The following is a 144,179-nucleotide window of genomic DNA, read 5'->3' as shown; positions in this document are numbered from 1 at the left end:
GTTTCTTGTCTCCACACCTATGCAATTCATCCAGTCTTAGACGGCTGCATTCAGCCAATTTCTCCCCCCATTGAGCACTTCATCAATATTCTCGACTCTATGAATAAATGCAAGGTGAGGCATGAGAGTTCAGGCCGCACAGAATCGCACTGAGAGGAAAATGGAGTTTTATGTGTATGTGAAGTGGATTCAGCTCCATTTGTACAGTAGGCAGCTCAGGAACAGGCCACAAAAGGCCACATGAGGATTTTTATTGTTTTATCTATGAGGACTTGCCATCATTTTCTGAAATATAATGGCCCTGGCATTTGCCTTTGGGAAGATGAGAGAGCTATTATGCACAGAGGGTGATGGGTATAAAAAGGGAAATGTGCAGCTGCTAATGTGCAGTTACCTTTAGAAGTTTTTTCTACTTGAGCTAAGCCTAAAATCACTGTCATCGGTGTGCATTAATGCAGTCAGGTGAAGTAAGGGGCCATTCACAGAGAACATGATTCTGCGTTTAAAAACATGAGATGCGGAGCAAAGGAATGGTCTACATATTTTTCTAAAGTAGGATTTTCTTTAAGTTGAGCTGCAGGTTTTTAGCGCAAAAGGTCAAACGCGTCCGTCTAGCGCATGTTTACATGGAAAAACAATGGAAAAGCTTCAAAGTGTAATGCAAAAACATGTTCTGTGTGAACGGCCACTTAAGTCATTTTAAATAATATATCGAACAAAAACATTTTATTAATTTAGATGTTATAATATGAAACACACTTTTTAGGTTACCTGACAGTAATGGACAGTTTTGGCATTAGATTTATGAGAATTATTTTTGAGAATAATTGGATTTGTCTGAGCTGCCTAATGTATTTGATATAATATAAAAAGATTGTTAATGGGAAGTGAATAGAGGAACAAATGTATCTGCTTTTGTTTATAAGTTTATAATGAATATAACAGATTAAAAATGATCATATCATTTTGAATTATATTTTTGAAAATCGAAGTTTAGAATTAGAAAATTCAAGCATTGGGCACATTTCATTGAAGAAATTTTAAAAGTGGCATGAATTGAAAATTCAAAATAAATCTATTTTTAAAATGCATGTTATTGATCTTACTCTGAATGAATCATGCATGGATATTTTTTTTTTTACTCCATTTTTTTGACAAGCAATGGACAGAATTACGAAGCCCCTAAAGAGACATTAAAATTGTTTCAATTATTTTGTGAAAGAACGCAAAAGCATTCTCAAATCTCATATGAGAAGTCTCATGTCCCTTTAGGAGCTCCATGATTATTATTATAATAATTTGTTTAAATCTGTTTCACAACACAGAATAAATGATCTGGCACAACATCTGTTGCATTAAAGGTTTGCGAAGAAAATGTGCTAAATAGTTATGAAAAAATGGAAAAGTCTGAAACATGATGTAGTTTTATTTTTATTGCAAACCTTTTTTTCTTGAGATTTAAAAAAAAAATCGAATTACTTGCCAGAAAACATGTTTATTATGATAATTTTTTAGTTTTTTTTGTCATTTTACCATGGTTAAGGGGAATTTCTTAGTGTTGTGCTTAAAAAAACTATTTGGTCTTGTTAAAATCAACTGTATCACACTGCCTATTGTGTAATATTTCTTTGGTATGTTAACACACCAAAAATACAGCTGGAAAACCTGCACAAAGTAAAAAAAAAAAAAAAGGTTTAACAGCTTTAAAAGACAAACTGCCCATTAGATCTGGCATGGCATGGTTGTGATATAACTTAAATGCAAATAAATACACACTGACACATACATGCTTCTGCTGCGTCAGTGATTTACCGGCAAATGTTGTGTGGGCCGTGTGGACGGGAAGGTCTCTCCCTTTCTTAGATGGTGAAAGTTGGCTACGTGACAGTGGTCTTCGCCTGGCTGTCTGCTCCGCCATTCCCCCCTGGACATTCTCACAGTAAATGTGTGTGCGGCCGTCCCACCATTCCACCTCCTGCCGCCCCACCACCTTCAGAAACAGGAAGTCAGGGATGTTCCTGCGGGCCGTCGTGACGGGACCTGATAAGATCGAGAGATACCGCGGGAGAGAAAGAGAGGGAATGCTGGGGAAAAGAAAGGACAGCTGACCTTTGACTCGCCCGACCCCTGGGGTCCTCTTCTGGAGGTGCCCGGTTTGGCGTGGCAGAACGCTGGACTCCTGCCCGCCGAGAGCGACAGCACTCCCACATCAACGCTGTCTGCCGCTGTCTCTGTGTCTATGTGAAAGAACGAGAGAGACGGGCACCACACCTACACCACAGCGGAAATTTGGCCAAGACTCCAGACTGAGCGGCTAGAGGAGGAGAACTTCACAACACTCTCTCATCTTTTATTTCTCTATTTACTGTACAGGGGGAGGACAAACACAGACACAATACCACACACACACACACACACACACACAACATTACACAAATACAGGCATTTTGATGAACAAAGACTCTGTTAATGAGTGTGTGCTTTGATTAATGATGAATACCTTGAAGTAGGTCCAAATGAGTGTATTTATGAGGGTTTGTGTGTGTGTGTGTGTGTGTGTGGTGGCAAAGGTTTTATGAAATATTCATGCACTATTTTCAACCGCTTGATGAAGGGAAGTTAGTGCTGCTGGATGGAAGCAGCTCTGTTTGGGAATCCCCATGTGAACAATATTCTCACACTGAAACAATTGATATCCATACAATAACACATCCACACACATGCAGATTTTCATTAACGTATGCTCCAGCCACTTACATTTATTAATTTAGCTGACATTTAGCACTATAATATTGATGCAAACTGGTTTATAGTTTGTAATATTTACATCTTGCAAATCTAGACTGTTTACTATAAAAAAATAAATAAAAAGGCTTCTTTTTAATACGCTTTTTTTCTTGAGCATCAAATTTCTGAAGGATCATGTGACACTGAAGACTGGAGTAATGATGCTGAACATTCAGATGTGCCCCCACAGGAATAAATTACATTTTAACATATATTGAAATACAGAATATATATATATATATATATATATATATTATCATAACATTTCACAATATTACTGTATTTTTGATCAAATAAAATGCAGCCTTGGTGAGTATAAGAGACTTCAAAATCTTTACAAAAAATCTTTATCTGGCTTTAGGGGCGGGGCATTCTTATTCTTTAGAGCATCTGATTGGTCAAAAATCTGTGTTGTGCAGTATGAGTCATCAATATTTTTGCACTGTTTTTGTGGAAGAATCCATCTGAAATTTTCTTCTTGAATGATCATTTTTATCAAGCTCGTATATTTAAGTTCAGTAACTTCACTTAAACGGCAATGAAAATGACCTATTAATTGTCATTTAAGTGAAATTACTGAACTTAATTATACGAGCTTGATAAAAATGATCATTCAAGAAGAAAATTTCAGATGGCACTTAGAGGCTTTTGCATCTGAACTCTTCACTTCTAAATGTGTATACCCACAAAAGTGACTTTTTTCAGCTTTTGGGAATATTCAAGTGCAGATGGCCTCAAGAAACACTAATTAAAAAGCCACAACATTTTGATTTAATGGGGTCTTTAAGAATGTCAATTTTATTTCCAAAGTTGAACTATTTTTGATGTTGCTACACACAGACATCACATCACATTTTTCTCTCTCTCTCAGTCTGTCTTCCACATTCCTGTCTGATGATCCCATCTGAATAATCTGAGGACAAAACTGCTGGAGCCCTCGGTTAGGAAGTGACTAAATTAAGCCTTGTCAGTCTCTCTCTCTCTTTCCCTTATGTTTAATAATCATATATGAGTGTCATACAGAGTTTTGAGGTGTGGCGGAGCGTAGGTCACTTTCCCAGGGTACACCTCTTCTATCTGCAGCCTGCAGCCGCGCTCCATCTCCCCGTTACCTTCCTCTGGCCCTCTGACCGGTCATGTTATGATAGTGACTTGGCTTGAGACAAAGGAAGTCAGAGCTATTTATTTAAATAAATCTTTTTTTTCTAAAGGAACAGAATGAGGAATCAAAGTCATCTCACACAGATAAACAATGCTAGGCTAGCGAGGCTGATTAGCGCCCGGGTTTGTGTCTAAGAATATCCACTCGCTGACAGTGCAGTTGCGGTGCGGGAACAGGCAGACGGAAGTGCAGTGTATTCAGCGCTGTGGCTGTGTCACAGAGACAGAGAGGATGAAAACGGCTTTGGGAGGCAAAACCATATATCATGTGTGAGTGTGATTAGAAACCCTGAACTGTGGGTTCAAACCGGGCTAAATGACAAGCTATAAGAGCCGTTATAAGGGTGAGGAATTTAGTCTACAGCTACTATCAGGTCGAAAGAACGCCAAAGGGAAACACAATAGGAAAACTAAAACCTGTGTTGTGCTAAATGAGTCTCAGGCTGTGTTCACACTTGTAGTTTGGTTCGCTTGGTTTGTTTGGTCTGGACCAAAAAAAAAAAAAAAAAAAAAAAAGAGTGATGGTCCACGTAGCGTTCACATTGGCACTTTTAACACTGAACCTAAATCATGTTCACAACCTGATTGGTGGGCATTTATGACACATATTTAGAAACGGAACTAACAATGTTGTGTACTGGTCTAAATGTTTGTGCGTAGCCTACACATATGATGATATTTTGACCAGCTGGGAACTCTGAAGAGCTTTTAAGATGTGTAAAGGAGTCAAAACAGCAGCAGAAATCCCTCCGTCACACACACAAACAAAGATCTGCAGCGAGGAGACGCGGTTCTGATGCCTGTACCGAACTATGATGGGACACATCGCACCCATGACAGGAAAAAACAGCTATGCTTGAGCAGTCTGTCATTTTTAGGGTCCCATCTTGTGACAACATGTCTGTTGTCCGTGTTGCATTCATATTTCATTCGAACCGCACCAGAGTTCGTTTAATTCATCTAACAGGAATTACAATTTGATGAAATCACTTGATTGATAAGGCCCATGTGACTGTTATCTTAATAAACTGTGATCCTACCAGTTTTTGTGAATTTGTATTTATACTATATTTTGTGAACATTCTACAAATATCACAATGATATTTAAAAAAAATACTTTTGTAGGTGTAACATAATGCTATTCCGTTATGTCAAATAATATTTCTCACTGGAGTTTGTTGAGGTTTCCTGTCAAAACATTTTTTTACAGAGATTTTTTGGCTATTTAAATTGACTCTATGTATAAGTCGTTGCGATATGCCGCTATTTCACACATTCCGCCTTGTCTTGAAATCAGAGGTTTGAGGGTTTTTATGTTAACCACATCTTGTTAACCACAAACTCGCAATTAGTATCATAGTACTGTTATATATACACTAAGAATGTGAACCACACCTTTAAACACTTGACAGCTGTTCGCCTCACATGACACTTCAACATTAAACCTATCAATCATTATTTCAAAGCAATTATTACTATTACTATTAAAACAAGTCTGGCAACTATAGGCCACAGCAAAACTGAGTTCAGGCGTTTAATGAACTGGCGCTCAACCCTGGAAGGTTAATTCTCTTGATATTTTTTTGTGTTTTATCTCAGTCTGCTAGTTAAGTAATGGCTGAAATACGAACAATACATCGATTTTTGGATATAAGCAAAGGGTGGCACGATTTATGATGCAGCCTCACGATAAGACACGGCTTTGGGAGGAATCTTGCAAAGTTTCACGTATTCCTGCGCTACACAACAAATAGATCTTGGACTGTTTTGTCTGCTGTGTTTTTCTGTCTTTCATGTCTCATTTCATTCTGTAAACTCTTAAACTCAGACTCTTGTATATTTCCGGAACCAATCTCTCTTTTCCATCTATATGCTCGGGAGGGCAAAAAAACGAGGGAGGCTTGTTTAATTCAATAAGACGAGCTTGGTGTGCAGATAACCAGCCTGCTTTTGTAATTCCACTGTGGGAGCGTAAATCAGATGTGGTGATTTCTTAGGTCAATGCTATCAGCGCTGGACACACAGGGACTTGGCCCAAACTCCTGAGCGCAGCGATCACAGATTGCAACAAAAACGGAGCACGACAGGACGTCAGCTGACCTTCTATCAGCAAAAGAGTTTGCGTGGTCAGGCATGACCTGCAGGTCAAAGGAGGGCTCACCCAAATACATAGGAGAGAAGGGAACGGAGATTTGTTGCACTTTGCCACTGTTCTTGACTTCTGTTATGAGTCCAGCTTTTTGGTAACACACAGTGAGCATGTTACATTTTAAATCGGGGTTACACTTTATTTGGTAATACTTTATTTGACAGTGTCCTTGTTACATGTACTTACCATAGTAATAACAGTAAGTTATGTTGTTAATTAACATTACTCAGGACTGTATAATTACACATTAAAAAAGTGTAATCCTTTCTTTTAAAGTGTCAGTATTACAGTGTAATTATACATTTAAGTACTGAGTAACAATTAACTACACAATGGGGTAAGGGTTAGGATAAGGGTTTGGTTTAGGGTTAATTGCATGTTAAAATGCATACTTTTTAGTTATTGCTACAGTAACTACGTGTAAAACATGTAACAATGACACTGTAAAATAAAGTGTTACCTAAATTGCTAAATCCAGCACTAAAACGAGAAAAGAGTGTTACAGGTAATGTGTTACACATCGTTTTTAACATCTAGATACATTTTATTATGGTAACACTTTATATTACAGTGTTCTTGTTACACATGCTGCATGCAGTTACTGTAGTAATAACTATAAATTATGCATAATTACATTCAACTAACCATAAACCATCCCTATAACCCTATGTAAGTACTGTAGTTCAAGTACTGTAATATAGTTCATTGTTTTTACTCAATACTTAAATATATAATTACACTGTAACACAGACACCTTCAGATAAAATGTAACCACACTTTATTTTACGGTGGCATATGTTACACATGTACACTTTATTACACAGTGTCCTTGTTATTACATGTAGTTACGGTAGTAATAACTATAAATTATGCATAATTACATGTAACTAACCCAACCATATAGTAACTACATGTATTTAATTATTACTCAGTACTTCAATGTATAATTACTGTAACACAGACACCTTAAAATACAGTGTAACCCACTTTTACTGTATATGCATTACACAAATTATGTCTAATCAATAACAACAGTAATAATACAAAAAAGTGTTACAAGTGAACAGATGTTATAAAAAAAGTTGTATAATGTAAAATACTAAATCAGATTAAGAGTATGTGTTACTTTATTTGCACTGTTACCTTTCTTTTTTTTTTTTTTAAAGGGATACTCCACTTTTTTTGGAAATAGGCTCATTTTACAACTCCCCCAGAGTTAAACAGTTGAGTTTTACCGTTTTCGAATCCATTCAGCCGATCTCCGGGTCTGGCGGTACCACTTTTAGCATAGCTTAGCATAATGAATTGAACCGGACAAGACCATTAGCATCTCTCTCAAAAAAATGAACAAAGAGTTTCAATATTTTTCCTATTTAAAACTTGACTCTTCTGTAGTTACATCGTGTACTAAGACCGACGGAAAATGTAAAGTTGCGATTTTCTAGGCTGATATTGCTAGGAACTATACTCTCATTCCAGCAAAGTTTCTTGATTATTACGCAGGAATGAGAGTATAGTTCCTAGCCATATCAGCCTAGAAAATCGCAACTTTACATTTTCCGTCGGTCTTAGTACACGATGTAACTACAGAAGAGTCAAGTTTTAAATAGGAAAAATATTGAAACTCTTTGTTCATTTTTTTGAGAGAGATGCTAATGGTCTTGTCCGGTTCAATTCATTATGCTAAGCTATGCTAAAAGTGGGACCCCCAGACCCGGAGATCGGCTGAATTGATTCGAAAACGGTAAAACTCAACTGTTTAACTCTGGGGGAGTTGTAAAATGAGCCTATTTCCAAAAAAAGTGGAGTATCCCTTTAACTTAATTTACTGACAAACACTAACTACTTAAAACAATCTAAATACATTCTTTCCTTGTAATGGAATGAAACAAACAAACAAACAAATCATTTAGACGAAAAAGCACTTGTTAGTTACTTATCCCAAATGCAAAAACAACAAAAGTATCAACTCAAACGCAATAAGCTACTTTTGGTCAGAGTGACACAATACTTTAACGTGTGATTATTGAAAGTAAAATTCCCCAATACTGCAAAATGTACAAGCAGTACTAGTTTCACAAAACAGTTATTTATTTGGTACATTGTCACACAGTATGTGTGAAACATAACATTTTACTTCCTTTGTTTTTTGAGACGCGATAGTCAGAGCTGCCTTGCAGACAGAGATATAGGATTTTGCATCGTGGGTCAGTTTTCACTCAGACGACTGTGGGTTTTTCTGTTTGTGTTATTTTGAGTGCTGTTTATCTTTGGGAAGGGTGAGCTTTGATTTAAGTTTCTAGACTTAATGATATTACATACTGAAGTGAGACATACTAGACTCTGAGACTTCTAGATAATACTTTGTTAGACGATGTGGTGTCCATGATATATAATTGTCAGTCCCCCAAAATGAGAAAGTAGAGTTGCAGTTAGCCGCTGGAAACTGTTCGTGTGATGGGGCGGCCATCTTCGAGGGGAGAGAGTCTCCAATGTTTATGTTTGCCACAAAACGAGGGGAACTATTCTGTGGTTTGCACAGCTATTTGGAAAATGTTAAATACGTGAGGGAGGGGATTTCTCAGCTTGACTCGGGAGTGTGTGGATATGAGTGATGAATGTTGCAGAGGATTGGTTCCCTGCAAACTCCTTCGTCTTATGAGATAATGTTTGTTGTCTGTGCATTAAAGGAATAACTCACACAGCACTGAATATTTAGTCATCATTTACTCACCCTTGTGTTGTTTCAAACCTTCACAAAAGTGAATTTTGGAAGAATTTTCTGGCCCTTCATTTTAATATAATGAAAGAGAATGAGGCCTGAGGCTGTTAAGCTCCTAAATGATGAAATAATCAACATAAAATCATCATAATAGTTGCCCATACAATTCATGCACTATATTTAAAGTCTGCTGAAGATAAATAGACCACAATTAACAGAAAATATGATTCAAAAGTTAAACTGACAACTGATGATCCAGACCAGTACAGTACAGAACTGATTCAAAAGAGTCATTCAAAATCGGACATCAGTTCATTTCTTTGTGTGACTGAAAGACTAAAATTGAGTTATTAAAAAAAAAATGTTTGATTCAGAACTCAAACTACAACTTTGATGATCAGCTGATTCTTTGAACAAAACTTATTCACAGAGTCATTCATTCCAAATCGTAGATCACTCGATTGCTTGTGTGTGAAAACCAATAAAACATTATTAAAAACTAAAACTGGCACATTTGATGATTCAGAACAGTTCAGATTCTTTGAACAGTGTTTATACTTGGTGCAAATACATTTGGTTTGGTAACGGACAAGCCACATGGCTCCAGAGGGGGTAAACAAAGCGTCTCCCCAACAATTAGTTTTAAATATAGACTTTAACTGCACAAATAACACTCATGCTGTCATGGAGCAGTGTTAACACACTGACACACGCTCATGAAATTAGGCTTTAAATATAGATAGGGTACCATCACACACATAAAACTACCGGTCACGCACTGTTTAAGGACTTTGCTGTGCCGGGCAATGGGTGGTTTGTTTGAACACGAGACCTCAGGGCAAATAAAGTGCAAAGAGGCCACACACACATACACACACAGGCCTTGTGCGTCCATGAAAGCACAGAGACACCACACGCTGCTGAGTCAGCAGTCCAGCGCAGTAGGGGAAAACACACTCGCGTAGTAGAACTACTGTTACACTCACAAACAAAACGCACATGGTCACCACAGACAAGAGAAGAGACAGAGGCTGTACATGAGCATGTGGCATGTTCAGAGAGGCCATTTGACCATGGGCATGGCCTCTGTGCGTGTGTGTGTGTGTGTGTGTGTGTGTGTGTGCGGACCTGGCGCCTGGCATGCTTGTTCTCTGGAGAGCGAGGCGCTCTAGGGCCTGACAGGGTGGTGGAGGAATGGGGGTGTTTCTGGGAATTGTGCTGACACTGGTATGGCTGTGAATGTGTGTGAGAGAGAAAGAGGGATGGAAAGAGAAAGGGTGGAAGGGGATAACATTTGTTTTCCTGGACAATAAGTGCAGATTTTTACTTTACGATTTAACAGCAACTGCTATGCAGAAGTGTCATGTCTAATCAAACTACATATTTTTTATTTATTATTGTTTATTTTAAACCACAAAGTGATAAGAGAGATGTAAAAGAGCACCAATATAATGGCATAGACAAACTATCCAGTTTGTATGGAAGCTTGTTTCCTCCACGGAATAGAAAAAAAAAAAAGTAAGATAATTTCGACTTTTTATCTCACAATTCTGACTTTTTATCTCACAAAGTCAGAATTGTGATATAAACTCGCGATAAAAGATAAAAAGTCGCAATTCTGATTTTATAACTCGCAATTACGACTTATATCACTCAATTCTAATAAAAAAAGTAAGAATTGCGAGATGTTAACTTTTTTTACTTTTTTGGCGGAAAAAAGCTTCCATAAGTTTATCATCACTAAATAGTAATGTATAAAACATTATAAAAAGAAAATCTTTAGAGAAAATGTTTTACTGCTCAGTGCCACAACTGACCAATCAAAATCAAGCAGTATATACAAAACAAACTTGTGAGAACACACACACACACACACACACACTATATTATTGTATTACCATTCAAAATGTTGGGGTTGGTAAAGTTGTTTTAATTATTTGATTAAAAAAAATTTAAGTAAAAACAAACATTTTCTATTTATAGCACTTAACTGTAATTTATTTCTGTGATTCAAAATTGAATGTTCAGCATTATTACTCCAGTCTTCAGTGTTATTATTATATATTATTATGTTATTATTATATCATATATTATTATTTATTATATTTTTTTTATGTTGAAAACAGTTGTGCTGCTTAATGTTTTTGTGGAAACCATAATATTTTTTTTCAATATTCTACTGAATAGAAAGAAAATTTGAGAAATATAATTTTCTGTAACAATTTAAAAGTCTTTACTGTCACTTTTAATCATTTTAATGCATACTTGCTGAATACAAGTCTTTAAAAAACAACTGTACCAACCACAATCTTTTGAATAAATGTTTGAACCAGAGTCCTCTTGCATATTAAATAATTAGAGACAAACACATTTTCTTAAAAGAACCTTTAAGTTGTTAAAAATTGTCATGTCAGTGTAAAAAATTAAAATTAAATTAAAAATTAAAAAGTCCAAACTAATTATTTCTTTATACCCCAGTGTGCAAGTTAGAACGCAACTGCTATGTTTGTTGAAATACAAATTGCCTTTTTAGCGTCACCCTGCCTGCATGCACCATAAGAATTCATATAAACACATGTACATACACAGAACCTGGTACGTGTGACCTTGACACAACAAAACATAAACACACAAATATGCACTTAAGCATATACTCAGAACCAATTACGAGCATGGCTGCCATCCAGCCGTGCACACACGTGCACACACACTACACACACACACACACACATATGCGCACACTCCCAGGAGGCCATTTAAAAAACAATACCATAGTGACATGCCACAAGACCTGAAACAATGTGTGCAGGCATGCTGAAAAATATAACGGCCACACGTCCCCCGCTCACTGACGCATCTGTCCGTTACACACACAACTCTCCCAGAGTCTGACTGAATCAAAGTGCAGTGAGCTCACGAGATATATCATCCGGAATATTTCACACAGTGCTGAGAGTTCCCATAGGCCGAGATTCCTGCGAGCAGATCTGTTCACTGGTGGATCCAGAAAGGCTGATGGATGAATCTCTATGGTGATGATCAGCAGTGGGTGGAGATGAACGCAAAGAATTAGTGCCTTCAGTTAAGTAAAAATAAAACAGCATGGGGCTGGAAGTGGATCATAAGCAATATGAAAACAATTTATAAAGAGATGGATTACGGGTTTATCTTCCCTGTGACCTTTTAAAGAGCTGAACGTGCCATGGCACCAAATACACAATTGATACAGAATATGAACTGGGCTTTTAGAAGAACATTAGTGGATTTGGTAACACTTTTTTATATGAAGCCATGTGTGAATAATGGATTATGCAGCTTACAGTCAGAAGTACTGTATGTTGTTCTTGTAAACAATCACAACAACAGTTATAATACTTCTAATTATAGAAAACAAGATCAAATCCTTACAAGAGTGTTAATACTAGTTAATTATGTTAATGAATGCTACTAATGTTAATAATGTTACTAATATTATTAATACTAATAATAAACTGAATGCACTACACATTAAAAGCAAATATATTTTATTTATATTTAGAAATATGTTTTATAAAATATATTATTATTATTAAGAAGAATTAGACATTTTGAAATGTTGCACTACATTTTGAATAAGATTTATATGTATAAATATTTTGTTATATTTATACATTTGTTTTTATAAACATAATGACTTTTCAGCCATTTCTAAATTTCAAACTACGTTACATTTTTTAAAATAAAATATGATAATAATAATATAACAATTTCTGCAATTTTAACATGTAAGATTAATCACGTTAACTACAAAGATAAAAAATTAAAAAAGATGTTTATCTGAAGTCATTTTTGCTTATTAGTATGATTGAATTTGATCATAGAAGGTCAGCAGCAAAGACAGTGGTTAATAAAGTGAGATTAAATACATAAAGTACAGTATTTGCGTTATTTAACATATTTAACTATTGCAGGTTTGCATTTCACTTTTTAATAATTTTTTGAAAATACTGAATCTGTTTTCATCTGAATCTGAATCAGCGCACACGACATCTCTGCATCTCACTCCCGATTTCTCTCAACATGACAGGAGAGCTGTCAGTCAGTAAACGGGAAAACAAAGTAACTTCCGGTACTTATTTGAAAAAGTAACTCAGATATTTTGTCGTAAATGTAAAAGTAGTGAGTTACTTTACTAGTTACTTGAAAAAAGTAATCTGATTACATATATAACTCACATTACTTGTAATGCGTTACCCCCAAGACTGGTTGCAAACAAGAATCAACAAATAATAAAGTATGCAAATATGATTGATATAATTACTGTCAATTAGATTTTAAACATTCAATGCAAGTCCTCTTTGAAGCTTGAAACCTTGAGTTCACAATTATTATAATTGCATGTAAAAAATGTATTCTTTTTTGTTCCACAGAAGCAAGAAAGTTCTATGAGTTCGGAAAGACATATTAATGCACTTTTGAGTGAACTATCCCTTTAAAGGAGGAAGATGATGAAGGAAGGGCAACAGCAAGAGTGACAGGCAGCAGGCAGGGATGCTGACACAACTGGAGTCCTAATTTCACCAGCGCCTCGGCAGAGGAAATGCGCACACCTCAGGTTTACTGTCCCCCTATTCTTCTGCCGATCCCAGAGGAGAGAGAAGGAGAGAGGGAGAGATGAAAAAAGAAAACAGAACAAAACAAAAACACACAAAAAAGCCATGTGTGAGCGCGATGGCAGGCCGGCAGCAGGAGGAAGTGTTGAATAGGAAGAGCCGTGAGGTGCGTGTGAGAGTGAGAGGGCTGAGGGCTTCCCACACAGCGCCCTGCAGCACAGCAGCACAGAAACCCTGCTGAGACAGGCCAAGGGGAAGCTGATGTTCCCCTGACGCAGAGGGTCAAGGCTGGGCGGAGAGGAGGGGGGGGGGGATCAGATGAGGCTGGGTGGTGGGACGTCTTCATTTTGCTTCTGGAATGGGTGGGTGAGCTGAGGATGGCGTCTTGAGACAGACACGAGAAGTTGCTGTCAAGGCAAGCGTTTCTGCTTGAGAGAGAAAGTGCTTTAACGGGTCTCAGGGCAAATAAAGAAGGCTGGAAGGGGAATGGGGGCCGTAGAAAGGAGGGGAAAGATTAAACTGAGAGGATGAGGGTGGTTTTGTCACTGGATTGCTAAAATAATTGGTACAATGTACTTATTGTGTTACTTTTACTGCATGCGATTGAGGTTTGATGCTTTGGGAGAGTGTTTATGAAAAGTCAAGAATGACGAAAAATGGAGATTCTTTATATATACATATCAGGTTGGATGGCGGCAGGAAAACAGAAGGTTAGTGTGCCGGGGCAATTGTGATTGCTGATGTGTGTGTGAGTGGGTGATGTGTTTAATGGCTTATTGTGCGGCTGCATTATTGTACTTCCTGTTGAAGGCGAAATGACTGTCGTGAGTCCAAAAGGAAAACAGTGATGTCATTAGGCATCCCAATCGGTGCTTACTAAGGGAAGCTTCACGATTACTATTGCTCACACTTAGGGTTAGTGATCTGAACAAACCCCTTTAACAAACTCTTCGTATTAAACTTCACTCGGGATGGGTACTTTTTACTTGGGCTAATAAGAATGGCCCACTCGCAACACAATATGGACATTAACAAACAACAGTCTGGTTAAAATCTGGTTCAGTTTGATTTTTGCTTAAGCAGCACAAGTTATGTCCTTTTCACAATTTTATGATAAATGATAGCCTGGTAATACCAAACTCTGCTACTTCGCTTTGCTTCGTAGACAGAGTCTGGAAGGGCATAATTGAAAAGCGTTTTCTTTCTCGCGGGGGGGGGGGGGGCGCTTGTCTAAAATCATTGGTTATGACGTGTGTTATGCGCAGGCTCAGCCGCATCGAACTTCCACTGTAAACACATGTATGATGCGTAAACAAAACCATCGAGCAAAATACCGGAGTGAACATGGCTCTGAAAGACTTTTTGCAGATTATGTGAAGTAAATCTACGCATCCACGGTACAATCAGCATCTACGTCACGGCTCTCAGCCCGCCCTCTGTTCGTTGATTGGCCGGAGGAAAACGGGGAGATAGGTCGCTATCTCAGACTGAGTACAGAAGCGAACTGAAATTGAGCGGAAGTACGAAGTCTGACGTAGTCAGGCTAGATAAATGCAGCTCCAACCGTTTAAATGTTTAGTTCACCCAAAATGTAAATTCTGTCATCATATCTCCCTTGTGTTCCAAAGCTATACAACTTTCCTTCTTCTTCGAAAGACAAAAGATATTTTTAATAATGTTTCAGTGGTTTTTGTCCTTGTCCATATTATGGAAGTCAATTGGACCCAAAAACTGTCAAGCTCCAAAAAGAACATAAAGATCAGTGTGGTAGTAAAAAAAAAAGAGAGAGAGAGAGAAAGATTTTTTTCTTTTCATTTTCGGTAAATAAAGCTGATTTTTTAAAAATCTAAATAGCTGAAAAACTTAAATTCAATTGAAAATGACAAATGTTGCCTTGGCAGCTAACTGAAATGAAAAGTGTAAGCAGAAGTATTAAAATGATGCAAACTAATACTAATAATAAATAATATAAAACTAACAAAATTTACAAAAGCACATTACTAACACTTAAAAATGAAAACTTAAAAGTACAAAAATAAAAGCAAATAAAAAAATATATATAATAGTATAACAGTGATAAAAAAAAAAATGTGAAATGTGTGCCTTTATTCACATGACGTGCAAAAACCAATGAGGTGTGAGGTAATGAGAAGGATTGGTTGTAATATTGTAAACTACTGTAATTTTGTATAGTATATTGAAGCTTGTCTGTTAATGACATTATGCACTACCATCAAAAGGTTTGAGGCCGGTATATATTTATCATTTATTTAATCAAAATACAGTAAAAACAGAAACATTGTGAAATATTATTAACATTTAAAAAAAAAAAATGTTTTGTGATTATTATGAAATGGAATTTTATCCTGTGATGTCAAAGCTGAATTTTCAGCATCATTACTCCAGTCTTCAGTGTCACATGATCCTTCAGAAATCATTCTAATATGATGATTTGATGCTCAAGAAGCATTTCTCATATTATATTATCAAGTATATTTATATATAAGTAAAAACTTTTTTTTTTAATTAATTGAATGCATTATTGCATAATACAATTATTTGTTTCTTTCAAAAAAAAAAAAAAAGAAAAAGAAAAGGAGTGTAATTACTGGTCAAAGTTAACCATGGCTGTCCAGAAAGCAAACACCACCAATGTTTGTTTAGAGGCTCTTGCCCTGCAGAATCACTTTTTATAGCTGTGTATTTCAGGATGAAAATGATCAGAGCAGAATTGTTATATGTGGGCTCTGCAGATCACCCCTGGCCTAAAATCTCTTTCCCAGCACATCAAGAGCAAGCCTGGGGCCGTTCCTGCAGTCCTACAGACACTGTTTTATGTGTTCTGATACATGTGTTAAAAATCAAGAACATGCACTTTCCTTTCAGACGGAGAGGACCCTTGACAGAGAAGAGGAGAATGCTTCTTTGTCTCTAATAAGATCTTGGATGATGTTCAGTCCCCTTCTCCCGGAGTTTTTATGTAACTCATCATTCGCTTCGACCAGGCTCACATGTTTTACGGTATCTCACTGCCTGAGAGTGAAAAACACCATGAAAAATTACTCTAGACATTAAATATGGCATCGACTGGAGTTTGTTATCATATTGAGGACGGCCAGTGAAAGATACATTTGTTCCAAAGGTAATATGAGAACACAGTTCAGCAACAACAGCACAAAAAAAAAATGCTATGAGGAGAAAGAGAAACACAGCAATGAGCTAAATAAGCACAATTAGCTTTCATTTAGGTCAAACAGATATGATGCATCTAACATTCGCCATTTGCTTTTGTTTGTGCCCGAGATATTTGTCTATGTCCGCCGGTGCCAGAGCGGTCATGCATCATTTGCCCGTAATAAACACATACCAATGCGCTTACAGTAACGGCAAAGCACATATGATGATATTCCAAGCCCTGGGTTTCTTTCCTAAAACTGTTTGCAATTATACATGGGCTTTTTGACTGCACTGCACAGGTCGCACTCCCTCAATGTTACATTTCCTCTGTGATTGTAAAGAGGATGTAAGTTTGGGACTAGAAGTGGTCAGCATCTGATTTCAATTTGAAAGTGCTTATTGACAGAGTGATCTGTTTAAACTCAGCACACATGATATTGCCTGTATGAGATGTCACTCTCTCGCGCTCTCTTTCTCCCACTCAAACACACACAGCTCTGTTCTCCTGTGTGCTTTAAGCAGAGCTAAACAAACGTACATGCTTGAAACTATTCCACTGAACAGGGATTCTTAGGAGAAGCTTTTAAATACAGTACATTATATACATAGCAGTTCAATGGAAGTACGGAAACACATTGGTTATATTAATCGTACATATGCATTATTAATATTCCTATATAACTATTTAATCATATTTGGAAGATAACATTATTGTTTATTATAAAGTATAGGCACAATAGTATCCATATCCTTATGAGATATTTAGATTCTTTTATGCATATGCTTAGAACAACAAAACCATATCAATGTTATTTGATATTTGATACCTAAAAAATATAAATGTCATCATCATAAGCTTGGTTTGGTTGTTATAAGCATAAGAATATGCCTACTTTATGCCTAATACAAATTAATACTATCTCTAAATACAGTTATAGCAACATTAATAAAGCACATGTTAACTGTGAACTTAAGCCAACTATTGTTGTATGACTGTACTTATTTATTTAGTGGTTACATTTTAAAAAAAAAAATATAATGTAGAGTTCTTAAATTAAACTTAAAAAAAGTAATTAAATAAATAGTCAAAGGTGTTTATGAAATATTTGTATGAAAAATTATCAAGACAAAAATTCAGTTAATTGTTAAAAAATATTGTTCAGATTTTTTTTTTTTAAATGTTTATTAAATCATTTGTGTATCATACATTGTTTTAATTATTTAATTCATATGACACCTATTTATTTATTTATCTTTTTCCCAATACTGGTCATTTTGACACCCTTTATGCATTCATACGTTTTCTTTTGTTCACGCATTATAGGGTTAAAAATGGTTGCTCATTAATGTACTTAAGTCAAAACTGTTGTGAAATGTTATGAAGAAGTGTTTTTTTTTTTATTATTATTATTTTGTAAAAATATGACAATCTGTAAATTCTCCATTTAAGATTAGTTTGACCCCGTGTCTCGTAATGACAGATTAATGTTCGGCAACAGCCTCACACTGATAAGCCGAGTGAAATAAACACACACCTCAATCAATCAGCACATTTCTAAACCACACAAAAGTCCAAACTAAGAATGGCACCGCCTGTAACCCTCTAAAAAGGGAATGTATGGCAGGAACAGGGCATGTTCTAGCGAGCCGATCGAGCTGCCTTATCCCGGTCCAGTTATAATCAGAGATGACCTCAGCAGGGTGATGAAGACCGGGTTTCCTGCCCGAGTGACTGAGGCCTGAGCTGGCTGTTTCGGGGACTTCCCCCTCCCCCTCTCTGAACACATTCCCTCATTGCTGAGGTGGGGTTTCCTCAGCAGGAGAACATGCCATGCTGTCACCTTCACTCATATATGGAGGTTTTAACCCCAGTACGGGCATTAACATTCAGAGCTCTGATTCAGCGCATCACAATATATTGTCTTCTGCGTCACGTGACATGTTAAAGTCTGTATCGATCTGATTTAAAAACCAACAGATGCTGCTCAACAGTCAGAACAATATGTGAATGTAATATTTCCAGAGGTGGGGGGCTTGAGTCACATGACTTGACTCGAGTCACACTTTTAAAGGGATAGATCACCCAAAAATGAAAATTCTGTCATCATTTACTCACCCTCATGTCGTTCCAAACCCGTAAGACTTTTGTTCATCTTCGGAACACAAATTAAGATCTTTTTGATTAAATCTGAGAGCTTTCTGTCCCTCCATTGACAGCCTACGCATCTACCACTTTGATGCTTCAAAAAGTTGATAAAAAGGTTGTAAAACTAATCCATATGAATTGAGCGGTTTAGTCCAAAATTTCTGAAGAGACACATCTGCTGTGGTAAACGGAAGCTGAAGCATGTCCGCTTGACGTGCGAGAACCAATGAGGTTCATTCTCATGTTACGCAGCACATTTGAGCTTCCTCAAGAGCCAATGAGGTTCATTCTCATGTTACGCAGCACGTTTGAACTTCTGCAAAAACCAATGAGGTTCATTCTTGTGTTACGCAGCACGTTTGAGCTTCAGCAAGAACCAATGAGGTTCATTCTCCTGTGTTACGCAGCACGTTTGAGCTTCAGCAAGAACCAATGAGGTTCATTCTTGTGTTACGCAGCACGTTTGAGCTTCAGCAAGAACCAATGAGGTTCATTCTTGTGTTACGCAGCAAGTTTGAGCTTCAGCAAGAACCAATGAGGTTCATTCTTGTGTTACGCAGCACGTTTGAGCTTCAGCAAGAACCAATGAGGTTCATTCTTGTGTTACGCAGCACGTTTGAGCTTCAGCAAGAACCAATGAGGTTCATTCTCCTGTGTTACGCAGCACGTTTGAGCTTCAGCAAAAACCAATGAGGTTCATTCTTGTGTTACGCAGCACGTTTGAGCTTCAGCAAGAAACAATGAGGTTCATTCTTGTGTTACGCAGCACGTTTGAGCTTCTGCAAGAACCAATGAGGTTCATTCTCATGTTACGCAGCACGTTTGAGCTTCCTCAAGAGCCAATGAGGTTCATTCTCATGTTACGCAGCACGTTTGAACTTCTGCAAAAACCAATGAGGTTCATTCTCATGTTACGCAGCACATTTGAGCTTCCTCAAGAGCCAATGAGGTTCATTCTCATGTTACGCAGCACGTTTGAATTCTGCAAAAACCAATGAGGTTCATTCTTGTGTTACGCAGCACGTTTGAACTTCTGCGAAAACCAATGAGGTTCATTCTCCTGTGTTACGCAGCACGTTTGAGCTTCAGCAAGAACCAATGAGGTTCATTCTCATGTTACGCAGCACGTTTGAACTTCTGCAAAAACCAATGAGGTTCATTCTTGTGTTACGCAGCACGTTTGAACTTCTGCGAAAACCAATGAGGTTCATTCTCCTGTGTTACGCAGCACGTTTGAGCTTCAGCAAGAACCAATGAGGTTCATTCTTGTGTTACGCAGCACGTTTGAGCTTCAGCAAGAACCAATGAGGTTCATTCTTGTGTTACGCAGCAAGTTTGAGCTTCTGCAAGAACCAATGAGGTTCATTCTCCTGTGTTACGCAGCACGTTTGAGCTTCAGCAAGAACCAATGAGGTTCATTCTTGTGTTACGCAGCACGTTTGAGCTTCAGCAAGAACCAATGAGGTTCATTCTTGTGTTACGCAGCACGTTTGAACTTCTGCAAAAACCAATGAGGTTCATTCTTGTGTTACGCAGCACGTTTGAGCTTCTGCAAGAACCAATGAGGTTCATTCTCGTGTTACACAGCATGTTTGAACTTCTGCGAGAACCAATGAGGTTCATTCTCCTGTGTTACACAGCATGTTTGAGCTTCTGCAAGAACCAATGAGGTTCATTCTCGTGTAACGCAGCACGTTTGAGCTTCTGCAAGAACCAATGAGGTTCATTCTCATGTGTTACGCAGCACGTTTGAGCTTCTGCAAGAACCAATGAGGTTCATTCTCGTGTTACGCAGCACATTTGAGCTTCCGCAAGAACCAATGAGGTTCATTCTCATGTGTTACGCAGCATGTTTGAGCCTCCGCAAGAACCAATGAGGTTCATTCTCATATGTTACGCAGCACGTTTGAGCTTTTGCAAGAACCAATCAGGTTTATTCTCATATGTTACGCAGCACGTTTGAGCTTCTGCAAGAACCAATCAGGTTTATTCTCATATGTTACGCAGCACGTTTGAGCTTCTGCAAGAACCAATCAGGTTCATTCTCATATGTTATGCAGCACGTTTGAGCTTCTGCAAGAACCAATAAGGTTCATTCTCGTGTTACACAGCACGTTTGAGCTTCTGCAAGAACCAATCAGGTTTATTCTCATATGTTACGCAGCACGTTTGAGCTTCTGCAAGAACCAATCAGGTTTATTCTCATGTTACACAGCACGTTTCAGCTTCTGCAAGAACCAATAAGGTTTATTCTCATATGTTACGCAGCACGTTTGAGCTTCAGCAAGAACCAATGAGGTTCATTCTCCTGTGTTACGCAGCACGTTTGAGCTTCAGCAAGAACCAATGAGGTTCATTCTCCTGTGTTACGCAGCACATTTGAGCTTCAGCAAGAACCAATGAGGTTCAGTCTCGTGTTACGCAGCACGTTTGAGCTTCAGCAAGAACCAATGAGGTTCATTCTCGTGTTACGCAGCACGTTTGAGCTTCTGCAAGAACCAATGAGGTTCATTCTCGTTACGCAGCACGTTTGAACTTCTGCAAAAACCAATGAGGTTCATTCTTGTGTTACGCAGCACGTTTGAGCTTCTGCAAGAACCAATGAGGTTCATTCTCGTGTTACGCAGCACATTTGAGCTTCCGCAAGAACCAATGAGGTTCATTCTCATGTGTTACGCAGCACGTTTGAGCCTCCGCAAGAACCAATGAGGTTCATTCTCATATGTTACGCAGCACGTTTGAGCTTTTGCAAGAACCAATCAGGTTTATTCTCATATGTTATGCAGCACGTTTGAGCTTCTGCAAGAACCAATCAGGTTTATTCTCATATGTTACGCAGCACGTTTGAGCTTCTGCAAGAACCAGTCAGGTTTATTCTCATATGTTACGCAGCACGTTTGAGCTTCTGCAAGAACCAATAAGGTTCATTCTCGTGTTACACAGCACGTTTGAGCTTCTGCAAGAACCAATCAGGTTTATTCTCATATGTTATGCAGCACGTTTGAGCTTCTGCAAGAACCAATCAGGTTTATTCTCATATGTTACGCAGCACGTTTGAGCTTCTGCAAGAACCAGTCAGGTTTATTCTCATATGTTACGCAGCACGTTTGAGCTTCTGCAAGAACCAATCAGGTTTATTCTCATATGTTACGCAGCACGTTTCAGCTTCTGCAAGAACCAATCAGGTTTATTCTCATATGTTACACAGCACGTTTCAGCTTCTGCAAGAACCAATAAGGTTTATTCTCATATGTTACGCAGCATGTTTGAGCTTCTGCAAGAACCAATAAGGTTCATTCTCGTGTTACACAGCACGTTTGAGCTTCTGCAAGAATCAATGAGGTTCATTCTCATGTGTTACGCAGCACGTTTGAGCTTCAGCAAGAACCAATGAGGTTCATTCTTGTGTTACACAGCACGTTTGAGCTTCTGCAAGAATCAATGAGGTTCATTCTCATGTGTTACGCAGCATGTTTGAGCTTCAGCAAGAACCAATGAGGTTCATTCTCGTTACGCAGCACGTTTGAACTTCTGCAAAAACCAATGAGGTTCATTCTTGTGTTACGCAGCACGTTTGAACTTCTGCAAAAACCAATGAGGTTTATTCTCATATGTTACGCAGCACGTTTGAGCTTCTGCAAGAACCAATCAGGTTTATTCTCATATGTTACGCAGCACGTTTGAGCTTCTGCAAGAACCAATCAGGTTCATTCTCATATGTTACGCAGCACGTTTGAGCTTCTGCAAGAACCAATAAGGTTCATTCTCGTGTTACACAGCACGTTTGAGCTTCTGCAAGAACCAATCAGGTTTATTATCATATGTTACGCAGCACGTTTGAGCTTCTGCAAGAACCAATCAGGTTTATTCTCATGTTACACAGCACGTTTCAGCTTCTGCAAGAACCAATAAGGTTTATTCTCATATGTTACGCAGCACGTTTGAGCTTCAGCAAGAACCAATGAGGTTCATTCTCCTGTGTTACGCAGCACGTTTGAGCTTCAGCAAGAACCAATGAGGTTCATTCTCCTGTGTTACGCAGCACGTTTGAGCTTCAGCAAGAACCAATGAGGTTCATTCTCGTGTTACGCAGCACGTTTGAGCTTCAGCAAGAACCAATGAGGTTCATTCTCGTGTTACGCAGCACGTTTGAGCTTCTGCAAGAACCAATGAGGTTCATTCTCGTTACGCAGCACGTTTGAACTTCTGCAAAAACCAATGAGGTTCATTCTTGTGTTACGCAGCACGTTTGAGCTTCCGCAAGAACCAATGAGGTTCATTCTCATGTGTTACGCAGCACGTTTGAGCCTCTGCAAGAACCAATGAGGTTCATTCTCATATGTTACGCAGCACGTTTGAGCTTTTGCAAGAACCAATCAGGTTTATTCTCATATGTTATGCAGCACGTTTGAGCTTCTGCAAGAACCAATCAGGTTTATTCTCATATGTTACGTAGCACGTTTGAGCTTCTGCAAGAACCAGTCAGGTTTATTCTCATATGTTACGCAGCACGTTTGAGCTTCTGCAAGAACCAATAAGGTTCATTCTCGTGTTACACAGCACGTTTGAGCTTCTGCAAGAACCAATCAGGTTTATTCTCATATGTTACGCAGCACGTTTGAGCTTCTGCAAGAACCAATCAGGTTTATTCTCATATGTTACACAGCACGTTTCAGCTTCTGCAAGAACCAATAAGGTTTATTCTCATATGTTACACAGCACATTTGAGCTTCTGCAAGAACCAATCAGGTTTATTCTCATATGTTACGCAGCACGTTTGAGCTTCTGCAAGAACCAATAAGGTTCATTCTCGTGTTACACAGCACGTTTGAGCTTCTGCAAGAATCAATGAGGTTCATTCTCATGTGTTACGCAGCACGTTTGAGCTTCAGCAAGAACCAATGAGGTTCATTCTCGTGTTACACAGCACGTTTGAGCTTCTGCAAGAATCAATGAGGTTCATTCTCATGTGTTACGCAGCATGTTTGAGCTTCAGCAAGAACCAATGAGGTTCATTCTCGTGTTACGCAGCACATTTGAGCTTCCGCAAGAATCAATGAGGTTCATTCTCATGTGTTACGCAGCATGTTTGAGCCTCCGCAAGAACCAATGAGGTTCATTCTCGTGTTACGCAGCACGTTTGAGCTTCTGCAAAAAACAATGAGGTTCATTCTCGTGTTACACAGCACGTTTGAGCTTCTGCAAGAACCAATCAGGTTTATTCTCATATGTTACGCAGCACGTTTCAGCTTCTGCAAGAACCAATAAGGTTTATTCTCATATGTTACGCAGCACGATTGAGCTTCTGCAAGAACCAATAAGATTTATTCTCATATGTTACGCAGCACGTTTGAGCTTCTGCAAGAACCAATCAGGTTTATTCTCATGTTACGCAGCACGTTTGAGCTTCTGCAAGAACCAATAAGGTTCATTCTCGTGTTACACAGCACGTTTCAGCTTCTGCAAGAATCAGTGAGGTTTGTTCTTGCTCGTCAAGTGGTTGAGCTTCTGTTTTGTTATGTTCGCTGATCAGTGTTTTAAATGTGAACACAATCTGTTCATCATATAAAGAGATCGAATCTCTTTAAAAAAATTTGGACTAAACCTCTCTATTCATATGGATTAGTTTTATGATCTGTTTATTCACTTTTTGAAGCGTAGTTACAGAGCTGTCAGTGGAGGGACAGAAATCTCTCAAATTCCATAAAAAAAAAATCTTCATTTGGAACAACATGAGGGTGAGGAAATAATTATTCTCCAACAAAAATAGTTATAAACAAGCCACAGCAAAGAGTTTGGCGTATCCGCGGCAAGCAAGCAACACGTGTTGTTTTGTTACTAAACAAATCCGAGGTTTTGAATGAATTGGTTCAGTGATTCAGTGACCCAGTCAATTGATTTGTTCCAGAATGAATAAGCTGTTTTAAATGAATCAGTGAATGAATGTTTCAATGACTCATTTATTAAGACAGTGATTGGCCGCCACCTACTGGCAGTTTTAATTTCATGATTAAAAGTAGGGAACAATGGGGCTAAAGGCGCACCGGCCTAAAAAACGCATTTGACGTTATTCTCTTTTAAACAACTAGATGTCACAAAAATTCAGCTCAGCACTTTTCTTAACAACCGCTTTTGATGATGCACATGGAAATTTGGCTGATCCAGCGCAAAATTGATTCCGAACTAATCTGATCTAATAATTATTGTTTTTTCAAATGTTGTAGATTTATGTATCATGCGAATCGATAAAAGGCGCCCCTGCTGTTGGGGCTAAAGGCACAATAATTAACATGATAATAAACATCTGGCTGACTTTTCCATTTGATTACATGACATGGTTAGATTCAGATGGTAAATATCACTTTAGTTGGGTGTCCACCTTAGAGATAATCACCATATTTATAATGAAACCATCATATTTAAAAAATATATTATATTTATCATATCATATAATAAAATAATTTAATTATACTTTAGCTAGCCTATATTAAATTATTGTGGGATCTCATTCTATGCTCACAGATTATTTAATTTTTTTCTGTGTTTTTTAAATGAACATATTTAATGACAGTATTTGTGGCATTTATGGTGACAGTATTTATTGAACACAAATTAAATATTTTTGTTTATCAAAATAAAACGAAAATACAAACTTTGCTAAAGTGATTGTTTTGAACAAGTATTAACTTAGACATCATTAAAACATATTATTTTAGCTAAAGTATTTGTGTAAATACGCCCCATGCTGGTGAGCCTTTTGTCCCATGTGTGGGGCACCTCATATATTTATAAGATTTTTAAACAAACAAACCACGTTTATGAAGTCCCTGTAGGTGATATTTCATAAATTCATAAATAAAGTTAAACCTATGACATTTACTAAAACAAATCAAATGAATGCATCACACTTGTGAATTTACCTTCAACTGTTTGCAACATTTTTCTTATAATTTTTCTTATAGTGACAATAATATAATATAACAATAAAAATGTATTCTAATAAATTAGTATAAATTATTATTATGGTATAAACGTATAATTAAAGAATTTAATCATTTCTGAGGAAAAAATAAATAAGCTTGAGGCCAATAAAAACTCTCTTGTTTCTGGTTGGTATTGTAACTTGACTTGACTTGATCCTTTGAAGAATTTGACTTGACTTGCTTGAGGTGAATCACTGACTTGACTTAGCACTGCGACTTGAGATTTACTTGTGAATTGAACCTCCTACCTAGAACCTCCAACCTTGCTCCCAGCTCTGATATTATCTTTATTTGATGAATGCATAATTTTTGATACAACTACATTATATGTGTAATGTATTCTTCTGATTCAGAAGAATAATCTGAGATATACATCATATTTATACTTAACAGCATGTTAAGTATAGCATCAAGTGTAAAGAGTCAAATTCAGAAGTTCTGAAACATATAAGATACTCTTTTAATCAATAATGTACATTCATTAGACAACAAAAAACACACACACACACACACACACACACACACACACACAGACACAAAAAAAAACTTTTAAACATTGAGCTCCATTGTTCTCTCATAGAAAACAATAATTTTGAGCCAGATTTTATTCAATATATATATAACATGGATAACATTCTAAAAGGCTGAATGATTAATACAAGTCATATTCTTTGCCAAACACAACTCAAACTTGACGTTAAGACAATGTATGTTTAAAATAAATGTCACTTGGTTTAACATTTTGCTGCAATGAAATTCATGCATTTTAAATTGTGGTTTCGATGTCTAAATACTTTAGCACTTTTGTTACAATGACGCCCTCTACTGATCCAGTCTCAACTAAAACCTGTTCAAGCAACACACAGGCTTATACAAAATATAGTTTGCAGTATAGAGTGAACGCATTTTTTAATTATTATCATTCCCTATCATGATGTTGAGACTAGGCTTAATATGCTATTTTACAGTAACTGACAACAAAGTCAGTGTCAATACGTGAACTGTGAAATTAAAGGTTAAACCAACTATTGTCATGATAAGGTTGCATTCCCGATTTATCTACTTATATAACTTAAATTAAACTTGAAAAAAAAAAAAAGATATATATATATATATAAATATAAAATAAAATTAAAATTAAAAAGAAACTTTTGAGTATTGACTCTATTTCCAAAATGACACATCAAAGTTGTTTATAAAATATGTCAAAACAAAGTACAAAATATCAGAATTGTTAAAAATGTTCAGAAATGTTTGCATGTATGTATGTATTTAACAAGCTGTTTGATTCACTGCCTTGTTGCTGAGCTGGGTCATATAGACTTCACTTCCCATAATGCCCTGCTTCACAACAGAAGAGTTGTCCAGTCTATCTAATTTCCGCGAATCGGTTCTTTCGAACAGCGCATTGAAACAACCGGTTCAAAAAAAGATTCAGTGATTTTTGAATCATAGAATTTTGAGAATGATAAAACCATGTATTCACATATTGCTCTGTATAACAGTCTATCAACGGTCGATAAAATTTCTGTCAAATGTGTTGTAATGAATGTATAATGACTGCAACAAACTTAACTAGAACACATCAATTAAAACACTCGATATGTATACGTATGTAAATAAACCTGCCATATAGTTAACTCCAAAACGTTTATATTACATAATATTTTAACATTAAAATAACGTACCTTTCGCCTCATTTGTCATTCAAATGTTCTTGCTATCATTTCGCTCCTCTCGTCTTGGCTCATTTACGAATTAAACATGTCTGAAAAAGACGCGGTTCTTGGTTTCCTGTGAGTCGGTGTGTAGTTGACTCAAGAACCACTCTAACTGATTCAGTCTGATTCGTAAACGAGTCGTTCACACCGATTTTATGAACAGGTTCGTTTGAAAAGATTCGATTCAAAAGAACAATTTGCTCGCGAATCGGTCATCGCTAAACAACAGTCGAGAGCGGAGAGAAAGGCAGTGGATTCCTCTCATACTGCCACTAAAAGAGACACACACACACACACACACAGAGAGAGACGGGCGCATTTTCACACATAAATGGAGGCACGTCCATTGGGCGCCATCAAACAGCCCTAAACCTGTAAACATGGCGAAGGACCAAGAAGTGGAGCGCATCGCCAAGAAGCTGGACAAAATGGTGCACAAGAAAAACACTGTAAGTGTGACATTATTTCTTTATTCCTAGCATCTGAAAAAAAAACGAGGAACTATTGATTTCATCCACGCGCTCGTTTCTGTTTGTCTTCATAAACAAGCACGAGATCTAGTGTGATTATCACCTGTTTCATCCTCATCCAGTCAACCACCGGGCTCGTATTGGTCAATCTTCATGCACAATCACACATTTGGTGTTTATACTCTCATGTTTGAAGCGTTTGTGTATACTGTGATGAGCTGGCAGCTGGTTGTTCTCCAAATTTCTCCAGCGCAAACAAAAGACTCATTTATCCAACACTTCACACCAGTCAGTCCCAGTTATGTCCCCAAAACACAGCATTTATGTGCAGACTGGCTGTGTTTTTCTATGACCCAACCTATAGTTGAAGAAGCCAGTGTTTACTAATGCATTGGAGAAGTTGTTGTGTAACTGTCTTTTCTCCTCTGTGTTTTTATCTTCAGGATGGTGCTATTGACCTGCTTCGGGAGCTGAAGAACATGAAGATGTCTTTGGAGACCCTTCAGGTATCTCAGCTGGACTGGAGACAGCATTTGTGGGCAGAGCATGTGCTGTGTTGGATTACATAATCATCTCTTTCTCTTCCAGTCAGGGAATCCCATGCTTTTGTTTCTTATTGGCTACATTACTGCTTGTACTATTTCCGCAGTGTGTAGTATGCAATCTATGTAGTATGCAAAATTTATAGATGCATGTATAGAATATAAATTAGATTTGCCAAAAAGGGCAGTATACAGTATATTGCATGGTATATACCACGATTGTGATCAATCAATCCTATCTTTTTTTGCTGTCTCATTTGATTATATTGGTAAAAAAAAAAAAGGCCTACAGGATTTTAAAAAATGCAATATATATATATATATATATATATATATATATATATATATATATATATATATATATTCATTCTGAACAGAGCCACTGTGTTCCAGAACATACCAATGTTTTTCAAATGTGGTATTCTGTAGATTTTTCTACTTTATATGCATGTTATACAAGTTCATTTACTGTAGTGTTGTGTATGGATTCAGTCAGTCAGTATGAGTGGAGTTAATGTACAGAAAAACAGACCTGAGGAGAATTTCAAACGCAATAGAGCAGCTTCATGCAGAAGAAAAATGAATACACTGGGGGAAACACATTTGTTTCTTAAGGCCCCTTCACACCAAGAATGATAACTATAAAGAGAACCATAACGATAGGCTGACTATATTAGCGTCCACACACCAGCAGACTATATTGTTCTGTTTATTCTAAGCACGCGCTGCAGTTTACGCCGCCTGCCGCTTTAAATGCTCAAGCTCTTAAAGGGATAGTTCACTTTGAAATTAATTTTTGATATGTTTTAGCTTACCTCAAGGGCATCCAAGATGTAGGTGTCTTTTTTTTCCGCAGTAGTTTCAATTTTGTTATTTTTAGGTCAAACCGTTCTTGTCTGTCAGTCATATAATGCAGGTCGATGGTCACTGTCTCAAAACACAAGCACAGAGTCCAAATTAAAACAATTCCCCATCGTCCAAATTAAACAATTCCCCATCGTAAGTACACATTGATGGCCTAAGACACGAAACGAGCGGTTTGTGTGAGAAAAGGAACAGTATTTATATTGTTGTTATCTCTTGAACACAGCACACGTCCAAATGATCTGACGGCGCGGGCGGGTGTAGATATATAAATAGATGTCGCCTTGGCTACTGCAGTTCATTGGAACGAAACCGTAGCCAAGCGACATCTAGTGTATACATCTATACCCGCCCGCGCCGTCATATCATTTGGACGTGTGCTGTGTTCAAGAGATAACAACGATATAAATACTGTTCGTTTTCTCACACAAACCGCTCGTTTCGTGTCTTAGGCCATCAATGTGTACTTACGATGGGGAATTGTTTAATTTGGACGATGGGGAATTGTTTTAATTTGGACTCTGTGCTTGTGTTTTGAGACAGTGACCATCGACCTGCATTATATGACTGACAGACAAGAACGGTTTGACCTAAAAATATCAAAATTGAAACTACTGCGGAAACAAAGACACCTACATCTTGGATACCCTTGAGGTAAGCTAAAACATATCAAAAATTAATTTCAAAGTGAACTATCCCTTTAAAAGCAGGGTGGATTCGGATTGGCTGTCAGAGTTTTTATCGTTCATCAGCTGGAATAAAATTGTTTTGAAAGTGATTCCAACAATATCATTCCTCTGTTATTACTCTGCTATTCATTTATATTTAGAATGATATATATTTTTAGAACTATAATGTTAATAATTATCGCTCTTGGTGTGAACGGGCCTTTAGTCTTTTCAGATCAATGCCTGATGTAATGTGATTAGAGTTGTAAAGGATATCATGCCTAATACTCAATGTTGGTCAAAAACTGAAAATCTCACACGGACATTTGCTCATTCTTTTATTTGCTTACGATCCCCTTTCTTTTGAGCATTTTATAGCAGAAGAGTGACCAGTTAGTCAAAGCTTAGTAATTGGCTACTGGATGGTCATTTATAACTAAATGTATCAAGTTACAATATATCACAAATTGGGATTTTGTGATAGTCCACTGTTAAATTTATTATAACAAATATGATCTTCCCATTGTTTCAATGTGGCCCACGTCGCAGTCGACACGGATCGGGATGTCAGTGAATGCAGTGCGGAAGCAGAGCTCGGAAGAGGAGGTGCAGACACTGGCCAAATCACTCATCAAGACCTGGAAGAAACTGCTGGGTACTGCATCTCCATTCACACCCAGACAGCTTAAACAAGACCTTTTAGACAAGCGTTTCTCTTATTATTGAGAAGGAGACTGAAGATTTCCATTTTTAAAAGTGGTGGCACAAGGCTGCTGTCTTTTGCTTTCTTGCTCTTAATATCTTAGGGATATTACAAGTTAACTTGTGATAGTAAATGCAATGAGTTTGTCTAATGTTAAAGCTGGATTGTGAATCTTCTTTCGTGTAGATGGTTCTGAGGCTAAATCAGAGGAGAAGAAAAAAGGTGGATCTCCTCTCCAGTCCTCGTCTTCTAAAGACTGTCCTGGATCCAGTGACTCCAGGTGTGTGGGATCTATTTTGTAAATGCATATTATAGATCTTATTGTGAACAATTCTATGGAAGCTTGTTTTCGCCTCTGAATAAAAAATAAAAAAGGTAATTGGCACTTTTTATTCCACAATTCTGACTTTTTTCCCTCACAATTGCACGATATAAAGTCAGAAATGTGAGATATATATACTTGCAATTGTAAGTAAATGTCAGAATTGTGTGAGCTGACTTTTATCCTTCTATGTCTCACAATTCTGAGAAAAAAACTCATAATTGTGAGGAAAAGTCGTCAACATTGCAGGATATGAACTCATAATTTTGAGAAAAATTCTGAATTGCGGGATGTAAAGTCATAATTGCGAGGAAGAAAGTCAGAATTGTGGGATATAAACTCGTAATTGTAGGATATAAACTTGTAATTGCAGGATGTAAACTGGTAATTGCAAGAAAATAAGTCGGAATTGCAGGATATAATCTCGTAATTGCGAGGAAAAAGTAAGAATTGTGAGTTTATATCTCACAATTGTGAGAAAAAGTCCAAATTGTGAGAGAAAACATTTCATTTTACTTTTTTTATTTTTTTTATTCTATGGCAGAAACAATCTTCCATACAATTAATCTGTGCATGTTTCATATAAAAAAAAAAAAAAAAAGATTGTTTAAGAATGTAATCTTCAAGCTACTTGTCAATAGAGGTTGATTGGATCTGGATTTTTTTGATGGCCGATATATAGTCAAACCAAAAATTATTCAGATACCAGATACAATTTTAGATATGTTGTACTAGTGGGTGCTGGTGGACACTATAATTCATTTATGTAAGTGAGTATAGCAAAATAAAGTAAACTGTGACATATTATACCCCAAAATTCTGTGGACTACCAGTAAAATGTATAAAACTTTTGGACCAAAAATGATTCAGACATTTTGACCTGACCATGTTTTGCTTAAGTGTTTTTTCTTTAATTGCTAATGCGACCTTTTTACACCACAGACAATACAATATTAAACAATATTACAACACAACAATATTAAACATTGCTCGGTAATTAATTGGTTGACCTAAATTGATATTATCTAATTGTGCACATAAATTAACAGCTACCGGCTATTAAACCTAATTCATTTGTGAGACAGTCTTAACAGAAGGATGGCCAAAACCAGTGAAATATCAACTGATTTGATACCTCTGAGTTCTTGTCATATTTTATTACCATTTTCTAAACTATAGCGAATAAACTGTGATAATGTGAGAAATGTTGAAGGTGTCTGAATAAATTTTGGTTTGACTGTACATATCACACTTTATTTAATTACATTTACTAAAATGCATCATTAAGTATTAAAAAATGTGGAAAAATTAAACATTTATTCTTTAGATAGCAACTTCTTATTCCTATTATAGTAATTATGGCAAATAAAGAAAGTAAAAAAAAAAAACAGTGAAATGTTGTTTCTTCTTGTTGACTAGTAACAAACAAGAGACGCCAAAAACTCCCACCACCCCAGTCACCCCAAAATTCACCTCCTTCCCGCCTGCACCCGTCACGACGGACAGTGTGCGCACTAAATGCAGAGAGCTGCTGGTGGCGGCCCTACAGACTGATGGTAAGCCATGAACAAATCAAGCTAAGTAACTGTAAGTTCACTTTACTTGAATATAAATTAAAGTTCATTGCACTTAATTAAACAAAGTAACATGAACTCTAACTGTGAAATTAAGGGAACTAAAATGTTGAAATTAAGTGCTATAAAATGTATTTTTGCAAAAGCTGACTAAAGGGCGAGATCTGTTAATGTTTCATTTTTATATTGGATTTGAAATTTGAGTTAAACTATTTAATGGTTTTACTAAATTCAGTTAAATTTCTGCTACACAGTGTATTTGAATAGATTTTACAGTTATTTAATATTTAGAGTTTTTTTTTTGTGTGAAATCAAATAAAACATGTTTACATTTGTCATAAATATTTGTTTTGACCTTACAAAATGGTTTATAGCATAAAATGATGAATTGACACAACTCATTAGGTCTTACTATGTAGGTGAATTACTATACATTTATTTATAAGTTATATATGATATGTAATTTTATTATATTAAGTCCTGGTTTTACTGATAGAACCTAGATTAAACCAGGATTATTATGCTTTTTCGAATATTACCTTTTGTGCAGTGTGTAAAATAGCTGTTTGTGAATGTGAAAGGTTTGAAAAGTTTTAAAGATCAAAGTGCACGACAAATAAAGTTATTGTGTCCTAATAGAAATAATCAGTTCTGAACTGGTGAAATGAGTCGTCAGAAATTCCAGTCTCACTTCCTGTTCAAACCTACGTAACAATGTAACAAATTAGCATAATACCAGCCTATGGTTTTCATTGGCTGCCCGCGAACGACGTCTACTTTGACCCGCCCTCAAACACTGTAGTTGTAACTGAGGACTGGAAGAGTTTGGTTTGTGTTTCGACCATAGACAGTAAAAGAAATGGACACAGCGACCCCATAGACTTCAACGGAGACCAGTGATGTCAATTAGAAGCACTCTTCCTGATGGCTGAGCGTACTGCGCAGACTCAAATTGAGCTTGACGACGTAGATGTGACGTGAGCAACCTGTCTGACAGTTGTAAGTCTAGCTGTGCCAAGAGAAATCTGAATCATTCCCTTCCGAATCTTGCAGAGACGGAGAGCGTGAGTAGGAGCTGTCCATGAGCTAGGAGCATGAGCAACTTTATGACTCTCTATGGGCTTCTCCCTTGACTTTATCAGACTTTATGCCTCCACGTCCCCCCCGATTGCCTGCGAGCTTCTTCTCCTCCTGTCTATACGGTATTTTCTCTACTGTGCGACAGAGAGTCGCGTGGTTATGACGCAATCGTTAGCCTATTTTTACAAAAACGGCTTCTACGGGGCCATAGTGTAAGATACAAGGTAATGGAGCCTTTTATACATTGTCGTGTTTCTTTAGAAATAAACAATGGACAAATGGGGTCTTTAAACGCCTCAGATGTAAAGTTATTCGCTGTCAAAGTGACACCAAAATGAATGGGAGTCAATGGAATGCTAACAGCAGGTGATGGCTTGTTAGCCAATGGATGCCCCCATAGAAGGTACGCTTTCCGGGTGCTGGATTACCCCCTTGGTTTCGACATGTCGAGAAGATGCTGTTTTCAGCGCTGCAAGTCCACTTTGCTGCTCTTCAAAAGGATGACGATTCCCATTGGAATTAATATGGAAAAACCAGCGCCACCGTAACAGTTTGTATTACTGTGTGTGTATCAAGCGCTGAGGAAGCCTCCGGAGCTGAAATTCAGATATTAGGTGTTTCTTTTCTGACACATGCTGAAAGCAGTAGAACAATCACAACAGACTGATCTGTAGGAGACCTCCAAAAAATAAAATTAGAAACAATTAAAATAGCATAATAGAGGCATGTTCAGCATAAACTGGTTTTACAGTTATTCTTTGTATTAATTTCTCAGGTGATCACCAGACAATCGGAGCAGACTGTGAACACCTGGCAGCACAGATTGAAGATTATATCCTTCTCACTACCACAGTTAGTTGGTAAAACAGTTATGTTCTGAAATATTTGTACAATAAAAAATATAAAAAGTTTATTTAAATATATTTTTGGAAACCATGATACATTTTTTTGATGAATAAAGAGCAGCATTTATTTGAAATTGAAATATTTGTTACAGTGTAAATGTCCTGACCCCAAACTTTTATTCTGAAAACACAAAAACTGAATAGATAAAGATGCATTTTGCCTGCATATTGTGTAGTTACATCTACCAGCAGGGGACGTGATTATCAGCCAAACCTTGACCTATTACCCAAATCAATGTTTTGACAGCGCCACAGTGTTTACACTTTCCATTGAAATCCGCCAACAAATGGTTTACTTGCATTAGTCTCTGCATATTAAACTGCTAGAGAAGAAAATATTTGAAATATCTGAAAAATGTCTTGCTTCACCTTGAAAGGAGAATGTAAAATAAAGACTTTGTGCTTCCTTGACTGGACTTCATGGCACACGTATCTACCAGGAGTTCAAATCCACTGACATAAAGTACAAGACCAGACTGAGGAGTCGCATTTCCAACCTCAAGGACCAGAAAAACCCAGACTTACGCCGGAACGTCTTGTGTGGCAACATCTCGCCAGACCGCATCGCCAGTATGACAGCAGAGGTACGTCTGGATCTGATTTTGGCTTGAGAAGTGTTAAAGTCACCATGACTTTTTTTATGGAATATTGCAGTATTCATTCAGTGCACATTATTGTTTATTTTGAAATATATTATAACTTCCCCTCCCTCCTGCAGCATCACTACTTCTTTTCTCTGATGACATGTTTACTGGTGTGAGGGCGGGACAACCTGTCACTCACATGACATCACAGCAATAGCAAACCACAACGATCCAATCAATTCGCAATTGACAAAATCCTGCCCTAGATTTGTTTCTGGTTTGATAGGCCGTTTCACTCCAATATAAGTCACAATAGGAAAGAAAAGCCTATCTGCCATTTAAGGTCTAGTAAACTACAGCTTCTCTGCAGGATGTGAAGCGTGTTTGTGTGAATTGCGTTTTTGGCAGGAGATGGCAAGCGCAGAGCTGAAAGAGATCAGGAAAGCGCTGACCAAGGAGTCCATTCGAGAGCATCAGCTCTCCAAAGTGGGCGGCACGGAGACTGACATGTTCATCTGTGGAAAATGCAGGGGCAAGAACTGCACTTACACTCAGGTATGCTGTGAGCAACTTCTCACCAGAATGCGTTTCATAACCAGATGCGTTTATACTCGCCATCATTATAAAAAAAAAAAACACAACAGCTATCAATCTGAGCAGCAGTAAGGTTACACAAGCATTTGTATACTTAAGCCACGCTTTAGAAAAAGAAAATGGGGGCGGATCAAGTTTCTGAAACACAAAAAGCCCCACATTTCTGTGCTTTGATCCGTTTGCATGTCTGAAAGGAAGTTTGCAAGTGGGCTAAAGCTGCATTGAAGCGTGAAACAAGCAGGAATGTAACGCGCAGTCTCTCCCCGCAGGTCCAGACACGCAGTGCAGATGAACCCATGACCACCTTCGTGCTGTGCAACGAGTGTGGAAACCGGTGGAAGGTAAGAATCTCCCTACACGCCTTGCAGTGCAAAAGCCATTGGTTGACTTGAGTAATCTGGGTTACTGAAGACCTAAAAACTGTCAAATCCATCATGCGACTGATAAACGTGCGTTTTGAATTAATGTTACAATGTCGCCACATGGTGGCAGTATTTATTCGCTGTAATCTAACCTTACAGCGGTACTTCATTCAAAGTTTACCAGCATTACTGACTGCATAAATTGGCTATAAGGAAATGATCAATTTAAGGAGGTTTATATTTCAAACAATGACAATGGAACAAGATAAAATATAGAGAGGAGAACGGGGTTAGTTGTCACATGGTTATGCTATTAGATCAGAAGGAAAATTACACACATGCTGGAGTTCCCTAGCTAGCAGATGTCAGTTTCAATCACCTGTTTAAATATAAATTAAATATTTTAAATAAAATATTGAAATATTAAATATTTTACATATATTTTTTACTATAGCTGTTGAGCACACACAAAAAACCCTCACTGGCTTACATTAAAATAAACTATATAATGATATTATTAACTAAACTGCGAAAAACACAAAGGAAAAACTTTTCCTTTTTCAGTACATATTTGTCGTGTAATCGTACCCTAAGAAATGTACAAAGTGATTACTAGCCCCACTGTATGCATAATAGATATTCAACGTATCTGAAAAAAGGTCTTAAGCATCTTGCAGTTCTGCTATGGTAACATGCAGGTAAATGTTTTAAGGATGTTTTGATATCCTTATTAGAAAACAAGATATTCAACATATTCCACTAGTTATTAGGCTACTCTTCATTTACAGGGGCGAGGGGGAAACATGTTTTGAATACTGTATTTATTGTCTTCTGTTTTCTCTTTTCACAGTTTTGCTAAAGACTAACGTGAGCAGGATTCTTCATATGAAGAGATGACCTGAATTCATAGTGAAAGGAACTGTTTTTTTTTTTCTTTTGAGAAAAAAAAAAAAATCTGATGTCTTTTTTTGATACATTCATTTTCATAGCTTTGTAATATATGAGTGTTGCTACTTCAAAAACCTGCTCTGTATTATTTTTTATTATTTTTTTTATTTTTTACTGCTGTAATATCATTGCCTTTCATGCACGGCCGATAACTTAGACTCAGTAAGTCAGCTGGCTTGTTCATTCTTGCTTTGCCTTTTGATATAGCGCTTGTGCCTTTTTGCTCTGAGTGCCAAGTAATTGCTGAAAGAATTTGTACCCATTCATACAATTGTTTTGTTTGTTTGTTTTGAACGTGTGCTTTTCATATGTATATGCAGTTTATGCACTTAGCAGATGATTTATTTAACCAAATCTTGATAGGTTGGTTGCTTTTCCAGAGTTTAGGAAGTCTTAAAGGATTACGGTTAATATTTGAGTCTTAACGTAGGTGGTAGTTTGCTTCTTGTAGACAGCCAGACAAAGAGAAAAACAGAATGTGGTACATGATTGAAGGTTCATATGTATTATATGAATAATTTGACTGTTTTGCCTCAGTAAATTTGACTAGAAATATTTTGTGGATTGAGTGTTTTTTACTTCGTCCCTCCAGACCCACCTGTATGACTCCCTCCATGAATAAAGCTAATGTTTTAGCAGCTCTTCCATACCATAAAATTCAACAGGGAATAGCAACAAACCATAGGGTCAATCTTAAAATAAAATAAAAATAAAAAAAAGGATGGTTGCATAGTATTTTTAGTCATTCTCAAGTCATTTGTTTTGTGGAAATCATACTTTTTTATAAATATGATTTTTTTTGCAGCATTATATATCTACGGTCAATTATGACCCGAAAATCCATTTTGATTTAATGCGTTCTTGCTAAATAAAAGTATTAAATATATAAAACTCCTTACTACTGACCCCAATCTTTTGAACAGTAGGGTGTCAACGGTTTTCAAATATGGTGCTAAGACACATCACAACAGGTTTGACGTCAATGGCAATTGGAACTAATGATGTTTGATATTGTTTTGATGTTGATGTATTGTTAAACCATTTACATGGTGGTATCACTGGTATATGAGTTGCATGGGTCACATTTTGACTATATCATTGTATAGAAGACACTATGGAATGTTTTCCATAATATAATCAAATGGTCACATTTTAAAAAAGTGAGTAAGATATTCTATATTTAGTCTGCTGCTACTACTTTTTTATTGTGTTTCAGATGTTCTCCACTAGAGGGAGCAGTCAGACAATACTCAGAACAAACACTCAACAACTGTGTTCCACTGACGTCATATGTGTGATGTATTAACAGGAATATGATGTTTTAATCCAATGTTTGATGTCTTTGATCCCGAGGACTTGCACATAAAACTGGTCCTATATTTTGGGAACTTCTCAGCAGTGTCCTCATATCTTAATCAAATCTGAGAATAGAACTGACCCTTTTTGACTTGCATAAGACACAGCTGGTGAAATATGTCTGGCCTTTGCCCGAGCAGTAATTTGCTAAGAGCTGTCACAACATTTCTTAATTATGTTGACCAAAAATAAATGCTGTGAGATCTGGTTTTGAATTGAAAGGGATCATGGAAGGTGCTCCTAAATAACAGCACATATGGGTTTAGTACCTGCCAGATCATTAAGAAAACAAAGCTTTGAACGTGTGATGGGTTGGAGAATACGGTGGGAATGTCCCAAGCAACTGTCTCCACAGAGGGGCAAAATAGCCCACAGTCATGGGGGAATTAAAGGGTCACTAAGCAAGCATTTAGATCTGCTGATTTCAAATGAATGGCTGGGTTATTTAAAATGCGCAGTGTTTGGAGGAAGTTTCCAGGCCTTTCAAGGGAGTAAACCATGAATGTATAGTCTGTAGGACCGAGCCTCAGGTGAAGAAGAAAGGAGGATTGTAACATAAGTCTACATGTTACAATCCTCCTTTCTGAAAAATGAGTTGTTCTGAAACACTGATCTCAGTCTCCATATCCAAATGTAAACACATTCGTTAAATAATGGGAATGAGTTATATGTGCAATGCTTTAATAAAGTAGCAATGACTCTGTGCACAACAAATGTGGGGAAAATAACAACAATGAAATCTGATCTGATCAGGTCATGCAAAGATTTCAAACCATTTATTTATTTATTTATTTTTGCTGTTCAGACTACAAATAACAGAAAGGCTTGAATTATCTTTTATTTTATATTTTTAGGTTTCATGTTATTTTTTGTTTATTTTAAGTGATGTTATATTTTTTTTAAAGGGGTCATATAATGGTACATGCACTTTTACAAGTTGATTGTACTGAAATGTGTGTTGGCAGTGCCTGTACACAACCATCATAAAATGATAAAAATCCATCCAGTGTTTTTTTTTTTTAATCTTCTTATATGTTTTCCCCCATCTCAAATCAAGCCGTTCGATTTTGTGACGTCACAAAATCGACGCCCCTCCCACGATTGTTGATTGACAGCAGCGTTTCAACACAGACCCGCCCTCGCTCGTAAGCGAGCTGTCAATCATAGTCCGCGCGGACCGGCGCGTCATTGTTGATACGCTGGAGCACTGTCTATGAGCAGAATGGTGTCTAAGCGATTGTGGTGTTCTGTTCTTGGGTGTAATAAGGAACACAGCAGTCATTTTGATGTTCCTAAATCCGAACTGCTGAAGACGCAGTGGCTGAGTTTGTTTTCGAAGGGAATATTCCCCACGATCAACGTCAATGCTTTCATATACTTGTCATGTACGAATCATTTCACACACCAGACTGCTTTACAAACAAGGGTCAGTAAAGCTGGTTTTGCTAAGAAGCTGCTCCTGAAAAAAGGATCGGTACCAACTATTCGCGTTCCTGCTGCACCTCCAGAAGAAGAAGCGAGTGTAACGTTTTATTAACCTTTATATTAATATTTATATTAATCTTTGCAAATCGCTTGCTGCACGCTTCACGATGAATGCGGCTGTTTACACTCAGGGTACATTACGGCATGTTTTCTATGTACGACGTTCTCAATAGATTTTCATGCACAACCATTTCTAGGGTTTACAAAGAATGGTGTGAAAAGGGAAAAACATCCAGTATGCGGCAGTCCTGTGGGCGAAAATGCCTTGTTGATGCTAGAGGTCAGAGGAGAATGGGCCGACTGATTCAAGCTGATAGAAGAGCAACTTTGACTGAAATAACCACTTGTTACAACCGAGGTATGCAGTAAAGCATTTGTGAAGCCACAACACACAGAAGAAGAAGTGAGTGTAACGTTTTATTAACGTTTATATTAATATTTATATTAATCTTTGCAAATCGCTTGCTGCACGCTTAACGATGAATGCGGCTGTTTACACTCAGGGTATATTACGGCATGTTTTCTATATATGACGTTCTCAATATAATTCATAATCCCACGTTTATAATGAACAACGCGTTATGGTTATTGTGTTACAAATGGTGTATGCACAGAACAGAGGGGCGGGGTGAGCAAAGCTCATTATCATTTAAAGACACATGCACTTAATCGGCGTGCTGAAAAACTGTTTTTGACCAGGTAAAATTAGTGTTTTCTTACAATACTAATGAGAATTTTTAATTAAAGTATATTACAGACTTTTAATTTAGACCCTAAAGAATCATATTAGCTTGTACAAAAATGGCATTATATGACCCCTTTAAATACTGCTATGCATTTTATTTATTTTCAGTTTTAGTTTTCCTTTATTTCCAGTTAATAATTGTAGTGCTTTAACTTAAACTTATTCCAGTTTATTGCCAAGGCAACATTTCTAGTTTTCATTTAAAGTTTTTCAACTAATATTTATATTTTATTTTATTTGTGAAAGTAAAAGGTCTGCAATGTTTTAAAGATCAAAGTGCACGGCAAATAAAGTTATTGTGTCCTAATAGAAATAATCGGTTCTGCACTGGTGAAACGAGTCATCAGCAATTCTAGTCTCACTTCCTGTTACACATCTACATAACAGTGTAACAAATTAGCATAATGCCAGCCTATGGTTGTCATTGGCTGCCCGCGAACGACGTCTACTTTGACCCGCCCTCAATCACTGTAGTTGTAACTGAGAGCTGTAAGAGTTTGGTGTTTCGACATGTCGAGAAGACGCTGTTTTCAGCGCTGCAAGTCCACTTCGCTGCTCTTAAAAAGGATGATGATTTGCACTAAAATTGATATGGAAAAACCGACGCCACAGTTACCATTCGCATCACTGTGTATCAAGCGCTGAGGAAGCCTCCGGAGCTGAAATTCAGATATACGTGGCGCGTCCCAATTCGCATACTATCCGTCCTAAATAGCATTCGAAAATAGAATTAGTACGTCCCAAATCGTAGTATGTTAAAATGAGTGTTCCAAAGATACCCGGATGGTCTACTATTTCCGGTCAGAATCCGAAGTGCAGATCGATGCACACTCTAACGGCTAATATTGCCCACAACCCATCGCACATTGAACGAGGATTCGGTTAGAACTACAAAAAAAAAAAAACTACAGACATGGAGGACACGCGCGTCTGGCGGTTATGTAGAGAGGTTTATATAAAGGGGTTTGAGTGATTCATTATCAGTATCTAACCTGACGAAAATGTATTTATTCAATGTTGTCTATATTATATTGCATCTGCAGATGCATTGTGAACTTTTGTAAAGATACGTTTAGCCATTAACTTTTAAATGCATCATTATATTCATATTGCAAGCACATGAGGAGAGTCTCCGCATGAAAGACCCACGACTGGCAGATAAACGTGCAAATACATTTCTCTCCGAAACGGTAGGAAATTAAATTGAATGGAGGATTTTAACTGTGACAAGATGATAGACAGAGTAGTTTGAGGTGACAGGATGCACGCGACAGATCTGTCCGTTAAGTAGTAGGCTATGTCCCAAAGCTTGCCTACTCTTTTGCTACACACTCAAAGTATGTACTTTTTCTTCACAAAAAGAGTACATACTTTTAGGGCGTAGTATAAGTAGGCGAATTGGGACGCAGCATAGGTGTTCTTTTCTGACACGTGCTGTGCTGCAATCAGTAGACCAATCACAACAGACTGGGCCATCTGACCAATCAGAGCAGAGGAAGCTCTCTCTTTGAACAAACAGTTTTCAGACTGTGAGAAATGAGGTGATGCTTCAATATTATGATACAATTAGAAAGTGATTTTTGACTTTTGATTCATGTAAACCTGTAGGAGACCTCCAAAACAAAATTAGGAACCTTTAAAAATAGCATAAACTGGCTTTTTTTTTTAAAGAAACATACGGATGAATCATTTACAATAATTTAAAGATTATGCATTTACAAAATGTAAAATGTATTTCGTGTCAACTTAAACCTACACAGAGCGAGTTTATCATGTATTGGTCTATAAAGGTTCTGTTTCTGTTATCACCTTTTATCATGTTATCTGTTTCAATGAGTGTTTCTTGAAGAGTTACTCATCTCTGTCCAGATGACGGGTCACTCTCTTTCACCGGCGTCAGATTCATGTCGGAATGGCAGCGTGAACCGAGCCTCATGTTCAACTCCAGGAATGTTTGTGGAACTTGAAGGGGGAGGGAAAAATGTCTCTGTGTTGGTATTTCCGTCTCACGTTTTAAGCCATTTGTTTTGTTTTTTTTCCTACTAAATACATTCAAACTTTATGCGACACAGATGTTTGAACAGTGCTGATATATGTGCAAGAAGCACATTGGCTGTTTCAGTCAACGGTCACTTACACGGCAGAAGCGGAGTGTGTAGAGCCGCCTGACTGATATCTGTGTTTGTTTTGGCAATATGACATATTTCCATACATGCTCTCAGCGATGGCAACAAGAAGAACGATAAAGCCAGAGAAAATCCCTGAGCATTTAAGCATACTAACTTGGCATTTCACACTGGTCTCAATAATGTATGCGGTCACGGTTAGCCCAGAGTTGAAAGGATCAAGTCAACACAATAATGAGACATGTGACATGTATAACTAACTGATAGTAACGCGAGGAAGACAGTCTAGAGCTCTTAATGCTATACAAAAAAAACAAAAACATCCCAGTCAACTTCGTTAAAGTAAAACCATATGTGCAGAAGGGGGTCAAGTTAAGTATAAATAGCATACTATTTAGAAGGATACTTAGATCATATTACTTTATATGGACTTTTCACATTTAAAATTAAACAAGTGATTCAGCAGCCTGGGTTAATGTTATTCTTTTCCATATTTCTCACTAATCGTATACTTGACTGCAGGTTAGTGAATACATGTATAATTTGGACTTGATTTTGATTGGATCATTATGGTTTGCTATTGATGTGATGTCATGTGAGTGACAGGTTGTCCCGCCCTCACACCAGTAAACGCATCATCAGAGAAGAGAAGAGGGGAAGTTATTTTGATTATTACAGGGCACATGAATTAAATATAAAAAAAGAAATAAAAAAAAAAGAAATAGTCAGTTTAGATTTTTATAGTGATTTTAAGCAGTTAAGGGTTCAGTACAGTTTGAAAAGCCTTCTGGAGGCTGCAGTAAAATTAAATATCTTGGCAAGCTGTAAATGAATAATAACACAAACATATTTATTATTATCACTATAGTCATATCCTCTCTTTAAAAAACATTCAAAAAAAAAAATCTGCAACCAAGTCAAAAGTTATGGAATATTACAGACGGGTCCTTGATTGAATCATCTCCGGCAATGAGCTGGCCTGGGATAAAAGGGACCTCAATTCGGCCCCAACCACAACCTGAAGAGGGCGTCCTGCTACGGCACCCGAGGGCGAGGGGAGGTTACACAGTAATGGTCACAGACTTTGGGAAACAAACAACCAAAAAAAAAAAAAAACTGGTCCAGAAATCCATAAACATACTCTTTAAAACATAACTTGATTTATTTTAATACAAAATATAATGATAATGTCAATAAATAAGTGTCCATAGAAGTCCATGAGTCAGGGACCGATCTCACTGCTGTATGTCATGGCACTGCAAATCTCGTGAGAATACACGCCAAAGAGAAAACCTCACAGAGTGACCGGAGACAACGTAAGAAAGAGTGAGGGAAGGCCAATGAGATGCCAAGACCTTGAGGCTAGACAACAAAACCAAAACATATTGTAACAAAGTGACCATTTGATGATGGCGTTAATGCAGATGATGGAAACAAACGCATCAGTTATTGACAGACTCACTCCTCCACACAAATGTCCTTAGTTTGAGACTGTTAGAAGGCTAGATTCATTTTGGCACCTTAAAGAAATTTATGTAAACATAAGCAGCTCTAGGTCACAGTCTCTGTCTCCAATCAAATACAAGTATGTGAAAGTCTGTCTGTTCTGTGCAGCTGTCGAAAGAACACGATACAACAGATTCAAACATGCATTAATTTAGTGTGTTTTTTTTCTATATGCATGGACTATTGGAACCATATTGGTTATTGGCAGATATTAGAGATTTATATTTATATTGTGATGCTCGTTTCCCCTATTTTTACATATACAGACAAAAAAAACATTTAGGCCTGAATTTACATTAATTGCATGTAAAATGTACATCCATTCGGTTTACACAGTTTTAATATAAACTATCAAACTTAGATGTGATGCATATTTCTCAGTCATAAATTAAACAGGTAAGACATCTGTAATAGTAATAATAGTGAATGTGATTTTAATACACAATAACCAGGTTTACACATTTATCGTCAATAAATCCAGTTTGTTTCAATCTGATACATTTGAACTAATTTAATATTGCTTGTTCCACAGCTAGCCATATGTTAACCATGTTCATATTTTTAATGGAATAAATGTAATTGGTTTCACAATTAACAGACGTATGCAGATTCTAAGCAATCTGAATAAATGCATTTTGAAAATATGATTATTTAAATTAAATTAAATAGATGCAAATAGCTCAAATAAATTCCTGTTACATTTACTGTATGTATAAGTGACAAATATTTTTTATTTAGTTAAAAATGTGTAATCCAAATGGATGAAATCTTAAAAGTATGCCCCTTTTGAGTGTAGATTAATCTTTAAAAATACTAATAATTTAATATCACTGATTAATGTAATCTTTGGCACCAAATATCCACAACTCAATATTATACTGTTGTGATGCCTAAATTCACTATCATTAAACCAATTCATTTGACTGTTTTATCTTTATTTATTTAGACAAAATAGTATAGAATTTTAATATCAGCCATGAGGTGACAAATATCAGCTTATCGGTTTTGGGAACGTTTAAATCTGTTGCATCGCATTGGTTACAAAGCGTTCACACTGACAGCGATTTGCAAAGCAATCTGAATGAACTTTCAATGTGACTTGGCAATTTGAGTTGACGTGAGTGACAGTTTAACATTATGCAAAAATGAACAGTGACGACCAGGAGTGAACAGTGGTGCTCATTTGATCAGCTGATACAGTACAGTAAAGTGACCTCTAAATCGCTTTCAGTGTGAACGCAAAGTGCAAGTGATGTGAAATTTTAAGAGGTCCACCAGCAAGCTTCCCTCATTGAGCGTGTCTTTAAAGAGCTTTGTGTAACTGTGAATATCCCTGTGTAATTGAGTGTTCGCTGTCAAAGGCCGCAATGACATTGACATCTCTCTCCTATTGTCTTAAGTAAGTTCACTTAACTTTTACCACACACGCACACGCACACGCACACGCACGCACACACACACACACACACACACACTCTCTATCTGGCTTAAGTTAGACTGGTCACATCATGTCGGACAATAAGAGCAATACTAAATATATGTTCATATATAACCATATACACACATATTTTACACACATATTCCAAAATGTACATCTTCATGCACAACTGATGGAAGAAAAAAAAAGGCATCAGTCATTTTTTTTTTTTTTTTTTGGTACTACAGTACATGAATTTCCTCTAAATTTACACATGACTCTTGAAATCTTACCACTAGAGTCCTTAATTCAATATACATTTATTTTCTGTACGTATATATTTACAAAGAACCAAATCCTGAAAGTACCAGGCGGATGTGGATGATTTACCTCATTTCAATGTGAAATGAAAGATCTGATATTAAGACTTATTTGCTCAAACCAAAAGAACTACTTAAGGAAGGAGAATGTTCAGGGGAAATATGAACACCAGATTTTCAGATCAGTGCTGATATAAAAAGAGCGAGTCTATAACAAAACTCTTATTATTGTGGACCCACTCGCACAGTACTGGTTGGTTCCATATGCACATTATGAAATATTTAGTGATGCATACGTTTGGAGTGGTATCACAGCTCACAGTGTTAACATCAATCAAACCGGTTACTCCGATATTCCTACTATTTTCTTAAAGGGATAGTTCACCCAAAAATGAAAATTCTGTCGTTCCAAACCCGTAAGAGTCTCGTTCATCTTCGGAACACAAATGGAGATCTTTTTAATCTGAGAGCTTTTTAAACCGCTCAATTCATATGTATTAGTTTAGTTTTATGATCTCTTTAAAACGTCTTTGTGCAGCTGTCAATGGAGGGACAGAAATCTCTCAGATTTCATTAAACAGACCTTCATTTGTGTCCCGAAGATGAACGGGACATGAGGGTGAGTAAATGATGACAGAATTCTCATTTTTGGGTGAACTCTCCTTTAATATCAAGTGGGTTCAGAGGCTGTTGAAGGCATCTGTAAAAGAAATGAGTTTAAGCGTAAGTGCAGATGCAACACTGAGCATTAAACGTGAATAAATGAAGTGTACTGGACCAGTGAAATCAATGAGGGATCGAGAGGATTTTAAAATGGATTTTACAGCAGATAATGGCTTCTATTTTTAAAAGGTTTCTGTACAATACTATAAAATACTTTTTCTTGTTCTGACACATAAGAGATATTCTCCTTAAAATGTACACTGTGTGAAAAACAGACAGAAAAAACACTGATGACTTGATAATGCAAAAAGCGAGATGTTAAAATCATTTCCAATGGAAGTGTAACGCTTAAATTCAAATGCGTTATTCGCTATTATTTGATTAACTTTTATTACAACAACATAAATTGGGAATTAAATAACTGTATTTAATTTTGCCATCATTTTAGATTAGAAGAAGGTTTTACATTTACCAAGACAAACTATTTTCTGTGGGATAATGTGCACTGACTAGTAGTTAGTTATTTTGGATTTTATGTTGACTAAGAGCATCTGCTTTTGCCTTTCCGACTGAAGAAAAGGCAGGAACATTGAGAAACAGCTCCGCAGAACTGAAGCGAATCAGCTTGCAGAACTGCAGTACCTGAAACTGCTTTTCAGGAGGCGCCAGAGAGACTTGTGATTTTCACACCATACAACCACACGCTTGAACACAGAGAAACAGCGCGAATGAGCACTCACCACAAACAGTTTGCTCGGTATGGCGTATAAGTTCCAGGTTTCAAATGAAAAAAAAATCAAAAATCAAATCAGGTCATAGTTTAACAAAATAAATAACATTAAAAAACTTTTTTTTAAATGTGAGTGACCAGTCTAATTAAGACCATGGCATTCTCTCACCTCTGTCGTGTTTGTTTTATTTAATATCCCTAAAAATGGTGTTCCTCCTCTCTCTCCTATGTTGTTAAGTTGCTGTTATTTGTTGTTTAAAATAAACAGGCCCAAACGAAATCTGTAATACACAGAAATCTGAAACATAATTTCAGTTGATAATGTTTTCAGCTAACAGTATGAGTTTAGTACACTTTAAAAATAAAAAATATTTAAATTAATTCCACAGATTTTCCCTCAAAATCAGAGCAGAAAATCCGGGAAGTTCCAGAGATTCCGCCTGGGCCTGGAAATTGATTTGCTTTCGAAACAGTGTGTAGATATTTTTGTACCCATTTGTTTAGCACCTGGAAAAAGTGCTGTCCCTCTCTTTTACGATGCCACCAATCACCTCTAGACCCCTCGCCTCAAAGAGCCAATCAGAGCACAGAGACAGTGGACAGGTCAGGGTGAAGAGAAAGGAGCAGATTGGTCAGGCCACTCCAGTGTATGTTATTGCAGAGGCCCTCTCAGCTCTCTTCAACTAGAAACGTCAGGAGATATAAGTGAAGCATGTTTGCTTAAAAAAAGAAAAAAAAGATTGCTATGAAAATCAGTAGTTGATGCTGGAACGAGGGGAGGAAAAAGAGGATTGGAAAAATGAAAACTGCATTTTCAACCCTGTGTCTTCCAGTTTCAGTCTGTGCAGGTTCAGAAGAAATGTGGGATTCCCTCAAAAATGAGAGAGGAACATGGACTGAGCAAAAAACAAAAATGATAATCCAACCGTGATGACACGAAAAAGGAGTACTTTCTCCTCGAGTGGTTGTGCAATGAGCGGGATGGAGAGAAATGGGATGGAGAGAATGAGAGAAAGAGGTGGGGGACGGGGGTCTATGACTCAGACGAGGAGCGTGACCCCCCCTGCACCAGTGATCTGTAGACGGAGGAGTTGAGGAATCGTGGGTAGGAGTCTCTGTGCATGAGGGTGTAGATCTGCAGCTGTGCATCCTCAAATATGTGAGGGGTGGGATCCTGTAACCTCCTGTTGATCACTTCCCTCACGCGAGAGTCCAGACTCACCTTCAAGACAGAAAGACAGCATTGTGAACATTAAAATACGAGGCTTTTTTTTAAAAAAGAGATCACTTCATTGCCGTTTTTATGCTAAAACTCAGGGTTAAGAAAGTCCGATTTTAGGATTTGGGAAACAATGTTTCAGACTTTTGAAAGGGGTTATGAAGGTTTGTTTCGAATTTCGTATGCAAGAATACAATTAACCAATCAGAAACTATACTAAACCTCATTAAATATTATTGCACTTTGTACAGTCGCAAGAAACATTTACATTTACAAGTTTACTTTTAGCGGATAAGGAAAACATGAAAAATATGATGAACAGTGACGCTTCTCCTACCAACCTTTTTTGATCAATGAATTTTGATTACTTTTCCTGTCTTTCATCACTGCATAAGTATGTTTAAAATCATTTCATAGAGATACAGGTTGGAGTTGTACCTAAATCAAGGAGTATTCAAAGCCAAAGAGAATAAATAAGTCTTTAAAGAAGATTTGAAGGTGGAAACAGAGGGAGCTAATCTAATGTAGAGAGTTTTGGGCCTGCAGTCGCAAAAGCGCGATCGCCTTGTTTTTCTATAGAAAAACTATAATATCTATAATAGTATAGATCTAGGCACAATTAGTAGACAATGATCACTAGATCTCAGAGTTCTAGAAGGAGTGTACGGACAGAGCAGATCGGTCAAAAACAATAACAAAATCCAAGATCATTTTGTTAGCAACAAAATGTTAACCAAGATAACCCAGAAAGTAGTATAATGATTTCACACTGAAATAATGACACATCAGTCTTCACAAAAAAAAAAAACAACAATAAACAAACAAACCATTTAAAAGTTTGGGGTCAGTAAGATTTTACATTAATGCTAATTAAATTAATCAAAAGTGACAGTAAAGACATTTATAATTTTATAAACGATTTCTATTTCAAATAAATGTTGTTCTCTATAGAGATGCACCGATTAAAATTTTTTTGGGCCGATTCCGATTTCTCATTAAGTTTGACCTGCCGATACCGATTTTAGCCGATTCCGATTTCATTTTTTCTTACCACTTTACAGCACACACAAATATTTATTTTATATCTTTTCTGTAATAGAACATTTTACAATTTGCATAGTACATATTTTTTTGGAACAGATAAACGCTATAAAATAGAACTATATAAATTACTCCAGGTGTGGGTAATTCACACACATCTGAAGTGCAGTGTTATGGAAGAACCATTTCCTTTTCACATTCAATATCCAATAATTTTTTTATATATGTATGTAGCAAACTAAACGTCTGTATGAAAACAGGGAATGGCAATAAAATAATATATAAATAAAAAATTAAATAAATATAGCCTTGCAGTATAAAGATATTTCTCAAAGCACACACACACAGGCCTACTGCAATCACTTGTACAAACTGAATAATAAAACAAGTTTAAATGGGTACATTTTCTATAAATATTAGTCTTCTTTTCTGACATAGCCTACTCCAGTTCTTGTTAAAACACATGATGTTTTATTAACAAGGTTCGGGAGGAACACGTTCAGATAATTAACACAAGTGGAGAGCACTCAGCAATCAATGGTAAGAGGTGTATATATACTCAGCAGTCTCACCTCATTCCATTGACAGTTTGCAGCATCCCTCCACCACCCCTTCTCCACGCTTCTAGTCCTAAACACTTACATACGGGGGGAGTACTCTGGGTTCGGGCCGAACTCCGAGCTCGGTGCCCTCCCTCCGGACAGCACGCCAAATACACATTAAACTTTACCCCTTCATTATATGTAAGTGTGAACTCGTGAAGCAAATTCTGTGCATTTTGGGCACTTTTTTTGTGAAACCCTATTTAGGCTATTTTGTCCATCAAAAGTGTGCTTTCCCTTTAATTGAGCGTGAGCAGTGCAGCAAATAGACTCGGCGCCGAAACACGCGCTTCACTGTTCGCGACGCTGCTGCTTGACGCTCATGCGCTGCTCCTGCTCCCGTTGTGAATGCACTCATTGATTAACATGCACGGCGAAAAAAAATACGCGCTTGCGGTCTGAACGGTTTCCTACATGTGCGTTCCGTGTGCACGTGTGATGCTGATGTTGCGCCCGAGTGCATTTGACCGGCATAAAATCGGCATTTGTCAGACTGACCGGCCGGTCGCCGGTCACGGCCGATCACGTGAAAATCGACCAATTCCGGTCACCAGCCGATCAATCGGTGCATCTCTAGAAATTTCTATTCAATAAAGAATCCTGAAACAAACATATCACGGTTTCCACAAAAATATGAAGCAGCACAACTGTTTTCAACATCAATAATAAGAAATGTTTCTTGAGCATCAAATCAGCATATTAGAATGATTTCTGAAGGATCATGTGACGAGTAATGATGCTGAAAATTCAGCTTTGCATCACAGAGAGAAATTACATTTTAAAATGTATTCAAATAGAAAACAGTTATTTTAAATTGTAATGATATTTCACCTCAAATGTATAAAATCAGCCTTGGTGATCATAAGAGACTTCTGTAAATACATTATAAAGTCTAAACGTTTGAATTGTAGTGTACCTCAAAATGTCTTGAATATCTTTAAAAAAACAAAAATCACCGTTAGTCCAATGGCTGACACTACTACTACACCGACCGCTCTAGTTTACTTTCTTCCATGACTCTATTTAATGATTCCTTTCATTCTCAGACTAGACACTCAAGAGCTCGTACACTCTACTGGAACTAGGAGTTCAGGGCAAAACAAAGCGCATCCATCCGAAGTCACTCACTCCCTCTTGCACTCTACGGCCTATTTATATAACCACTTTACAGTAGAGCGTCCAGCAGGGATCAATTTATAGCTTCCTTTGCTCAACCTTTGCTCCTTAATTTACTTACTCAGCTGCCTCTAGAAAGTGGCGGAGTTTGAAGGTGTGAGTTCTGACTCCGATGATGAAAAAGGCAAAAAGTCACATCTAACATGTCAACACAATTAATTAAAGCGCATACAAGCAGCACACGTGCGCACCGAGAACGCAACAAGTGTGTACAATTCATGCACACCCCGCCGTCTCACACCGCCAGGAGGCAAAACATAAACAGCTCATAATAGAAAGCAGGATCGACCGCCACATATGGTGCTAGAGGCCTGTATGTCAGGAAATGAGCCTTATAAAACATTAGGCTTCAATCATACATCTGGCAGAATTCCTTCACAACTCGTTTCTTTGTCACAGATGATCTTTAAATGGCGTGAAGTTCAAGTCAAGCTTCCAAATAAGTTTACTTTAAGATAAGTCCCTAGTTGCTTCTCATTGGTCAGAACACAGCCAATCACAGACCTGCGCAGAGGCTGAAATCTGCATTCCACAAAGAAGAGACAAGACAGAGGTGATAAAGAACAGCCACCAATCTTTCCATTGCAGTTACTGCAAACTGGACTTTTTATGGACAATGTATTCGGTGGCTGATTAGAAAGGATGTACATATATATATTTAAGTTTAATTTAATTTAAAGGTGCATTATGTAATATTGACAGCTAGTGGTTGAAATGGTACTTCAGTCCAAATTCAAAATATTGGAGAGAGTTGTTTCCCCCGCCGCCTCCTGCTCAGACTCGACACTCACACTGGTTGCCAGATTGAAGACACACAACAGGAACGAGCGCGATTTACAATGGAAGTTTATGAGTTGATTTATTTGGGTTTTAATATGCCTCTCATAGAGCTTTTTAGATGGATGCTGAGGCTTTTAGGTTGGGTAGAATCTGCGATCTCTGACCCAGTTCATTTGCTGGCTTCCGTTGCAACGATACGCTGTGTTTTCCGCCAACTGGTAACCCCTGGGTGTCGAAATACTACTGGGTAAATCGAATGTGTGGGGGATCACACAGACCAAAACAAAAACAGACATTCCGACACGAACACACATTTCAAAGTAAAATAACTGGCTGTAGCGTTGTTTTTCGGAGAAACAAGTATGTGAACTTGGCATGTTTCCTAAATCTCAGATTCGAGTCCTTAAGTCCTCAAATCTCAAGTCTGTTGTCAATTCTGATGTGAACATATTTTAATTAGAATTACTTTAGACAAACCCTAAACCAAACCAACAGAAAATGTTGTGCATTTTCAGAATAAAAATTGTAACTTGCTTTTTTTATGAATTTCTCTAAATAAGTACATTCCTAGATTCACTTAAAAGGGTTGTCAGATTTATAGAACTTCTAATATTTTAAATATTTTAATATTTTAGAAATATTAAAAATTTTCCACAAACTCCGCATTTAGGTTTTACCTTTACAACCTGGCCTGATAACACATGCACGTCGACAGCATATCTGAGGGATGTGAGAGTTTTGTCCTTTTCATTGTCATGTGTGATGAGCAGACTTAAACGGTTGTGTGTTTCAAGGGCTGTTTTTGCGACAATGATTTTGATTTTTTGTGGATATTTTTTTACGTTTATCAAAAGTACACAATTAAGAGGCTTAAAAGAACACAATGATTTCCGATTATGCACCCTCTCACAGATGTGCTTACAGGATCAAATTCCTGCTATAAAGACAGCAAAGAAGTTTACTCTGAACCATTGTGCGTACCTCTTTGGGTGAGAGGATCGAGATGTAGTCTTCGTAGATCAAACGTGTCTTCTCCTCGATGGCACTCTTGTTGATCTCCTTCTTCAGGTCTTCGCAGGCCAGCCAGAAGAGCATGTTCTCCTCGCTGTACTCCGTCCGCAGGAACTCACGGAACTTGTTCCGCCCTGCCGGGTTCTTCATCAGCTTATCGAAAGACTGTGCCCACAGTTTAATCTCCTCCATCGTCGGTTTGGGGCTGAGAGACAGAGAGAGAGACATTGGGTACATTCGCATCCCTAATAAACATAATAATCCATGATGACTTGGTTAAGAGAAAGAGTTCAACCCTCATGATAAATAAGTATATGGGATTGCAGGGATTAAAGTGAAAAAAATTCTTCTGACTGAAATTTTTTTTTTAGGCCGTCATATTCCTTTAACTTTTTAAATAGTCGAGACCAATAGCGTTTTAAGGGGAGACGTTTTAAACCGCTTTTAAATTGCCAGTAGGCGTATTTTAAAAGCTATATTTTAATCTATGAAAATCAGGCATGGAACATACTAATATAATTAATAATTTGCATATATATATATATGCAAATTATAACACGTTTACACAAAATTTGTTAACACACAAATAAGTTACTTTTCCCCTTTACTTAACATAAATTGTAAGAATATGACTAATAGTAAAGACTAGTACTAATAAATACAGTGCTATGCATAAGTTTAGACACCCATGCTAAAGTTGACTAAAAAGAGGAATAAAAAATCATCTTTTGGAAACTGAACTTAATGCCTTAATTTAAAAAATTAGGAAAAATCCAACCTTTAAGGACACCAATTTTCTTTGTGAATGAATAATGTATCGTAAATAAATAAATGTTCTTCCTTAAAATACAGGGTGCATAAGTTTGGACACCCCTATGTTAAATTCCCATAGAGGCAGGCAGATTTTTATTTTTAAGTATTTTTTTTATTTATTTTTTAGGATACTATGAATCCTGATAAAGTTCCCTTGGCCTTTGGAATTAAAATAGCCCCACATCATCACATAGCATTCACCATACCTAGAGATACTTTCCATAAGATCATCTCTCAATGCAAATCAAACTAGCTATTAGGCTAACTGAAATACAACCATGCCAATCTCTAGGTATGGTGAAGGCTATGTGATGATGTGGGGCTACTTTAATTCCAAAGGCCAAGGGAACTTTATCAGGATGCATAGTATCCAGGATCCATGAAGTAACTGGCCTTTAAAAATAAAAATCTGCCTGCCTCTATGGGAATTTAACATAGGGGTGTCCAAACTTATGCACCCTGTATTTTAAGGAAGAACATTTATTTATTTACGATACATTATTTATTCACAAAGAAAATTGGTGTCCTTTAAGGTTGGATTTTTCCTAATTTTTCAAATTAAGGCATTAAGTTCAGTTTCCAAAAGATGATTTTTTATTCCTCTTTTTAGTCAACTTTAGCATGGGTGTCTAAACTTATGCATAGCACTGTAAACATTAGGCCTAGGCTAAAGCTATTAAATAGCAGTCCCAAACTAGTTTGTGTTAATACAATGTTGGTATGAGCCACTACAGTCATTTAAAAATATAAAAAATAACACTAAGAAAAATAGTGGCATTTTGGGGTTAATATGGAAACGACAGTTACCATGGTGAATACACAATATTAACAATAACTGTTAATGAAACATGGAAACTGGTGAATAGAATGAGAATCATACCTGCATTACTTTTATTTCGTGTAATTTACAACGTAACGGCGTTGCACGCTCGTAGTTTCTTTTGCACTTGATCAGTGAAGCAATACAGCGCGCGCCGCTGAATTTGCGCGTGCAATTGAGTGTGCGCTACGAGAACAGGATAACGGCTGACAGGACAAGAAAGTCCGTTTTTCTGAGGTGAAAAACTTTATTTCAGCGTACACTTATGTCACTGCCTGCCTGGTAGTTCCTATTGTGCTGGGTTTTCTGAAGTAGTCATGATTCGCCTCTCATAACATAACATGCTCTAAACACGCACGCAGTGTGGAAAAGGAGGAGCGGAGGCGCGGGGAGCAAGGATCACAGCGCAAATTTGAACTATATCGATGTGATATGGTCTAATTCCATATCGCATTTAAAAAATATATCGATATATTTTTTATATCGATATCGCCCAGCCCTACCTGCATTATAAGTGTGTCACTGAAATATAGTTCTACCTCAGCGCTCAGCTGTAGCCTGACATGCACTTTCCGTGAGCGGTAATTGAAAACCCGGAGTGGACTATGAGCGAAGTGATTACAGAGTGCTTAGAGTGGAGAGAGGAACGTGCTTTTGCTCCACTCCAGGCTTTGATCACATCCCCCTCAGCAGGGTGAATACACCTCGTCTTTCCTTAATTTAAGACCTATTCAAACTAAAATTAAGATATTTATTACACTATTTGAGAAATGAAAGCCTATTTACGGCCTTAAAATTATGAAAAGTGAATTTAAGACTTTAAGGACAGACTGGAACCCGCAATGACGGAAATCCGTCATAGACTTGCTGCAATTAACGGAAATCCGTCGTAGCGACGGAGAACTTTAATCCCTGGGATTGTATGTCTATGGCAATGTATAACTAACTGTGAGTATGTGTTCTCACCAAGTTTCACATGGAAAGGGCTCCAGCTTTGTCTCCTGGGTTTTCCTCCGCCCCCGCTTGTCATCTTCACTCCTAACAGTGAGACTAGAAGGTGGTAAAACGGCATTGAGAAATAACAGCAGTGCCTAAACAAAACAACACAACCTACACGCATACAACACACTCACATTCAACATGCAAGGCCCTTCAACTTCATGGTCAGGTAAATTCATGTGAGCCAAGAGGATTTTTTATTTTCTGATATGATTGTGAACTTTGTCTCAGGTTTCTCTAGTCACACCATATGGCTTTGAATCACTAAAAAGAACCAGTTCCTAAGAGTCATTTGTTTGGGGAATCGATCGGATTACATTGTCTGATTTAAATTACTAAAAAGAACTGGTTCATAAGAGTAAATTGTTCAGGAACAAGTAAGACTACACTGGTCGCACCAGATTGTTTTGAATCAGTAAATATAACCGCTTAATAAGAGTCATTTAAGGAATGAGTTGGAGTACAAATCATTCAAAAGAACCTGTTCATGAGAGTAATTTGTTTGGGACAACACTGGTCATGGTTTATGGCTTTGAATTGCTAATAATAACTGGTTAATAAGGGTCATGCATTTGGTAATCGGTCGGACTATGGTCATTGCACTGTACAAATTTGAAACACTGAAAAAAAAAAAAATAATAATAATAATAATAATAATAGGTTAATTAATGTCATTCGTTTGGGAATCAGTTTGACTACACTGGACTCACTGTATGGTTTTGGATCACAAAAACAAACAAAAAATATTCTTAAGAGTCATTCATTTGGTAATCGTTGGATTACACTGGTTGTATGGCTTTAAATCACTGAAAAGAACCAGTTCAAAAGAGTCGTGTTGTATTTTGAGTCACTAAAAAGCACCGGTTCATTTGAGTAATTCATTCGGGAATCAGTTGGACTACACTAGTCACACTGGATTCTTTTGCATCTCTAAAAATAACTGGTTCATTAGAGTTATTAGTTAATGAATCGACTGGCCCACACTGGTTGCACTATGGTTTTGAATCACTGAATCAAGAACTGAAACATAAAAGTTATTTGTTCGGAAATCATCGGACTACACTGGCCGCACTGTATGGCTTTGAAACGCTAAAAAGAACCAGTTCATAAGAGTCATTCAATTGGCATCGGTTTCTGAAGTATCTACAGAAGCAGCTCTAATGAAGCTCTGTCATTAAGAGGACATCAGAGTTTGGACCTTAACTATCTCTACTAACGGCTATGTGAAAATGGCAAGCTTGAACAATGAGTGCGATTATTTTCTCCAACCACGTTTATTCTAAACTTTTGTTGGTCACAGAACTTGTTTTCTGCAATAATCTAAAAGCCAATGGAAAAATCCTATTGGGTTTTTGTTGAGGGAAGCAGGGTGATGCTAACTTCCAGTTAGCCTACAAAATTGCGTCCTGAAGGAGAATATAATCTCTGTGAAGGAATGGATGTGGAATGTAAGACTAGCAGCGTTGATGAGTGGAATGTACCATGTGGAGAGTGGGTCGTACCATGAGCAGCTACAGCAGCAGCACCAGCAGAAGCAGCAGGTGTTGGGTTTCTGTGAGGGGGAGGGATGCTGGGCACGGCTGGGGGACGTCTCGCTCCGCGTCATCGGAGACTCGCGGTCTGCCGGGACAGGGCCTGTGTACTGAGACATACTAGAGTAAATACCAAACCCTGTGCAGAAACACACACACAATGGAAACCCTCTACATCGGATGACTTGAGTTTGGAAATTATCATGCACGTGGTCATGAGGTCATAATCAGTCCATCTAAACAACCCCACATAATCATAATCTTCTAACAAACAGAGGTGAGTGGTGAAGCACTACATTTACATGTACATTTTTTTAAATGTATTTGTAAGAGTAGGCTTTACTGGCCATACTTGTACTCAAGTTAATTTTTAATTACAGAAATGTACTTTTACTTTGCTACATTCAGTGATGTTCCTCCCATTAATGTTAAATAATAATGAATATATAGTTTTTAATAGTTTATATTATGTACAGGCTACGCTACATGTTCTGAATGCGTAAGCATCAACTGCTCACTTTTGAGCTGGCTCAGTTCTGGAATATAGGGCCAAGGAGAGGAAAGAAGAGTTTGTGTCGATGGAGGCAAGGCACCCATGGCCTTACATTCAATCAATCGATCTTCTCACTCCAAGCAGCTATTTAATGCAATGCCTGCTATGTGCACCATACAAGTTATCTCTGCATACAAGAATTTCAGCTCTAACACATGGCGGTAAGTGTCACGACGATGCCTATTATAGTAGGGGTGTGAATCCTCACTAGTCTCACGATTCAATACCATTACCATTATCATGTCAACGATTCGATTCGAAATCACAAAGCATTACGATGCGTTGCAATATTACTGGACATGGCTACATTTTCATTAATGAATACAAGCAGCGTATGTGGCGAATGACGTCAGAGAAATGCCAGTAAGCTATAACGGCTATAGTCGATTATGGTCTATTACTGCATCTATGCAGAATTTGCATGTCCGCATCGCAATGCATCATAGAAACAATTAATTTCATATTATATTATAATTTTGTAGCTATGGGAACTTTATTTAAAAAAAAAAAAATATATATATATATATAAACATTTGGTTTTTCTTCTGTTTTTACATGTAATCAATTTCTGATATATGATCTAGCACCAGCGATAATAAATGTCAGCTCTAGAAACAACATACATTTAAATGTTTATTCCAATATCTGCACATTTTATACCTATTTAAATTATCTAAATAATGCAAACTGAGCAGCATTTATGACATCTTGCAATCACACACAGCGCCCTAACTTCTATCCAGTTATGTGCTTGATGAGTGCCTTTTCCGCCCCTGTCGCAAAGGTAACGCAGGCAGAACTTGCCAAACTGTTGGTCAATTTTGTTTGTGAAGACAACCAACCATTTTATGTCATGGAATTACCTTTATTTTTTTTTTAATTATAGAAACCTTGCAACCTCAGTGCATAGTCATGACAAGGAAAACATTACGCCACAAAATACAGGAGGCATTCGAAAATATGAAAAGTGCACTCGTCAAGAAATGAAATGATGTTGATTATGTCTTTACTACAGCAGAATGCTGGTCAGCCAGGCAGTGTAGTTACTTAGAGGTCACCTGCCTTTGGATTGCCAAAACATCTTTAGAGAGATCATGTGAAAGAAGACTCCATCCTTGAAGATAAAGATGAAAGTGAATTGGAGGTGGAGTACTACCAAGATGTATTCACTATTTTGAATGAGGACTCAGGCCTGGAATACCAACTTCCCAGACGTCAGAAGTAGGGATGCACCGAAATGAAAATTCTTGGCCGAAACCGAAAACCGAAAAAGAGGAAACCAAGGCCGAAAACCGAAACACCAAAAGAAATTATGCCAATTATTAGTACCATTGCATTTATGGCTATGACTGTGTACTAACTTGACTAAAATCAAGGCATTGCAATTGCATAAATTAATATTAAAGTTTCAAAGAATAAATCAATTATAAATTATGCAAATATTTATTTAGCACATTGCAACAATGCACAGAATAAAATAAAATTCAAACTAAAATGTTTAACTTGACCCCACTCATGTGTACATTAAATAATGCCTACTGGCCCGCAGAAAGGTTTTAAATGTTAAATGTTAAATGTTCTCTCATAAAAACAAAGTGCATTTAGGTCAAGTGCATTTAAAAAATGTATCTGTAGGACTACTACAAGAAAGTGCATTCAGAACAAGTGAACTATATGTTATTACTATATGCCCATGGACGTGAGTTGCAACAACATTAAACAGCTCCTGAGCTGGTAAACACACCTCTGAGAAATGTCGTCTGCTCGGCATGACATAACGGGGCTCAATGTGCTCGATCAGCCTACGAAATCCCACATCTTTTGTGTAATGCCCTTTGCCTCGACACCATCACTGGGAAACTTCCTTGCCTTTTCAAAAACGTCCGCCACAGACGGAGTGGGCGTGCTCGGAGGCGTTTTCCTTTTCTGTGCCGCGTTCCTCTCATATTCAGCGTAGCGATCGGAATGTTTGGATTTTAGGTGATAAATTAAACCCGACGTGGAGAAAGTCTTTGCAGATGGTCCCCTCTTGAAATTTCGGCATTACATGTTTCGCAAATCGCTGTCCGTGGGTCTTTCTCAGATATACTGAAATACGTCCACACCGCAGACATGTTGCTTCAGACAAGCACGTGCAGGTCGCGGTTTCTGTTTGCGTCATCACAACATTTCGGCCGTTGTGCATGGCATGCCATCTTCTCAGTCTTATTAGTGTTGATGCCACAGCAGCAGAGGCTGGAAACTATACGTACTAGAGACTGTCACGGTCAGCATTTGCAAAATGTGTAGTAAAACAAGCAGGTCAGTGTAACTGTCTGGTCTGCAGCACGCGCAACGAGACGGAATAGGAACTCCGAAATATTCTTTATTTAAACTTTATAACACACAGGGAAACGCAGGAGAAATCGCAAACCAATAAACAAATACAAGAACCGACAAGGGACTGAACATAACAGGAGGTTTAAATACAAGACGAGCATAATGACTACCAGGTGATTATTATTCATAACCATAGAATCAAATGAGGAGATAATCAGTAACCAAGGAAACCGGGAACTAAACAGAGCGGGACAACAGGAACTAAGGAAGCAGAACAGAATATCAAAATAGAAGACCACAATTGTGACAGTCAGCCTTGGCTTTTGAACCCTGAGTGTAAATTTCAGTTCCTGCATGTCAATCAGACCCGCTGGAACTCACTGGTCCTTGCTGTAGAAAGGGTGGTGTGCATCCAGAAAGAACAAGGAGAACAAGGAATTTGAAATGTATGCACGGCATTAAAGATAAAAACGTAAGTTGTAAGACATGTTAGCATTTAAAAGATATTGTAATGTTTATAGTGTTAGTGTGTGTGTGTGGTTGTGTGTGTGTACTCTATAATTACACAGCAAAACTACAATATCATTATTGTTGTTATTATTATTATTAGCTATTTGTGTTTTTTTTGTGCAGGCTGAATCCAGCTGAAATGGGATTTTTGGCTGAGTACACTGCTGTAATGAAGCCTGTTGCAATGGCCCTCAAATACTCCAAGGGGAATCATCTGTCCTGCTGCCAACTCTTTACTAACTGCTGAACAAGCTGAAGAGGCTGGAGTCAACCTGTAAAGTCTGTAAACCCCTCCTTAAGGCCCTAAAAGAAGGAATCCTGAAACGTCTTGGAAAGGTCATGGAGGAACCAGAGCTGATTCAGAAAAATTCAGAACCTCCTGGATAAAAGAGCATCTTGAGAACTGGTAATACTTCTACGTGTGTCAATTCAAAAGTCTTTTTTGTTTGTTTGTTTCCTTCAGAACACCAAGCACAACCCAGGCAGCGTCATTCATTCGGGAAGAGCAGAAGGTACAGGGAAGGCTTCCTTTATTGACCAGGTCTGTACATTTCGAAAGGAGCACGAGAAAATGTTGGCTGATGTGGGCAAACAACTCAGACCTGGTATTGTGGTTCAGCACCCTGCACACTGTGTATTTCATTGAATAGACTACCCTGGGAGGATGCTACTGAGGAAGCAAATAAGAGGAAGAGGTTTCGGTACACAGAGATGACAGCGGATGCTCAGCAAAAAGGATGGAAAGCATTGGTCCGTCCGGTAGAGATTGGCTGCAGGGGCTTTGTGGCAACATCGACCATCAGGCTGTGGAAAGAGCTGGGAATCCACGGCCAAGCCGTGCACCAGACCATCAAAGAAACAGCAACTACTGTAGAACGCTGCAGTCAGTGGCTTTTGGATCAGGCGTGAAGACCCCAGTTGGGCCCCAAGATGATGGGGACACATACCCGGGCCTGATCTTTTCAGTCATGCAGGACTCCTGCGCACAGCTAAAAGATCAATACTGAAGTGTATATGCCTTGCGAGCCAATTATGGTTGAAATTCAACAGTAAAATTCAGTAAGACAAGCAAACACACACACACTACACACTCTCTCTCTAATAAAGACAGTCAACTATAAAAAAATATGAGGTGTGTGATTTTGCATTGAAAAAGAAGGGAAAAGAAGAAGAGTGTTAGGCCATTGTGATACATCACATGATATGGGATTAGTTTGATTTCTGCCACCACAAGCATACACAGAGACCAGATTAACCAGAGAGAAACCCCAATAAACAACTGTATAAACAGAGGCATTTGAAAACGATGACATGTTTAGTCATGTGACGCATATTGTACCGATATGTTTATACCGGTATTGTGCCTGTTATAGCCTAAGGGTGCTTCTTACATTACTGTATAACTATGAACTGTGACTATGAACTGTGTATACTGTGAACTTATAAACTCAAAAAAACACACTTTTTACACTCATTAGTTTAATCTGTCGACTAACAAGGTGGATGTACATATACTGCACATCAGATAACTTTTTTTTTTTGAAAGTCATGAAAATGACCACCATATCTCTGATGTATTGAGTTTACCAGCAGTCTGTGGTACAAATTACATTGTATGGTTTGATTGCAGGAAATAAAAATGGGGGCAGTTGTGGCCACGGTTTGCAGTGTGTGTTCATTACTCACTACTCCTAATGTGTGTGCACTAACCTGGATGGGTTAAATGCAGAGGACAAATTCTGAGTATGGGTTACCATACTTGGCCTTCACATTTCAAGCAAGCAAGCAAGAATCTTTTTTTCTTCTTTTTTTTTTTTAAATGCCAGAGAGACCATTAGACCATTTCCTTTATTTTGGAAATTTCCTAAGGTACATTTGTTTTGAGAGAAAACAGAATGTTATTTACATAAAGAAGCTAGGATTGCAGTAAATCTTGTAGAAGTTGATGTGATTTTTAATGTTTCTTGATGAATCCAGTCTTTATATTGGATTTGATTGTTAATTATATGAATTATTGGATTTAATTCGTTTATTATATTCATTGAGTCAATTGGAATGATTTTTTTTTTTTTTTTACAATTTAAACGTTAAACATATTTTGAATTTATATTAAAACATATTTGGAAATCTAAAATTAAAATCTTGAAAGCAATACAAACCATGGAACTGTTGAAAATGTACAAAGTTTTTATGTGATTATTTTTGTTGATTTCTAATATTTCTATATATCCCAGACATGCTAGGTAGGTTATATGCACACTTCTGTGTACAATACACATGGTTCTAAAAAAATTGGATTAAAACGGATGACTTTGTCAGACTAATGTCATTGCTAACTGTTTATGCATCCTAAATATATTAAATTAAAAATGTATATATATTCTCACAGTTTTCAGTACTTAACAAAGTTTGCCTGGAAATGGCACACGAGTGCATTACAATAAATGTGATTTCTCTGCTTTTATCAAACTGAGAGACAAGTCAATGGTTTTCTGTGGTAATCGACAGCATGAACCAGTATCGAACACGGAACATTCCTTTAAAGTGGAACAGAGAGTGGGGTGGTGTGTTTAAACTCTCCTCTCCTCCCCCATATGACCTTCTCAATTCAGAGGTTATTTTTAATTCACTAAAAGGACTAAGCCATAATTCTTTTCCAATTACATTTGGGCCAGCTGTCCTAAATAGAGAGGCCCTATCCCACTGCATACCGAACATCTCTAATGCCATCACAATAGACACACAAACATACTGTACATGTGTGTATGTGTGTGTTTGTTGAGAAAGAGAACCACACAGCATTAAAACAAAAGGCTTTTGTGTTGTTTGATGACAACTTCAGAGAGCACGGTCATATTCACATGCATGGAGAGCGTTTTAAAATCAAAACTTCCATACACACAGACACACAACCACTCCACAGTTTCAGAAACTTCCACAGCCTCTGGCAAAACCAACAACAAACCCTTGAGTGTCTCTAGAAGACTGAGTGCCAGCCTGGGAGTGAAGAAAAACTGTTCACTGTAATGAGGAAACCAAAGTTAAAGCAACAAGAGGAAGTGTGCATGAGGGTGACAGCGAAGTAGAACTTCATACCCAAAATGGCAGCAAATGTCTACCTTGATGGAAGAAACCAGGAGTATGGAGCCTTTTGAGGCAGGTTGTCCCCTCATGATATCAACCATGTCGAGATGCAACTGTCCCATATGAGACACTTTCATTTTATAAATCAATCACAAATGCACCTGCGAATAAAGTATTTCTAAAATGGCATCTAGTAAATAAAAACAAAGGGGTTTTCGCAGCAATGCCATAGAGCATTTTTTTTTGTGTTCCCCCCAAAAGAAAAACTTTCAGTGAACAGTTCTTAAAAGGAACCCTAACCCTAACCCATTTTTTATTTATTTTTCCTTAGTGTTAAAAGAACATCTAAATAATCTAAACAACCTTGTTCTACTATAAATAACCTTTTGTGCAATGAAAAGTTTCTATGGATGTGAATGGTTCTTCATGGAATCACAGATTCCAAAAATAACCTTTATTTTTAAGAGTGTGTAATGCCTCATCCACGCTACTAGGTGTCAGTATACAAAACTACCGTTACAAATAAGTGACAGAGGAACTGAATCCTATTCTAAATATTAAAATTCTGTCAGGTAACTGATAAATGGTCAATATTATAGTTGTGATGATACGGTAGCATCGGCAAATCTTTTCTTCCGTATTATGACATACCGTATATTAGAGCATAACAGATTCTCAAAAAAGAAACTTGGTTCAATACATCAGTTGTTGATTAGATGGAGGCAGAACGGAATGTAAGCTTGCAGACGACTGGAGAAGTCCGACATATGTTACCAGAGACAAGTTTCACTGGAAGCTCGAATTATGACAATTTGATTAAAATTTATATGGACATTTAAAAAACACATTAAAATTGTTCACTATACGATCAATAACATGCATTTAGGAAACAGATCGGATGAACCGAATTTAAAATTCTTCACTATTTTTGTCGAAATAAAAATAAAATAAAATAAAAACACGATAAACTTGAATAAATTATTTGAAATGCAAGTAAATTTAGGCATTATAATGTACAGTGTGAAAATAATTATAAACTTTTAGATCTGCTGAAGAGTAATAATTTTACATGTAACAAAAAAAGAAAAAAAGGTCGGAAAAGTTCATCTAAAAGTAAAAACAGAGGAAATAAATAGAAATTCTAATATCGACCAACTTGGTACCAGTATTCCATGTATCCATGTAATGCACATTTAAGATATTAGTCAAATGTGTTATCTTTATTAGTCCACCAAGCAAAACAAGTTACCAGGCAGCTACAATGAACTATATCTTGTGTTTTCTCTTCCCTGAGCCTTTGACAGGCTGTAAAAAAGGCAGGAGGAGACGTCCCCTCAACACCTACTCGCTCACTGTTTTACTTTCCTGGCTTTCATTTTATTTTCCACAAAGTTTTCACAACTTCTCTCCTCATTCCCTCTCGTGCGTGAAATTCTCTCTACTGTAAAGATGGTTGCAGCCGCTTGAGGTATTTTTAGCTATTGGCAGACCCCCATTCACCCTCCCCTCTCAAGCTTTCTTTTTCTTTGCTGGCGAGCTATTTTCTGCACTGGGGTCAATGGTGGCCAGAAATTTTGACAACACACTCCACACTTCACAAATACTGTCGAAAGCAAACAAGGTATAAATCCTCCCCCGTCCCTACATTCTCACAGCGCGTGGTGTTGTACTTCCCTCCGGAGATTCTGTCTGTATTAAACGCCTCTCCTGTTTGCTTTTTTTTTAGCATTGCACAATGACAGTCTCAAATGAGGTCCTGTGAACATTTGTGTTTTTGTTTAGTCTGCGTCTTTTTTCTTTTCTTCTTCTTTTTTTTAAAAGGCTTGAAAGATTACACAGGGATTTAACACATATACACAACTGCGTTAAGCACCGCAGAATGAACGGCATGTTAACCATAACATGCTTCGAAGGGGTCTACTTTATGATTCTGCAAAATATGAAGAGGCAAATGTGTGTGTGGGTCCAGAGCTGAGACAAAGTGGAAGCTCAGTCCTTTCTAATCTTGTTAACCCTCCCTCCAATCCTGTTAGGAGGGATTTGGGCAAGTTTTGGCAACCCCAAATACCATCCCATTTGACCCACAGTGAGAGGGAGCAATACACAACGCAAGAAAGACAGCGAGTAGATGTGAGAGAAGAACTTATCTTCTGGGTGTCTCTTGAGATACAAATCTCAATGCAGACATCACGAAACATGCTGCAAAAATATTCCTCCTGGGTAACTGGATGCCAGTTCTTGTCGGTGGCTGTGCTAAAGCATTTTAATAAATGAACAAGCACATGGGGGCAAATGTGTTCAGTCATGTGATCCAACCAAAATTCAGTAAAACATGTATAAAAAACATAAAACATATAATGGAGAGTACCCCTGCAAAGCCTTATGACTGTGTGTTGAGGTCAACAAGTCTCTTAAAGTATTAGATAGTTTGACCAATAGAGAATCAAAGACAACGATAGCTTGTTATAAAATATGGTGCAATTAGCTAAAAACCTAATTTTATTTTTGAAATAATTTTTGGAAGTAATGATCAACATGTACAAATTAAATAAATAGTGCTTTATGTTTCTCAGGTAAGTCTTACAGTATTCAGGTACAGAAATTGAATTATCAATTATTATGTAAAATTACACTGCATTGTCTTCACTGTATAAATTAGATATAATTAATATTTTGTGCAGCTACAAAAGTGATTTTCCTTTGTATGTCGTTGTTTGATTAACATTAATGACACAGCAGGTATATTAGGCTGCTGTCACTTTAAGACCAAATGCACGGATCCAATATAATGATACGCATCCGTTGTCTTTCTCAATTGTTTACGTTCACATAAGCCATAAGTGACTGTGTTTACAAGCATTCTCACCGAGATGAGTATTTTTGACATAATTATGCGTGGGGCCATCCTTAAAAATATTTTGGTTTGCAGTAACAGCAAAAAAAAAAGAAAAAAAGTATATATTTTTTCATAAAAAAAAAAAAAATCAGGGTCGGTGGGGGGGTGGGATGACATTTTCACCTATGTCTAAGGGCTGTTTACACCAGGCCACTTCATGCGTTTTCTCAGATCGGATTGCAATCTGATTTATCAAAACGATTCCATTTACACCTGGTTACATAGGCTAAATGTGTGTTGTTTTTTTGCGGATATAAATCCGATCTTCAATTACCGCTATATGTAGATTTAATGGAGTGCACGTCACCGAAAGCAACAGTTATGACTACATTATTTTATTGATCATCAGCTAAAATTTCTAAATCAAAGCCCGCAATAAGAGAAAGCGGAAACAGCCCTGGTAAGATCATTTCGTTTCTTTACATTTAATGATGATGATTGTGTGTTAAGCGTCAGTGACTTACTTTCACTTTGATTTGCGATAGTTTGCACGTTGATGCTCAGCTTCTCATCTGCGGCAATGCGTGTTGCAGTAGCGTCGTCATATCTGACTAAAACATGACATATAGCCTATAACACACTCTCGCATGTTTATTTTTTAATAAACCATATTAAACAACATATAAAAATGAAATAATCTTTAGAGTAAAGCCGCAGCCATCATTACCAAGCGCGAACCATTGACAGTGAATGAAACGAAGCAAACTTAGCTTGCAGGCAGTAGTGTGACATGCGTTAACGGTTAACCAATGGTGTAAACATAATCATAGATGACGCGCCACAGGTTTTTATTTAAAAGAAAGAACGTAGCTTATGTTCGTATGTAGGTCTAGGCAATTTATATTCACAATACTTAATAACTAATATTATTTTATTGCATTTGTATTAGTTGTTTGAAGAGTTAACGCAAGTTTACAACCGGCAAGTCGGTCGGACTGAAAGGAAAAAAATAATAATAATTGGGTCGGTACTAAATTGACAGGGTCGGTCGGGTTACGGCAAACAAGAATATTTTTAAGGATGGCCTGGATGTGTCCGTTCAAACACAAACAGATGCAGAAGAGAGCAGATTCAGTGTCTGCGTGCAGCTCAGTGTGCGTGCAAGTTCAGAATTGAGTTCTCTTTCGCCTCTTCTTAAACTCAAATGGTTTAAAATCACTTGACAGCACTTTAAAACACGTGCAAATGAAAAAAAAAAACCTTTTGCTTTATGATAAAACTTTGCAATTAATTGGCGAATCACTTGCAATTCCGAACCGTGGTGCCTGGTCCATACGGATCAACTACGATCCCAGTACTTGGCATTGCAACCCAGTGAAAATGTATTTCTGCAGATGAGAACTAGAGAGGAGGCTAAATGAGTGAGAGACAGGACATGGTGTAAAAGTAATAGAGGCCCCTGGGAGCTCCAGTGTCACCAGGGCCCCTGTGAAGCACATGGCAGAGGGTGAAACTCAGAGAGTGAGAACCGAAATGGAGGCATGCTGGGACGTGTCTCTCTGGGTGGCGTTGCTCTGGTGCTGAAGGGCTGAATAAAGCTCTGCTGTTCATGCCCGGGGGCTTAAATCAATTAAGAGTTAATTTGAGAATTAATCTGTGTGATTATTCCCTCATAATATCAAACACAGATCAGCACTAGAGGACCGAGTCAGAGAGAGAGAGGCTTGTTCAAATAACGCCAGGCACTCTGCCCATGATTACACAACAGCAAAAGAGAAAAGTTGGGATCGCGCTCCCATCACTGGGCGGAACGTTTTTTTTTTTTATGCAGTCGATTCAATGTAACAAATGTTTTTTTTTCTTTAATTACAAATTGTCATTATCACAACCAGACATGAGCCATAATTAAGAACGTCTGTAATGGCTTTGAACGAACCGTTGGCGTTGAGTCTGATTTAATGATGTTGAGGCTCTTTTTAGTCTTTTGGACAGATTCCTTAAGAGGAACCAGTTCATAAAACAAATTTGTTTGCATTGTGTCTCGTTGTAAGGGAAGTTAAAATTAGTTGATTAAAGATAATGAGGGCAAATGGATTCTAAAAAAGAATGATGTGTGCATGGATAAATCATTTATGATAAACACTGCAATATATATATTATGTATATATAATATGTATATATGTTGAGATGCTCAGCACTTCGCACTAAAATGTGCAATGCTGGCATGATTCCACAGGCAGGCAGAGACGTGTAGTTTACATACAAAGCAAGTGAAAACAAACACACTCCGATATTTGAGACTGGAATTTCACTTTGACATAAAAGCGGTACTCTTAAAAGCGGTGCCTGCCCTTATGGTGTGAGTCATCCCTGCCGCACCTTACGGGGGAATTTGGTGTCCAGTACAAAGGAGGTCAAAGGTTAAAGGTACGAGGGCAAACATCAGACAGCTATAGACCTTATGCGCCAGAGAAACAAGTGCGCAGCAATCATTAGAATATTGTCTTTGAACTTCTGTTTTTTTTTGGTCGCTCTGTGTATGTCTATGGCATCACTGTCGAGGAGTAATTAACTGGTGAAGTGGATTTAGCCTACTTATTGTAGAGTTAACGAAAGTTAGCAAGAGCATTTCAATGTTTAAAGCAGGTGTCTTAACAAATGTAAATAGACCGGGAAGATTTTAAAACGGCCACTTCATTCATAAATACATAAGATCGCTGTGGAAATACAAACTGGAAGACAAAAGACAAGGAGCGCAGCGCTGAAAAGGGGCGGGGCTACATAAGGTCTATTCCACTGGGGCAAAATGCTTTGGAATTAATTGCAATCAATGTGATGAGGAATTTCCTCTTAGTCTATGTTCTTTAAAGGGACTATGTATAGCTTTTTAGGTATTTTATTATCTAAAATCAATATTTTTATTAATAAATATGCCCTCAATGGTGTACAAATACCTATACCAATGATCAGACTAATCCTCGTAAACGAAGAATTTATTATCTTTATATACATGGGACGGGTAGGTCCACGGAGGCTTCCATGTAGTTCCGCCATCTTGAAAAACTATAATAGCAGAGAGGGACAAAAGGTACTAGGCCAACGCGTTTCCACAACGCGTTTTCGTCCAGAGCCAGCGTCACGTGACTGAAGCCAGCAGAAGCGGAGGAGCAGAGCAGTGAGAGGCGCTTGTCACTGCCGCGGCAAGTTTAAAAGGATGCACTGTATTTATACACCGTTCATTCATACATATGCTGAGTCCTCGTCGTCGAAAAAGTCCAAAATAGACCGTAAAAGGAAACGTGACCTAAGTCAATGTTAGTAGTCAATAACAGGTAAGTCAATGTTACGGTCTTAATTACAAGCTTTTTTTTCATTGCTTGGTTGTGTACTTTATTATATAGACAGTAGAACATTTATAGTTAAAAGTTAAACAGGCTCTTTGATGAATAGCAGAGCAAGTAACGTTAGAGAAGGCTCTGATGATGATGATATCTAACAATGCACGTACTTCAAAAAATATAACGAGTAAAGAAGGCATTACTACTAATTACCATAGTTAATGTTTTTCACAGTCAGTAATTCATACTGTAACATTCTTTTATTCGTTGTTTCAAGTTTCAGTTTGTTTTAAATAACAAACCTGTTCACCCGAAGAAAAACTCGAACTGCTATTATAAGACATCCTGTCATAGCTTTTTAGTACATAACGGCTACCGTAGATGCAATGCGCATTTGAAAAAGTGAGACGCTGGAGAGCATTATTCGTTTGAATGCAAAATACAATTTCACCACTAGATGGGAGAAATTCCTACACACAGTCCCTTTAATGGAGAAGAAATTCACCCAAAAAACAAACAAACAATTGCCTAGTTAGAACAAACTTATATAAATATATTACTAAGTCTAAAAATAGGTTCTGTCCAGCAACGTTTAATGCTCATGAAAGCAACGTCAGGCAGAATGAATACTCAAAGCTCCAACCAAAACAAAAGAAGAAAAAAACACAACACAAGACAACAAAAGAACACAAAAAAACAAAACACAAAACAAGACAACCCCCCCCCCCCACAACAACACAAAACAAGACAAAACAGAATAAAAAAAAAAGACAAAACAAACCAAAAAAATAAAAACGAAAGAAGACATAAACACAACAACCCAAGACAAAGACAAAACAAAAAACAACCCAAGACAAGACAAAAAAAAAAAAAAAAACATAACACAAGACAGGACAAGGAAAACAAGACAAAAAACAACACAAGTTAAGACAAACAAAAACACACATGACAAGACAAGACAAAAAAACAACACAAGACAAAACAAAAACATCACAAGACAAAAAAAAAACAAAAAAACACAACAACAAAAAACCCAAGACAAGACAAGAAACAACAAAACACAAGACAAAACAAAAAACAACAGAGGACAAGACAGAAATAAAAAATAAAAAAACACCATAAAACACACTGCAGAAGATTTCACAGAAGAGAAGAGCATTTGCTAACTCTGGTCTTGTTCTAACAGGCTCTGAAACTCAAGCTCCCAGTGAAACAAAGAGAACGAGTTTTCAGATCTTCACACACACTAACCTACGCCAGCATAAAGATTTGTGAGCTACGAGTGCATTAACATTCTCCCTTAAATCATCAACTCACCCTGGAAAAGCCGAAAACCTTGTGTGAAACAACAGCCACATAGTATTATAACACTAATAGTTTATTTGGCCAATAGATATTTTTAATACTGTCAGGATTTGTTTGATGTCCATGTAAGGAGATCCCACTGTAAATTTCGGCTCATTTCGTACAGTCACACGGGAAACGAAGACCTCAACTATGAAAACTATCGTGAGCACCCTAAGGCTTTGTACATTGATTGTACTTGGTCATGGATTAAACTATTAAATGCTTATTTCAATATTAATGAATTAAATTAGTTAATTATTTTGTTGAATATTTCTGGGCACTTTGTAAATTCTTTGCTGTCCAGTACTAAAAACATGAATCCACTCCAGGGTTCACACATTTGCAATGTGAAATAGTGTATGTGTTACGTTTACAGTTTACCGTGACATTGTGCTAACAGTTTCAAGTGTAAAGAGTACAGATAAAGGAACAGGAGAGGAAAGGAAGTGTTGTAACTCTTCAGATGTTGTAAGTGGCACACGGCGCTTGAAATCTAATGAGTCAGCCGCAACCTCTTCCTCTTTCTAGACGCTCACCTCTCACCAGATCAAACCAGATGTCCTGACAAACAATGAGTCCACAACACCACATCTAAAGCTAACATCCGTGCACAACTCCAAATACCCTCTTTATCAACGAGCACACATCTCAGCACAACACAACTCAACGAGTTCGGTTAGCTAATTCATCTAACACATCCTATTTATTACACAGCAGCGTGAAGATGCAGATTTGGTCATTTCAGCAAATACACAGAAACAAAATTGGCGTAGGATTTACTTGAAACCACTTCCACACAAAAATGCTGGTAAAATTTCAGAAATAGAAACGACAAGTAACAATGAATTAAAAGTTACATTTGTAGTAGAAAGACTAAAATAATCTTTCTAATAATCTGTTATATTTACAACTTCAAAAAATCATTTTTACAGTGTAATTTACTTTATTATATTATATTAGCCTATATTATATTATATTCAATATTATGTTCAAACATTCGGAAAGAAATTGTATTGTTTTTTAAACAATTCTCTAAGGCTGCATTCATTTGATCAAAAACACAGTAATTTTCTGAAATATTATTACAACTTAAAATAACTGCTTTCTATTTGAATATATTTTAAAAAGTAATTTATTCCCGTGATGGAAAAGCTGCATTTTCAGTCTTCAGTGTCACATGATCCTTCAGAAATCATTCTAATCTGCTGATCTGATGCGACACATTTATTACTATTATCAATGCTTAATAATTTTGTGGAAACCGTGATTTTTTTCAGGATTATTCGATAAATATAAAGTTCATAAGAACATTTATTTAAAATAGAAATATTTTGTAAAATTATAAATGTGTGTATGTATGTATGTATGTATATATATATATATATGTATCATAAGCATGTCAGAATAGTTTCATTTGATCTGAAAAAAGCAATTTACATGACGAGAAGCTGAGGTTTCTGTCATGCCAGTGTTTGCTAATAACATTGACACATGACACTTGAGTGACTTCTGAACGAACACGTGCCACATCAAGAGCTGGCATTAAAAAGCAGAAGCATCCCGTGCCCGTGGTCACAGCCAGCCTCACAAAGCAGCTTCCTCTGAGAGTCAATACAACAGCTCCTATCCTGCAGCTTATGGGGGAGCAAAAGGTCACGACCTCTGGAGATAACAGGGCAAATGTGAACTGTAACTGTTACAGTCCAAACTAGCGATTGAATACAGAAAATTATTTTATTAAGTTAGGAAGACTAAAGGGGCCATTCCCGGATCCTCCAATTTTGAACAAGACTGACAGTGTTTCAACTTCCTGCTGGGAGTTGGGAAACAGTGGCCATGTTGGCCTCTTTTCCCATTAATAGTGCATGAACTCCTCACATGCCATCCCATGATCATCAGTACACTGTGTGATTCTAGTCATCATTAACTGTACTAGTCCTGAAGCTTCAGGATGTCTTTTTACGGTGCTTATATATAGGATCAACACGTGAAGAGAATTGAATTCAATTTAGCCAGTGGCAATGTTGTAACCGGTAAAAACAAAACAAAACAAGGACTTAAGATGTACAAAAGAAGCATTAGTGGTCTACGAAAGTAAGAGTTTCAAATAAGATGGAGCTGCCTCAAAGAACCAATGAGAAAAGGAAGTGGTTTTACTGAAGAGCAACCGCAGCAGAGCAGCGGCCCACCAGGAACTGGCTACGCTTTGGTCTTAAATCACTGCAAACACACATAAAAGCCCTTTAAAGCAACACAGAGCCGCACTTGTACCTTCTATTCCACTCGGTCACATGACTGAACTATCACGTTTGTTTAGAGGTTACAGCATGAGCCTGAGCAGAAACACTCACGCTGCAACTCAACCAAACAACTCAACAAATCAACTCAAACAATTCAACTGTTGGGTGCGTACCCAACAATCAACTGGGCAAATTGGGTGACATCAATGCACTTTTCAAAATCCAACCAACTTTAAGAAGTTCAACAGTATCTTCAGCGGTTATTACTGCTAATGTAGATTCCATTTAATTATTTATTTGTTATTTGTTATCTGTTATCATATTATTTAATTATAAACACATACTGGTTTGTAGCACAAATAGTTTTACCGTTTACTGCACTTTAATATTCTTCAACTTATTTACCTTTAGCGGAGCTAATGAATCAGAAATCTCACACATCACAAGAAAATAGCTAACTTCCTGCGTTTTGCAAAATAAGGTGGATACTGTACTGCACAATATGCATTCTGTTGCAAACACAGCCCATGTTTCTGCAACGTTCATGCATGATCACTACAGCATGAATCAATCCTTGTTGGACTGAAAGCTTGAGCTTTCTGGAAACCAGCCCAGATCCACTATAGGCTGCACCACCTCCATCCCTTATAAAAAAGACGTAGCCGCTTGTTTTCTAAAAGGAGTATCAAAACCAACAGGCTTGAGAGCACTAGCACAGAGAACCCCCAACCTGGCATCAAGCGTGAGAAACTCCGAGATCTCCTGAGGGCAAGAAACTTAACCCAGGAGAGGGGGAGGGAGAGAGAGAATGTTTGCTTTATATTCAAATATGTGAACCAAACTTTAGTCTATGGAGTTGGGAGGTGCTCTGCAGAAAGACATGCAACTAAATAAACTGCTGGAGATATGAGTAAGCTGCTCTGTGCTACTAAAGACGAGAGGAAAACTCCCTTACACACACACACACAAATAGAATGAATGTCTGTCTGCTTGTCTGTTTTTAGATCTAAATCTTGCTTTCCTCTAACTTTATCCAGATGCCATGGCGGACTGGCCATGAATCATGTGACTTATCACTCCCTCCCTCTTCTTCAGACTTCTCCTTTCTGTCTCTCTTGCTGTCTTCCTAGCTTCTCTGTAGTCTTTGTCTCTTAATGAACAACTCTGGATCTCTTGTTTTCCATCCATCTCTGCTGTTCTGTGAGCTTTGATGGACCGAAACTAGCCGGGGCGGAAGCGTGAGTGTGTGTGTGCACGCTTTTGAGGGGTGACACCTTTCTGAAAATACCAGAAATGTAGTGAAACATCTTCAAATCGGGATGAAGACAGATCCTGGCTTAATAAACATGTCAAAGAATGATTTGTGGGACATAGTAATTATAATTAGCTTAATTTAGGCTCATCTAAAATAAAAGAAAAAAACGTTTATGGGAGGTTTTTATAAATTGGTGTGTTTGTGTTTGTGGAACAGGGAAAGGACAGGAGACAAAGGGTGGAAAAAAGGAGAGGAGAACAGAGCAGAGGAGACCAGATGAGATGTGAGGAGAAAAGAGGAGACTCAAGGAGAGGAGAGCAGACCGGGAGAGACTTCACATGCTGTAAAGTAAAACAATTCCAGCAACGACCAGAATAATTCTCTCAAGTATCAAACACAAAAAAACATTGTCAGTGAAGAAAAGAAAACACACAACATCATGATATATGGGTATAACCAGGACCAGACGGAGTCCACATTTTCTAGAACACAAAAGAAATTTGGTAACCAAACAGTTTTGGTGACCATTGACTTCTATTGCATGTTCTCAAAAAATCTTCTTTTCTGTTCCACAGATGGTTTGGAACGACATATGGGTAAATGTTGACAATAAATGGTGACAGACTGTTTTTGGTTGAACTGACCCTTCATCAAAAAGGGAACTTTGTGAATTATGGAGTTTCTAATTCCATTTCCGCCTGGTCCTGGATACAACAAACAACATCCATCAGTATCTATCAGGACATCACTTGAAGAAACCAAAATGGACAAACCACATCAGAACACTCTTCATTCCATTAATACGCAAATAAACCACCACAAAAACACCCCAAACACAAACAGCAATGAGAGAAAAGGGCCAGTTACCAGAATGTCCATCATGGCTTGGCGGAGGGCAGCCTACTAGTCTTAAAATCCTCAATGATGTTAAATGCCTGGACACATGCATGTCATCCCCCCGCAGGCCGCGGACCTCTCCTTCACACGCAAACACATATAGCACAGGCCGGAATGCACAGGAACACACAAACAGGGCAACAGTAAGACACAGACACACACACAAATAGGGAGAGAGAACGGTGAGGGAGAAAAAGAGAGAAAGACTTTATATTAGTCACATCAAGCAAATGCTCACAATTAAATCTATGACTTTGTGTTTTACGAATTAAGCTAATTTAGTCAGGCATGTTCATTTTAATTGTCTACTAAAATGTGCATATGGTGGCAGAAACGTTAGGTTTTTAAATAATATTGTTAAGGGAGAGATTAAAATGAAAACATCTGCAAACAAATTCACCATTGTATGAGATTTAACGGAGAAAATGACAAATCCATCCTTCCATTCCATTTCAAACTGCTTGTCCATGTCCATTCCCAGCACCTCCACATTTACACTGCTGTTCAAAAGATTGGGGTCGGCAAGATTTGTTAATGTTTTTGAGAGAAGTCTCTTAGGCTCACCAAGGGTGCATTTATTTGATAAAATACAGTAAAACAGTTTTGACAGCATTAAACTAACTGTTTATTAGAATTTTTTTTTTTATGTATAACTTCTATATGAATATGTTACAAAAGCGTAATTTATTCCTGTGATGCAAAGCAAAATTTTCAGCATCATTACTTAAGTCCTCAGTGTCACATGATCCTTCAGAAACCATTTTAATATGATGATTTGCTGCATTTTTTTTAGCAATGGTGAAATCAGTTGTAATGCTTAAAGGGATACTCCACTTTTTTGGGAAATAGGCTCATTTTACAACTCCCCCAGAGTTAAACAGTTGAGTTTTACCGTTTTCGAATCCATTCAGCCGATCTCCGGGTCTGGCGGTACCACTTTTAGCATAGCTTAGCATAGATCATTGAATCGGACAGGACCATTAGCATCTCTCTCAAAAAAATTACCAAAGAGTTTCGATATTTTTCCTATTTAAAACTTGACTCTTCTGTAGTTACATCGTGTACTAAGACCGACGGAAAATGTAAAGTTGCGATTTTCTAGGCTGATATGGCTAGGAACTATACTCTCATTCCTGCGTAATAATCAAGAAACTTTGCTGCCGTACCATGAGTGCAGCAGGTGTAATGATATGATGCAGCGCCTGAAAATAGTCCCCAGCTCTGTAACTTCCAACGTGACCGGGACTAAGTTTGTCTAACCTATTAGACCTATTTTCAGGCGCTGCGTCATATCATTACGCCTGCTGCACTCATGGTACGGCAGCAAAGTTTCTTGATTATTACGCAGGGATGAGAGTATAGTTCCTAGCAATATCAGCCTAGAAAATCGCAATTTTACATTTTCCGTCGGTCTTAGTAAACGATGTAACTACAGAAGAGTCAAGTTTTAAAAAGGAAAAATATCGAAACTCTTTGGTCATTTTTTTGAGAGAGATGCTAATGGTCCTGTCCGATTCAATGATCTATGCTAAGCTATGCTAAAAGTGGTACCGCCAGACCCGGAGATCGGCTGAATGGATTCGAAAACGGTAAAACTAACTCTGGGGGAGTTGTAAAATGAGCCTATTTCCAAAAAAAGTGGAGTATCCCTTTAATATTTCTGTGGAAACCATAATACATTTACCAGGATTCTTGGAAGAATAGAAAACTTTTGTACAATTTAAATGGTTTTACTGTCACTTTTCATTTAATTGAATGCATCCTTGCAGAATAAAAGCATTACAAAAATCTTACAGACCCCAGACTTTTGTAGCTTTAATTGTTAGGATTAGTCTGTATTTAATTTATACAATGAAGACTAATCAGTGTTATTTTACATTGGATTACTTTAATCATTTTTAGCATTTCTGTACCTGAATACTACTGTTAGACCTACCTGAAAAACTTAAAGCACTGCTTTTGTCATTTATATCTTCTCGTATATCGTCATTTATATTCTATTGTATTTATTTGTGCTACTATGTGCAATTTGACTGCTTGACTTTTTTTGTAAATTCAGTGCAAAATTTGAAATCAAGCTTCCTTGTGCTATGTGTAAGCTATTGCGCAACACAATTACCCCATTGTAAAAACAAACAAAAAAAACACTGAGTGAGCAAACATTTAGCTGATAAATGTAATAATAATAATTTAATAAAAGTATGTCTAAAAAAAATCCCTCCCCCCACAAGAGTCACCTAAGGGGGGAATTTCCCCCCAAACCCCATTTTCCAAAACAAAATTCAGGCCCTACCAGTGAATGTTTAGTTTTTTTTTGTTTAGTTATAGTATTTAGTTTAGTATAGTTTATATAGACATTTAGATCAAATGATTCATCAGCAGATTTCCCCAATAAATAGGCAAGAATAAACCTGATGTCCTCCATCCTATTCTTTCCAACAACAAAGTACCTGAACGCGACGTAATCACAACTTCAGAAGTGGGAAGTAAGACATTTCCGACGGCAGGTGAAGGCAGCATGTCTTGACCCCACCCTCATTGTTATCTGATTATCAGTTCATTTGCCCCACCTGCTCTCCCTCTTTTATTTCCTTCCCTATTTATTCTCCGTTTGCTCTTTCTTGTGCCAGATTGTCATCATATATTTGCTGTTGTATCGAGCCTTGCCTTGCTGTTGGACAGTGTTTCCCATACGGGGTAATTTTTGATTGTTTGTTTTCTTTTTACTAAAAAGCCCATTAAACTCTGCGACTGAGTCCTCGCCTCATCCCTCACCCCTCACCCCTCATCCCTCAACCACTTCTGACAGTTTATCTCATCGTCTCAGGTTATTTAGCTTATGTATCTATCTTAATTTGATCTCATGAATGGATAAAAGGGCTCTGAGTGTTCTTGCATCTTCTGACCAGTGAATGCCCATTATTTCCCATAATTATATTAACTAATAACTAAAGACATTTCCATGACCTTTCAATCACCTTTTTATGATTTCATTAATTTCCATGACTTTTCCAGGCCTGTAAATTAAACTTTTGAAATTCTCTGGTATTTCCAGGTTTTCCAGGGCCAATATGAACCCTGGGAATGAAGTACAGTCTGTTCAATATCTTAATGTCACAGGTCAGGTCTGTTTTTCACAACCAACGTTTCTTGGAGTTTCTCTTCCACTGAACTTCATTTGAAAAACTGAACATTTGTAAAATGTGTTTTCAATGTTTTGTAGGCTAAACTATTTACATCAGCCTATTCACATTAAATTGAATGTGGCGCATGCTCCTCTAATCCATAATGCACAGAAAATCACACAAATGACATGAAATTAAATATATTATTCTAAAAATCCAAGTCTAATACCTTTTGAGAACTCTGTCTTAACCAAAATCAAACTTCACTAAATCACCACGTAAAACTTATGACCTGTCGGCTGACGTTAAATAAAAATCTACCAAGAATCACCCACAAATCATGAAAAAAAATCAGCCCCAGATGTTCAGCCAGCTGCCAAGATCCTGTGCCACCCTCAGATGCACACAGATGTGAGCTAAGAAGGTCAATGAGTTCATAACCCAGTGAGAAACTTGCATGCGATCTCAAATAGGACCAAATATGAAAACCCTCTGTTTTTATTAATACGTATTACCATATTTAATTAACGCCACTAATACTACTACTTCCACAAACACTACTGTTAATGCCATTCTAAGAAGGACAAATGTAATCTCACTGCCCTCAATATACCAATATGGGTATTAAAACTATGAACTTTTAATAGAACTATAGATCAGGTCGACTGATACTTACATGGCTCCAGGTTTTAGGGGTTAGATAATATCTCTGGACTGTCAGCTAACCTCCACTAGATTTTCCGGAGAGGGGTTTGTGACTACGCAGGGAACTAAAGGCACTGCTGAGTCTGCTATGGCCACAATCTCCTACTTCCCTTTTAACTCTGTGAAGGAGAGAGGAGGAAGGGGAGCTACACATGAAAAGAGGAAACGTTCAACAGAAGACTGGGGAAGAAAAGCGGACATTGGCGAGGACATGCGTAAGAAAAAACAGAGATGGAAGGCGAAAACATAAGCGCTAAAAAGTATGAGGGAGGGTGCGGACTCTGTTAGCCAGCCTCTCTACGGACAAAATGTGATATTTTTGTGATGTATGTGTCATGAAATGGCATTTGGACACTTGAAAAATGACCAAACTAAACTGGTTTTCCGTAGCAAAGAGTTAAAAGAACCGTTTGACCCAAAATTAACATTCTGTCATCGTTTACTCACCCGCATGTTGTTCCAAACCTGTATGACTTTCGTTCCTCTGTGGAATATAAAAGAAGATATTTTGAAGACAGTGCTGGTTGCTCTTTTCAATGCAGTTACATAGAATAGCTTTCAATTTTCAAAAACAACACAAAAGCACCGTTAAAGTTTCGTAACAGTTGTTTATATTAATCTAAGTCTACATATAAAAGATTTGTGAGAGGAACAGACTAAAATGATCATTATTTGAGATCATTAAGATTATAATCTCCCCCACAGAGGGCTGTTAACTGGAGTCAATTTGTAAATGAATCATTTAGAATTATTTTGTGAACCAAACCAACTGATTCAATGAAATTATCTGTTTAAAATGAACAGAATAGCTTTTCATTGAATAATGACTTAAGATTTTAGTCTATTTCCTTCACAAAAAAAAGTCATCATTTAACTTCAGAACACTTGAAATATTTGTATTAACCACTTTATGGCACTTTTATGGAGTTTTTGACCTTTTTTCTGAAGCTTGAAAGCTGCATGGAAAATAGCTTCCAGTATGAAGTCATATAGTTTTAGAAAGACATGAGGTGGGTGAGTAAATATTTTGCGAGACATGATGGATTGGAATGGAGAATGTGATAATCATAGCCATGTAAAATGAGTGTAAAGAGAGAAATAGAAACAGGAAGTATAAGAAAGGTGACAGAGAAGAGTGTGAAAGAGTGTGATTGTGAAAGAGAGAAGACAAGAGGAAAGTAGAGTGTGATGAAAGAAAGAGAGAGAGAGAGCGAAAGAAAGAAAGAAAGAAAGAGAGAGAGAGAGAGAGAGAGAAATGACTCAAGCTTCATCCTCAAACTCAGTTTTTTCTTACAGCGACACCAGGCTAATGCTGGGAACTTGCACTCCAAACTTTTCCTCCGACCAACACATGAAAACTGACAAAACAACAATGGCGCAATGAACTCAAGTTGTTTACACTTGAATTCTTCGGCTTTCAACTGTTGGGTCGTGACCCCAAAATTTGTCAGGGTTACGGACAGCAGGGATATAAACAATGCTAAATGCAAATAGTAAAGTGCTACAAAATCATGCATAGTTAGATACAGCACAATAAATAGGCCTATGCATGCTGACACAACACTGTATTTTTACCGCATATTCATCTTTTATTTGCTAGAGTCAAAAGATGCCATGACCTCATCTTTGAAATGAACAAAAGTACTTTGGCAGGGATGGGTCCTGATTCAACTCTTCACTGAAAGACTGTGAAACTATTTATCAAGTTTTACTCCAGCATATGATGTGAAAACAATGCCTATCGAAATTATTTTGACAAGCAAGGCATTCAAGTCGGGGCTTGGGTTTTCCGAGCAATGATACCAGCACTGCGTTTCATCATAAAACAAGCAGTATCATGAAAAACATTTTTGGGCTTTCCTGGACAGCATTTGTCCCTTTATCAACTTTCTGACAATTTAACAACCCAATCCTTCCCTTTTCAACCATTTTATCTTTATTGACAATATAATCACAGTTTTACACGTACCGCTTGTCAATAATGCCAATAAAACACTTTTACTAGACCTAACTAATTCATCATTTAACTGACACTTTTATTCAAATAAACTACATATTACATAGACAGTCTTCCTATAGAAGCCAAAAGCGATTAGTGTGCAATTTGAACCTACAACACTTCGGCATGCCCGTCATTCACAAAGTTCAACACATCAGAAGAGTCATTTATTGAAATTAGCATAGAAAGACGTGTTTACTGTCTGTTTATCTAGTACACTTAGCAACACATTTTATCGTATTTGATTTCAAAATCAACACAAAGAAATGCAAAAAGAAAAAAAGTAACGTTTAGGTCATGACTGCACTACAAAGATTTTCATCCAATCAAATGTTCTCAAGGATGAGAATGTTCTGCCCCCTAATACCACCATGCAAAATAATGAGTGAATCAATGAATCAATGAATCAATCCCCTATAGCAACAGCAACTCACAGAAGCTAGACGTTTAACTTTAGCTTGCTACACATAATGTAAAAATGCCACCTTTGCAATTTGCAATGGCGAAACACTTTTTGTTTTAAAAGGAGTTGTGTTTGCTAAGCAGTGTTCTGGTTGAATTAGTGCTTCAGAGAGGACGACTAGCCCCTTATGAACCCTGCACAACCCTGAAGGCCCTGAATAAGGGAATCATTTATTCAGGATTCTGCTCCAGTGACTGGTCACATTGCTTTTCTATTTTCTCTGGTTTTGTTCATTCAGTAACTGTTGTTGAATAATGCCTATACAGCAGACAGAATGAGTTTTTTTTTTTCTTTCTTTCTTTTTTTCTTGCAATAGGATGTGGTTTCAAATATCTTATCTGCAAACCATACTGAAGGCGTTTCAAACTCATCATATTTACAAAAATATGTAAATGCAAAAACAATGCAAAAACTTGTCAGACCATGATTTCCTGTCTACTTTACACACTCTTATACAATAAAGAAAAGTGACAGAAGCACTACCCCCCTGAAAAAGAACAGCGTAACAATCTCATAAAAAGTATAGTGGCTTTTACTCCATGTCTATAAACTTTGAAGTTAATACAAATAATAAACGTTTAGTGCAGTGTTTCCTGCATCACTTTCAATGCCTGCAGTTCAAATAGAATGTGGTAAAACACAGGGCTGTAAGTTAACTTTTTTTGAACATAGCACTGGTGTTACAGATGCTGAAAGTTTTGTCGCACAGGCCACACAATTCTAGCATAAAACGGCTGAAACCTTTTCAGAAAACAACCATAAATCATGCATGCTATACAGTATGTACTCTATGCTAATTATGTTATCATTCACATCAATAACCTTTCGTTTAGGGGTGGGCGATGTGACCAAAATATATAGTTTTTTTCTTACAGTGTATTTAGTTATATTGTTTTATCATTATTGTTTTTGAAATTATGGACCAAACTAAATTAAATTAATATGAATAGAAATCTCATAAAATTATGAGTAACAAAGAGCCCATTTTTCTTGTGCATATGGTATGTTAGCAAGATAATTATTACCTGTGCTATATATTGCACTAATATACTTTAATATATTTACATAATATATCTGTATTCCTGTACAGTAGGGGTGCCCAATCCTGCTCCTGCCGATCGACTGTCCTGCACTGTTCATCTCCAACCCTAATCAAACACACCTGCCTTTCATTTTCAAATGATCCCGAAGTCCTTAATTGGTGTGTTTAGGGTTGGAGATGAACTGTGCAGGACAGTCGATCGGCAGGAGCAGGATTGGGCACCCCTGCTGTACAGGCTATCTCTGTTAATAAAAAAATAAATACACACATTTTTATCAAACAGCCTCAATACAAGTATCCACGTCCCTCCAAAACAACCTTTCAATCTTCCAGAGCATGCTTGACATAAAATCAAAAACTAAATTTGAAGTTTGACAATTTGATCTGACATTATTCTGCCAAAATACTTCTCACCACTACTTTCTGTTGGTTTAGAGGATTTTTATCGCCAAACATCCCCCTATCATTTCAGAAAGTAAAATGACGAGTGTGTCAACTATAAACGCATCTGAGGTGTAAGTCAGCGGTGCTATGAAAATAAAAACAAGGCTTGAATCAGTGTGTCTGTGAGTATTAAATTCTTTTTCGCAGTTTATTGTGCTTAATAATGTTCTGTGCTTTTTCTTATTCACTCATGTTTCTTTATTTTAAGCTTCAATTTTAAGCAGTAGCTACTTTGCTGTGTGAATAGGCCTATATTTACATAATGCCATATCATGCACGAATGAAATCACCAAGAAATCTGCAGCGCATGAGAGGGAAAAAAGTTTGTCTTTAGGGAGTGGAAGTGCAACGGATCACAAAACTCATGGTTCGGATCATATTACGTTTTTTTTTGAGTCACGGATCGGTTCAGCAAAAGTTCAAACATTATTAAAGACAAGTGAACAGTCAGTAAAGAAATAAGAACAAATACACTAATTACAAGCATAGATAAATACAATATAACAAAGTTACGAATAAAGTAAGGTCTAACAGTAGTATTTAGGTACAGAAATGTGTAACACTACATAGTGTTCACTGTATAAATTAAATATAGTGTAATCTTTGTTAAAGCTGTCTTTTGTTGATTAACATTAATGACATAAACATCAGCAGGTATTTATAGGCTGCTGTCACTTTAAGAGCTAATGCACGGATCATTTACACATTTCTTTCTCAACTGTTTAAGCTCACTTAAGACATAAGTGACACTTTGACATATTTTTTGGTGTATGTGTCTGTTCAAGCACAAGAACGTGCAAAAGAGGAATCAATTCGGTTTTTGCATGCTATCTGAAACGCGCATCTCTGTGTGTGCGCGGCTGTGTGCAAAGATAACAGCGCGCGAGTACCGAGTTCTCTTTCGCCTCCTGCGCTGGAATGGTTTACAATTGCTTGAATGTGTAAATTGGCAACTTAAGGAAAAAAAACGTGCAAATGATCAACTTTCACTCTATGATGGTTAAAATTTGCAATTAATCTGACACATGCGTTCCGAACATTGGGGCCTGGTCCGTACGGATCACGGATCTGTTATACCCCTACAACAAAATCTCACTTCGCACAAACTCCTTACAGAAACTGTCGCATGCGTTCTACAGTGGTGAATTTATTCATCGCACAGACATAGGCTATATGTCGCACTGTACAGCCCTGAATGTACGGTGAAATATGTCAGGAAAATGCATCTTTCTATTCAGTTGTTTTTCGGGCTGCGCACAATAAACATAAAACACGACCAGAGTAGTCCGATTCATCAACAAATGACACTTATGAACAGATTATTTTAAAGCAACACTAAGGAACTTTTCCTCTTCGGTCCCCCTACAGGTTGGAAGCGGAATTGTCCATTACCGCTGTCGTAAATAATTTTGCCGCCCGCAGCCTACTGTCGCACGAACTGGACTATAGACAGATCTTTTCTTCAGTATTGTGACATACATTCGAGTGTAACAGATTATCGGAAAAGAAAAAATGTAGGGTGGTGACTTAGTTTAGTTTAGCATCTCAGCTTAGCATCAGTTGTTCTGCATCCGTCACCATAGAGAAGTCTGTCGTTTCACTGATGAGTTATAACGCTTTAATTAAACATTACGATGTTAAAAAAAGTTCGCAATGAAATCTATAATATGCAATTAGAAAATAGTGTGAATTTTTGTTTAAGGCCAACTTTAATGAATCCTAAAAAAAATACTTAAGGCTAAAGTATACTTCACTTTTTACGCGTACGCAAGGGTTAGCTAGCCTGCAGTGCGCGTGACGCGAATTCCGTCATCAGAAGAGTATGTGCGCACTGTACGCGCACCGCCATATTTTTGTAACCGGTCACACGTGCGGTTTTCTTTTTTTTCCAGTAATTCACAAGATCACACTTAAAGAAAATTAATTCGCCCGAACCCAGAGTGCTCCCCCTGGTTGTTGTAAGAGTAGCTAAACTGTTAAACTGTCGACAAACGGAGGTAAATCTGCTGTACATATACCTCTTAATTTGTTGATAGGGTTGATTAACTGAATGTGCTCCACTCGTGTTTAATTAGCTTTGATTATCTGAATGCGCTCCACAGGTGTTTAATTAGGTTTAATTATCTGAACGTGCTCCTCCCAAACTTTGTTAATAAAAAATCATTTAGTTTATCCACAAGGTGGCAACCGTGCCCTGGGGGCATCGATTCACAAGGTAGTCGAAGAAAAACTACATAAACAGAACAGACCGGAACGCATTCAAGCTACAGTGAAAATGAAGGCACTAGACGAGAGATTGTGCGAAGAGGTTAGAAAGTACCCTCGTTTGTACAACTCTAGCACAAAAGAATACAAAGATATTTACAAGGGTTGCAACTCGTGGCGAGAGATTGCTCAAAACTGTGTTGCGTCGAACGCCTGTTTACATACGAGTCAATGAAGTATACTTTGCAAGGCTGTGCGAGTGTGTGCTCGACTGTGCACGTACTGTAGCGTAAAAAAAAAGAAGTATACTTTCTGCTTTAGGAACCCAGAGGTTACCAGTTTGAATCAAATCCTTCATTGAATGACCTTACTGAAATTACATTGAGATAAATCTTTGTTCAATATGTAGATAATTTAATAAAACATTTATATATATTAAAGGGGTAAGGGGCCTCCTCTGTTGAAGAAATAATAATTCTATAGAGGAAACTAACTTTTTTTTTATCTTTTATCTTCTGGCTTATAACGGACAAAAAAAAGGTTCAAAATGACTCATCCTGCACTACATATTTTTGTCCAATCAAATACCACCTGCAACTGCCGAGTATATTGCAAATCATGGTTCATGGCTGTGACATAACTAAAGTCTATTGACTATTTTAAAGATAGAGAGAGACAGGGAAAGAGAGAGAGAGACAAAGAGAGATAATTACTTTGCTCAAACTAGCTTTTTCAATGGGAAATACATCAGCACAATAAAGAATGGGGTCTAACAATAATCTCTAGTTCTTGGTTGCTGATTTAAATTTGGTTTAGCTAGTTTTCAAGGTTCTTTATTCCCTGACTAGATTGGTCATGAGCACTTTATCTCTTCTCTGGTAATATATGGTTTAATTAATGCCAAATGCACCATTACAATAAAGACAATGCAAAACACAATGTCCCCTCTGTGAATGTAAGAGTGTAACTTTAAGGAACAAATGAAGTAAGCTTACTAAATCTGAGTACTGGTACAGCAGAGATGCTGAAGATATCAAAGCAGCTGAGCTTCGACTGGCATGCCCACGTGGAAGCTTACTTGGTGTTTCAAAGCATGTCATTCTTTTCGCTAAATATAGACCTTGTTGTTGTCACCACAAACTAAGAAGGCTACATACACTATGATGATTAGGGTGAATTCAGGTTGATTGGGACACTTTTTGCCATTGAGATGACTGGAACCATGTGTCCCAAATCAAGTCAAGTCACTTGTTTTATATAGCGCTTTATATATATTTATAGCGCTTTTATATAGCGCTTTTTACAATACAGATTGTTTCAAAGCAGCTTTACAGTGATAACAGGAAATGAATGCAACAAAGATTGTTTTGGCAATCAAACTGAATTCACCCATTTAATTTCGTCAAGCAACAGACATGCCTGTGGTGTGGTCAACAAATAAAAATCCAGGCTTGACGTCCTCAGGGAAACCTAAAGGTCACGTATAGACACTCATTGATTGGACAAAAATATCTCTTAACCTCGGGAATTCTCTTTCTGACGTCAGAGCTGCGCGAGCTCTGTGTCTCCCCTCCATTTCTGCAGGGACACGCGCGAACGCGTTCAAAGCGTTGTACCGCCACGCGACACCGCGGGCCCCGCCCCCCGATCGCGACGAGAACGCGCAAACAGAATTCATTCACCCGAAGGTTTCGCGCGTGCATCGCGAACGCGCTTTACTATACAGCCAGCTAAAGGGAAAAAGATAAGAACATCTTTCGAGACGAAAAAGAAACGCGAGCACGCACACACACAAAAAAAAAGCGTTCGGGGTTTATTCTCATTGGTTACGTAAAACATGCGGTTAATTGATAGGAATACCGACGTAGATATATATGTCAGTGACAAATGATAACCTGATCTTTATCCTCCCCCACTTCCTAGATGTTTGAATTGAAAATATCCCCCTTCATACAACGCTATAATCCGTGCATTAGCTTTCACTCTCCGATGAACTGAAATGCCCCAAACTAACATTGTATCAGCTCACACTGCTTTACGGATAGAGATTTAAAGCATCGGCTGTGGTGAAACCATAATGTGTTATGCAAATATTGTTTTTGTGAGGAAAATTCAAACCCGTAATGCCCGTGACACACACGCACACACCGGGCGCACGACTACTGCATGGGGCACACAAAATACATCTTACAGCAGATGACAACTCAGTTTAGCATTCCAACCAGATATCTATCCCATTCTGATGAAGCGAAACGGGAGACGCGAAAATAAGCGGCATTCCCTCATCGACTGCGAATAAGCGCTGTATAGTCTATCTCGGATACATTCAACCGCTCCATTTCTAGGAAAGCTTCGTTTACACCAAGCCATAGAAGTAAGTTCCTGCCCATAAGACTGTACAAAAAAACAAATGTAACGTTAGAGACAGAAGGTTGGGGTTTACAGAGGACGACTCATTCTTCAGGGGGGAAAAAAACGGAAAAGGACCCACCATCCACTGGCAAACTCAACGTTTATGCTATTGAAAAACGCTAACGATGACAATACTTACAATTTTGGCATTAAAATGATCTGGAGGGCGGTAGCCGTTTCGTTTTCTGAAGCACATCCGTTTGTTTTTGCCTGTTTTGTGTGTAAAATACAGTATCTTTTTTTTCCTCCAATGTTCCAGCTTGAGAATCGACACCCTTACGGAGGCAGGCTGAGGATGAATTGCGCATGCGCTGATTTAGACAGTTCTACTCAGTCGATTGACGAAAGACTTCCTCAGTAATTGTCATTTCCAGCGGAACTTTTCAAGTTGATCTGCCCATACTATTAATAATAGTAGCATACACATTGTGTTGATTAAAGTAACAAAATAGGGGGTTATAGGCTACTAAACGTTTGGGACTTAAGTCATAGAATAATTAGGCCTTGCATTAACAGACTTTTATATAGCCTACCTATGCAATAATTTCCCTTTCATGTATTCTCTCTTATATATAATAACCCAAATATTCGCATAACTTCTACCCTTCTACCTTTCTTTACATGTATATAACAGTTTATTGACCACAAAGCAGACATGAGGATTTAAATTATATAGAATTTCTATTAATTGAATCATCATTGTTTCATAGATTATAATCATGTCTTCACCGAAACCTTGTAAATATCCAGCAGGGGGCGCCAAACACTAAAAGAACAAAAATCCCCCAACAGCATTTCTGCAAGATTCCTGAAGATAAAAAAAAACAAAAAAAAAAACAATTCAGTATCAAATAGATGCCACTCAGCTGACTTGACATGCAAGTTTTATTGCTTTGACTGATCTAGATTAGTTTTATTGCCAGATTCGATGTGCTTTTAATAACAGAGTGCAGTATTGTGAACCATCTGAAGTAGCGTGTCTCTCTTGCTAAAAAACTCCACTGTTCGACGACAGTTAAAGTGTGTGAGCCTATAGGAAATGGTTGAGGGTTACGAGGGGACACCTATGCGGCGACCACTTGGTGTCAGTAAAGCTCTCTGCCTCAGTGTAGGGCTGAACCCCCTCTTACACCAGGACTTAAGAAGTCCGCAGTTTGATTTATCATGATTAAACGCGTATCCCTGCTAAAAGCACCTATTTTCCTGAGCATTTAGTTAGGCACAATAAGAATGTCTTTAAAAAGCTATTCCTTTTAGGTATAATTAACGATAGTCTATGTTGTTAGAGCTATTTCCTCTCCTCACCTTGCTAGCAGCTCAGCTAATTGTGTTATCTGCTTCCTGTCATCTTCATCACCCCCGTCTTTAATTTAAGAGACATGAAATTGACCAATCTTTCTCCCTCCCTCCCCTCTAATTACAATGCTGACATTATGACTTTAAGCCAATTAGGTTGAATTCTGACTTTGTTTACTTCTCTGATGCAGAGAACCAACATGTTCGCTCAGGGTGAAGACATGAGTGTAATTCTCAAATAAAGCCCTTTGCTTTGTCATTAGCTCCCTTTCTGTCATAACGTCAGCAATCTGAAAGGTGATTAGAGGGCAGTTTTATTACTCAGACATACTCATGCACACCTTACAGACTCATCATCCGCTCACAGTCCAACCCCCCGCTGCCAGATTCACCCCCTGATGCTTTGCAGATACTTCACACACACACAAAAAGTCTTGCTGACAGAATCTGTTTGATTGCTACTGACATTGCAAGCAGCCCTGTTCTTTACTCCCGCTTATTTGCCAGTAATTTCAGTCTGGGCTTCTTTCTTTTCACCCTGAAAACCTCTGTGCTTTAGCTGGAGACTTTCATTTGGTCTATATGGGGTTTTGTTCTCGATAATAATCTGCTGAGATGGGATTACTGAACATCCAGTCTCCACTTTGGCATCCCCCTTTGGTTTCCAAAACCCAGTTTGGAGATATAGTAGAAACCATGAAATATGAAACAATAAGATCAGAGGTTCAGACCTCTGGTTATTGCAAGAGCTGCACAGTGGATTTTATACAACAGTTAGTCCTAGTCCTCTATATATTGCTCGAAATTAATGTTGCTAAAAATGTAAAAGTGTTAAATACATTCCTAAATCGGTACCATATCGTTTACCAGTCAATGTACATTATGCATTCAATATATTTTACATTTAGATTACCTTTGCTGTCATATAACCAGTGTTGTTATCATTTACTAAAACTATTAAAAATTGTTTGCTTTAATTGAAATAAAGCTGAAATACAATAGCCTAAATATTAGATGAAAAACTTAAAAATGGAAAGGAAAATTATAAATGATGCCTAACTGAAATTAGTTTAAGTATACAAAAATGTCTAAAACTAAAACTGAAATAAAAATAACATTAAAGCTAATTTAAAAAAAACCCATAAAAATACAATTACTAAAACTAAAATTACACTAAAAATGATTAATAAACACAATAATAGTATATAAATAATGCAAAATAACACTGCACTTCAAGTTAAAACTTAAAGCACTAATAATAAAAAAAAAAAAATCATAAATGTTGTATTTCACTTGTACTTTATTTCTACATAAATTATATAATTGATCAATTACCATCTATAACATTAAAATAATTTTTGGTAAATAATTGGTATCAGCCAGAATTTTAAAATCAGGTACATCCCTAAACATAAATGCTTTATAGGTCTGTGGTAGTACGGTAATATATTTCTTGAAATTTGCAACATTAGCTATGTTTCCACCTATGCACATTTCGCATAAAATACCTCTGGATGGAAACACAAAGATGTGCATAAATTCTAAAAATGAGCATAAAAATCTTACGCGCTCAATTGAGACAGCATTATTTTTCCGATAAGAAAACATAAACGACGATGGAAACTTTACTTTTCATATCTTGTATGCTCATAAACCAAGGTTCGTTGACTAGATTTTTAAGAAAGTGCAATCAAACACATGCATAAAGATTTGGCATGCAAGGCCACAATATAGTCTGCATTTTCATTCTCAGGGCATTCAGGAAATATTTTATTTTTGTCTTCAGTTATCTGCGGTTGAGGGTCAGGCCCTTCTCATCCTCCAGGATCTCTTCAACTCTTCGTCTCTAAATAGAGCATAAAAACAGATAAGCAACAGAAATGTTGAAAATTTCATTTGAAAAGTTCATGTTCTTAAAGATGCCCTTTCAGGTTTATTTATAATATGAACATTTATTCATGTAGCAGACGCTTTATCCAAAGCGACTTACAATTAAGGAACGCTAACATAAACGTTTCATAAGCAGTCAAGTTAAAGGGATAGTTCATCCAACAATGAAATTTCTGCAGAATTCTGCAGAACACAAAATATATTGAAGCATGTTTCTGGTTTTGTATGTACAATGAGTCAGTGAGGTCCACTTTGATTCAGCGTCATTGTCATTAACTATAACTATAACTAAACATTTTTGTTAATTGCAATAAAATAAAATATAAAAATTAGATGAAAAACAAAAACAAATTTATAAATGTTGCCTTGGCAACTCACTGAAAATAAATATCTAGTTCAGTCATGAAACTCTAGAGGGCGCAGGTCCTTTACATGCAGTCTGCAAGCAATCACATCATTGCATGGCACAAGCTGATTGGCCCCTGCTGATCCTGCAGCCAATGAGTTTATATATAATACTAAAACAACACTGCTTTCATTATTTGGGCATCAAAAACCACAAAGACATTCTTCAAAATATCTACTTCTGTGTTCCGTAAGAAAAAAACAGAGAGTCAGGTTTGGAACGTGGAACATGAGGATGAGTGCATGATGACATAATTTTCAAACGCCAAACCTTTTGGGTAAACTATTCCTTTAAGTAAAAAAAAAAAGAACCTTTATGCGCTTACAGAGGCCTATAGCATAAAAAGCACATACAATCTCTTGAACTGAACAGTTTTAAGTTTTATATTTACTTGAGAAGCTAACGGCTAATGAAGACCATGGATCTATAGATCAATAAATCATGCATATTTGCTTTGAGTGTGCTCTTTTTTTAAACAGCTCAATTTGAGTCCCTGTGCACTCTGAATGTCATGATTCAATAATGTCAATTCCATCAATGCAGGGTCTCGCATGGCAGCAGTTAGACCAAGCCTGCCGATGTTACACCGATGACACTTGGCACTGCATTGACATTTTACTTCTAAAGATAACATGAAAGGACAGTCAGATTGGGACCCCTGTTGTCATGATTCTTTTTTTAAACGAAGAAGAAAAAGCAGAACCTTTTAGGGTAAAATGAAGGCTGAGACAAAACAAGCAGTCACTTCAATATCTGTCTGCTGAGGGGAGATAATTGGAATGTGTCCCTCCACCTGTTAGAATATGTGGAGATCTCTCTCTCTCTCTCTCTCTCTCTCTCTCTCTCTCTCTCTCTCTCTCTCTCTCTCATTTAAGAGATAGCATCAGGACTGTGACGGTCAATGAGAAATTGTCAACTGGGGGCTGCTTCATGTTATTTTGTCATTTCAGCAGTGGGAAAAGGGGAAATGAAGCAAAGATCAGACTCCCTCTGCTCCTACTTCCGTTGTAGAGCAGGCATTGAGGAACATTTTGGGATCCGACTCACACATTTCCCTGAGCTACATTTATACTGATAACAAAAGAAAAGTATTGGGAATCTATGAGATTTGCTAAGTTTTAAGTAAAAATATCCACCTGTAATTGGTCCATGCAGTCAGTGTGGGTTATCTTGCTCTGTCTCACAGTGAGTAAATGCTCCAGGCGTACAGCCCTCTGCGCGTTAGACTGGCATGAAATCATTAAGTTAATTTCCTGCTCCTGGAAATTTGCAAAGGAGAGAGATTAGACTTTTAGGCAAGCGTCAAGGAGGCAAATACTCTATTGAGAATCCTTCCAAAGAACTGGGTGAGATTTTTTTTACTTGTGTAAATCCAGAGGTTCGTATAATGATTTTTGATTAAAGGAAATTTACTAGCAATTTCGGAGTGGAAATGGGTTCAAGCTAACACCATTTATTTTTATTTTTTTTCAGCTTGCAGGGGTGAGTCCTGCATATGTCTGTCTGTCTGTCTGTCTTTTCACCAGATGACATTCTGATTCAAAATTATGAGCAACGTAAAAAAAAAAACATGCATGCACGAATCGTGTACAGTAAGATTAAACACATGCATTTAGAAAATAGGTGATGTTTCCTTTCATGGCAACTTTAAGTGAGATGAAGTTTCCAGTCATGTAAGTAACCTAATATAGTTTTATTTTGCAACCCCAAATCAGAAAAAGTTGGGACACTGTACAAATTGTGAGTAAAAAAGGAATGGAATAATTTACAAATCTCATAAACTTATATTTTATTCACAATAGAATATAGATAACATATCAAATGTTGAAAGTGAGACATTTTGAAATGTCATGCCAAATATTGGCTCATTTTGGATTTCATGAGAGCTACACATTCCAAAAAAGTTGGGACAGGTAGCAATAAGAGGCCGGAAAAGTTAAATGTACATATAAGGAACAGCTGGAGGAGCAATTTGCAACTTATTAGGTCAATTGGCAACATGATTGGGTATAAAAAGAGCCTCTCAGAGTGGCAGTGTCTCTCAGAAGTCAAGATGGGCAGAGGATCACCAATTCCCCCAATGCTGCGGTGAAAAATAGTGGAGCAATATCAGAAAGGAGTTTCTCAGAGAAAAATTGCAAAGAGTTTGAAGTTATCATCATCTACAGTGCATAATATCATCCAAAGATTCAGAGAATCTGGAACAATCTCTGTGCGTAAGGGTCAAGGCCGGAAAACCATACTGGATGCCCGTGATCTTCGGGCCCTTAGACGGCACTGCATCACATGCTACTGCAATGGAAATCACAACATGGGCTCAGGAATACTTCCAGAAAAAATTGTCGGTGAACACAATCCACCGTGCCATTCGCCGTTGCCGGCTAAAACTCTATAGGTCAAAAAAGAAGCCATATGTAAACAGGATCTAGAAGTGCAGGCGTTTTCTCTGGGCCAAGGCTCATTAAAAATGGACTGTGGCAAAGTGGAAAACTGTTCTGTGGTCAGACGAATAAAAATTTGAAGTTCTTTTTGGAAAACTGGGACGCCATGTCATCCAGACTAAAGAGGACAAGGACAACCCAAGTTGTTATCAGCGCTCAGTTCAGAAGCCTGCATCTCTGATGGTATGGGGTTGCATGAGTGCGTGTAGCATGGGCAGCTTCCACATCTGGAAAGGCACCATCAATGCTGAAAGGTATATCCAAGTTCTAGAACAACATATTCTCCCATCCAGACGTCGTCTCTTTCAGGGAAGACCTTGCATTTTCCAACATGACAATGCCAGACCATATACTGTATCAATTACAATATCATGGCTGCATAGAAGGATCCGGGTACTGAAATGGCCAGCCTGCAGTCCAGATCTTTCACCCATAGAAAACATTTGGTGCATCATAGAGGAAGATGCAACAAAGAAGACCTAAGACAGTTGAGCAACTAAGCCTGTATTAGACAAGAATGGGACAACATTCCTATTCCTAAACTTGAGCAACTTGTCTCCTCAGTCCCCAGATGTTTGCAGACTGTTATAAAAAGAAGAGGGGATGCCACACAGTGGTAAACATGGCCTTGTCCCAACTTTTTTGAGATGTGTTGATGCCATGAAATTTAAAATCAACATTTTTGATGATACATTTTCTGTTTAAACATTTGATATGTCATCTATGTTGTATTTTGAATAAAATATTGAAATTTGAAACTTCCACATCATTGCATTCTGTTTTTATTCACAATTTGTACAGTGTCCCATCTTTTTCTGATTTGGGGTTGTATGTGTTTGCGGCTTCACAGTGGTATAAATGTTAAATACGACCATGCTAAATGTGCCAAAATGAATTAATCACGGATGACTATGTACAGCCGTGGCCAAAAATAATTGCAGTGACAATTGCAGTTTGCTGCTTCAGTATTTGTAGATTTTATTTTTATTTATTTTTTTCAGATGGGGTTTCAGAAGTTTTAAAGGCTTTATTGAAAAAAAAAAAAAAGACAATGTCAATATTTACAGTGTTGACCATAATCTCTTCAATTCGCTCTGGCATGCAGGATGTCAGCTTCTGGGCCAAATCTTGACTGATGGTGATCCATTCCTGCCTTATTGGTGTTTGGCACAATTTGTGGACTTCTGCTTGTTCACTCGCCTTATGAGGATTGACCACAGGTTCTCATATGAGATCCGGGGAGTTGCATGGCCATGAACATTTCAATGATCTCCGAGCCACATCATTATCACTATTGCTTTGTCACATGGTGCTCCATCATGCTGAAAAATACACAGATCATCATCAAATTGCTCCTGGTTCTTTGGGAGAAATTGTTCTAACAGGACGTTTTGATATAGCATTCTTTATTCATGGCAGTGTTTTGGGCAGAGAGCCCACTCCCTTGGATGAAAAGCAACCCCACACATTGATGGTCTCAGGATGCTTCACTGTTGGTACGACACAGGACTCATGGCAGCGTTCACCTTTTCTTCTCCAGACAATCGATTTTTCAAAGTTCTCAAATAGTCGAAAGGGGGCTTCAACAAAGAAAATAACTTTGCACCAGTCTTCTACTGTCCAATTCTTGTACTTCCTGCAGAATTTCATTCAGTCCTTATGCTTTTCTTGGATAGAAGTGGCTTTGCTGCCCTTCTAGACACCAGGCCATTGTCCAAAAGTCTTGGCCTCCCTGTTTGTGCAGATGTACTCACACCTACCTGCTGCCAATGCTGAGCAGCTCAGCACCGGGGATGATCCGATTACTGGAAGAGACAGTCCTGGCACTTGCTGGACTCTCTGGGACATCCTGAAGCCTTCTTCACTGCAGCTGAACTTCTCTCCTTGAAGTTCTTGATGATCCGGTAAATGGTTCTTTCAGGCATAATATTTTTTGCAGCAATTTCCTTACATGTAAGGCCATTATGGTGTAGAGCGATGATGGCTGCGCATTTTTCTTTGGAGGTTTGCTGACACAAGAACAAAGCTTGTCTTCTCTCCTTTTATAGTGATTTCACCTGACTAATAGGCTACTTGTTCAGTCTCACACTTTCCTATGCGCTGATGATATGATTAGTGAAATTATGTTAAGTGCTCACTTTGTGGCCAAGGCCAAAAAAACCAATCAATCATTCAATCAATCAATCAATCCCCTACCTTCAGATCTTGGTAGTGTAGTCTCAGTTGTCTAACACGATTCCTGGCCTCGGCGGCTTTTAATTGTGCGGTGAGTTGATTTTGACGCTCGGCAGCAGCAGTGGAGGTGCAGACCTGACAGGATTTTTGATGATTTAGATGCATGCACACGCGCTGTCTCGCCTCTGCCATCCATCTCTGTGTTTGTTTAGACGGCTCGTTGTAGGCTTCGTGACGAGCTCTCTGCTGAGGGCACATCTTCACGGAAATACTGTTCCGTGATTTCCGTCCTGCCATCTTTCACTTCCACAACAGGGCACAATTATAAGCTATAGGCCTAAAACAAATTTTATTTTATTTATTTTTATTTATGTTAAATTAGCTTTTCAAGTTGACAAGAACATAATGGACTACTTTTTGTTTTATACAAAACAATAAATTTGTACATTGTAGAGAAGTCAAACTTGTAATATGCTATGAGGATTTCCTAAACCAATAGCCTACTTTTCAAATAGCCATATTGCACTACGCATTTTTATTTTCCATGTTGCCAGTAGTGGTACATTTTTCGTTCTCGTTCACTAACTCAACTCACACTTTAAACACTATTTCTTAAAAAATTTATGAAAAAAATATATTTTAATATAGTACAATAAAACTGCAATGAATCATTTTTAACATTTACTTATTAAAAACGAATGTTGGTTGAATGAGAGAGTGATTTGATTTGATAGTCAATCATAACTCTCAAAAGATGATTTTGTCGCCACCTGTTGGCGTAACGATGTAACATGCAGAAATGATCAGTGAAGGAATCTGATTGAATCGTTTTGTTGAACGAATTCAAATGTTTAGATTAACTGAGATAAATGAATAAAATGTCATTATAACATCAAAGTCAAAACATAACCCTCTGCGCATTATTCTAGATCTACAACCCTCTTGGATCTGTGTATCAAACATAAAACTATACATGCAACATATTTGAGAGACTATAATTGAAAACGTTTTACCTCACAAAACTCAAACGAGTAACTGCCTTCTGCCGTAAAAGAAGTGAACACACGCTGTTTACTAAAGTCGTCATGGCGACATGATCTTTGTCTTGTAGACAAAAGCAATGAACCAGTTCTGCAGGCAGCAAGGCTATACCAAGAAATTGTTCATTTGTGAAATTACATTTTTTTCATATCCTATTACAGTTAGTCTGAAACAGGCGTCAGTGAATTTAAATAACCACAGCTGGCAACATAAAATAAATAGCCTACTGACATGTTATATTTTGTAACACCACTAGCATGTTTTTGAACATGTAGGTTATGGTAATATGATCATGGTATTCTTCGAAGAATGGAGTAGGATAGGCTACACCCACAGGTCTACATTGTAGGCCTATAGGAAAATGCTAATCGTGTTGTCTAACTCCCATGGTATTGTCATTTGATACCACAGTATCAAAGCAATACATTTTTAAGTGAACCTATTGCATATTTTGAGGTAAACAGAGTTCTGAAACAGATGAAGTGAACAATAACTGCAATAAAGCATTACAAAATGTGCATGTGTGTAAGATGCTTAATAGGCTATGTTTCTGTGTAAAGGGAGGAGTGGGCGATTATTGAGTCCTCCACAAGACAGGTGCTGAGAAGATGAGAGATGAGAAGATACATGCTGCCTGGTCACATCCTGTTCTGCAATGAGTAAACAAACGAGGACAGGAATTCAAACATGCACGCATTTCCTGAAAATGAACTTCTGTACACAAACCTGCAAGGTTTTTTTTTTCCTCTCACCTTTGCTGGGCTATAACTGATGCACTGTTGACGCTGCTGGGGGGAAATTGGACTGGCTGCACATGTCACCATGCAATTAACATTGATCTCAGAGTGCTGTGCAAAGTTCAATGTTCTCCATCACTATGGATCCCACTGTAGCACACTCAACTCCAGCTGTGAACTATATAATGTGGAAAAAATGGAAAGTGAAATCTTATTTTACCACTTGTTTCCATTTTACATATGTCTTCATTTACTTATCGTTTTTAAAGAAAAGGAGTGAAATTCACAATGTGTCAATTGAACTTAACTAGTTCTGAACCCAGAATATCTGTTTAACAACCCAATGAAACCATTGCATGCTTAGTTTGTACAGTGAGGAGAAATTGTCCATCACCTCCAGAAGATCATATTTGAAAAATGAGTTTATAAGAGCTCCCTCTGTTTGGCTCTGAGCTCATAAAGGCCCTAAAAGCTCTTGAAGGGGATGATTCACAGTCTCTCTGCGGGTGCTTTTATTAATCTTTAGAAACACCATACCACACTAGAAAAGAAAGAAAAGTTAACTTTCAGTATTGTAGAAATGTGTAGTTGTGTGTGTGGGTTTCCAGCACTAATATATGACACACTTGCTCTTTGATTCTAATACAGGCTGCTAAACTTATGTGTGTGTAGAGCGAGCGAGAGAGAGAGAGAGAGAGAGAGAGAGAGAGAGAGAGAGAGAGAGAGAGAGAGAGAGAGAGAGTAAATAGTATATATTTCTCTTTAGTAACAGGACAGTTATTTATGCCCTTCTTAGTGATTAAAACCCCCGAAATGGTTTGATCAACAGCTTTCTTTCCTGTGTTGACATATTTTCAATTCAAACTAAAATTTGAGATGGCAAATACTGACGTTTTACAGAAGAAAATAAAATAAAATTTTAGCCTTTAGTTAACATCACAGGCTAGGCACGTTGGTCACATTAAAAGCAATGGAGATATTTAACATTCAGGTGTGGAATATTTCTCTCCGCCACCTTCATCTTGCAGACCAGCCAATGTCAGAGAGCGATGAAGAAGGAATTTTATATTAGAATATATTGGAAATATTATAACCTAAAATCTGAGGGTGACCGTTCTGATGAAGAGGTTCACATTCATCAATAGAAGGATGATCAAATTATTTATTTATTTAAAAAATGTGAGATTTTGTTGAAATGAACAAAATTTTTAGAAATGTAGTTGCCTCACATATTGATGGCAGATGGTATTTAAGAGTCAATCAACTCTCTGAATAGTTTTGGCATGTTATTAGCCGTGTTTCCATTACAGATTTGCACAAAACTTTTGCAATATTTTCTAAATGTCGATAAAAAACAATTTCGAAAGGCGTTTCCATTAACCAATGTTATAAAAAAAAATGTTTCCTCTCGCGATAAGTCATTCCAAAAATCATGGTGATGGATGTTGGTAGGTTTATGTAGGCCTATATCCCTGTCAGCGCACTAGCCATTATTTTTAATCGAAGTAGATGTGTTTTCCAAGCATTAATGACAAGGAAAGTCCCTTATACTTGGGAGCGGCACATGAGGTGTTTCTCCCTCATATCTGCTTCAAGGTCTTGATAAATTGTGCCATTTCTTTGTTTAGAATCCAGTATTCCTGTAATACTTTTGTCTTTTATGAGTTTAATGAAGAACTATGTCTCGTCTTCTGTCCAAACATACCACGCCATCTACGTCAGATGACCTGTAAATGCGCAAAAACTGTTTCCATTGCAGTTTTGCAAAATATTCCTTTTTCGAATTGCCTGAAAAACCACCTCATGCGAGCGTAAAACCTTTTTTGCGATATATGGGAGTTTTTGCAAAATTGACGTGTTTCCATTGGGCGTATTTTCAATTTCAATTTGTGCAATTTGAAGGGTAATGGAAACGCGGCTATTGAATATGGCAATGTTAATGGTCTTGGCGGATTAGATCTGCTGCTGCTGCAGAGCAAGTATATGGACTTGCCACTGCTAATAGATACACAGACGCCCTCCTGTGAGCATGTAAGATATGCTGCTGCTGCATAAACAGACATACATCAATCCCCTAGATCTAGGCAGGTGGAGCTGGGGGAGGTGGAGGGTTTTAGACGAACTATCAGGATTAGATTATAGCAAACAATGAACCAGACTGTTTAAGGATTAGCAGAGGCCAATCAGCTTGTGCCATGCGGTAATGATGTGATTGCTTGTACAGTATGCGGCCTGCGCATAAAACTCATATGATTATTTTTCCCCATGGAATATAAAAGGAGTTAAAAATAAACATAAAAATAACTTTTATAATGGACATGTTCAGTTTAAATTGAATAAATAATTGTCATATATATATATGCTAGCAAGATGCATTTGATCAAAAGTGACAGTAAAGATTTTACAAAAGATTTATATTTCAAATAAACGCTGTTGTTTTCAACTTAAATGCATCATGGTTTCCAAAAAAAAAAAAAAAAATTTTAATCAGCACTGTTTTCAACATTGTTAATTATAAGAAATGTTTCTTGAGTAGCAAATCAGCAAATTAGAATGATTTCTGAAGGATCATGTGACACTGATCAATTATTGCAATTTAAATTATGTTTTCTGTTTTAAAATGTAATTGTGTCACATGATCAGTGACGATCATGTGACACAATTACATTTTAAAACAAAACATATTTAAATTGCAATAATATTTCAGAATATTCATATTATTATTGTATTTTTGATCCAATAAATGCAGAAATTACAAGCATAAAAATCTTACTTTTTTTTTTTTTTTACTTTATCAGTAATATTACATACTGACCTGCTACACTAACACGTCTTAAACTTATTTTACCTATAGGATACCAAATGAGCCTGGACAGCCTCCTCAATAAAAATAGGTGACACCCTGTGTCACGGTGTGGTGCAGGCAGAAGAGGATGAAGGAGAATCAAAAGTTCCAATGCAAACTTTTATTTACAATATAATTAATACAGGTACAGACGTGCAGACGTTTCACTCTCTCACTCACTCACACACACACACACACACACACACACACACACACACACACACACACACACACACACACACACACACACACACACACACACACACACACACACACTTAATAAGACAGAGATCAGACAATAAACAAGGTAACACACAGGGCTTAAATAGGCTACATCGGGAAACAGATCAGGGAAACGAGACACAGCCGACAAGACTAACGAGGTAACAGGTGTGACAGATTAACTAATAAGGGTTACCGTGGGAGCAAAGGAGTGGTGGGAAAACAGAACAAAGGAAGATATGTGACTAAAGCCTTGTCCACACGGACACGGGTATTTTTTATAACCGTGACTTTTTTTTACGTGGTTTGGCCGTTCGAGACAAGAGATTACTCAGACTGTGCCTATATACAACCCCTGACAGGTAATCAGTGTATTTTTATACATGTGCATGTGAAACACAGAGCTGAACAGGGAATCAGGTCCTGGTAATGGGTACTGACAATTACACATTGCGACTTTTCTGTCCTAACAACCTCTTGGAGTGAAGATATAATTTGATGTGTATGTATAGGAGAATCAGAAGGAGAACAATGCCGTTAATGGGCTTCCTCCAGAATGGATAATGATGTACAGACTATAGGATGAAGAAAATATAAAATGATGGAGGTGGAAGATAGCACACAGATTGACATATATTTCGTAGATTTCACTCATCTTGCATCTCACACCTTAATTACTTCACTTATCTTTCAAGCAGCAGCACACCAGTAAACTGATGTAAAATATAAATGTAAAATTTTGTAATTGGTGAAATGTGACCCTGAAAAGGAGTTTCTACCCCTGAGTGTTTAGAGATGAGAGAAAACTGAGCTGACGGAAGCGACAAGTGGCTTTTTCCACAGTAACTCTGTTCTCTGGCTTATTTCTGCAAGCCGTGGACTGATGACAAGCCTGCCAAAGATGGAAAAATGGAGTGGACAGGACAAAATTAAAACCATAGCCAACTGCTTTTTGGCCTTGGCAGTCAAAAGCTAGAAGTTGTCCAGTTTTCATGTTTCATTTGCTGCTGAAAGCAAGTGAAAATAAATATAAGGACAGACAAGGTCTGCAGTTACTCAAGCGAGTGCAGACACACCACACAATAACTCTCCGCTTCCTCTAATTAACAGAGACAATGACTTAATCAGTCCCCCCAAAGTAATGTGAGTTCCTCAAGCTTGAGTAATGCTTGAATCGTTCAGTGGATGGGATGTGTTTTGCTTTTCTGAAGAAAACGTCTGTTGCACTTGCTAGCATGATTCTAGGGTGTTTTGAATGGTTGCCAGGGTGTTGCTATGCAATCTTCTTTAGCACATTGCTACACATTGAAATTAATCATTATTTTATTCTATTTACAGGTGTTTAGTTGTAAGCACGGTGAACCCATTTGCTGGGTATTTCTGCCTGACGCACCTCCTCCGGTGCCACAGATCTGGCTGTAGGGTCTCTACCCTGAAGTCACACACTGATGTTTCACTCCTTTAATCCCGGAACATCTCAAGGTGGCGGAGCAGCAAGAAGGGACGTCTCCTAGCTTTCTATCCTTTTTTAAAAGCCAAAAGCTCTCTGTTTCTGCCGCCTCTGTCAGGCCTTTGAGAGCCTTCTTCTGGATTCCAAGTGACTTTAGAAATCGCTGGGTTGATGTTCTAGTCTAGCCTCTACACCCCATTTCACTGGACAGACGAATGCCCTCCACCCCTCTGCGAGCACGCTGATGATAGCTCTGTGTTCTTTTCCTTCTTCCTTTCAAATGCAACCTCCATTCCCTCCTCCCAGGGGACGGTCCCCAGACAGCAACAATTCTGCCCACATCTGGTACTTGTGGAATCCACGTGTACCAGACGTGGGCTGGATCTGGGCCGACACTATGTTGCTGTCTGGGTCAGCTCACCCATTATTACCGTCTTAGCGTGGGTGGACCAGAACACAAAGTCTGGCAGCAAGGAGGTCAGGGCCATCTCTTGTGGAAACCTCTGCTGCATTATTGCTCTGGACTTGACAGAAAGTTAGTTAGCAGTATAAGACATAAAAATATTCAATTATATATGAAAAAAATATTGCAAACTCTCAAGAATCTTTGTAGAATTTTCATTTTAAAATAAAGTAAACGTTTGACTTTCATACAATGCCAATATAAAAGGCAATTATTTATTGTTACAAACAACATGCTGTCTTTATAATATAACTTTTTTTTTTTCTCACGGAATATACATGTGTCTCTATAAAGCTCAAATGTTTGGGGTCAGTAAGATATATATATTTTTTTTTTTCAAGAAATAAATACTTTTTTTCAGCAAGGATGCATTCAATTGATTAAAGTGACTAAAGAAATGTATAATGTTACAAAAGATTTACAGCGTTATTCAAATAAATGCTGTTCTTTAACATTTTCTATTCATAAAATAATCCTGAAAAAAAAAAAAAATATATATATATCAAGGTTTCCACAAAAAACTTTTTTCCAACATTGATAATGTTTCTTGAGCATCAAATCAGCATTTTGAATGATTTCTGAAGGATCATGTGACACTGAAGACTGGAGGAATTATACTGAAAATTCAGCTTTGATCACAGGAATAAATTACATTTTATTATTTTATTACATTTTTGTTATTTTAAACTCTAACAATATTCCACAATATTACTGTTTTTACTCTTTTTTTCTTTTTTTTTTTTTTCTTTTTTTTTTCAAATAAAAGCAGCCTTTTTGAGCACAAGAGACTTCTTTCAAAAACATAAAGTTACCCCAAAATTTTGAATAGTGCATACAGTATAGCTACCTTGAAAGTTTTATTTTTTTGCATGATCACACTCTAAATGAATGATACTTCACATCAACCCCTCAAATCACTCTAAAAAATGCTGGTTTGTCCATATTTGGGTCGAAACAACCCAGCATTTTTTCATTCATGCCTGTAGCACACATAGCACATGAGTTATTTGCCACAATATATTTTCCCCTCTCTGTATATTCATGAAGTATCTTGATAGCTGGATTTTGAATAAACGTGGTCAAGAAGGTCAACTGGCACTCGTCTGATCCCGGGGCATCTCTTTGCATTGTGTCTTGCACTCACTGCATCACACTCGGATTTACTGTAATTGCAGATGCCCTTTTGAGCAGCTATTTATGTGGATTCATAGATCAGACAAGTGGGAGCATTTGAAAGAAGAAATAAAGGCAGAAATAGCATGATGTCTCAGTGGCACGCAAAGGTATTTAAAGATTGAAATTCAATTGGAAAAGATGATACGCTATGTCCTCTTTCACCATACTGTCTGGACTTTAGATCTCTTTCCATCTGCCAGCTGCTCCTTGTGTATCTTGTAGCTTGTTTGCTTGTATGTGTGTTTGTCAGAGTGATGTGATTAATAGAGTGAGATTATTACACAAAGATTAGAATGAGTTTCTGGTGCTGTTAACGGGTGGCCCCAGATCAGATAATAGGTTTACAACCTTTCAGATAAATATAAAACAGAGGCCATGTAATTATAATAGTTATTTGTCTAAAACAGGCTATAATAACAGGGTGTGCTGTGATTAATTGGCTGCACCCCGCATGGATGAGCAAAGTGCAAATTTTGCTGAGGTGATTCGCTGTGCTGCAAGATGCTATTGTTAGAGTATCATTGTACACAGCATCTACCCATGTTGTTGGCCTCCCAATTGTATTGCTCGAAAGTTAGAAGCCTTAAAATACTGCTATAGAAGCTTTAAAATACAGTTACGCATATACTAAACAAAGTGTAACTGTATTTTAAGGCTTATAACTTTCAAGCTTATTACTTACTATAGCCAAGGCCGTTGAGAAAGTGGTTGAACACTATATGGTCAAATATATGGTTGCTGAATAAATGTTATGTTCAAGTCGTTATTTTAACTGCGTTGAAATACATGCTAACAAAACACTGTTGAATCATTTACATTAGGCTAGCCTAACACATAACATATTATTAGTACATATGATCACAGTGAATTGGTAAAGGCGAATTGAATGCATAAATCTTTATTCAGATTTCAGAATGAGCGCTACACTTGCAGTAGGATATTTTGAGGTGTCTCTTTGTTTGCTTATGTGATGTTGATCTGTACTAGGCATGTTTACATGCTTTAATTTTCGGCAATCGGAATGACTCCAATCCGATTTCAGATTTTTAAAACTTTGTTTATATGAACCCTAAATGTTGTTTACATGTGTATTACAAAACAAAACGTACTGTAAGTATATAAAGTGTGCCATTTGAGACGGGGCCAAGGAAAGTTTGTTCACTCGGCGGCCATCCCAGACAGCAACATAGTGTCGGCCCAGATTCGGCCTCGTTGAATTCACATGTACCAGATGTGGGCCTGATCTGCGCCGACACTATGTTGCTGTCTGGGATATTTGCAACGCCTCTGAGCAGCTATTTCGGGCATCCAAGACCCAAGATCTATCTATTTGAATGGGGAATCCTGAAATCTCAAAAAACTGCTTGACAAACGTGCAATTAAATAACATATTTCAAATCAGCAACAAAAGATGACATGAACTGTGGCATAAATGTTGTTTCTTATGCTCAAATAGCATTGAAAAACTTTGGCGAGACCCACCAATGCGCATGTGCAGTCATAAGGCGCAAGTCTCAGGTTTCCAGAAACTGGTGCTTCTAACAGCAGCTGCAGTGATGCAATGACTTAACCAATCAGCGATTGGCTCTTTTATTTAGAAGGCGTATTCTGCGTGTTGCAGTTTCTCCTCATTCACTTTCATTATATCGAAAAGTGACCAGGACATTCCTAAAAAATGCATTTTTTTGTATCCAACAGTTGGAAAAAGAAGAACACATGGCTTTGGATCGACACAAGGGTGAGTAGCCTAAAAAATAACAGAACTGTCATTTTTGATGAATTAAAGACTTCTCTAGTTGACAGATATGTCATCTTGCTGTGGGCTATAGACTGATTTAAATGTCATGCGCCACACCATCCCTTTCTGATTCAATACTAGGAAACATTTCAAGATTATAATCCTTCAGTGTGGTCTATCACTATGGATAGACAGAGATAGCACACTATACAGCTAGCTAGTTCTTCCACAAACACCCCGAGTTGGAACCATGTTGTCTTTGGGGGGTTTTTCCCCTCGTGTGTATGTTTTATGATTTTACTAAGGATCAAGGGTCAAGTGTGGTTCCTGCATAGAGCGTTGGATCACCGTTGAGCTGGTCTCTGGTCCTCCCACGTGTTTACCATTTGTGGCTAGTTGTTTGCTTTTAATGATTTATATTACCTCCAAACCCTTCACCAGGCTTCAGGCTGAGGTATTGATCTAGTGGTGATTTGCTTGTCTGGTTTGTACAACCTTAGAGTTCCCAGGGGTTGAGCGCTACACAGTATGCAGTTGCTCTCAACACACACATTAGCTCTGTGATCCAACCTAATTTATGATCTAGATCAAGGGTGCTCAACCCAGGTCCTGGAGACCTTCTTTCTTGCAGAGTTAAGGTTTAACCTGCCTCTATTAAAGAAAACCCAAAGACCTCGATTGGCTGGATCATGTGTGTTTAAATAGATATGGGTCTAAACTCTAGTAAGCAGGCAATTAGATCTCCAAGAGCAAAATGAGCATCCCTGATGTAGCAAGACATTAAATGTGTTGGAATTCTTTTTTTTCTTTTTCTATCAGCTAAATATGCTGGGATAATGATAAGTAAAGGTATGTTCACAATAATGAAATGCATGAGGGACCTCTCACACAGAAGTCTTTCAAAGCAATCAGCTTTTTGTTGGACAAATTGAATATGATCCAAATCTGTTTGGGGAACTTTTTTGTCCTTACGCGAAAACTCCCAATCCTGTTGAACTGTATTTCGCTCCACAAAAATTTGTGACATCAGTAAATGTGAATGCACATTAAAACAATTAATGTTTTGACTCTGTTTCTGAAAACTGTTTCTGTTGCAATCAAAACATTATTCTGTTTGTTTGAGCCATCCACCCAGAGTATGTGATTGGAGAGGAGTTCCAATTTTTTTCTGAAGTGTAAAACGTTTTTTTTCCCTGTTCGCAGTCATGTAATTGTGAAATATTATCAGAAAGAAAGCAATCAAAATATAAAGTTTTAGTTTAGAATGCACCGATGTGAAAATGCACGCTTAAGATGAAGAGCTAAATGACTACCAGGAAACTGAAGCGATTTGCTAGCGGGTTAATTAACTCAACGAAACCTATATCACATTTAATCATATAATTTATGCAACATAAACATAATATTACAACTTGTAGGCTATCTGCACAAAATGACGCGAATGCACAAGTGATCTTGAACTAAGTTACATGCTAGTCAGAATAACTCGCTAAAACACAGGCGAACAAAGAATTCACAACATTCTTTTACAGTAGTGTTCTCATTATTATTTTATGTAGCCTAAATGACAGATTTGCACTGCAAATGTTGCACTTACAATTGGTTGTAATTCCAATCATATTTCAAGCAATTCAAAACCATCATGGCCAACAGTGCACATCTGAAGTGTCTCAGCTGAAAGAAATAACATTATCTATCAGCTTGAATATATCAGCCTAATTTACTTATCAGGTCGATAACGATAACATTAAAAATGAACATATGTCGGCCGATACCGATATGTTGGCCGATACATCGTGCATCCCTAGTTTTAGTGAACATTAATGATAGAAAATGGTATAACCAAATATTCATAGTGGATTTGTTTGTTGACCAAAGGCAGAGTGTTTGTGAAACCGGTTTGAAAACAGTCATTGGGATGGTTCATGAAATGCGAGCAGAGAAAAAAATATTCAGTGTAAAATTGCACATAAAACCTGTGAAACTATCACCGTTGTATTCAATTCAAAATTACACCAAAATTTCCTCTGATTGTGTTTCATGAATTAAGCCCCATTACTTTAGCAAATTACACGCTTTAAAATGTGTAGCTGTGCATGGATTACCAAAATGAGAAGAGGCCAGTTTCAGGGAACGTGAAAACAATGCCTAAAACGAGATACGCCAAGCAATCAGACTGCTGATGGATTCATTGTGCTGGAGATCTAGCATTGTGAGTGATAATTGTGTGTGATGTGTGGGTTATTCTGTTCTAGAGGGGAAAAAAAAGAAAATAGCTGAAGTGAAACATTGCCAACTGGGTGTTTAAAGAGAAGTCTCCCGTGGAGTGCACAGGAGGCTAAAGAAGACTACAGCCAGAGAGAGAAGCCATTGGCTGGGAAATGGCTAAACAGAATAAATCGATGCCAAATCTGCAATTAAATGTGGCTATTTTTTTTATGTAATGTCGTAGGCTATACAGTTGCAATGAAAAAATGTGACAGTTCTAGCTATGAATAGTGCACACTGATAAAATGAATAGGCATATGGTGCAATTTCTCCATTGAAGACGAGACAGAACTCCATTAACACCAAGCATTTTCTTTATCAAAACAAAATTGCTTAGCATTGCTGGCTTCAATTGGCACTAATAATCTTTTCATTCTGACAATCAGCCATCTGCCTACATTACCGTTTCCATTTAGCTTCCTCACTGCGTTCCTTCCCTCTGTCTTGTCTTAATTCATTCTTTCCATCCATCAGATTTGCAGTAGTTGTATGAATACAAGCTAATTGTCAGTGACAAGCCTTTCCACCTGCACTATGTTTGATTTCATGGCACGACTGGAGCTTTTTTCTGGCTCTCATTCTCTTAAATGATTTATGCCTCACAAATGCATGAAACAATCTGCATGAAAATGGTTTTAAATTTTAAATGGAATAATTGTTTTAAATAAAGAGCCTCATGCACATCATGGAGTTTTTACAATTAAGAGGATCACAGTGATTTATTGTTTCTCTTGACCTTAATCGTCACGTTTTTGCTTAGTTTCTCTTAGGGTTGCCTGATATGTTGGTATTATACAATTTCAAATGGAACAAAAAATCAATACTTAACTGTTCATGCTCATTTCCTCTATTGTTTCCCCTATTCTATTATTAGATTACGTTTGCCTTTATCTAAAACTCACATCAAGATAATTTTTAAAACCATTAAAATCTTAACACTTTTAAGTGTAATCTTTAGCAAATCTCTGCTATTCAGAGTTAGACAGACGTCATGCAGTCACCAAGCACCACAAACAAAACAGCAGCCACCTTTTACAGTTCCTCCTGAACCAAAACAACAAGCTTATGCAGCCTGTGCCCATGCCATAACTACTGTAATTTGTAAGAGATGGAAACCCGTGATGTGATAATCGGAGCAGTTCGTGACTCGAATTTATGGGTTTCAAAGGCAACACTATTAATGCCGAAATGAATCTGCAGCAGTCCAGTGGTACAAGTCAGTGCTTTTTAAGTTGTTTAAGTTCATTATTATTGTGTAGTATACGGTCCCTAATATAAATGTCTAGGATTCAAGGGACACATAACATAAGAGATGGACAACGACTAGAGTGATCCAAATAAATGATTTATTACAACACAAACAACTCACAAAAGGAACCAAAAATGAGAGATGGGAAACTCAGCAACTGAGGAAAAAGAAAAACAACCCAACTAAAATCAAGCTGAGACTCCCCGCTCCTAACTAAAGTTACAAACTAAGAATGAAAGGTAAACATGACGAAATGGCGTTGAACAAGCTGGCTGCCAGCCAAGAGCCACCTCCTTTCGCTTTATAGCCTGACTTCCCCAGCTCAGGCAATAGGAACCTAAGGAAGACAGAAATAACATAACATACAACGCGTAACATAGTCAGTCTTCCTTCGGTCATGTTTCTGGATAATCCAGCTTTCGCAACCGTAGTTGACAAAACTATAAAAACTAGTCTTATCTTTGCCTGCAATCTGATGCAATCTGACTATTGTAATGCTCTCCTGGCTGGTCTTCCAGCTTGCACGGTCAAACCTCTGCAACTGATCCAGAATGCTGCAGCCAGAGTGGTCTTTAACAAACCGAAGAGAGCACACGTCACTCCTCTCCTCACAAAATTGCACTGGTTACCAGTTGCCGCTCGCATCAAATTCAAGTCACTGACGTTTGCCGACAAAACAACCACTGGCTCTGCTCCCTTTTACTTAAACTCATTACTTCAGACTTGACCAGAAACTTGCGCTCTGCAAGCGAACGACGTCTTGTGGTGCCATCTCAAAGAGGCACAAAATCTCTTTCTCGGACCTTTACCATGATCTGCCTAACTCAACCAGAGCTGCTGAGTCCATAGCCACGGTCAAGAAACGGCTGATGGCGCTTCTTTTTCGACAGCACTTGATCCAGTAATACTAACACTTTCTCTTCTATTCTATTATAAAAAAAAAATAATAATAATAATAAAAAAAAAAGTTAACATGTACTGCGTTAGATTAAACTGAGAAGGGTCATAGTACTTGTTTTCCTGCTGTTAGTTTAACTGCTTCTGTTGTTCTCATTTGAAAGTCGCTTTGGATAAAAGCGTCTGCTAAATGAATAAATGTAAATGTAAATGATGTCTTTGCTTTTAAATATTTTGAGATTTCATAGCCGTCTTGCCCAGGGCCAAATGACTATTTCTTGAGTACTAGTCAAATCAGTGGTCACAGGCACCTAAAAGGCTCAACAATCTCAAATTCTTCTATATCAAGCTCTAATTGATCAAAGTTATCAGTTGACATGATCTTGGTTTTCTTCATGTTTAGTTCTAGTTCCATCCTACAACTTTATTCTCTGACTTTCCTCAGCAGATATTCCATATCTTCCTTTGTTTCTGTCATCGTGTTGTGTTGTCAGGATACCTCAGATTGTTTATCGTTCTGCCTCCTAGTCGTATTCCAATGTTATCCTCCTCTAGAGTGGCTTTTCGGAATATGGCTTTGTTGTACAGATTGAACAGGCATGATGATAATATACAGCACAGTCATACACCTTTTCGAACCGTAAACCAGCTTGTGTCCCCGTATTCCATTAGAACTGTAGCTTCTTGGCCTGTCATAAAGATTTCTTGTTAGCTGAACGATGATATTCCCATTTTTCACAATTGATGTCTAATATTTAGCTGTCAGCCATAACATGAAAATAATTATTGTAGCAGGCAGGATTTTAATGTCAATACATCCATAATTTCTGTTGGTCTAAATATTGGTGTAATTGATCTAAACTCCTTAATTTTTTTATATAATTGTGTCATGTCATTTCAAGTTAATGGACACATTTCTTGTGTTTAGGACACTGAGGAGCGAGTTGCCCATATATATCCACCCCCTCATGTCATCCACTAGTGTCGGACTGAGGGTGAACCTGCGAGAGAAGGAAAGTCACCAGTCAAGGTGTTGCTAGGAGACAGTCTATTTATTGGAGCCCTTTGGTCTATCTCAGTTTAGCTTTGATAAGTGACATGCAATAACATCACACACTGTCAAGAGAGCTGGCTATAAAACATTAAATGCTCTCTCACAAAAAGAGTTCAGTTGGACAGTGTGTGTTTGTGTTTCTGAAGTAAATGGTGGCTTTTCAGATTTCCCTTGAAGTCTTCTTCTATAGTTTGCTTTGTAGATTGTTACATACTCTCCATTTTGGACGGTCTCAAACTCTGCGTGTTTGTCCATGGATGATGGATGGCTTTAATACTTTCGAATGTCTCTTACTTTTGATGAAAGCTCCGGTAAAGGACAAACCTCTGGCACCCCCTGCGAGGGACACACGTAAAAACACTCATAAACAGACCTTGTGACTCACCTTGCATCCGTCTGTGTCTGTGCTTACTTGTATATAGTGCATGTCTTATAAATAAATCTAATGGCTTCAGTGCATAAAAACCCCCACAGTGCAAAAAGACAATGCTGGTTGTGCTTTTGTTGCGTTTTTTTTTTTTTTTTTTTAGTCTTGTGTGTTTGTGTACTGTGTCTGTGCATGTGCAGCGGTATCTGGTGATTTATGGCCTGCCTCACAATTACTCATAACGTTTTATTTTTCTGTCGACCAGCTCCGCAAAAAGCACTTTACACGTCATGGCCAACAAGGACAAGACACTATCTATTCTGTTTTAATATCTATTTTATTTGTTTTTGTAGTGCAACTGCACAACTCATATTGATACTGAATTTTAAATGAAATGTGTGCGTGAATTGATGTGTTTAATAAGGTCATTGTTTTCAGTTGTTATTTGGGACCTGGTATTGCTGTGTTAAGGGATTATTGTAAATGCGTCCCACATGGACATGAATGATACCTCAAATTAAGTGGATTGTTAGGGAGAGGTGTGCTCTTACTTTTCTAGAAAAGTGGTTTTGGCTAGTTGACAATAAAATCCCAAAGATGTACATTAGAAGGATTCAAGGCATATCTAGGGACCAGAAGAGACTTGCGGTTGGGCTTTTGACCTGAGCAACAACATAATAATGCCCTAGTGTTTGTGTAGCAAGGCCATGTGGAAATTTTATGATATGGAAATTCTGGCTGATACCGATAACCGATTTTTTTAATATATATTTGGAAGCTGATAACTAAAATACTGGTAGATAAATCTAAATCTTGATATACATTTTCAGAGCCTGATTACAAAAACAAAAGGCAAACATTAGACAACTGCTTTTACTTTAAAACCTTAAAGGGATAGTTCACTTTGAAATTAATTTTTGATATGTTTTAGCTTACCTCAAGGGCATCCAAGATGTAGGTGTCTTTGTTTCCGCAGTAGTTTCAATTTTGATATTTTTAGGTCAAACCGTTCTTGTCTGTCAGTCTGTCTGTCAGATAATGCAGGTCTATGGTCACTGGCTCAAAACACAAGCACAGAGTCCAAATTAAAACAATTCCCCATCGTCCAAATGAAACAATTCCCCATCGTCCAAATGAAACAATTCCCCATCATAAGTACACATTGATGGCCTAAGACACGAAACGAGCGGTTTGTGTGAGAAAACGAACAGTATTTATATCGTTGTTATCTCTTGAAAACAGCACACGTCCAAATGATCTGACGGCGCGGGCGGGTATAGATATATACATAGATGTCGCCGTGGCTACGGTTTCGTTCCAATGAACTGCAGTAGCGAAGGCGACATCTAGTGTATACATCTATACCCGCCAGCGGGCGGGTATAGTATATACACTAGATGTCGCTTGGCTACGGTTTCGTTCCAATGAACTGCAGTAGCCAAGGCGACATCTATGTATATATCTATACCCGCCCGCGCCGTCAGATCATTTGGACGTGTGCTGTTTTCAAGAGATAACAACGATATAAATACTGTTCGTTTTCTCACACAAACCACTCGTTTCGTGTCTTAGGCCATCAATGTGTACTTATGATGGGGAATTGTTTCATTTGGACGATGGGGAATTGTTTTAATTTGGACTCTGTGCTTGTGTTTTGAGCCAGTGACCATAGACCTGCATTATATGACTGACAGACAAGAACGGTTTGACCTAAAAATATCAAAATTGAAACTACTGCGGAAACAAAGACACCTACATCGTGGATGCCCTTGAGGTAAGCTAAAACATATCAAAAATTAATTTCTAAGTGAACTATCCCTTTAACTGCAGAAAACAAGGAAACGGCAAGGAAACATCTAGATCTTTAAAATCATTTACTAAATGTAGCCTGCTTTGAAACAGTTAAAGATTCCTTAACTTTTAAAATTAATTTTACATTCCTATGGCAAATTGCAAGTCTTCTTTTTATCACAGTGAAAAACTCCCACCAGGCCGACATTGTCTTGCATAAATTCTTCTAAAGCGTGGTAATCGGCTTTATGTGTTACGGAATCAGACTCATAAGACAGAGATGAATGCGAACAGGAAGCTTGACAACAACAGGGCTGCATGGTGAATGGGAAGCAGGTGAGTGGGAAGTGCAGTGCTGGATTGGAGAGTGGTGTGCTGGCAGTGAAAGGAATGTGTCTTCTTACAGGGAAGGTTGGTGGATCGATGGAGACATGGAGAGATGATATGCAAGAACACTGGAGACGGGGAACGCTGGAGAAGTCAGGGAGATCGTGGAAGGCAAGGTGAGTAGTCCTCTTTCCAACCAACGAGACTAGACCGTGGACAGTGGTGAAGAGAGTCCTTAAATAGTTGGAGTGATGATTGTGATGATGAGGTGCAGGTGTAGTTTAATAACTGATTTATTAAAAGATTGTGTAATTTTCTAACAATAAACATTAAATTAACATCAAGATTAAGCAGAAAAAAAGTTACAAAAAAGAATGAAGACTGTCAGATTGGCTAACAGGTTTGCCAATTTATTTTAACCAAATTTTGGTTTGTAGTTTTTTCTTATATGAATTTATCCTAAAATATGTACACTTATAGGCCTACATTTATATATATTTTTTATTATATTTCTGTAACTGCATATGTTTTACTTAGAGAAACATCTGAGCTCTTCTGTTTTCTTCTGGTGCATTAACAAGAGTGAAAATGAGAGGGACCAGTTTTAAAATACATGTGGGATTGGAGGCATAAGTTGTTTGACTGAGTATTCATGTTTACCAGTCAGATGGTTGCGGTGCTGAGCCAAGTGACTGAGTTTGATTGGATCTCGTGGTATGGTCTGACACACCTTGGCATCTGTCCCTCTCATTCCCTCTCCCCATCAGTCATCTTCTCCAGAATATCTTTCAGTTTCGGGCCATACCACACCTGTCAGACAGAGATACTGCTCAGTTATAAAATTACCATGACAGGGAAAGGGAAGAGGTAGCTTGTGTCATCTACAGATCTCACTCCCACAGGAGTGCACTTTTCTATTTGTATTCAGACAACAGGTGGCAACTTGCTAAACTGTCCTCAGCTTCAGCACACATATGTTTCATGTGCTCTGATATTGAGTCTGGGATACAATATCTCACATGTGATTTATTTCCCTTCTGTTTACATTCACAGACATAACCGACTGTAATTTATTTGAACTTTGTGTGTATTTGACAGGTTAAGCAATATGATGTGAAAGAGAACTTTGTTTAGTGATCACAATTGCCATGTGACAGCTGGCATTTTTGGGTACGCTTGTGTGAACTCAGGAAACTGCATATCAGAAGTTTAAACTGATTAAATAATAAAATTGCATGATGACGAAGAACTGCAATGTCACATGAGCGTAACCGCGATAGAGATGATAATCATAAACAAACAGATGTTGTTCGTGGTTGGCAGAGTATCTGAGGCATGAGCTGTAACATGATGATGGAATAAATTATTTGTGTGGAAATTTGAGCTGAAACTTTTGAGACACATTCTGAGACTGAAAAGTGCAAAAAGGAGCATAATTGGTCCCCTTTAATGGTTATCAGCCATAATATGAAAATGATGGTTGGGTTATCAATATCTGGCAAAATATATGATAATAGGTAATTGTGGTAGTTAATTGTAGTTAAACTGGACGGAATGTAATTGGGGAGGAAGACAAACTGTATTTTTTGACTGAATTTGCCCCTCAGTTTTTATGACTTGAGTAGACTATATTGAATACACTATAATATTAACTATAATATTTGTCACACTGCAGGACTTTATTGATTCACAAGGAAAAATAGTGAATTTTTTGGGGGGCTTGTTCATGTAAGTACCCAAATGCAGCTCAGTCTCTTGTCACTTTGTTGCCAGGTTATGACCTACAGGCACAAGACATGTTATTTAGTTTAAGTTTACTGCTTGCACCTGATTTAAGCACTTATTAAGCTCTTCGTTGGCTCAATTAGATTTAGTTGGCTGGGAAAACAAAACCTGTCCATGGGTCCCCAGAGTTGCTCTGAGAAACAAACCAATTGTTTGTAATCACTGTTGAGAATGTTTCCCTGAGGATGTTTTTGACCATCTATAGAGTTTAACCTGACACAGTGGGAGCTGTTTTGCACTATGATGTCTATTGTAATCCAGTAGAGAGAGAAGAGCTTTATCTTGTTTCAGAGGCGGAGGAGTTTGTCTCCTGAGGAAATAAAGAGTAGATTGCCTTAGTAAGCATGCTTTAATGTTCAAAACTGTCTTATTAGTGACAAGCTAATAAGACCTACACAAAGTATACACCTAAAATGATGTAGGCTAGGCATCCATTTTGTTTGTTTGTGGTTTGCGCTGATGCACCCCACTGAGCCAATGTGTCAGTGAGTCATTCGCTCCTGCTGATGTCTTTTTGGAGGGGGAGTGGTGAGTAAAGTCTCAGATGATTTTCACATCTAATACTAAGACATAACTTAACTTAGATTACCTTTATCATCATCTAACACTCAATTAGGAAAGAATATGAGCTGATTGCCTCTTTGGATACGGATACGCCGTTAAACCCCCGATGCCTAGACGCCCAGAGCTGAGGACAAGAAACCCCAATCTGAAGACAAGAAGCCCAGGGCTTAGGACAAGAAAAGGAGTTTAATTGATTACAAAAACCTATACCAAGGCTTGATTTATAGTGTTTTTAAAGACTTTGAACAAGTACATATACAGAGAAGTCTTCTGACCGAATTGTAAGTCATTAAAAATGCCTAACCTGAGAATAATAAAAAAAATAAAGTTAAAGGTGTTTGAATCAAAGTACACACTGCAAAACAATACTTTTTATAAGAACAATGTTTTTTTTTTTTTTTACAAAACAAAAAATGTTTCAACTATCCTGCCCTTAAAAGAAAAGCTTAGATTGGGGAATTTTGAACTCTTGAAATCTGTGAAGCTTAAAAGCTTGTGGAGACTTGTTACTGATGCAAGATGCAATACAATTATTCTTAATCGATAGAAGCAGAAATCATCATCATGATTAATCTTGATCTGACTGTCTGTACACAGAATCACATGATCAATGTCACAAATTGACTTATTTGATTAGTGACTTACAGTGCCAAATTTATTTACAGGTTTAAATGTGGACCCCACTGTACAGTATGTCCCTCTAATGCATTCTTGTGGTTGAAAGCTGAATCAATTGAAATAGTATATTTTATCAAGCAGTTTATTTTCCAGACTCTCGAGCTGGAGCTGCTGACATTGATCTAGCACCCTGATGCCTGCAAAACCTGGCAGACAGCAAGACTGCAGTTTTCATCGATTTTTATCTAGTTAATCTCCAACATGATATTTAAATACTTAGGAAAAGCCACACAAGGAGAAATCATGTATCGACATCCCCGCTGGTAATATCAAACCGAAAAATAACCTTTAAAGTTTGAGTTGGGGTATTAAAGGGATAGTTCACCCAAAAATGAAAATTCTGTCATCATTTACTCACCCTCAAGTTGTTTCAAACCTGTAAGAATTTATTTTTTCTGCTGAACACAAAAGAAGATATTTTGAAAAATGTCTGTAACCAAACAGTTGATGGGCCCCATTGACTTCCATAGTAGGAAAAAAATAAAATAAAAATACTATGGAAGTCAATGGGGCCCATCAACTGTTTGGTTACAGACATTTTTCAAAATATCTTCTTTTGTGTTCAGCAGAAAAAAGAAATTCTTACAGGTTTGAAACAACTTGAGGGTGAGTAAAGGATGACAGAATTTTCATTTTTGGGTGAACTATCCCTTTAAAGTACACTGTAACGGATTTCTGTAATTTGAACAGTATTTTACTGTAATATGTACAGTAAGATACTGTAAAATATGTATACAGTATGTTACAGTAAACAGCAAAGGATTATGGGAAAATATAGGGTCACTACTGTAATTCTTCACTACTGTAAATCAATTTACAGTAGTGAACTTGCCCGCGAAAAACTGACCAATGGCAAAAGGGATTTCTTTTCAAGTGTTTTTTTGAGGGGTGAAGTGGCAGTTAATGCACGGACAAAAGATCATGTAACTCACCAAAAAGGTTAGTATATAATTTATATTTTATGTAAAACAAACATTTTCAAATGTTTTTACTTATGTTAACAGCAAACTAACATGATGTATCGTTTTGTTTTCGTCTGAATGGTTTTAGTGCCTTTTTTTCCTGACTGTCGTCGGAATGTTTTTTTGGTGCCTTTATTACTGTCTTTTTTCCTGACTGTCGGCCGGGTCGCTGTCACGGTGATAATATTAACTGGTGAGTAACTTAAGTTCACCTATATTAGCCGAAATATTCTTTAGTTAAAACTATAAAAAAATAATGGTTGTGTGTTCCTCTGCCTCTTTAACGCAAGTTAGCTCATCAGGCGGGCGGAGTCGTCGTCGGTAACGTTAACCGAGCTAACAGCGAACTCAACGTGAAATACTGAGGTAAAGTGAGATAGACGAAACCCTTGTTAAAGTGCGGGTTTTAAACAATATTTTCACGTAGGCCTATATGATTTATTTTCAGGTTTGTGATCTGGATAATGCCATCTGCAACGATGGAGTGTGTTGGAGCCTTTTCATTGTGACAACATCAACTGGTATGTAACGTTATGGTCAACTTCACCTAAATTAGCCGAAGTAAACTTATTAAACAGAGAAGCATAATAACTTTGGTATGTTCTGTCTCCTCTTTCACAACTTTTTGGCAGATGTACAACGTAAATACTGAGTAAAAACTAAGTTAAAGGGATAACGTAGTACACCTTAAACAGAAAATTATGTAGTCTATGTCATCATTTACTCGCCCACAACGTGTTCTAAACCTGCATGAAGTTCTTTCGTCTGAACATAAAATAAGATATTTTGAATAATGTTGGTAAATAGTGGCTGGTCCGCATGGACTTCTATAATAGAAAAAAATACTTTGGATGTCAATGGGGACCAGTAACTGTTTGGTTGCTCATGTTCTTTAAAATATCTTCTTTTGTATACAGCACATTAAATAATTTAATGGAAGTTATGAACAAGTTGAGGGTGAGTAAATGGTGACAGAATTTACAATTTTGAGTAAACTAACCCTTTATCCAACACCATTATTATTGTTAATTTCATCTTTTGTTTTATTTTCATGTTTGTGGTCTGAATTATGTCGTCTGAAATGTCGGAGTCTTTTTTGTGATTGCCTTCGTAATAGTGATAACATCTACAGGTGAGTAAGATGACATCAACTAAATTAGCTGAAGTATGCATTAGTTAAGCAGGCAAACATGTTCTTTTCTGTTCTTTATTTTGAATTTGCAGCGGCCATTCCCTCTGGACTGTACATCACTGCTGACACTCTCCACTAATACACAGAACGGGTTGACGTTGGAGGAGGAAGAGGAGAAGGAGGAGGAAAGGGTTAGCAATATACCATTATCAATATAGCAAAGTTTTGCTAACTAATATTTTTAATGTTGTTTAATTGATTAAAAACTATAAACACCATACAACATCATATCTTACCTCATCTTCACCCCACATGTTATTGTTGTTAGTAATAAGTTCTGTTAACTTATTGTTTTTTAGTTTTTTCTGTAAACTATAACACTAAAAGGCTGCTGTGACTTTGTCTGTTTCAGGAGAGTCTGTTCTCAAAGCAAAAACATGGATGCTGACAATGAAGGGCAGAATCATCATCCAGTTACAACTGCTAACAGACGACTCTTCAGCATTAGCTGTCTATTTTGTCGAATGCAGAATCAGGTAAACCAAAATATATATATACATATATATTTTTTTACATTACATTACATTTACATGCATGCATTTGGAAGTCACTTTTATCCAAAGCAACTTACATTGTATTAAGTTTAATTTAAATTATCCATTCCCTGGAAATCTAAGCTACAGGAATGTATTGAAAAAGAATGAAGCTTTAATGATTTTAATGTAATGTATTATGGGGTAATACCATCCCTGTAGGTTAGGGGTGGAAATTGGCAAAAATTTGATGATTCGATAGTATTGCGATATTTGGGCCACAATTCAATATTATTGCGCTTCCTAACATTGCGATACAGCAAGTATTGCGATTCGATTCTGCGATATATTGTGATTCATGTCCCCCATATTAATCAAAGACATTACAAAAAATAAGACTGCTTAACTCACTTCAAATGTCACATTAAATCTGTGAACATCTTCTACACATTTACTGGAGGCTAGTGCAAAAACTTTGTCCTTGAACATTCAGGACACAGGACCTTATTACAGAACGTAATTATATGAACGCGTCACCACCGCATTAGCACCAAAAACATGGAGATTTTATTTTAGAGAATAATTACACAACCTATTCGATATACTATAATACTATAATTAAATAAACTAATCGAATATCCAAAAATTGTGACTCATCCCTGCATGTAATACCTTGTTTTTTTCCCAAAATCTTCACTTACGTCTCGATTTTCGAAGGGGATTATAAACGTTTCTTCCTTGGTTCGCTTTTATTTAGGCCTATTACATTCACATTCTTTACAGTGGTAAAGTAGAAAAACGTTGTAGGACAGATAGCCTACATTTTTACTTGCACGTCAGATTCATTTCAACACAGTTTTTGCTTGTTATTAGACATGTACGGCGCGTCAAGTTTATTTGATTTTTAGTTTCGCTCTCTTTGGCAGCGCAATTTCAAACATAGCTTAAATGTCTTGCTAGCCTGACGTCGTCATACTCAATTCTAGTCAGAATGTGAGTCTGATACTTCTCCATTGAGCTTTGATTATGGGGCGTGTTTCAACCGAACCAGGAAAAAAAATTCCTCTGCAGTCAATTGGATAGACCTACAACCAATCAGAGCAACGGAGTAAGTGACGTATGTTTTTCATTCATGTTTCCGATCGCGGTTCTCTGTTCCTCTTTTAAAATTAATGCGCTGTCGATATCTTCTATAACAGACGCGATGGCGGAATCTACACATGATGTTTTATAAACAAATTTCAGGAGGAGCACATTCAAATAATCAATCCAATCAACCGTCTATCAGCATGAGAGGAAAGCATATATTTATTCACTCGGTCAACTCACCTAACATGACAGTTTTCAGCATCCCTGCACTCACTCTTGGCTTGTTCTTCCACAGCCAGGAATACGGGGGGAGTACTTTGGGTTCGGGCCGAATACCGAGCCCGAAGCCTCTCCTCAGACAGCACGCCAAATATGCATTTATTCTATCTGACTTATTTGTAAGCGTGAACTCGTGAAATCTCAATTCTTCAGCGGCAGTCATTTGAATTCAACCCAAGCGCTCGTTGATGACGTGGATGATGACGTTACCGTTGCTTATCTGTCCATCATCGTATAAAGCCCGCCCTGACAATTTGATTGGTCCGAACAATTTTTGTTCGGGCATAATAGCTCCTCAACGGAGCGAGTCCAGACCGAACTTCCCGACCAAAAAATATTGTGGGCGGGGTTCGGGCTGGCACCCAGGCTAATGTCTTGCCCTTGTGGAAGATTAAATTCACTTTTCATACCTTTTACAACAAGTAGAAAACATGAAGATATCAGAAAATAGATCGATGGTCTCTTTCCTCCTCGTGTCCCACATCCCTCTCAAAGCACAGAGCGGTATGGCTTCATGTGGAATCACGTGTCTTTGTGTGGAAGTATTAAACGAAAGTTTTTTTTTTTATATATATAGATTTAACTTTTCTATTATGTAAGTTTCTAATATTTACTGATATGTATTTGAATGCTTTACAGGCTTTGTGTTGCTTCTTTGACGGAATTGCTCAAATAAAGACTTTTTTGCTCGAATAAACTAATTTTTTTTTTATTAAATTTTCATAATAACCCCCGAACCACTGCAGGTAGTTGGTCCATTACCACCGCAGTGGTAAAAAAAACTGCCACCGTCACAGCCTTATAACCTTTATTGTAATACTTTGCGCTACTGTATCAATATAATTGCGTGCGCAAAATATCGCGACACTGAACAGAATCGATTTTTCCCCCACCACTACTGTAGGTGGATTCAGAATCAGATGTAGTGCTTTTATTAACGCCAAAGTACATGCAGCATCAAGTTTGAGGGTTAGGGAAAATTCTGCCAACACCGGTCTGAAAAAATTATATATTTTTCCCTGCTTGTGTTTGCAGGTTCATTCTGAGAGTCAACCCTGATGGCACCAAACACCAAAGGCACAGATCAGATGGAAATCTGGAAAGGTCCAAAGAAAAGCATCAGCCTGAAACCCTCAGTGTTTCTCATCAGAGAGCTTGTCAACTTTGACTGGCAAAATTACTGAAATGTAACAACACAACACTGACTTTGACTGTATTTTATTGTTTTAAGGCCTGTTTTGCTTTTCAGTGTGTGTACGTTTTTGCCATGCTACAGATACAAATGGTCACCAGGAGATTAATTCTATGGACTTTGGAGATGTTGCCCTTTTTTTTCTTCAGCTAGTGGCTCCTAAAGGTCAAGATTTGTAATTTGTACTTCTAAAACAAAATGTTCAACGATTAAAAAGAATATTATAAGGACAAATGTGTGATTTTCTGGGGGGTGGGGTAAACATAAATTAAAAAAAGAAAATTTAAATGATGAGAAAAAAAAAAAAAAAAAAAAACAATACTAATACTGTAAATGAAAATACGGTAATAATACAGTAAATGATACAGTATACTGTAAGTGAAAATACAGTAATAATACTGTAAATGCAATTACAGTAAATGGTACAGTATACTGTTAAGTGAAAATACAGTAATAATACTGTAAAACATTTTACAGTAACTTACTGGCATCCAGCTGCCAGTAAGTTACTGTAAAATTTACAGCAACCTCTTTACAGTGTAATCATCTTTCTTTGCTGTTGTTTCCAGTGCTTTTGGGAGCACTGGCTCAGATATTAACATTTAAATTTGCTAGCTGCCTCCATTTTCAACCTAAAATAGAGGGGTCTACAGAGGCCTAACCATACTGCACAGAGTGCAAATTAGTTTTTAGAAGGATAAGAAATAAGAAAATAGAAGAGATGATGGGCATGCTTTGGCGGTGTGGTTGCAGTGTAATGGCTCAGTTTATACCTCCTGTTACGTTAAAGTGGGTGAGCTGAGTTGTACAATCACAGTTGTGTTATTCAAATATTTGATTTGCACTAGGGATGCATCGATATTACAATTCTGATATAAACCGATAATTATTTTGATGTTATGGCTGCTAAAACCGCTGAATCACCAAAATCATTTTCATATTGTTGAAATAAATAAAAAATATACCACTAAAAACTGGAATCAATCATTTAAATGCTACAAGTGAAGTCAAGGTTCAGAAAGTAAAAGTCCTCCTCAGTATTTTGTTCCAATCACCTGGATTTGCTAATTAGTCCGTGTTGCGGTGTGTATACGGTGCAGGAGCAGCATGCGCTATAGTGCTTTCACTTATGCTGCGTTTGCAGTGCGTAACTGATCCACGGCTGTACCACAAACACATACTCACTATTTGTATTTCAAATCCAGAAGTTATCAGCAACTTTTATTTAAAAAAAGTTTTGTCAGCATTGCGATTCTCTTTGTACACATACACTCTTTAATAGACGTATTCACGTTTAAACACAATTTAAACAACGTATTATTCAATTCATTACTTCTATATAATTATATTTTAAGTTGCTCAAGCAAGTGGTAAAATATTTAACCATGTACTTATATTAAAATCGCATACATTTTAAATTAAAACTTAAAATTGACAAAAACAGCAGACTCATACCCTTTCTTTTGCATAATTTAAATCTTTATATGATAAATCTTGCATGTCACAAATAACTTGTTTTTCCACCTCCACGAATGAGACGAGTGTTGTTCATTATGTCGCCTTGTTGAAGTAAATTGTAGTTTTCCTTGATTTACCCCGGTCTTCTAAAAGTAAAAAGATGACTGTGAAAAATAGTAGTATATAATTAGATGCATTTATGGTGAGATTACTACATTTTATTTAAATAAACGCATATATGGTGAAATTACTACATTTTCAGGTCAATCTGTGTTCATTTTGACCACGAAACATGCGCTGTCTCTTTAATTCAGTGTTTGCAGCACAGGAAAAATAGACTCGGTGCGGAAATGATCGCTGCACTGCTGTACACGCACCGCAAATGGAACGGATCGACGGGCTGCAACCGCGTGCAGTGTGAAAGCTCTAACCTGTTAACATGGGTACGGAAAAAAATACACACCTCATACGCACTGCAAACGGAGTATGTGTGAAACGGGCGTTAGTGAATTCAGCTGGCTGAGTTCATGGGTGGAATAAACATATGGCAGGACTTTTACTTTCTGACCCCTAGACTTTACACCTCTGCATCACGATGCATCAATTGGGTCGTGAAGCACATGTGAAATTCAATTCAAATTTGTATATTTGTATATATCAAATTTGTATAGCGCTTTTCACAGTACTGTTTCAAAGCAGCTTTACAGAAAGTGCATTTCAGAAATGTACATAGAAAAATACAGTTAGTTAATCATGTATTAATTTAGGGCATAAACATATCAGTCCAATGGCATGACAGAACATCATAGACAGGTGACGTCAAAATTTGGAAGCTATAAAGCAGACCCAGACCAAACAGCACTGGCTTCTGTGTCTTGGGTGATTCCGGTCAGGAGGGACCTTCTGTCCAAAGCAGGGGGCACAATCTTTCACCCTTGTCCAAAGTTATGGAAGCTGTGGACTTAGCCCCAGCTCATAGACTCAGGTCTCTCAACCAAGGTTGTTGTTGGTGACTCGTTTCCTCCGAGAAACCCACTGGTGACTTGTTTCCTCCATGGCACCTTGAGGCTGAGGCCTGCAGTGAGCACTAGAGTGCTGGCTTGGGATTTGGCCATTGTATTGGAAGGCCTTTCAATGGCTCCCTTTGAGACTATTGAAGAGGTTCCAGAACAAAAAAAAATTGCACTCTCAAAACTGTGTTCCTTCTTGCCATTGCGTCTCTCAAAATAATTAGTTGGCCAAGTATCTTGGTAAGCTTGGCTTTCTCCACCCTAGACCGGGATATGTCCCTAAGGTCCCCACTAATGTGGTGGGGCCTATTGTGCTGCAGGCTTTCTGTCCTCCCCCCTTTCGGACATCAGATCAGGAGAAGCTAAATCTGCTTTGCCCAGTCAGGGCATTAGATGCATACGTCCAAAGAGTTCTCTTGTGGCGAAAAACTGGCCAGTTGTTTGTTTGCTTTGGGTTACCCGGGAAAGGCTCCCCAGCATCTAAGCACAGGATGAGCAAGTGGATAGTTGAGGCTCTCTCTCATGCATATGAGTCGGTCAACCAGCCTTCATCTATGGCTGTCCGGGCCCATTGCACCAGGAGTATGGCTGCTACAAAAGATTTGCTATCGGGAGTCTCCCTTCAAGATTTATTTGATGTGGCAGGCTGGTCCTCCCCGCACACGTTTGTGAGGTTTTATAATCTAGATTTGGGCTCCACTCCGGGGTCTTGGGTGTTCTTGTCCTGGAATTTCTCTCTCAAGATCCATAAGCAAGCATTGAGCATGGAATCGCTCCAGCTCACCAGATATGAATATTCCAAAAACTAAAGGTCGACTGTTCTTACAGACGGTGTACAGAAGATGGTCCTCAGCCCATCTAAATAACTGACAGAAACTGAGGGCTTAAGTACAAGGGCAAACAAAGGAGCTAATGAGATCATTTACGAGGTACAGGTGAATAAGATGATCTGGATCAAAGGAATACAGGCAAACAGAAACTGAACACAATAAAAAATATAGCTGCAAGCAGCAATTATCGGGGCCAAGCACAAGAAGACGATAAGACATGCCAACATGGCTGGGAGTGTCAGACCAACTGCAGAAAGGATTTTAAGATGAATTTAGGTAAAATGGCTGAATAATAATATATACAGTAACTAAAAATATGATTTAATGGATAATCACTTTTGACCAATAGGTGGTGTAGTTATGAAATTGATTTGATGTGGTCAGAGTGAAGTGACAATGACACATACAGTGTTTGGTGTCAATATGTCACTGCACACATACTCTGCAGAGACTCTACAAGGCACTGCAGAGATAAAGCCTGAATAGTCCTTTTGGCATCATGTCTCAACTTTGCTGCTGCGGTATATGAAAACGGTTTTGTCTATCAACACGAAATCCATAACTTTTAGTCGGTACAGTCAGGAGATGATACGATTCGATTTTGTTGAAAATCTGACAAACGATCTAGGAGGAGTTCGAAAAAGTAGGTATTGAATGAAAATCAAGATGGCGGACAGGAAGTTCGGCCAAATACGGCAAACTTGGTATATATGTTCTCGGCGTGACCCAAGGAATCTATTAAGACCAGTGTCATTACAATAGGCAGATTTATTCAAAAGTTATTAGCATTGTTGGAAATGTTGTTATAACTTTTGACCAAAAGGTGGCGCTGTCTCAATCTTTTGAGTACCTTCAGGGCATGGTGCTGATGGCACATACTGAGTTTCATAATGTTACATCAATGCATTCGTTAAGTATAGCATTTTATATCACAATACTGTATTGATGTCAATGGCAATTTCATGTTTTGTTCTATTATAGCGCCAACAAGAGGCACAATCCTAACATTTTTTTTTTTTATGTGTACTCATAATGAGCCCATACATGTCAGATTTGGTGAAAATATCTAATTTCGTTTTGGAGTTATAGAAATTTACATATATATAAATGACCCACACCTGACTTTGTTTGCATTTTCTTGCCACTATAATTATTTTGACATTTGGCCATTAGTGTATAGCCAACGACCTATGTTTTCGAACTTCCTATGGTGGTTTTGTCTCGATCGGTCTAACGGTTTCAAAGATATTGGCAAATGTTTTTTTTTAAGCGCTAAATCACAACGTTACACAAACCGTAAGGCAAAACCTAGCATGTTTGGTATTGTTGGACTCGGCAAGGATTCAGGAATCTATGGAGATTACTCCCGTGAAAATAGGTCAACCATACCCAGGGTTATAAGCATTTGAGAATTAAATTTTACCACTAGGTGGCGCTGGTTCGAAACTTATCAGGCTCCTTCGGGGCATCGTATTGATGACCCGTACCGAGTTTCGTAACAATATGTTTATGCGTTCATTTTGGTACAAAATTAAAAATGGCCGACGCCTAACATGGTCGATATGGAAAAATTGGATATCATTCGATTCGGCATGATGCCCTGAATAACCATAAGGCAAAACCTAGAATGTTTGGTATTGTTAGACTCGGCAAGGATTCAGGAATGTAAGGAGATGACTCCCGTGAAAATAAGTCAACCAAATCCAAAGTTATATGCATGTGAATAGTTTTTTTCACCACTAGGTGGCGCTATAACGGAAATTTCAACCATCATATAGTTTCTAGCCTTTACGGTTCAAAAGGTATTAGCATAAACATTACTGAAACTTTGGACAGTTGGTGGCGCTAGAGGGATTGAGTTAGAAACTCCAAATTTGCTATGGAGACTGTTCTGACTGTTCTCCATCAGTGTGCCAAATTTCATAACTTTCCCGCAAGCGGTTCTATGGGCTGCAATAGACTTCCATACGGAAGAAGAAGAAGAAGAAGAAACAGAAGAAGAATAATAAGAACGCCAACGATTTCAAGAGGTGCCTATTTAGAGGAAATTTCTGCTATGACGGTTTTGCCTTATGATTGTAAATGGCGCAATGTTGTAAATTAGCACTTAAAAAACATTTGCCAATATCTTCGAAACCGTTAGAACAATCGAGACGAAATCACCGTAGGAAGTTTGCAAACATAGGTCGTTGGCTATATGATAATGCACAAAATGTCAAAGTTTTTATAGTGAGTGGCAAACAAATCCAATCAAAGTCACCCATGGGTCATTTTTTATGCTCTCATACATTTCTCACAATTTGACACACTCATGTATTGGCTCACTCTGAGAACACATAAAAAAAGCGGTGGAACTGTGCCACTTGGTGGCGCTATAATAGAACAAAACAAGGACATTGCCATTAATTACAATATAATATCATGATATTAAATTACAAAACTCAGTATATGTCCTGATAATCCATTAAATCATACTTTTAGTTCCTGTATATTTGATTTTCAGCCATTTTGCCTAAAATCATCTTTAAATGTCTTTAATTTCTCATTGTTGCAGTTGGTCTGACACTACCAGCCATGTTGGCATGTCTTATTGTCTTCTTTGTGCTTGGCCCCGGTAATTACTGCTTGCAGCTATATTTATTATTCCACTTCTTCTTCTTCTTCTTCTTCTTCCGCTCTGGAAGTCTATGGCAGCCCATAGAACTGCTAGCGGAAAAGTTATGAAATTTGGCACACTGAAAGAAGATAGTCTGGACTGTCACCATAGCAAATTTGCAGTCTCTAACTCAATCCCTCTAGCGCCATCAACTGTCCAAAGTTTCACTCATGTTTATGCTAATAACTTTTGAATCATAAGGGCTAGAAACAAAATTTTCCCTCTGATTCCCTAGCTATGATGTCATTTTAATTTTAATTTTCCGTCACGAAAATTTGTCCGCCATTTTGAATTCTCCAAAAAAACCTACTTTTTCTAACTCCTCCTAGGCCGTTGCTCCGATTTTTATGAAAATCAAATCAGATCATCTTTAGACTATGCTGGCAAAAAGCTATCAAAAGCTCAAAACCCAACTATTATCGAATAACACGCAAATAAAATTGACGTAGAGCACCCCAAATTGGACACAAGGCTGTATCTCCGCAACGTTTTATCGTATTCAGACCAAACTTGGTACATGACATCAGAAGCATGACCTGAGGCAACATGCTGCGTTTCGGCGCAGCACCATCTACTGGTCCGGAGATACGATAAATGCCTATTTTTGCCTTTAACTTCTGAACTGTTTGTCCAAAAATCATAAAAGTGGTCTTGTTAGTCCTAACTTTAGGACTCTAAAATATTTTTTAAATCGGCAAGTTAGGAGCTACTTAGCCTTAAGATTTTTTCTGAACACAGCCCCAGATGTATGGTACAGATATATTGTGCATTCCTACTGTTTTTCTGTTATGTTAAATTGTGCTGACATCCTACCCACAAAAATGATCGAATCTCAAGCCAGGGATATTAGATCCAGTCTCTTTACCAGATTCCAACAGTAGACATCCTTTTGGTCTGTATCCAAAACTGTCAGCAGAGTCTTCTATCAGACTGTGAGGTTGATAGGGAAAGGCATGGAATAGCAGAAAGTAGGAGATGATGTGATGATAACAAATGATCAGGGTCTGAGCCAACAAATCTTTGGTACACAGGTTTATAAATGGCAGCTATTTAACATACAGCCGAGGGACAGATAATTGAGGACAGATGGCTGGTGAAAGTATCGATCGGTTGAGCATTTACTCAGCAATCAGGGCTTTCAACATGATTGTTTTATCCATATTGCAGAAACTTGCTGCATACTGTATAGGGAAAAAGTAACTGAAGAGAATATTAAATTATTCAACTCATTCTGACTACTCACTGTCAATCCGTTATAAAGGTTTGGACATAGTGGTGCATTGCACAGTGAGTGTGAAGGTGTTTGTATTTGAGCAGATATTATGTTTTTGTGCACCTATATTCATTCTTCTATGAAGGTCAGCAGTAATATAATTCCAGGGCCTGGGCTACATGCCCAAACCAACTCAACGCCATGATTTACAGAAGACATACTGTGCTTTGGGGCACAATAATCTGTTTGTTATTCCATGCATTTCTTTTTCTGTAAGCCAAATGCAGGTCAGCCTCCAGAAAACTATAGTTTCTGATTCTTCAAGTCTCTGTTAATGCAGAATGCTGCTGCAAGACTCGTGACAAATACCAACAGGGCCCATATATCACCTATCCTCACCTCTCTTCTCTGGGTACCGGTTCAATTCAGAATTCGATATAAAGTGTTGTTATGTCTTTTAAAGGTTTTTAGAAGGGCACTTGTTTATATTTCGGAAGTCATCGGCTTCAACCATAACCACAGGCCTCTCAGATCAGAACCAACTACTCTTCTCTGTCTAATTTTAAGTGCCAATTGCATCCTCCACCTCAAACTCATTTGTTTACGTTGGCCATTGCAACAGCATAATGATTGTTGTGTGCTAGAGAGATATAATTTCTCTTTCTCCTTTTTTGTTTTATTTAATAGAGATGTGTGATATTGATATAAATTAATATCTCAATATTTTCTGGGATTTTGTCAATAATTAGACTATATTTGATGAGTGTGTTATAGGCCTGTTTTTTCCACAATTGATAAGTGTTTATTTGTTTAACTAGTGAAATAATGTTGTTGTTGTTGTTGTGAAATCTCTTCAAACAATTCAAACTTTTTTTTTTAATAAAAAAATATATAAATATATATGATTTTATCTGTCTAAGTGTGCTCCCATCGACCACTGTTACTTTAAAACAGCAGTCAGAATAAAACCCCAATTTCAGAAATCATAGTTTGCTTCAGGTGTGTATTTCTTCCATTACACCCGGTTACAATAAGTTTAGGAGGATGCAAGTTTTTCCCAAATTCAACTGAAAATGCAACTTTAATGATTTCTGCAGTCTCAAAATTAATCAACCTCTTCATGGCAAGCATCTTTAGTACTTAGTAGAACATCATTTTGCTCTTATGGCCTTCTGCAAATGAGATGTATAACCAGACTACAGCTTCTGGCAGTGTTTCTGAGGCTTAGCCCATTCCTCATGAGCAATGGCCTCCAGTTCAGTAATATTCTTTGGTTTGCGTGCTGTAACCGCCTTCTTCAAATCCCACCAGATATTTTCTATGGGGTTCAAGTCAGGTGACTGTGATGACCACTGTAGAATCTTCCAGGACTTCTTCTGCAACCAAGCCTTGGTGGAATTTGAGGTGTGCTTGGGAACATTGTCCTGTTGGAAGGTCCAATGATGCCCAAGCTTCAGCTTCCTCACTGATGGCATGACGTTTTCTCCCAGGATTTCATGATACTTCACTAAATCCATTTGCCTTCCACATGCTGCAGGTTTCCAGTGCCAGAGGATGCAAAGCAGCCTCAGAGCATCACCGAGCCACCACCATGCTTAACTGTAGGTAAAGTGTTCTTTTCAGCATATGCTTCATTCTTCTTCCTTCAGACATACTGCTGATCCATAGGGCCGAAAAGGTCCAGTTTTGTTTCATCGCTCCACAGAACAGAATCCCCAAACTTCTGTGGCTTATGGCTTATGGCTTTTGGGTCTGTAGTGGTGTACATCTTGGAGTTATGGCATGGAAACCTCATGCGTTTAATACGTGCCATACTGTGCAAACCCTGTGCAAGGTTTTTTTATTTTTTAAACCTGCCTTCTCAGAAATCTTGTTGCAGCCGTTGATAGCTTTATTTGTCTGCACTGTCCAGGTAGTGTAACCACTGTTCCTTTAACTTTGAACTTGCGTACTATGCTTCCAACGATGTCTCCAGGAACATTTAGGTCCTTCGCTATCTTTTTGTATCCTGTTCCTTGTTTGTGAAGGGCGATGATATCTTCTCTTAACTTTTTGGGCCATTCTTTTGGCTTATTTCTTACATGCAGTCAAATGTGACACTCGAACAAACCTAGTCAGTTCAGGTATTTCATGTGTTCTAGCTCCATCACACCTGGTGCAACTAATGAAGCCCTTGATTAGTTGCATCATTGTGTGCTTGGAGACAGCACATGTTTTGCATATTTGTGCTCTTGTGAGGGATGCTGTTCAGGGGGTTGAATAATTTTGAATAATTTTCTGCATAAGTCATTGAAAGTTGAATTTTTAGTTGAATTTGGGGAAACTACTTGAAACATTTGTTGTGTTGAACTATTTCAATTACTTTTCAAACTGATTTGCAACGAGGGTTGAATAATTTCGATTACAATTTGTTTGACTCTGTAATTGTACGTTTACTTAATTCCTTATTCAAATTTAATCTTTGACATAATCATTGCTTGTCTGCCTGCTCTCATAACATCACAAATTAAATCAGTAAGGGTTTGACGAAACACTTAGGCTATCTTACGAGATGATTACATGTGGGTTCATGAGAACGAGAAAATATTTAACACTATTTTTAAGGAATCTTCAATGACGAAATATATGACTGGAAAAATGGTATTTTATTCGCCTGAAAATCACAAAATGCATTAGTATTTACTGACTGTTTAATGCAGCTCAGAGGTTGCATGAATGCATTTACATTGCAATTACATAAAATGCTAAGATATTAAAAAAATAAAACCTTGAATATTTAAATATGAATTGATTAAAAAAAATATTATTTGCTATGCCTACTTTAAATATGAAACTAAAACCAGTGGTGGCAAGTTCATTCAAACACAGCTGTGTGTTGCTCAGAGTTTTGCACCTATTCTGCTGTGGCTTTTCGTTGTTGAAATAGATAAAACATCAATAATATTGTGTCTGAAATGTTACTCACAATATTAACTTGTATATTAAACTGTTGGATAAAATCATTATGATATTCAGGAAAACAACATTCTTGCACATATGATATTGGTTATATCATAAGATATAAATACAAGACGGGCATTTTTCCCCCCCTTATCTTACATTTTCGGGTCATTCTACTGCATTTTAATAGGCTAAATTCATTACCCAGTGAATGCATGGACTCTCAAGGCATGTTTATGTTTGGTTTTTGCAAAGTGAGTGAAATAATCAGCTTGTCCATTGATAAAACAACAATTGAACATATAGACGTATCGTAATTATCGTAATTATTATTGATAATTATTATTCAGTTGTATTATTGATATATGCATTTCACACCCTGATCTCCTTCCAGCAAGGAAGTGTTCTGCTTAGCATTAGTCATTCATTATAAGATGATCTTTATCTTTTTTGCACAGACATACATTTAAATGAGAGCTGACAATCAGTATTTGACCCCAGAGTCAAGGCTTCAATTCATATTCATAATCTAATAGCAGCACTGTCCAGATATCTTTGAAGGGTACTCCATTTAAATAGCTTTGCACAATTGTTTACCTTTCACATTTAAACTGAATAGGTCTTCAAAAATGTCCAAGGAAACAGAAGCAAAGTCTTCTTTCCTTTTTGTTTATTTGCTCACTAGGGTCTAACTGGGTTGCTTGGGTCTGACTCAGACATTTAATCTGCTTTTTAATTTTCTTCACTGGATACGTCTTTTGTCTGCTAACAGCTTTGTGCACTGCCACAGTCTGTCTGCCAGAAGCACAGGGGATTGAAAAGCGGTTAGTATTCAGCTCCGTGTAACTGAGGTTCTTCGTTGTGCTGATCATGGTCATGTCTGTTGATATTAGAAATCCCTTGATTATATCTGTAGAGATTTGGACTCTTTTGTGTGAGTTTAAATGCTTTTTGACAAGTGGTCTGTACAGAGACATTTTGCAATATACTGTGCCAAAGCTTTTATTTACTGAAAACCTGATGTTATAGTTTCACAAATACCAATAATAGCAGTAAAAAGATATAAAGCATTAAAAAAAAAAAAACACAAAAATGTTGAGCTTCATCTCGATCACTGTGCATTAGCGCTGTTGTTCCTCTCTGGTAATGTGAGCATATCTGTGGGATTATGAGAGAGATCCGAACACCCACTCAGAGAGAATGACAGAGACAAGGCTTTTAAGGCAACAGATATGGGTGCTTGTATGCGCTCGATGTTGAAATGGGACATTCCTTAGATTTTTAAATGGAGCAAACATGCATGAAATATCAGCCACTGACTGACGCAATTAGCTGCAAAAGGCCACACTTTGGGGCTTTTTTCACATTTGATTTTTTTTTTTTTTTTTTTTTTTGAGTTGTGATACATTTGTGTCATTCAAGGATGTATGTCTTGATTTTTTTGTTGTTAATTTTCACATGCTTTTCAACCTTCAAATATGAAAATCCATCAAAGAAATATTAATTATTACACATTTAAAACTATGATACTGAAGCAAATAATGAAATAATCAAACATTTATTGTGTGACAGTAAATTATATATATATATATATTTTTTTTTTAAAAGGCCAATTTGTCTGGAAAAGTTGTCTGTATATGAAGACAGCAAAGCACAAACAAGGCAAATATAAATGTTATCACTTAATGAGCGATATGTTCAAACTTATATATTTAAAGGTATAGTGGAGGATCTTTCCGAATTTTAGATAAGACCCACCCTCTCCACTTTTTGAATAAGTTTGATTGATTCACCAGAATGATTGACAATTAGGAGGACCAATAGTATAGGTGATCCACCCGGAAGTAAAAAATCCTCCGCTATACCTTTAATATGAAAATATATGTGTATTTAGGAAATAAAATGTTAGTTATAAAATTATCATGTAAAAAAGTAGTGCCATTAAACACAATACATCATTTGAAATGTTCATGACTTAAAAAAAAATAAAAATAATAATAATTCTCACCATCGTCATGTGCTTCACTGCAGCCACAAATACCCTGACAATTATTAAGTATTATTATAAATTATTGTGTCTATATTTACTCCTACAGTGTGACAGCTCTTACAGCTTGCATGCACTAAAGAACTTTTCTTCTTTGCAAACTCTCCATTACACTGCTCCTTGTTTACAAAACAAAATGCTCCTATCAAACATATAATCCTTTGACGCAACCTGGGACGCCATTAAATTAAAACATCTACTTGTTTCCAACGCTGGTATCCGCCTGAAGTCTGTACAGAGACGCAAATGAGATTTTTAAACTGGACGCATCAAATCGAGCATTCTTTAACTCTTCCGTTTGTGTTGTTGTCAGACTCAAGTGCGTGGAGTATGTTAGAACTGAATGCGCATACTGTATCCAGTGTAGACAGCAACGCGATGCTCACATCCAGTGTAGGCAAATGTCAGCCATGAAGTAGTCTCAGCCTCAGATGTCACACCCATGGACTGCTGGCTGAATAACATCTGATGCATATGGCATTCTTAACTGGAAACATTTCAGGAGTTTTGAAGTCGTCATCTGAGGTTGAATGCTACAGGATGTCTGGAAGACGTGTGTTTAATGGTCCACCTGGAAACAAAGATGGCGTGATGCCAAACCCCCTTATGGAAGAAAAACGTTGTCGTTTTACAACTGTGACAATGAGCGCTTATCAGGATCAACAAAATGCTGGAATTTCTAAATATGTGAAGTATATTAAGTTCGTGGCAGTCTGTTATTGTAGGGACATCGACTTCGACACCCCTAAACATAATGCGGAACAAAACAAACTATGATTCATTGGCCAATGAAAGCTGCTATGGACCTTCTGCCGTCAGTCTAGACTAGCCATTAAGCAACTGAATGCCAGTGGATGGGTTCATCGATTCATTTACCCTTACGGAACAAAAATAAATGGGAATACACTGCAAAATATAATGCGATATATTACATAATACATTTCCATAAATGGGAAACTAGTGCTTACATTTTTATATATATATTGGGAAATACATTTTCTTTGCATAAGGGGACGTCCTGCTCTGGAGGCAGTTATATGCAACTGTATTTACCTGTGTGTGACATCACAGATCCCGCAATGAGTAAATAAATGCTCTGTTTATAATAAGGATGTTTTAAGCTTTGAAACTTTCAGGGTGTTTTATTGGTAACACAACCTCTTATATGTCAGAAGATCAAGGCGAATTTGATTTCTCATGCCATGATCCCTTTGATGTCAAATCATTCTAACAAGAAACTATCTTAGAGGATTAAAAAAATTGTACAGTGCCAAGCAGGCTTTACACAACAGGAACAGCAAATTCTCAGTAATTTATCGAGACCAAACCTAAGAGCAGAGCGCTCTGCCTCAGCTGCTATTGGAAACTTTAGAGGTGGCATTTAGAAGAGAGAAGAGGTTTTATTTAGACATCAACTGTGTCCTTTAAGATGGATGTACTTTAGATTGCAGCTAGTCCAGTTTCATTTGGAAATGTTTCTTTAACATGTATTGCAAAGGTTGGTGAAGATATAACAGGAACGACATGACTCATACAGTTTAAAAGAAATGGATTTTACACTGAAATAAAAACATGACTTTTTTTTTTTCTTATCCAAAAGTTAGTTTCCAGCCTCCTTGTTTGCTGTGTTCTGTCTTTATGAAAGGCTGTGATGACTCAGAATTTTTGTCTGAGTATTTTAAAGGAACACGCCGACTTTTTGGGACTTTAGCTTATTCACCGTAACCCCCAGAGTTAGATAAGTCCATACATACCCTTTTCATCTCTGTGCGTGCCGTAACTCTGTCTGACGCACCCACCGCTAGTCTAGCTTAGCACAAAGGCTGGAGGTAAATGGCTCCAGCTAGCATACTGCTCCCAATAAGTGACAAAATAACACCAACATTTTCCTATTTACATGTTGTGAGGTGTATAGTCACAGCGTGTACAAATAACAAGGTCACATGAGACACAGCCGTCTTCTAACCGTATACATACTGGGAACTATATTCTCAGAAGGCGAAGGTGCATCAGACAGAGTTACAGCACACACAGAGATGAAAAGGGTATGTATGGACTTATCTAACGCTGGGGGATACGGTGAATAAGCTAAAGTCCCAAAAAGTCGACGTGTTCCTTTAACTTCAGACCGCCGCCCAACGTTTCACTCATTGCCGAAAGATGCTGTGACTGACTCCATAACCTGCCCATAAACAAACAGTGCACAGTTCTGAGAACATATTTTAACATCCGAAGTAATTGGATTTAGTATCTTTAGAATAAAATTATTTGTTTTATTTGAAGAAATGCACCAAATCGGCAGCGCTGAGAACTCTCCAGAACAGGATGTAAATGCCAGCGCTCAATAGGACCGCGATATTGCCGGAACTTGAATGGTGCAAAAGAAATTTAAAATGTATAATAACTAAGTATAATAATAAGTATAATGTACATTATGATAAGTTTTGCTAATGAAATAAAAAGTTTGCTTATTTGCAATAGCCAATAGGTAAATGTCTGCACTTACAGTATCTTCCTTATTAGTGCTGAAGAGTGAAACTGAAACAGTAAAACTTTCTAGAAAAAAACAAACAAAAAAACATCGATCAGTGCTTTTTACTTTTTTAGTAGGACTACTTTAAAAATGAATTACCTTTGTACTTTTTTTATTTTTTTTTATTTAAGCTTAAAGGGATAGTTCACTTTGAAATTAATTTTTGATATGTTTTAGCTTACCTCAAGGGCATCCAAGATGTAGGTGTCTTTTTTTCCGCAGTAGTTTCAATTTTGATATTTTTAGGTCAAACCGTTCTTGTCTGTCAGTCATATAATGCAGGTCGATGGTCACTGGCTCAAAACACAAGCACAGAGTCCAAATTAAAACAATTCCCCATCGTCAGTACACATTGATGGCCTAAGACACGAAACGAGCGGTTTGTGTGAGAAAAGGAACAGTATTTATATCGTTGTTATCTCTTGAACACAGCACACGTCCAAATGATCTGACGGCGCGGGCGGGTGTAGATATATAAATAGATGTCGCCTTGGCTACTGCAGTTCATTGGAACGAAACCGTAGCCAAGCGACATCTAGTGTATACATCTATACCCGCCCGCGCCGTCATATCATTTGGACGTGTGCTGTGTTCAAGAGATAACAACGATATAAATACTGTTCGTTTTCTCACACAAACCGCTCGTTTCGTGTCTTAGGCCATCAATGTGTACTTACGATGGGGAATTGTTTAATTTGGACGATGGGGAATTGTTTTAATTTGGACTCTGTGCTTGTGTTTTGAGACAGTGACCATAGACCTGCATTATATGACTGACAGACAAGAACGGTTTGACCTAAAAATATCAAAATTGAAACTACTGCGGAAACAAAGACACCTACATCTTGGATACCCTTGAGGTAAGCTAAAACATATCAAAAATTAATTTCAAAGTGAACTATCCCTTTAAGCAGATACAGGCATTAACAGTTCATGTTCCGAGAGCCTATCGTGATCTGCAGCTGCTCAGGACTAGATATATAGGATAAGTGACATTAAGCATCAAGAGATTACAGTTTTTTTGCTAAGGAGGTGTTTGTTTAGTCTCTTCTTGAAGGCCTGAACATTCTTTGAGGTGATTTCACCTACTACAGTACAGGGGAGGCAGTTCCAAGTTGTTACAGCCGAATGAAGAAAACTTTTTATAAACCCAAATGTGTTCATTACGTGAGCATGCATGATTTCTAAACTGCAGAAAGCACAGTCTGTGATTTGGGAATATTTTGGATACAGAATAGATGATGTATCACAAAGCCAGGTAATTTGCAAGACCTGTCAATACGTAGGTGTCAGGGTTCTGTCACTACGGTCTAGTTTATTCTTGGTTTTGTGACAGAGCCCTGACACCCCTGTATTTTCTTGTCTTTGTCTGAGCCTGCAGTTCCGAATGTGCGTTCTCTTGTCAGTGTACCTATTGTTTCATGTTCGGAGCGTGGTGTTTGGATTCTGGCACTCATGTCTAGTTTGGTTTCAGTTCTGTCAGGATTCGTACATTCATGCTCCGTGTGTTAGTATTCTTTTGTGAGTGCACTGGGTTAGCATTCGCTTGTTCTCATGCACTCTTTCTTGCTGTATGAGCGTGCGGTTTCAAGTTCGCTCGGGCCGTATGCTCTTCTGTCTGCATATGTTGTTGTGTTCTGTGTAGCACGCGGTTCATGTTTAAATCAGCCACGTGCTTTCATGTTATGTTTTGTCTGGTGTTGTGTTGCACATGTCATGTTTTGTGTGAGCACATAGCTTGTAATGTATAGGTGTGTTCGACATTGGCTGCGGCTTGATGTAACTGATCGCTGAGAGTTGCCGCGTGCAGGAGATGAAAATGGAGACGGACACTTTCTGCTTTCTGTAGTGACCGCTCACGTGCTGTTTGCATAGGCTACTTTACCACAGCTAAAGTGAAATAAATTCAATATTTGTCAAATACACAGACGTTTCAGATACGTTTCCATTTAATACTTTATGTAATACTCCTTAATACAGCGTCTGTTTGTACAAGAATAAAGATTCAACATCAATGAAGTGGGGTCTACATTTTTATATCAGTTGTATTTTGATAAACATGACACAATATAACATTGCGACTACATGAAAAAAGATTTTACTGTTATAAAAAACAGATTTGTGAGCATTAGTGGAACTGAAGGTGTGAGAATAAACACGAAACACACGTGATTGTTGTCACGCGGTGAATTCGGCTAATCGTCGAACAGCTGTGTCGTCATCAGAGCTCGTGCAGCCGCTCTGGAGAAGCTGCGCAGAATGAACCACATGATGGAAGTCCAGATTACCGCGATGGTTCTACAGATTATTTTATCCGATTTTCCTGATGTGTTAAGAGCGACGAACCTGAGAAAGAGAAAGTAGTGAGCAGAGCCTGCAAGATCATTGGCTGTGGTCTGCCTACCACAGCCTCACACTACGACTCCAGAATTATTAAGAAGGCGAGAAACATCACCACTGACCCCTATCACCCAGCACATTACTTGTTCATATACTGCCCTCAGGGAAGAGGTACAGAAGCATCATCAGCAGAACATCACGCTTCAGAGATAGTGCCTATCCCCAAGCCATACGTTATTCAAACATGGTCTGAAGCTAGAACATTGAATGCTTATATTAAATTAAGTTCATGAACTAGTTGGATGTTTTCCACCCCACCACTCACCCTTACTTACCCCAATCTTAACTCCTTATGCTTTATGAGTATTTGCCTTGTGCCTTTGCACCAAGCACTTATGGACTTAATGTGCAATATGTGTTGTTCATGTCTGTGTATTTGATGTTATTGGGGGGTATATGTGAGGTATATGTGTGGAATGTGTTGTTGTGTCAGTGTATTGTTGTTAATTAAGTTGTATATGTGAGCATACCAAGACAAATTCCTATCAACTCTAATGTTGAACTTGAACTTGATCTGGGCTGACACTATGTTGCAGTCTGGTTAGGGACTATTCACACAGAACATGTTTTTGCGGTCAACGCAAGATGCAGGTGTCGTGGATATTTTTTTCCCTAAACCTAACTACCTGGGGTGTCTCCACTCGACACCCTACTGATCTTAATATCTGTGGCGTCTCCAATCGACACCAATACCTTTAACTGGGGCGTCTACAAATCGACACCCAATACCTTTATACTCTAGCTCTTGCGTCTTCAGTCGACAACTGGCCGAGTTTCTAACTAACTTGCTTCCCTAAACTAGCTTCCTGCGCAGGAATAAACCGACAAACAGATCTGCAAATGTCCTTTAAATGCTTTAATCACGGCCAGGAGATTTTCCCGAGCAGTTCTCAGGGAATCTCTCCCAAGAAGCAAAGGCCGGAGGATCTCAGACAAATTCCATTGAGAATCCCACCGTAAAACACATATACCACAGTTTTTATAGTATAGAGGTATGGCATAAATGTCAGGCTGCATTACATAATTTCCCCACTATTTGATTGGTTCTTCATATGCAAACCCCTCTGTTACTAGGTAAAGCAAACTCTGATCTTGTGATTACTTATCACAAGGTTTTAATGATGACTTCATTTGTTCTAACAGACTGTCTAGTTTAACTTCCCAAAACTATGTTATTTTTACCCATAGACACATACTCAAAGTCACAAGTTTTTCCCCAAAGAGTTTGGAAACATTAAAAGCATATGAATGTTGTTCCTGCAAGAAAAACAAATGTAAGGTGATTAATTAAAGTTGATTAATTAAAATTCATTCACACAGGTCAGTGGAAATCAGACACAATTATTTGTTATATTTAACAAATGATCTATAAAACTCACTCTGGGATCTATGGTCACATCCCCCATGACTACCATCAGATAAGATGGTTTTATTGCTGTTAAAAATGTGGTCATGTGGTCAAGACAGAGGCAAGACAGAAACAGACATTACAACTTTCCTGCATAAATTTATAGACAAACTGATCTATAAATGAATTATGGGAAGAAGGAGGAGACTTTAATAAAAAAATAAAAAAATACAAAACGAAAGAAAAAGCAGCAGCCCCTCACGGACGACTGCTGTCACATATAATGAAACATAAAACACAACATAAATCCAGGCCTGGCCTCTCTCGTTCTTCACTGTCATCGCTCCTCCTTTATTGCTTCCGCTCCTTCGTGAAAGATACGATCCCGGTGCGTCGCGCAGGTGTCACTCATTAGTAATCTTGCCACCGGCCTCGCACCACTCTCTCACAGCCCTCGACCTCGTCCTGCTCGCCACACTCACCTATACCATGTTTGGTCTCTATAAATTGGTACTTTGAAGATCTTGTAATCTGTGTAATAGCTACGCAACATATTAGTATTACAAGAATCACAGTTCTTCATCAGCAACCAATCCAGCTGCACATGCAAATGAGCACGCTTGAAACAAAGATCTATAAATCACCAACAGAGGAATTTTCCCATTTGGAAATTCCACCCTTCTCATTGGAAATCGCAAACCCAGAGAGGTGGGACTTTTCTCAGGCTTTATTAGAGACAAATTCACAGTGACTCTCTTCTCTTCTGGTTTCTTCTGCTGCTATTTCGGGTTGATGTCTGTGAGGACCCCCACCGGGGCCCATGGGCACCGACAGGCTTCGACCACGGCCTGCTATGCCTTCACTCTCCCAACAGAGTCAGACTGTAATTTCTTCATTCCAACTCAGAAGAAAACTGCAACTTTACTATCACTGAATGGACAACCATCAACTCTTCCGACTTCCTCCCTTCTCCTGGTTGCTCTGCGTGGCTTCTCTGGCCCAGGGCCGGCAGGCTACAATGGACTCATGGAACCATCAAAATCCTTCTTCAGGAACTTCACGAAATACTTTCACTGCAAAGGCCATGCAAGTATACATTTAATGAGGTGCTCTGAAAATAATAAGCTGATGGTTCTTTTCATAGTTAGATTAATCTTTTCCAGAGTTCCATTTCCTGTTTACGGTTTCATCCTGTCACTTTCTATTTTACCCATGCACGTGTGATTGTGCGAATGTGTATGTTTAGATTAGTTATGTTTGTGATTTAGTTAATAAAACTTGTGCACAAATACATATTTGGTTCTGATTCTCTGCTTGCAACAAAGTTTATTTTACGATTTAGATTTTGACTACAGGCTCTTAGTAGTACTGTACAGTAAGAAAGACATTTCCCTCCCCCGGAAATGAACATTTCTTAGAATTAATAAACAATTAGCACTGAGTGTTCACGGGTATGAACAGGTTGATTGTGTCAAATTCACCGTCTGTCATCGTCCTGTCTGCACTACACTACCCAGAATCCGGTCATCACCTGCACCTGCTCCTCATCACCCTCATCATCATCATCACCGTCACCTGTTGTCTTTGTCATTATCTGTGTATTTAAGTTCCCCTCTCACTCCTTTTCATGGTCGGTTATTGTTTGTGCACTTGCACACTGTTTCGTGTTTGTTTGGATTTTGCCTATGGAAATAAATATTGAGTATCTTCGCTTGACCTTCGTCTTCAACCTGCTGATGTTACAGATTGATTGTAATGTTAATTTTACTACATTAAATTGATTCCATTAACTGATCCAAATATTCATAATTAATTATAACAAGTTATGATTGATTATTAATATTTATTTTGAGCTAATTTGCTACAACTGTCAGACGCAGACTGTTGCTTGTGTTTACATTGAAAAACAATGAAAAAGTAGCACAGTGAAATGGAAAAAACCTTTCTGTGTATGGCCCTTAACATGTCAAATCTCTTCCTTTTCCTGAGGCAGTGCCATAAAGAGCTCTACAAGCAATGGATACTGAGAAAAAAACATCAAAACACATAATACAGCCGTGTGCACATCATCTGAAAGGAGATCAAAAAGGCTTAAAGCAATAATTAACTCACCCACATATCATTTATGCAAAGATATTTGGTGCCCACAAACATCGCCAATAAAGCCGGCTTCCAAAAATATTATACAGACAAGTGTGTGTAAGGAAATGTTACAAATTGTGATTAAAATCAAAGTCGCAGTATTGATTAGAAAGTTGTGATTGTACTTGTGTTGTGAGCAAATCTGAAAAATAGTCAAGAGTGTGTCACAGTGCATGCATATATACACGTGCTAATAATAAATAATACATTTTAATTTAATCTTAATTTCGGCCTAATGACAAAAACAAGATCAGCTCATGGGGTACCAGAAATACAATCTCCTCTGTCTCTAATTTATGCACTGGTCAGAGATCACCATCCTCATCTAGCATTCAACAGTGCAATCTCATGAATGTTAAATCATGGAAAGACGCTCATGAATATCAGCAGCAGAGTGAGGACGTGGAGTCCACTGCTCATTCCTGTGGTAATATGTCAGTGTTGTGCTATAAGTGCTTGCAGCTGAAGTAAACAAGTGAGTAGATTATTGATTTATCACAGGGGTTTGAGGCACAGGTGGCCTGTAATTGAGTGACTGGAGTGGTGGCCGCTCGTATTAACACGCAGCGTGACACCAGACCGAATAAAAGAACGTGAGAGTTTATATTTAATATATGCCTCGTCGCGTGCTGATTGGGTGAACGTGCTCCTCGAATAAAACTTGAATAAAACATCATATTTTATGCGTGACTTAATGATGATTAATGATTGAAGTGAGAACTAAAAACACAAATTGATCACATCACCCTTTCTTACTGATTACTGCTGGCATTGAGTGACAGTACTATCAATCTTCGCCAAAAATATTAACAAAACAATTGCACTTACTTTTTAAAGCATAAGCAAATATGTTGCTTGTGTTACTAATGTCATGAGAAATATCTAACTACTTCCTTTGCTTACTAGCTGGATACCATTACACAACTTTTATTACACTGAAGATTTATATCCCTGGTCAAGATGTTTAATTACAAATAAATTATGGTAATACTAAACAACATATTGTATGGCAAAGTGACCTTGCTGCTCATCTGGTAAATCATGATGCTAACAACGCCATGGTCATAGGTTTGATTCCCAGGTAAAGCATATATTGCTTTGAATAAAAGTGGCAGTCAAATATGTAAATGTAGGGAACTGTGATGAGAGTTTATGAGAATATTGGCAAACACATTTTGAGGAAATCTTTTTTGTTGTTGTTGTAATAAACCTCCGCATACATAACCAGCCCCTCATTGTCAACATTTTTCCATTCCTGAGGCATCACTTGCTATATTTAATGTCATTCCAGCACACATGAAGTGCTAAAGCTATTTGTCGTTGTTAACTAAACACTGGCATTTAGAGGCAGAAGTAGATGCAATTTATTCTGTTTGAGCACATTTT

General features: G+C 37.6%; 2 protein-coding genes and 1 long non-coding RNA gene across 9 annotated transcripts; 2 read left to right on the top strand and 1 right to left on the bottom strand.

The window, feature by feature from the left end:
• The first annotated feature begins 27,625 nt into the window (after positions 1-27,625).
• Positions 27,626-37,609, top strand: tcea2 (transcription elongation factor A (SII), 2). Its single transcript, XM_084427950.1, has 10 exons — positions 27,626-27,887; positions 28,352-28,414; positions 30,532-30,637; positions 30,872-30,965; positions 32,427-32,563; positions 34,437-34,493; positions 34,996-35,150; positions 35,559-35,705; positions 36,014-36,085; positions 36,957-37,609. Exons 1-10 carry the CDS (start codon positions 27,819-27,821, stop codon positions 36,963-36,965), a joined length of 909 nt encoding a protein of 302 aa, XP_084284076.1. The 5' UTR covers positions 27,626-27,818; the 3' UTR covers positions 36,966-37,609.
• A 5,886-nt stretch (positions 37,610-43,495) lies between these two features.
• Positions 43,496-88,475, bottom strand: rgs19 (regulator of G protein signaling 19). 7 transcript variants are annotated; one of them, XM_084427390.1, is made up of 6 exons: positions 88,309-88,475; positions 75,745-75,855; positions 57,366-57,505; positions 55,831-55,902; positions 53,202-53,436; positions 43,496-48,624 (listed from the first exon to the last, which is right to left on the bottom strand). In XM_084427390.1, exons 2-6 carry the CDS (start codon positions 75,757-75,759, stop codon positions 48,436-48,438), a joined length of 651 nt encoding a protein of 216 aa, XP_084283516.1. In that variant the 5' UTR covers positions 75,760-75,855; positions 88,309-88,475; the 3' UTR covers positions 43,496-48,435. The 7 variants fall into 7 exon arrangements, with proteins under 7 accessions (XP_084283516.1, XP_084283512.1, XP_084283514.1 ...); XM_084427386.1 differs by lacking the exon at positions 75,745-75,855 and adding an exon at positions 80,052-80,088 and having other exon boundaries at positions 55,831-55,914; positions 88,309-88,453; XM_084427388.1 differs by having other exon boundaries at positions 55,831-55,914; positions 88,309-88,450.
• A 29,809-nt stretch (positions 88,476-118,284) lies between these two features.
• On the top strand, positions 118,285-122,450 carry LOC311301949. Its single transcript, XR_014629527.1, has 6 exons — positions 118,285-118,357; positions 118,440-118,512; positions 119,109-119,123; positions 119,216-119,314; positions 119,536-119,659; positions 122,060-122,450. It is a non-coding gene; the product is annotated as an uncharacterized lncRNA (long non-coding RNA).
• Positions 122,451-144,179: the final 21,729 nt, after the last annotated feature.

Source organism: Rutilus rutilus (genome assembly GCF_951802725.1).
Source record: "Rutilus rutilus genome assembly, chromosome: 13".
Lineage (NCBI taxonomy): Eukaryota > Metazoa > Chordata > Actinopteri > Cypriniformes > Leuciscidae > Rutilus > Rutilus rutilus.
Note: the sequence above shows the minus strand (reverse complement) of the source record. Positions and strands in the feature narration are given on the sequence as shown.

Coding starts and splice junctions, on each gene's coding strand:
- tcea2 (XM_084427950.1), top strand. CDS start 27,819: ATGGCGAAGGACCAAGAAGTGGAGCGCATCGCCAAGAAGCTGGACAAA. Junction 27,888..28,351: donor TGGTGCACAAGAAAAACACT/GTAAGTGTGACA, acceptor TTTTATCTTCAG/GATGGTGCTATTGACCTGCT. Junction 28,415..30,531: donor TGTCTTTGGAGACCCTTCAG/GTATCTCAGCTG, acceptor CCCACGTCGCAG/TCGACACGGATCGGGATGTC.
- rgs19 (XM_084427385.1), bottom strand. CDS start 88,365: ATGTGCTTCAGAAAACGAAACGGCTACCGCCCTCCAGATCATTTTAAT. Junction 55,915..57,365: donor TGCTGCTGTAGCTGCTCATG/GTACGACCCACT, acceptor ACCACCTTCTAG/TCTCACTGTTAGGAGTGAAG. Junction 53,437..55,830: donor CCCTTTCCATGTGAAACTTG/GTGAGAACACAT, acceptor TCTGTCTCTCAG/CCCCAAACCGACGATGGAGG.